Source organism: Rhipicephalus sanguineus, chromosome 2, assembly GCF_013339695.2.
Source record: "Rhipicephalus sanguineus isolate Rsan-2018 chromosome 2, BIME_Rsan_1.4, whole genome shotgun sequence".
NCBI lineage: Eukaryota > Metazoa > Arthropoda > Arachnida > Ixodida > Ixodidae > Rhipicephalus > Rhipicephalus sanguineus.
The window spans coordinates 204,501,434-204,637,056 of record NC_051177.1 but is presented as its reverse complement, the minus strand read 5'-3'; the positions used below and the strand labels follow the sequence as shown (position 1 = coordinate 204,637,056).

At 48.1% G+C, this 135,623-nt stretch overlaps 1 protein-coding gene and 1 pseudogene across 3 annotated transcripts; both read left to right on the top strand.

The window, feature by feature from the left end:
• The first annotated feature begins 17,398 nt into the window (after positions 1 to 17,398).
• On the top strand, positions 17,399 to 25,305 carry LOC125757441 (uncharacterized; annotated as a pseudogene).
• Positions 25,306 to 34,278: 8,973 nt separating this feature from the next.
• LOC119384011 (heat shock protein beta-6) lies at positions 34,279 to 126,007 on the top strand. 3 transcript variants are annotated; one of them, XM_037652293.2, is made up of 5 exons: positions 34,279 to 34,476; positions 81,873 to 82,192; positions 84,757 to 84,933; positions 85,746 to 85,942; positions 125,867 to 126,007. In XM_037652293.2, exons 2-5 carry the CDS (start codon positions 81,953 to 81,955, stop codon positions 125,907 to 125,909), a joined length of 657 nt encoding a protein of 218 aa, XP_037508221.2. In that variant the 5' UTR covers positions 34,279 to 34,476; positions 81,873 to 81,952; the 3' UTR covers positions 125,910 to 126,007. The 3 variants fall into 3 exon arrangements, with proteins under 3 accessions (XP_037508221.2, XP_037508223.2, XP_037508222.2); XM_037652295.2 differs by having other exon boundaries at positions 34,282 to 34,476; positions 81,873 to 82,138; positions 125,867 to 126,002; XM_037652294.2 differs by lacking the exon at positions 34,279 to 34,476 and adding an exon at positions 60,529 to 60,552.
• The last annotated feature ends 9,616 nt before the right edge of the window (positions 126,008 to 135,623 follow it).

The window sequence follows — 135,623 nt, the reverse complement described above, 5'->3', positions numbered from 1 at the left end:
ATATTCTGCACTGGAGAAATTGTGGTGAGATACCATAATTTGGCAGCGTAATAACATCACCCACGTAGAAAATGTTTTGCAGGTAACACGTAGGCGGCAGTAACAGTGACATGGCTCGATATGGGTGTCAACAGTGTGCATGTGGAAAGTGCAGCCGATGCGGAGTGCTCTGCCAAGAGGCGCTTTGCTGTGAGTGCCTCCTTAGAAGAAAAAAATAGTCTCCAATCCACGGTGTGAAGGTGATTGGCCACGAAACTGCAGTGTCACCTGACACGATTGATTCAGTGGCAGATCCAGGGGGGGAGGGGCAATTGGGCAATCTCCACCCCCCCCCCCCCCCCCAGAGCCACCGACCCCCTCCCCCCGGCACCTTCTTGATGGCAATTTTTCAGCACGCGGAATTTTTTAGGCCGCTGCGGCGACCTTGGCTGCCCGTGGTGAGAATGCGCGCATCACTTCTACCTCTGCTCTGCTCGAAGCTGCCTTACTAACCACCTCCTTTTGAAAGTGAACTAATCGCTTCCTACCCACATGCCATTATGCACCTTCAGATAGAACTGGAATGTGTGCGAATGATCACCTGCTTGAGCATGCCAACAATGTTATACCCCCCCCCGACACGCGGGAATTGTAGTCTTTTACTCAAGGGAGCATATTCCAGAAAGTCGTTCATGAGCAGTGACACAATACAAAGCAGTATCATCCTCCCGGCAATGTTCCTTTTTGGAAAAGCAGAGTCCGCATCCATGTTTCGGACGTAAAGTGTATTCTCTCGCATACAGTGTGCACAACTCAACAATGCGGCCTTTCAACGAATGCTCACCAGGTGGCTCACCTCTGTGACTATAGGTGCCTCGATATGCGCGCACCACGCACACCTCCGCTTCCAGGGTGGAGACACCTTTTGAAAGACTCCGCGCCGCCTGGTGGCCATATTGGTTCAAAAGTGTCAGGCGGTGCGCAGAGGCTAGCGCGGGAACAGTGCTGTAAACACGTCGTTCTTGATGTATTGCGATCAGTTCTTTGGCCGCTATGACAGGCTGCTGTGTGTCACTGTCGTCACTGTGTTATCCTGCACGCTTTTCTGAGGCTATAAAAACAATCGCCGTCCAAAGCGCCGTGCGTCTGCGGCCGGGAGACACTTGCGAGGCGAGCGAGCTGGACCATATCTGTGGCGAAGCCGCCGAAAGGGCGCGGCGGCGAAGAGAAAATGAATGCGGTACTTTTCCCGTTACAGCGACTTAAGCTCGAGCGCAGTCAGACGGCGACTGCGCACCGAAGGCGAATAGCTACGCGCGCGCCGGCGCCAATACGTCTGCCACGGCTACGACGTCACTCCTCTGGAAAGCGCAGACCGGCGGCGGCGGAGTGCGCGGGAGGTGCCGGCTCCGGTGCGTGACATCACTGATTCTCGCGCATGCGCAGCACGGCTCTTGAGGAGGCACGCGAAAGTGGCTCGGCTAGGCCAGTGTAGCTAACGCTACAAAAATGCGCGGCCACACGCTGGACAAGTCCACAACTAACCTCGCATATCTTGGTGCTGTCGGTCGGATGCCAGCGGTCGCGTTTCACTTGTGCTTCCCATTTTTTTCTTCGGTCGCTGTTGCGAGGGAAGCGAAACATCCGTTGGTCTTTCGCGTGTGAACTAGTACACAGTCAAGTCAGTCCGCAGAACTTTTTGCAGGGAAGTGCATACGCAAGTGGGGGCGGGGGGGGGGGGGGGCGCATTCAGCACTGGCAGCCTTTCTTTCACTGCCGTGACATGACAGGCAAGATTAGTCTTGTAACGCGCGAAATTGAATGGCAAACCTGAAGGCCAGGACCTGAGTGTGCTAATCAAGCTATGTAGCTTATCGCAACTGCATAGAAAAATATTATCCGAAATTCCAAGGGGGGGGGGGGGGCAGCCGCCCCCCCTTGCACCCCCTTCCGGACGCCCATGTGCAGGAACATTACATCCCGTATCGTTTTGACACTTCATCGCAAGCCTGTCGAGGCATCGAAGAATGCCTGGGTGCTGCGCTTTTGGGTGAAACAAACGGCGGGAAACGGACAAAAAACCCACTTTGCTATTCCCCGCGGGAAAAAGGATGCCAAGCGACGGGCTGTGTGGCTGCACAGAATACGGCGGGAAAAATTTGTTCCCACGAGTGATACCCACCTTCTTGAGGTGAGCGTTTCATGGAGAATTCGCGAATATTGTTTCGGGGAATGTTTGCGTCTCCGGTGCACGAGTGCAGCTTGTTTCGCATGGTTGCCGCGGAAGGTTCATGCACAATAGCATTGCCGGGCAGCTCTTAATTATGTTCGCAATGACGCCTTTGGGCTCACATATAACAATCAGCGCGTCATGAAAACTCGCTGCTACAGATTGGTAATGCGTGACGTGACCGTATGACAAACAGAAACAACAGGTGGTAACATGAAAATAATGGCACGCATGTCATGTAAGGCGTGGTTTACATGCCATGCTCATGGTGCATTCGCGGCCGGTTCGTTGGCTTGATATGCACAAAGACTGGTAATGCGTAACGTGACTGTATGACGAACATAAATACCAGTACAAGAAAATAACGGCACGCATGTCATGTAAGGCATGATTTACATGCCATGCTCATGATGCTCTCGCAGCAGGTTCGCTGGCTTCATATGCACCAAAATCGGTACTGCGTGACGTGACTGTATGACGAACATAAATAACAGGTGGTAACATGAAAATAATGGCGCGCATGTCATGTAAGGCGCGATTTCCATGTTACCACCTGTAACTAACGTTCGTCATACAGAAATATCTCGTCATATCAATTTTGGTATATATGCGTTTCATTAAACGACCGTGAGCGCCCCGAGAGCATGCCATGTAAATCATGCTTTACATGGCATGCCTGTCATGATTTGCACGTTATAACCAATAACTTATGTTCGTCATACACTCTTGTCTCGCCATACCAATTTTCGTGTGTATCAAAAAGCTAGGGAAGCGGCCGCGAGCGCACCATGAGCGTGGCATGTAAATGGCATGCATGTCACTGTTTTGGTGTTATCACCTGTAATTTATATTTGTCATACAGTCATGTTACGTACCAAATTTGGTGTACGTAACGGCCAGGTGAGCACACGTGGGCGGCAGGATAGATAGATAGATAGATAGATAGATAGATAGATAGATAGATAGATAGATAGATAGATAGATAGATAGATAGATAGATAGATAGATAGATAGATAGATAGATAGATAGATAGATAGATAGATAGATAGATAGATAGATAGATATCGTGTGGCGGCGGAAATATCTGCGGACCATTCGAGAAATGCGAAAGGAGTGTATTCCTTTACATAAAGAACCATGAAACCTTTAATAACAGACACGTTGCACTATCACATCTTGTTTAGCAAGTCAATTTCGCTATCATTCAACGCTACGGATGAATGAATGACACACATGTCTTGAAGTCAAGAGATGTGCCAAGCTTCTACAATCTCTCTTGTCTGATTAAGATGAGTACACAAAACATCAGTTTGGTTACACAAAGGACTACACGAACCCGAAGAACAACTCGCACAATGCATTGGCAGATGTGTTTCCGGCCTTCCCTTCAAATTGGCCAAGTGCTCTTTTAACCTAACATTCAAGCATCGGCCAGTTTGACCGACATAACACCGGCCACATTTGAACGGAATCTTATAAACTACATTTCTTTTTCACTCAACCACCCGGTGTTCAGCACGCTTGGAACATTTATTATTGATATCTCCAGGCCTGTCTTCGTACATATTTTTTACAGCAGGACACGCGCCCCCTACTTTGTTCTTCGCCGAGAAAACTACCTTGACACCATACTTAGCCGCCAACTTCTTAATTTTATGTGAAAAACCATGCACTTAGGGGATCACCGAAATTTTCTTAGCATCCTGGCTTCTTTGCACCTCTTTTTCCACGGATTTCATTTTCTTCAATAGCCTTTCGCTTGCAGTTAGCAGAATCTGGGTAGGGTATCCAGCCTTTTCCAGCCGTAAATACTGCTCTAGAAAAAATTCATTTAACTTGTGCTTGCACGTTTTTGTTAGAGCTGAATGAAAACACCCCATCGCGATCCCGTTTTTTATTATTCTTGAATGACCGGAAGCAAACTGTAATAAAGGCTTCTCCGTTCTCGGGGAATACTTCCAGCACAAATGGTCTTTTTCAAAAATGAGCTTAACGTCCAGGAACTGTAAGCAGTTATCAATGGGCTCTTCATATGTGAAATTTAGGCCTTTGCCTCTTTTTCTGAACGTTTTCAACTTTTCATCACACTTGAGGTGAACGCATCCCACTCCGTGTTAACGCCCAAAATCAGATAATCATCAACATACCTGAATACTTTTAAAACTTTGTTATCCAGATTGGTATTCACCAGTCTATCAATGTAGCTAAAAAATTGTGCTTAGTACAATTAGTATCATTATGCAGCCAAACCAACTAGCCCGCCTTTCCGTTTCATAACAAAATGGGGGCAGCGTGAAATGAAAAATCACCTGGACAAACGATGAGATTGCCGTATCAGAAACGGCTGATCACCGACAAGCCCAGGATCGAGAGAGCGTCAGATATTGGAAAATGGTGTGTATATATATATATATATATATATATATATATATATTGTTACGTCTACAAAAGGTTTTATTGAGCTGCGACGTACCGGTAGACGCGAAGGTGTTGCCCAGACGCGTACCGGAGGCCTCTCTCACTAGCCGAACGTCCTCTTCTACTCTAACCACCCTGTTCCCCACTACACAGATGCTCATACCCAAATCACGTATGTAGTAACATTTCCCTCCGCGCAGACGAAGCCCACCGGGCGAGTCAAACAGTCTCTCGAGGAACAAAGCGCTTCAAACGCGCTACATGGACAAGTTCAGTCTTTGCAGACCGTCGGCCATTTGAATGGAGACGCGCTACGCGGTAAGTTAAATCACTTAGACGGTCTGTAACAACATAAGGTCCCGCATAGTGCGCCAGCAGTTTTTCGCACAACCCGCGTTTTCTAGTTGGCGTCCACAGCAACACTAGGTCACCGCGATTATACGTCACGTGTCGGCGTCGACGGTCAAAACGTGCCTTCGAGCGATCTTGCGAAGCAAGAGTGCGCAAATAAGCAAGACGTCGGGCTTCTTCTGCACGGCAGACGATCTCGGATATACAGGGATCATGGTAGTCCAAGAACGGGAAGACGGTATCGAGGGTATGACGAGGCGGCCGAGCATAGAGAAGAAAGAACGGACTGTAGTCGGTAGTTTCATGCTGTGCGGTGTTAAATGCGTAAGTGATGAAAGGTAGAACGCTGTCCCAGTTCTTGTGGTCTGACGAGACATACATAGATAGCATGTTCGTGAGAGTCCTGTTAGTTCGTTCCGTTAGACCGTTTGTTTGCGGATGATATGGTGTAGATCAGGACGTCTTGAGGGGCTAGTTGGTTCATACTATGCAGGAAAATTTGCGCTAAACTAGAAAAGGACAACACAAAGAAGGAACACTTAGACAGATCGAGCGCACACTACCAACTGTTTTTATTGAACGTAGAGCATCAGTTAAAATAGGGAACCCCGAACTGCGCAGACACCCCGTGGCTGCGCATAGATGCACAGACACATCGAGGAACATCACGTGTTAACGCACATTATTCATCAAAAAAGACACTTCTGCGCCGTAGAGCGCTACCGAGGCCTCACTTACACAGCTATCTTTTTTCCCCTTAATGAAGAATGCTTCCAAAACCTCCCGGCGCACACGTGTTTTTGCTACGTCCAAGTATTTTAGTAGACCCGGTTGTGCAATGCGATGTAGGAGTGGTGTACGAGATACCGCTTTCCTGCGGCAGGTCTTATGTGGGCCAAACAAGCCGCTGCGTAAATGACCGCGCGCGTGAACACCAGCTGTCAATCAAAAATAAAGAAATGGCGAATTTGCCAGCTCACTGCGCTGCCTGTGGATGCGAAGCACGATTTCAACAGACTAAAATACTTGGGCGTAGCAAAAACACGTGTGCGCGGGAGGTTTTGGAAGCATTCTTCATTAAGGGGAAAAAAGATAGCTGTGTAAGTGAGGCCTCGGTAGCGCTCTACGGCGCAGAAGTGTCTTTTTTGATGAATAATGTGCGTTAACACGTGATGTTCCTCGATGTGTCTGTGCATCTATGCGCAGCCCACGGGGTGTCTGCGCAGTTCGGGGTTCCCTATTTTAACTGATGCTCTACGTTCAATAAAAACAGTTGGTAGTGTGCGCTCGATCTGTCTAAGTGTTCCTTCTTTGTGTTGTCCTTTTCTAGTTTAGCGCAAATTTTCCTGCATGATATGGTGTAGAGTGCCGAAACGTGGAAGCACACACACGAAGCATCTCTTCCACCACGTCTGCAGTGAATTGTCGCCCACGATCACTGATAACAATTTTAGGAGGTCCGTGTCGTAGAACCACAAACGGAGCATAAATAACATACATCGGCTGCAGTTGCCGATGGTATGGCAGCTGTCTCGCAGTACCTTGTTAAATGATCGGTGCATACGACTATCCACCGATTTCCATTAGAAGACCGCGGAAAGGGCCCAAGAAGGTCGATCCCAACTTGCTCGAATGGAGTTCTAGGGGGCGGCACAGGATGTAGTCGCCCTGAAGGAGCACTTGTAGGGCGCTTGTGACGTTGACACTCGTTGCAACTAGAGACGTAGTGTTCCGTCGTGTGGCGCATTCTTGGCCAGTAAATCTTTCTTGAAGCCGGCTAAGAGTTTTCGCTGTGCCTAAATGACCGGACGTTGAATCATCATGCATAGCCTGCAAGACGGAAACGCGGAGACTCTCGGAACCACGAGAAGATATCGTGAGCCGGTCGTAGCGTAGTTCTTTTTGTACACTAGCCCGTCGCGGATGCAGAAGCGAGTCGCCGATGATTGTGGTTCGGTAGCAAGGAGCTGCTGTATGGTGTCGTCCCTTTGCTGCTCAGTCTTAAGGCATTGGTATCAGGAAATGGTAGGTCCAATGGTGTGATGTAGGTGTCGAAGTTGTCCGCGTCACAGTCCGTCGACGGGAGCGGTAATCGCGAAAGACAATCTGCATCAGCGTGACGACGACACTTTTAAAGGAAACCGTAAAGTCGTATTCCTGTAGACGGAGTGCCCAACGCGCAAGGCGACCAGACGGGTCACGCAGATTGACCAACCAGCAGAGAGAATAATGGTCTGTGACGATGGTAAGGGGCGTCCGTACAGGTAGGACCGGAAGCGCTGCACTGCGAAGACTACTGCGAGGCATTCTTGCTCTGTGACGGTTGTGTTACGCTCGGACTTGCTGAGCGACCGACTTGCATACGCGACGACGTGTTCTTTTGTACCTAAGCGCTGAACCAAGACGGCGCCTACACCAACACCGCTAGGTCTGTGTGGAGTTCTGTGGGAGCCAGAGGATCGAAGGTCGGAAGAATGGGATGGGAGGTCAAAGGAACTTCAACTCAGAAAAAGCGGACGCACATTCGGTGTCCAGTCAAACCGCACGCCTTTCTGAAGCAGGCACGTGAGCGGAGTGCGCGATATTGGCAAAGTTAGGAATGAATCGCCGGAAGTATGAGCAAAGGCCAAAAAACTGCGCAGTTCTTTAACCGAGTGAGGGTGCTTGAACGCCTCAACTGCGGCGTCTTCGCGGGATCCGGTCGTATGCCTTCTTTGTCCACTAAGTGGCCAAGGGCGAGTGTTGGCGCTCTCCAAAACGACATTTCTTTGAGTTGAGCGCCAAGCGTGCCTTGCTAGGCAATCCAGCACGAGACCAAGGCGGTGTTGTGCTCAGAGAAAGTGCGCCGCGAAAATCACAAACATCGTCCAAATAACACATGCCGACTTCCCACTTTAAACCACGCAGAATGTTATCCATGAAGCGCTCAAAAGTTGCAGGTGCATTGCACAGTCCGAACGGCATCACATATAAATTCAAAAGTCCATCTGGTGTAACAAATGCCGTTTTCTCCTTGTCTTCCTCGTGCATTGGAATCTGCCAATACCATGACCTCAAATCAACGGACGAAAAATAAGAGGCTGATGAAAGACAGTCTATAGCATCATCAATCCGTGGTAGTGGGTATACGTCTTTTTTGGTGATCGCGTTAAGGCGGCGGTAGTCAACACAAAATCGCCATGTTCCATCTTTCTTCTTGACTAGAATTACGGGAGCGGCCCACGGACTACATGATTCTTGAATGACATTTTTCTTTAGCATCTCGCAAACCTGTTCATTGATCACTGCGCGTTCCGAAGGCGACACACGGTATGGTTTCTGTCGGAGAGGTCTATGGGATGCCGTGTCTATGCGGTGCTTTATACGAGAAGCAGGGGAATAATGACGGAGCCTGTAGCTGTGCGAAATCGAAAAGACCGGCATGTTCGCGCAGAATACTCGCCAGTTCATTACGCTCGTTGGTGCGGAGAGACTTGTCAATCATAGCCATAATAGAGGTGTCCCTGGCGTGAAGATTATCGAAATCGGGTTTATCTGAGGAATCGCTGCTCTCTGCAAGTATGGCAAGCGAGAATACTTGATGTTGACGAATCTCGGCCAATTTGAGACCCTCCGGCAGTACCGTAGGTTCATCGGAGCATTGACCGCCCATAAACCAGTACGCCCTTGCACAACTGACAAGGTACAGTAGGGTATTAAAACATTCTTCTTTATGCAACTGAGGTGAACAGGCTCCACGGTGGCGTCAAATGTCTCCTCGGTTGCAGGGGAACAGGCGACAGGAACACACTTGGCAGACAAGGGTGGCACAGTTGTGTCCATGGACACACAAAGGGTACTTTCCTGACAAGGCGGGTTTTCTATAAACGCAACTGGAACAGCTGAATCTACTGTCATCTCTCCTGTGCGGCAATCGACAGTGGCACCACAAAGCTTCAGGAAATCGAGTCCCAGAATTACATCATGCGTACTTTGAAAGAGAACAGCAAACTCCGCAATAAATTTCTGACAACCCAAACTAACAGCCACAGTACAGACTCCAACAGGTTGTAATACATCTCCACCAACTCCGCGAAACGTATCAGCACGGTCCCAGCGGAACATAATTTTTCGTCCAAGGAGGCGTTTAAACACAAGACTCATCACTGACACGGTTGCACCTGTGTCCACTAAGGCCATTGTTGAGACACCATCGATAAGCACAGGAACCTTGTTTTTAAGCATGCAAATTAAAGGAGGTATTTCGGTTGAAATCGAAGACTGTCCAGCGACCTCACCTCCAACGGCCGCGCCGACTAGTTTTCCGGAGGAGGCGAGGGATACCGGCGCCGAGGAGACGGTGATCGGTTGGCACGAGGGGCCGGTGGTGGTGTCACACTGCGGTCGGAGGCCGGAGAACGGTTTCGTAGCGGTCTTCGTATCTCGTGAGATGCGCTCCCCGGGAACGTCGGGGCTCGTGCAGAGTCGGACCGATGGAATCTCGGTGATCGGTCGTACCTCGGCGGCTGCTGGTAGTTGCAGTACCTGGCGATGTGGCCTTCGACGCCACAGTTGTAGCAGACTGGTAGTGGTCGCTCGCCGGACCACTGCGGAGAGCGCTCTGCTGTGAAGTGTCGTCTAACCGAATGCAGTGGGCCAGCTTGCTGAACGGGAACTGCCCGCCTCTGTGGGGCGGGGCCGGAACGAAAGCGTTGGTCGTACCGCTGGTCAGACGTGAATGAGTCCCGACGTGGCCACGAAGTGCGAGCTTCGCTGATGTCCGTCACACATACCGATGGTGGCACAGGAGCTAACGGCGCCGCGTAGTAGGTTGGACAGCTAGGCGGACGATGGATGGTGTCGTCGACCAATACGTCTTGTCGCTGTAGCTCTTCGCGCACGATTGCCCGGATAGTAGCGGCGAGGTCGGCGGGCGGGCTCACGTCGACGCTGGCGACCGTTGTTACATTGGCCAGCCTACCAAATTTCGGGGCAATGCGACGAGTCTTCAACTTTTCAAATGTACGGCAGTGACGTTGGACGGCGGAGACGGAGGTGAGGTCTTCCCTACCTATCAGAAAATTGTAGACGTCTTCTGCTATACCCTTCAGGAGGTGTCCGACCCTGTCTTCTTCAGACATCTGCGGGTTCATGATCTTACAAAGCTTCAGGACTTCCTCTATATAGGTGGTGCACGTCTCCCCAGGAGTCTGAGCTCTTTGAGCCAGCGTTCGCTCCGCGCTTTTCTTTTTCGAATCAGAGTCGCCAAAGCACTTCTGAGTTCATCAGCAAAAAGATCCCACGTCGTTAAGAACTCTTCGTGGTTTTCGTACCACATCAGGGCGGTCTCCGTGAGAAACAGCGCGACATTTTCCAGTTGGTCGGTGGAATTCCAGCTGTTGTACCGGCTCACCCTTTTGTAATGCGTCAGCCACGCGTCTACATCTTCTCCTGCCCTGCCCGCGAACGAGCGGGGTTCAATATAGTGGTGCCGAGGAGCAGCCGGCGCTGACCTTTGCGTGGTTGAGGTTGTTGAGTCTTGACCTGCGCCGCTCTGGGCCATGACGAATGTTGTCGGCGGCAGACCGGCAAGACGACGGCTCCGGCGAAGTTCAAGCAGCTGTGGCTCCGTGGTACGTTGACGTGCTGTACCCAGCACCTCCACCACTCTGTTACGTCTACAAAAGGTTTTATTGAGCTGCGACGTACCGGTAGACGCGAAGGTGTTGCCCAGACGCGTACCGGAGGCCTTGCTTGCTTGCTTGCTTGTGCCCGTTTGTTGGCTCTTACCCACTACGGGGGATCGGCCATGAAACCGGCGGTTAATTTAATAATATTTTTTTAAAGAATGAGGAATAAATAAATTGCCGCAGGAATAAACGAAATTTTAAGAATGACTAGTCGATATGGAATAAGGAGGAGAATAATACCACAATATGAGAAACAATTACCGAATGAATGAAAGGAATTCTGGAGTATCAAATTTTGTTAAGGAATAAGTTAGCAGGGAATTCTTCGTGTCTCACCGAGAAATTCGCATAGGGCTGAGCAGACGTTCCCGTTGCTGAAGCCAAGAGAAGACGCCCCAAGGGAAAGAATATTTTGAGAATTCAGATTAATTCTTAAGTTTCTGAATAAAATTTCGAAATGCTTTTTTCTATGCCTAATGAATCGACGGCAGGTAAGCAAGAAATGATCAATGTTTTCAGATTCCTGACAAAATAGCACATAGGAGATGGCACCAGACCAGACCTGTATAAATAAAAATTAAGTGGGGGTATCCGGCATCGCAATTTTGTAATAGCCACTTCCAGTCTTCGAGTGGGACACCATTTATTATTCCAGCCGAATGAAAGATGACCATATTCGGGAACTGGTAATTTCATACTTTTGACATCTTGAGTTAGAGAATACTTCCGAAATCTCGAGTCAGTAATAAAAGCTGTATCAGGTACAATGGACAAAATAGGACCACCCAGAGACCACCGCGCGAGAGTGTCTGCCATCTCGTTTATTAGTATGCCACAATGACCTGGGACCCATACCAATCTCACGGTATTCAAATTTTTTGGGATTAAGGAAGTGAATGCATTTAGAACGGGAGACTCAGAAGCAGTAGAAGATAAAGATGTACATACTGTCAGCGAATCAGTAACTATAACAACTGATGACTCATTCACTGGTAGTTTTCGAAGGGCTAATATAATTGCGAGGAGCTCAGCTTCGAATATGGGAGTATAATCTGGGAGGCGCAAGGAGTACGACCATGATAAAGCCTCTGAAAATATGCCCACTCCCGCTTTCTCTTCGCGCATGGATGCATCAGTGGCAATTATGTTATTTATGCCCAATCGAAGTAATGATCCTCTAACAATCCTATTAAATATCTTGAAGGTAAAAGTTTGGCATTAGATGGGAAGATATCATCAAATTCAATTTTTGCTATGGTCGATGATTTATCGTTTGCTACGATGTCGCGTATGTTAACATTTAATGATTCTAGTTGGTCCTGTACGAACAAAACTTGTGGTTTATATATTCGAGACCAAGGCTCATTAAAAAACGTTGACGATTCAGCTACGAATATAAACTGTACTCGACTTTGTGAGGACGCAAAAATTTTTAATATGTTTTGACGGTGAGAATGCGGAATCTGCAAACTAGAGTGGGGATTCGGGCTTCTAGGTATAGAATACTGTTTGCTGTAAATTTGGTACCCCTAGGACAACTTCGAAGGGCCTCTCGCTCTATGAGAACCAGGGGATGAAACTTGTATGCAGGCCCCCCTGAGTATAGTATGCAACCAAACTCTAAAATTGGTCGAACATACATCCGATAAATCATAAGTAGCTTGTCTCTGCGTAGCCCAGAAGGGTGGTGACCAAGCTTACGTAACATCCCAACAGCGCGTGTTGCCTTACATTTGACGTGCTCAATGTGTTTGCGCCAGCTGAGTTTTTCATCATAAAAAACTCCTAAATATTTGACACAGTCATTTTGGGGAATTACTTCTTGGCGATACTGAAGAGAAATTCTAACTGGAGCATTCAATGGAAAAACAATCAAGGAACTTTTGCTAACGTTTAGAGTCATTCGAATTGTTCAAACCAGAATTCTAAACTTCCCAAGTATGATTGTAATACTGCATACAGTGAATGAATATCACCTGCCGAGCAAAGAATGCAATGTCGTCTGCATATACATAAACTGTAACGTTATTGTTCAAAGGAATGAGCTTAATAGAATATTGAATAAAACAGGGGAAAGAACTGAACCTTGAGGGACCCCTCTAGATTGATCATATTTTGAGGATGATAAGCCACGTTGGGAACAATAAAATTTCCTACCGTTTAGGAACTCATACACCCAATTGATAATATATCCCGGAAAATTCAAGTTTTTAAGGAATTGAGCAAGATGACATGTTTCGACATTGTCGTACGCCTTAGCCAAATCTAGAGTGACTAATGCTGCCAATTGCCGCTTGTGGCGAGCAAGCTTAATACGTCCCTCTAAATCTACATGTGCATGCCATATGGAGTATCCAGGTCTAAATCCTATCTGACATGGGCTCAATAACGAGTTATCTGCAATAAATTTAATGATTCTGATGTATAATACTCTTTCAATTAATTTAATTACATGCGAAGTTAATGCTATAGGTCTTATATTATCAATATGCATACCTGCTCCTGTTTCTTAAGCAAGGGAATTATTTTTGCAAGTCTCCAGTCTGGAGGGATCCAACCATTTCCAAGTGAGTGATTTACAAGATTAAGAAGGTTCTGAGGAGACACATCAAATAATATTTTTAACATGCCTGACGTAATACCGTCAGAACCGGGGGTTGAATTCGGGAGTAACTGAACAGCATGCGCCAGTTCTTCTATGGTTACGTCAATGAAATCATTCACATCTAAAGGTTTTTGGAATTTTGTTTGTAATTGAGAGGCAAATCGCTGTTTTAGTCCCAATGCAATATCATCTAATAATCAGCCAATTCTTTTGGGGTTGGAACAACTGATTCTACGTTAATAGGAGAAGGAATAGCCTTACGAGATCTAAGAAATCTAAAAAGAGCTTGTTTATTCTTGCTTTTAGATAGAAAAGTATAACGATTTTCGTCATGTTTAGCTTTAGCTTCGGAAACAATTCTCTTAAATTTAGCTTTGGCATATTTATAATTACTCCAATTAGTAGGATTCTGGTTAATTAAAAGTTTTTTCCATGCAGCCTTTCTGCGCCCTGTACTCTCGATCACAATCAGAATTCCACCATGCACTTACAGACTTTCCATTTGTGGAAGGTTTCGTAAACTGTGATTTTTTCATAGTGCTTTTTAAAACAGAACACAAACTCATGGCTGTAATTTCATTTTCAGTGTTAGTCAGAGAGGATAGCGTTGACTGTAAGCTTTTTTTAAATTGTGAGTAATTTACAAAAGTGTGCGATTGACATTCCGTTGGGACCAAGGGGATATTAATGTCAATAACTACGGGACGGTGATCGCTGTTTGTTGCGGCATCAACCACAGCCCAAGAAGAGATAAAAGGCTTGAGCTGGCGAATGATAAGTCTAAAACAGATCTCGTATTACATCGAATAAATGTAGCTACTTTAGAATTTAAACAAGTATAATTGTTTTTACTTATCCAATTCCACAATAATTTACCGGGAGAGTCTGTGCGGTAACCCCAAGAGACGTGATGCGAGTTAAAGTCTCCTGCAAAAATGTGTTTGGTCTACAAAAGCTCTGAGTGATGTCAAGAATACCTTCATCTTGTACGCCAATCGGAAAGTAGCTGTAACAATAGAAAGTGGAGCACAGCCTGGTATAGCTAATTCCAATACCAAAACTTCGTGTTCGCCCGATATTGACTGATAAGCAACTTTCGCTTTATGACAAAATTTTGCCGATATAAAACACGCTAATCCTCCACCTCTAGAGTTCCTGTCCAAACGAAAACATTTATAATTCTGTAAATGAAAATTATGATCCGATGACAGCCAAGTTTCTTGTAACAAATTACGTGAGGGGACTGTTGGGAAATAAGGTATAGTAAATCTGTGGTAGCAGACAGTATAGACCGGCAGTTCCACTGAAGAACCTTAAGAAGACCTATTTGATGATAGGCAAGCAGCCGCAACTGCTTGATCCAAAATACTATCTTTTAAAAAATCATTCTTGTTCAAGGGTTCCTTCACACACTTTTTTGATTTAGAATTAGAAATCTGATTCTTGTTTGAGGGTGACCTATTGCGTTTAGGAAGTCTAGCATCCATATCCATATCCTGAATCTCTTGTGAGCTAGACTCAGACAGACATTCTTGGTCAGTGCTTTGGGTATTAGAAGGTCGTTTATCCTTATGTCTGGCAGCATCTGATTGAAACGCAGAGGAAGAATGAATTACACTGAAAGGATTCTGCATACTTTTGGCTAACTGTTCCGAAAACCCATTCAACTGCATGGATATTACTTGTGCCAGAGTTTCTGATAAATTCAATAGGAGTTTTTCTAGGGACTTTTCCACTGCTTTTTCTACGATTGAAGTAATGGACTGTGCCACTGATGTATCCATAGCAAGAGGCTGACGGGCTGTAACTCCTGCATATCCTTGGGTCCTGCTCTGAACTTCAGCTAGAGCTTCTCTGCGCGAACATCGCCTTCTATCAATGACTTCGAGAACCTGCATTTCTTTAGCCCTAGCAGGACAATCGGGGTGGTCGGCCGGGCGATTAGTTTGGCACAGGCAGCATGTCTGGATATCAGATTTGCAGTCGTCAACACTATGTTCAGACCCACATATACGGCATCTGACATTAGAGCGACACCCGTTAGAGCTGTGACCATATCGCCAGCATTTGCTACATTGCAGAGGTCGTGGAGCAAGGGGTTCAACCCTGTAGATTAGGGGCCATGCCTTTATCTCTGATGGACGCGATGTTCCTGCAAATGTAGCGATAACTGTCTCGGTGGGAATCCGCACATTATTGCATTGCCTGTTACAGCGGTAGACTGACACTACCCCTGCATCTGCAAAAATATCCAAGATTTCCGCCGGCGTCAGACTAGCATCAACTCCACGGACTAGACCTTTGCAACAAGCAAGGTGGGGAGGAATGAAGCAGCTCACCGGATGATTGGCAAAAGAGGTACACTTTAGAAGGTCTTGGATACAGGCCTGGTCTGGTGAGCAGCAAAGAATACCGCCGCGACCAAACTGCCGGACCTCAGTAATCTGGAGAAAGTGAGGGGTCACCGTGCGAAGCTCGGTCTGGATGGCCTTGGGGTTCTTCATCCGAATAGCTCCACCATTCGTCGGCACCAAAGCAACGGGAAACGCTGTTGATTCCGCTACGCAGAAAGAGCTCCAAGGGTACATCCTGAGAGGGAATAGATGCAGACCAGAGGGAAGCCCTCTGGCCTGGGGATGAGACCGACATCAAGAAAAACCTGAAGCTACAATGAAATGCGCGAAAAACTCAAAGCAGGCAATAACCACCCAAGAAATATTAAAATAACCGCCGGTTACAGAACCTATAAAGCCCCCGTAAGCGACTTCACCAACGTTAGAACGAGCCTGGACACGCTGGACCGCTTCGAACGCTTCGACCGTTGCAGCCGCTCGTTTCTCTCACTAGCCGAACGTCCTCTTCTACTCTAACCACCCTGTTCCCCACTACACAGATGCTCATACCCAAATCACGTATGTAGTAACAATATATATATATATATATATATATATATATATATATATATATATATTATATATATATATATATATATATATATATATATATATATATATATATATATATATATATATGTATATATATATATATATATATATATATATATATATATATATATATATATATATATATATATATATATATATATATATATATATATATATATATATATATATATGTCGACTCTGTCAGATTTTTGGAAATTCAACAAACTTTTCGTGACGACGGCCATGTCTGATTTATTTATTTATTTATTTTACCTAGCAGTAAGAACCGTATACAACAACGCTTGACGATAATGATCTTTGGGACTTTAATTTTTAAAAAACAGTGCACCTGATCGTGAACGTTCTCGTGTGGCTTTAAACACTTGGTGATCCTTTCTTTCTTGACCACCGGATGGTAAGCACGGATGATGAATGTGCACGCACATGCACTTGATGGCCTTTTCTATTGCAAATCAGTTCTGCGGAATCCCGCAAGGTGGCGGAAGGGTTAAGAAAGGGAAAATAAACAACCACCCGTTTTGTAGCCGGACCAGGACGAATTTTTCGGCAACTAAGAGGCTTTATTTCAGAAAAATCCGTATGGATTTCCTTGTGGCTTCGTGCTACAAAACGGGTGGTTGTCTATTTTCCCTTTCTTGGCCTTTTCTATCGCCGTACTCTATATAATTCAAACAACAGCTGCGAGTCTATCCCACTTGTGCTATGTCGCCACCATGCTCGTGACTCGGCATGCTAGAATGTAAACCAAACTTACGCTGGTTAACCACTCTCTATCTTAACAATGGCTTAGGAGAGTAGTGGTTAGGGCTAGTTCGTCTTAGTCGCATGTGTGTCCTCGTCCTGATTCGCGCTACGCCACCTTGACAAGCAGGGACGGCGCCAGTGGGGGCATGGGGGCGGGCTGGAGCCCCCCCCCCCCCCAATAATTATCACCTGCCCCCCCCCCCCCTCTGCTCCCCCCCCAAAGGCGCCGAAAAGCTCACCCAAGGTAGGCGGTATGAAACAAAATGTCAAATTTCTGTCTAAGACATACTTTTTCTTACACCGTGGGAGTCTTTTTCTTACACCGTACTCGATAGCCCCCAAGCAGTGCTTGTGACGCAGGAGGAAACGCCAGACCGTCTCGCCGCCACTCCAACGTGCAGTCTACGTACAGGACATTGGGTTAATTGCCTCAGCATGTCGCAGAAAAGGTCCATTGCCGACTTTTTTTCGACTTCGAGCAAGCGGGCCAAGCAAAAAGTCGTCCCCCCCGAGCTTTCTGATTCAACAACCGAAGATTCGGAGACGCTCCAAGAACAAGAAAATTCTGCTCAGTGCTCCGTTTCGATTCCACTTGAAGAGACTCTGTGTAGCACCGCTTTTGACGACGCCTGCCCGTCCTCGCCGGTGCATACGAACAGCGAATGTGACGAGCTTTCCGCATCGTGGGCCGCAAGGGATGAACCTGATTCTGCGACCGAATTTACCGCCTCTGTAGATGCCGACCAAGCAGGCCAGTTGGACATCTCGAAATTCAAGGCAGAGCAACCCACACAGCCAATACTGAACCCATTTTCATCTAAGAAGTACGACAAATTGAGCAGGAGCTTCAACTCGGACTGGTATCGCCTATGTACTTGGTTGGAGTACAGTGCACGGGCTGACGCAGCTTTCTGTTACCCTTGCAGAATGTTTTCAAATGGCGTCAATGAGAAATCTGCATTTGTCAATGTTGGATACAGTAATTGGAAAAAAGCCCTAGAAAAAGACGCTGGTTTCAGAAAGCACGAAAACTCACTCGCGCATAAGACTTGCCAGGCATCGTGGGTTTCCTACACGCAGATGAAGTCGGGAGGGCAAAGCAAGTTAGTTGCATCACATCTCAGCGACGCGTACTCCAGGGAGGTGCAGGAAAATCGTCTCTATATAGCAAGAGTTGCAGATATATTGCGATTTACTGCCGTTCAAGGAATTGCTCAGAGGGGACACGATGAAGGTGCCACAAGTGAAAACAAGGGAAACTTCGTTGAGCTCTTGAACTTGTTTGCTAAATATGACGAAGTTGTAGGAAGGAAATTGAAGGGTGGAGCAGCGAACGCGAAGTATGTTCATCATTCGATACAAGACCAGATCCTCGAAATTCTCAGCCACATCACATTGCTGGCATACCTAACATATGTGCGACCGAAGCTCGAGTATGCGTCATCCATTTGGCACCCATCGCAATCATATCTTACAGATGAAATCGAAGCAGTGCAAAACCGCGCAGCGCGTTTTATATCATCCCAATACTCACCATACATTAGTATAACTGCTTTGAAACACACCCTATCACTTCCAGCCCTTGAATCACGTCGCATAATTGCTCGTCTTTGCCTGCTCCATTGCTTCTTTTATCAGTCACCCACAAGACATACGCTTCTTATTCCACCTGTACGAACATCATCGAGATTAGCTCACACATGTCCCATTGCACACATAAGTGGTCGCACAGCGGCGATGAATAACTCTTTTTTCCCACACGCAATAACCTTGTGGAACACGCTACCTAACGCCATTGCTTCCTGTTCAGATCGAGAAAAATTTCGCGAAAAACTAACCTGCCATTTTGTCCAACAATAGGTACCTACCATAGCATGTTGAATTGTCTTGTGTATGCAATGTTACATTTGTTTCTCTTTTCCTTTTTTTTGTTACCAGTTACAGTTATTTCACTTTTGCGAAACCTGTGTATCTCCTATTTTTTCTAATATGCGCATACCAAAGGATGTTGAATTTTTCATTGTGTACGTACCCGATGCTACATTTACTTGTTCTCCTTATTTTGTTTGATTTGATTTCTTACCAATTATTATATCATACTGTATGGAAACATGTGTATGCCCCCCCTTATGTAATGCCTTCGGGCCCTTAAGGTGTAATAAATGAAATGAAATGAAATGAAATTAACAAGTATAAAGGAAGAGATAAAAAGCTCCCAGTGCTTCGCACTTATCGTCGATGAAACCGAGGACCTAAGCAAGGCGGAACTGTTATCAGTTGTAATAAGGTACTACGTCAGAGCGGTTCCTTGGATTCCGCAACGCTGAGCAATTGGATGCAAGGTCGCTCCTGAGCTACGTAAAGGAAACGTTGAATCGCTGCGACATTGATCCTCCGCTTTGCATTGCTCAAACGTATGATGGTGCGAGTGCCATGAGCGGTACCTCAAGGCACGTTGCCTCAAGGGGCATCGCGGCGCTGTTCAGGCAGGAAGTGCCGCAGGCAGTGTACGTACATTGCATGCACCACCGCCTCAACCTTGTAATCGTGGATGTCTGCAAGGCGATAAAACCGGCGAGGGTTTTTTTCTCTCTTTTGGAATGCCTCTATGTCTTCGTAAGTGGATCTGCCGTTCACTCCATGTACGTAGATGGGCAAAAAAAGGTTGTCTTTGTCAGTGACAGAGCTGCAGCGTATCAGCGATACACGATGGGCCTGCCAGATAGCGGCTTGCAGAGCTGCAATGAAAAGCTTTCCTGCAATCCTTGTATGTCTCGCCGAAGTCATCGCTACAAACAGCAGGCGGGCAACGGAAGCAAGGGGTCTGCTTGAGCAAATGAACTTCGCGTTTCTCTTTCATTTAAGCCTATTTACCAAGGTACTTAGCCGCCTTAATGTTCTTTCGGACCTATTGCAAAGTAGAGACTGCAATCTTATAGTCAGGCATGCATCATGGCACGTGTTACATATGAATAATGGCACGCATGACGCCTTTCGGCTGTGCGCAAATTGGAGGCAATCCGTGATAAGATTGGTGCGGCCACTATGCTGACTGCTTGCATGCCTGTCCACGTGTCTATGATGTAACGCCCTTGTGAAGGCTATAAAAAGCCGGCAGCTATCTGTATTATCAGTCTTATGTCTTATGTTTCGTTCCTTGTACTGAGACGCCCCTGATGCGTCAAATAAAGCAGTAAGCCCCCTGCTATCAAGTTCGCCTGGTTCCCGTCTTTCTTTGTCACGATACAACAATGGCGACGAAGATGTTGGACATCGGACTACGGATTTAACGCCCACTACCATGGCGAACAGCGGCGGGATTCTGGTTCACCTGCCGGAGTTTTCACCGGAGAAGGGTGACTTCGAAGTCTACGGGCAACGCTTCGAGGCATTCGCAACTGCTAACAAGATAGACAAGGAAACGAAGCAGCAGGTGTTCTTGACACTTATCGGAGAGGCCGCGTTTATCACGCTTCAAAATCTGCTTTTTCCGAAGACTCCCGTAGAAGCCAGCTACGAAGATGTTGTGGAGACCCTGCGAAACCACTACACGCCCAAGCGTTCTGTGGTAGTGGAACGGTACAAGTTCTACCGGAGAGACCAACGCCCAGGTGAAGGCATCAGTGACTTCGTCGTGGAACTCAAGAAGATGGCAGCCACGTGCAACTTCGGCACGTTTCTTGAAGAGGCAATTCAGGACCGCCTCATTGTGGGATTACACAACGACGCCATCCGGTGCAAGCTCCTCGCGACGGAAGACAAGGACCTCACCTTCGAAAAGGCTTACAGTGCAGCGCTGGGAATGGAAGCAGCGCAAGGACAGAACAAGGAAGTCCGTAGCAGCGACGCGACCAACAGCGCCTGTGCCACTGAAGACGTCAACTGGCAACGGTAGTCTTCTGCACAAGGTAAAAAGCACTTTCCGCCTCAAAGGACCAATGTTGCCTGTACTAGATGTGGTAGCTCACATGTCGCGAAGAAGTGTCCGCATTTGTATAGCAAGTGCTTTAAATGCTCGAAAACGGGACACTTGGCAAAAATGTGCAGAACTAAAATTAGATCAGTGACAAATGTAGATGCTACCAGTGAGGAAACTCTGTTGTTTAGAGTGGAAATGACGCCTAAGGCGGGGGCGTACAATGTAAGCGTACTGATTGACGGCAAACAGGTCGAGATGCAGGTCGACACGGGAGCCGCAGTCTCGATAATGAGCGAAAGTGAGTTCCGGAAATTGTTTCCACACAAGCACTGTGGAAAGAGTAACGTAAGGTTAACAGCCTACAATGGAAGTTCGATTCCAGTAACCGGGCGAGTTGAAGTCCGGCTAACCTATGAAGGCAAGGACCACACTTTGCCGTTGATCATTGCGCAAAACGTAAAGGGGAGTGCCATGCCAAATTTGATAGGCCGGGATTGGTTGTCTCAAGTTAAGTTGAACTGGCAACAGGTATTGTCGGCAAATACAGTGACAACTGAAAATTCTTTGAAGCGAAAGTACATTGAAGTGTTTGAGAAAGGCTTCGGCGTGATACAAGGTTTCAAAGGAAGCTTGGTGCTGAAGGACACTGCCCAGCCAATTTTTTGCAAAGCGAGGCCAGTGCCTTATGCACTTCATGACAGCGTGGAAACGGAGCTCAGAAATTTGGAACAGGCTGACATTATCTACCGAGTCCAACACAGTGACTGGGCAACGCCCCTCGAAACGGTGTTGAAAGGCGACAAAAGTGTGAGACTTTGCGGCGACTATCGTGTGACGGTAAACCCGCACCTTAAGATAGATCACTATCCACTTCCCTTGCCTGAAGATATTTTTGCGACGGTAGCAGGAGGTACAGTTTTCACTGTATTGGATTTATCAAAAGCATATCTGAAACTCGAGCTAGATGAAAGGTCGCAAGAAATTCTTACAGTGAACACGCACCTCGGCTTGTTTCGATTCAGACGTCTTCCGTACGGCGTGGCAAGCGCCCCTGAGTTGTTTCAGTCGGTCATGGACCAAATCCTAAAAGGAATTCCGGGGACCGCGTGCTATCTGGATGACGTTCTGATTGCAGGCAAAACTCGAGAAGAATGCGCAGAAAACACTGAGCGTGTTCTAGAGCAGCTTAAGAAGCATGGCATTCGCGCAAATGCCGAAAAATGCAAATTTTTTCAGAGCAGCGTTAAGTATCTCGGGCATGAGATTAGTAGTGCAGGACTGAAGCCGACAAAAGAAAAGGTTGAGGCCGTACTGAAAGCGCCCGAACCTAAGAACGTAGGCGAGCTACGCGCTTTCTTAGGACTTTTGAACTTTTACGCTAAGTTCTTGCCGTGTCTGGCCGAAACACTAGAGCCATTGCACAAACTGCTCAGGAAAGAAAATCAGTGGAATTGGTCCCAGGAATGCAAAGAAAGTTTTCAATGTTGCAAGAAACTTCTCTGTAGTGACGCGGTTCTCGAGCTGTACGATGCAGCAAAACCGCTGAAGCTAACATGTGACGCGTCAGCGCATGGCGTAGCTGCCGTTATCTCTCATGTGGTCAATGGGGAAGACAGACCGGTGGCATACGCTTCTCGAACGCTAAATACAGCTGAAAGGAACTACGCCCACATTGAAAGAGACGCGCTTGCAATCGTGTTCGGCATTCAGAAGTTTACTGTATGGCAGACAGTGTACTATCGTGACGGATCATCAGCCGCTCACCTACATTTTCGACCCAAAGAAACATGCGAGTTCCGTTGCAGCAGCAAGGATCCACCGCTGGTCTAATTTGCTTGCCAGTTATCAGTATACGATTGACTACCGGCCGGAAGGGTGGCTCGATTGGAAATGCAGACGGGCTGTCTAGGTTACCGTTGCCGCGGGTGCCTACGCAGGAAGCCGTGAACTATTTTTCGCCCATTCCAGAGTTACCGCTGACGGCTAAGGAAGTAGCGAAAGAAACAGATAAAGACAGAGAGCTGAGAATGGTGCGTGAAATGACATGGCACGGGTGGCCGAAAGCAGTCGACAAAGCTCTAGAGCCATATTTTATCAGAAGGTACGAACTTTCATTAGATATGGACTGTCTTCTTTGGAATAACCGTGTAGTGATCCCCAGTTCATTGCGACAGAGCGTCTTAGACTTGTTGCACGAAGAGCATCCTGGAATTACCAAAATGAAGATGCTTGCTCGCGGAATTGTGTGGTGGCCTAACATTGACAAAGACCTTGAGGAGTGTGTAAAAAAATGCGAAATTTGTGACAGTGTCCGAGCTTCAGTTCCAGCCGCACCATTGCAGCAATGGATGTGGTGTTCCAACAACTGGGAGCGCGTACACATGGACTTCGCGGAAAAAGATGGCGAATCCTTTCTGGTCATGGTTGACTCGCATTCTAAGTGGGTGGAAGTCAAACTAATGTCCAGTACAACTGCGCAGAAAACAGCTGAAGTTGTCCGTTCCGTGTTCGCGTCTTATGGTCTGCCAGTTGAAGTGGTGACGGACAATGGTCCCCAGTTTGCAGGCTCCGTGTTTCAAGAATTCCTTCGCAAAAATGGAGTAAAGCACACTTTCACTCCACCTTACCACCCTCAGTCAAATGGAGCAGCCGAGCGGGCCGTACAGACAGTGAAAAAGGCTCTTTTGAAATCACTACTTGTGGATCAAAAGACCAACTGCAGCAGAAGCTTGCAGCACAAAGTAGATAATTTTCTTTTTTCTTACAGAACGACTCCTCATTCGTTCACTAATAAGACACCTAGCGAACTGTTCCTTGGAAGGAAATTGCGAACGCGTCTATCTTTGTTGAAACCAGATATGACTGAAGCAATGAAAAACAAAATGAAAGTGACTGAGAGCAGTGCTAACAAACGTCGCGGTGCGACTAGACTTTTTGCTGTGGGGGATGCAGTCATGGTCAGATCTGTCAGAGGAGAAACTATTAAATGGTTTCGTGGCAAAGTGATAAAAGTTGTGTCTAATGTTACATTTTTGGTCCGTGTGCGACAGCGCATAAGGTTCGTGCATGCAGATCATTTGAGAGCAGCAAACAGAGTGCCTGAGAGTACCAGTGATCACGATGTGCAACCTGATTGGGCATCGTTCCCTGACAGCAACAACAGTAACACACGTGTGGGAACTGCTAGTCCTCCTACTTCCTCCCCAGTGTTGCCGCGGCGCAGCACTCGTACTCGGCGGCCACCGGACCGATTTATGTACGAATGAAATTATGCAAAGGCAATGAGTGATTGCATACGGTGTTGTTTGTACCTAAACTGTACTAGTGCCCTAAAAAGTGTTGTTTATGTAATGTGACTTTTCGCCTAAGAGGGAAGGGATGTTACATATGAATAATGGCACGCATGACGCCTTTCGGCTGTGCGCAAATTGGAGGCAATCTGTGATAAGATCGGTGCGGCCACTATGTTGACTTCTTGCATGCCTGTCCACGTGTCTATGATGTAACGCCCTTGTGAAGGCTATAAAAAGCCGGCAGCTATCTGTATTATAAGTCTTATGTCTTATGTTTCGTTCCTTGTACTGAGACGCCCCTGATGCGTCAAATAAAGCAGTAAGCCCCCTGCTATCAAGTTCGCCTGGTTCCCGTCTTTCTTTGTCACGATACAACAGCACGCACAGTCATTGACGAGTTCTCCGAAATGAGAAATTCGCAGAGCGCATTTGACACTGTGTGGGCGCGAACCTGCAGTATTTCTGAGGAGAACGGGGTGCCCCGAAGGGAAAAGCAGAGAACGAAGCGCCTTCCGCTCCATTTAGAGCAGTTTGTATTGAGTGACGAACGGCCGGTTGAAGAAGCGTCCCCAAATCCAAAGTAAACATTCAGAGTAAAAGATTTTCTACCCGTTGTGCACCACCTCATTGCGGAACTGACTAGGCGGTTGACGGAGAATAATGATGTACTCTGCAGAGTCAGCGCCCTCCACCCCCAGAGTGAGAATTTTATGAACATCTCCTTATTCAAGCCTTTCGCTGAGCCCTATGCATGCGACATCGACAGCGTTGAAGTTGAGTGCAAGTTGGTAATAAAAATTCTTCAGCGCATCGAAGCCGAAAGGAAGTGTAAGATAGAAACATTGATGCAATTGGTGACTGTCTTGGGAGAGTATAAGCTAGCCTTCCACGAACTGCACAAGCTAGGTGTTATCGCTGCGACGATACCGGCATCATCATCATCTTGTGAGCGCACATTTTCGTGCCTTCGAAGACTGAAGACTTATCTTCGCAGCAAGATGACCAACAACCGTCTGAGCCACCTAGCTGTGCTTGCGGTCGAGCGATCTCTTGCCAGTAAGATAGATCTTCAGCGTGTTATTGATATGTTCGATGCTGCGCACAGTAATCGACGTATACGTCTGCACTAGTATGCTGGAATAATGAAGCCCTATTGTACCCTTGCGGTGCTTTCATGGGAAAATTGTTCGGGCACGGGTACATAGGAGTGAAACCTATACCGGTATCAGAACACCTGCTTCACCATCGAATAATCCCCGCCGTGGTTTGTGGTGTGCTGTCACAGCGCAGGCATTGGTACCTGTGGTAGCGACGAAACCTTCGTGGAATTTATCGGTCTTTGTCCTCGCTTTGAAACAAACTGCAAAGGGTGCTGTCCGAGGCCGCGCCGATGGCATGGCTTGTCTGATGAACAGTGTATAGTCGGAGAGCTGACATTTGCGTCTGCGAAAGCTGGTGTACTGTATAGTCAGATGTGAAATGACTGACATGCCTATGCGTGATCTAGTTTTACAAATCTATCCTCTCTTAATTTTTGTTATTCTTTTGATACATAGCTTTTTGTTATTCTTTTCCCATTTCCAACGCTTCTTGCACGACCAAGCGGCGCAAGAAGGGTGTTTTAACTTTTTTTGTAATCTAGCGCGTATTTAGGAAACTTGGAATTGATATGAACCTTACTTAGTGGTGTTAGTTATCTCTGATGCTGTGAGATTACTTTTTCTCCTAACCTATATTGTGATATAAAGTTAACTGGTGTTAATTTATTGCTGCTGGTTACCTGCTTTATTTTCTTTATTTGGTACTGCTTTTTGTGTATGCGCTGTTCGATGCAATATATAAATTTTCATTATATTAGCAGAAGCACTGCTGTGTAAACATGCTAAATATTAATTTTTATCTTACTGCGTTGCTCGAATATCTTATTTACACTGACGTGTTTAGAACCTGGGCCTTCAGCCCAGTCAAATTGTTAACATTTCAGCCACCGAGCAATTGTATCCTATTGTGTTCTCGAAAATTGTAGTGAATGTACATAAATAAATGCTAGCTTTTGCTTTTCACATCCTTTGATTGGTAGCTGACGCAAAGCACAGAGAAGGGGAACAGCGCAGGTACCAACGGCTAACAGGCACACAGAAGACAAACGCAGCGCTGACTTTCAACAAAATGGTTGTCTCGCTCGTGCACAGCTATTTATACTGAACACTTCACAAAAAAAGTTATCGTAACTGCGCACAGCTTCTTCTCAAGTCGCTATCGCCCTGGCTTATTATCAAGGAAGCTCAGCTGTTTCTCACACAAGGCTACACTGACCGGCAGCTGATGCAATTCTAACCCGTACGTAATTTGGCAGGTGCCTCGATGATTTATCGAGTAAGAGTTGACTTAGATCGAGATAAAATCTTGCAGATAATATTTTATCTCGATATAAGTCAACTCCTCAAGTCATCAGATGATGTAAGCTTACATGTAACTTATCGAGGCAGCCGCTGTCTCGATGACTGATCGGAGAAATTGCAATGGACAGTAGCGTTGGGGCTGAGCAATGATTGGTTGATCATGCGCGGCCTCGATATCTATTACGTTGCACTTACCTAAGCGGAACACCGTGTATGTTTATTGGAGCCTTGAGCGACTGAAGGAAGCGTATGTGACATCTAACAAGAGTTATATCTCGGACATTCCAATCTAATAAGTGAGGCGTTTATAAAACAGGAGAGGAAAGAGGAAGGGAGTAAAACATAGTGAAAACACCACGCATGACTTCCCACTTTCCTGTCCCCCCGAAGGAACTCGCTTTTCGCTGCCCCCCCCCCCCCCCAGTAAAAAAATCCTGGCGACAGAATCCTGTTGACAAGGAATTAACGGCGGCCTTTCTCTTTCATGCTTGCAAACGACTGTTTCAATTTCGAAAAGAGAGAACAGCTCACTCTTGATCTGCAGTGTTGGCCAATTTGCCGCTTAATGCGACGGCGCCGAGCGCGGTGCCAACCTTATTCTTGCTCGTTCAAAACAAATCGAGGCAACCACGGTGGATGCCTGCCAGGGAAGTGTCTCGCATGTTCTAGATCGTTCCCCGCCGTTCGCGCGGCGCCGAGACCGTAGGCGTCGGCCCACTCGTGCGGAATACGCGGGCGTCCCAGCGCGTCTCGGATCGCGTGACGTCACACTGACGTCGTCGATCTTGTTGGTGCGTGGGCGGGGCGAAACCTTGGTGGCGGAAGTCTTCTCTCGGCCACTTCGAGTGGGGCGCCGGCAACCGGCTCACGAAGGGGACCGTCGCTCCTTTTTTGGCCATTACGAGATGGCCTCCCTTCGTAGGTTGTCCGTGGCGGTCATCTTGCGCATCGGAACCTGCGCCCAGTTCATCTATTGGTCGCCCACACAAGAACCTCGGTTTAATGGAAGTCTACGTCTCAGTCAAAGATTTAAAGAATCATTGATGAAAGTTAAACGTGCCTACCAGTAATGAAATCTTTATGAAAAATATTATAGTATGTTACTTGTGAGTCTTCGGGGACCTGCGCTGTTGACGGAACTTGGAAAATGCGCTTGCAGCTGTTTTGTTTTCCCTAATGTAGCGAAAGAAAACTACATTGCTTAGGATGTAAGCGAAATGAAATAATCAAACAATCAAATAAATAAATAAATAAATAAATAAATAAATAAATAAATAAATAAATAACGTTAGTCATCCGCTCGTTTCAGAATTGTCGACCTCCAGATGTCTCCAGTCGTCGAAACCAATCATCAAATTTGTGCCGTGTACAACAGCGTACAAGAGCTGTGCAACGCATAAGGAGCTGTTGCCAATCGATTTATTGACCGATACGTGACATCAAAGAAGTAGGGAAGTGATAACGTCTCAAAAGTTCAGTGAAACAATATTCATTATGAATATTTCACTCAAAGTTTGAATAAAAACGCTCTTCCCTGAAGAATGTTCTGAAGCAGACTGATCATTAAATCAAAATTTTCTTTAATAAACTTAATGCACTGGCAATTTGCAAGTACGCACTTATTCGTCCCTAATGCCTCTGATTTTTAAACAACGAAGGTTGAAATTTTCTTTGACGAAATCGCGATTTGATTATGTGAGGCCATAGAGCGGAACTTGCGACTGATTTTGACCACTTGCGGTTCCGTAACGTGTATAAACAGCAAGATGCAAAGTTACGTTTCTGCATTTTGCGTTTATCGAAATGCGGGCGCTTTGGACGGGAACCGACAAACAAGGTGTCAGCGAGCCACAAAGTCGTATTTTGATCGTTGCACTATCGAGCCGATTTTACCTCTTTTTACGTCACCGCGTGAAAATTTTTGCCACTGGTCTGTTACCAGTACATCCAGGCATAACTAGCAGTGAAAGAGAATGAACGATAGAGGTAAAAAGAAAGTTAAAGGACCAGCGGCAGCGCTGAGGTTGCGGGAAACATTCAAGGAAAGTATATACTGAAACAACCGTTTGACGTAGTTTTTAGAGCGAAAGCTGTCATGAGATCACAATAAGGGCCGTTTTTGTCGCCGTAGTTGTACACCGCCGCCGCCGGTGTCCGTAACCGCTATCGCACGAAATAAGGAAAAAAAAAACGAAGTAAGAAAAGAATTTCCAGGATGGAACGAGGTTCGAACCTGGGCCCTCGGCGTGAAAGCCCAGTATTCTACCTCAGAGCCATACCGCGTTTGCAGACACCCTATACAGGTTTCATGTCGGGAAGAAACTACATTAACATATGTAATGTAGCGTGGTAGAAGAGTTAAAAGGACACTAAAGGCAACTAACAATTTATGTTCATTTAAACCTATAGGAGCGTTAGTCAGCGCCGATCGCAGCCATGGCGGCGAGTGTGGAACACTTTTTCTGCCTGTTGGCGTCACACAGCACGTGATCTTTTTACGAGCTGGCAGCTGGCCAATAATCCCTCGCATACAGGGCTGGGCAAAGATACTTTGAAATTGTATCGCGATACGATACAAGATACTCGGGCAAGAAGTATTGGAGATACAGATACAAGATACTTCCATAATAATTGTATCCAATACGATACTTCCCAATTGTATCTTAAGATACTTCGATACATTTGCAAATTTGGTATTATAGATCTATATAATGAAGCAGCAAAGGCCTATGTAGAAATGTGTTTACTTGAAAATTTGTTAACTGCGACCAACTTTGCTTAATTTTAATAAAATATCTGTTTGTATCACAAGATACTAACTTTCTTGCTCAAGGTATATTAGTTTCATTCTTTAACAACTTCTTGGGATTTGTTTGGCTGCTTAACATGACAGCTCTTTAACCGCTGCGCTATTAGTGGTTTTCGCTTCACACTTCTGTAACTTATGGTAACTTATGTAACTTATGGCAGCAACAACGCTGGTAGCGATATTTTTTGTGACGCATCGTGTGAAGACGATGAGCTATATAATCGCACATTTGATTGAGGACATAAAACTGCAGTGATTTTTCATATTTTACTTATCTGCTGCCGTAAAGCGTTCCCTGGGAACATATTCACTAACGTGCAATCTTTTACCATTTCTTCTTCGAGAGAACCTGAGCCGTCAGAAAACGCCTCAGACGTGTTCTAGAGGCACAAAGCGCCACAGGTTATCACTGCTATTCCCACTACTGCCACTTCTCGCTCTGCTTACCTGCAGATACTTTAAGGTGACCTAAACAAAGGAAAATCAATATATTTAAGTCAAAGAGCAAGGTGGTTCCATACTAAACAATCAAAGTGAATAAGTATACAGGGTGTTTCACGTAAGTTGAACCAAATATGAAACAGAAAACAAGTGGTTAACTGCCGCTGAATGAAACCAAAGTTATTTGGTGTACCGTCATGTGGTGCTCGTTGTGGCCTGTTATGTAGTAAGCTTAACTCGTTAATTAAATAAGGCCAATTATGCGACATTTTTAATATCCACTTTAGGGCCAACTGCGCTTCGACACATCGTAGAGCGCATTTAAAAACGACCGATCCATTTTTTTTCTTTTTTTGACAGCGCACATGCTGCGTGGTGAATATTTTCGGGCTTTTAAAGAAAGCCCGCGAAATATGAAATAAAACTACGTTCGCAGACAGTTAAAAATTAAGAATAAAGCAGGGAACGTTTTTTTACAAAAGACATATAATAATAAGCAGACGGGAGAAAAAGATGGCTCATAGCTTGCACTAAGCGGTGCAAAGCTCGATACACAGCGAAGCTGATCGGTCGCATGCATATTTATTCTGTATCTATAGGCAGAACTTGGCAGTAGCGAGCTTGAACTTGGCTGTAGCGAGGCTTGAACTTGAACTTGGCTTTAGCGAGGTTGAACTTGGCTTGAACTTGGCTGTAACGTTGCTGAAGCTTTGCTCTAACTTGACTTGAACTGCTGCTTGAACTTGGCTGTAGCGGGGATGAACTTTGCTGTTACGGCGATCAGCCTATGGCTAGGACCAGTCTTCGTCTTTCGAGTAGACTAGCAGACAGCATCGGGCGCAAGCTTCCATCGTCGTTGGCGTCGGCCTTCCATCGCTTCAGGGTCTTCTCGAAGCCGCCGTTGCCCTTCCTGTTACCTAGTACTCTCGTTGTACGTACTCGGGATCTTCGGCTCGCCGCCGTCGCTTCGCAGCCATTTGTTGTTGGGCTACCTCTTGCCTTCTTCATTTTTAGGGGACCAGTGGAGAGTAGGGGAATTTGCCCAATTTCTGTGGCATATACCCGTTTATGATGATGATATTCTTTTGGTTCGTCGGAGCAGGAACAATTTGGTAAACAGCTTCGCTGTTAAAACTATGCAGAGGACTAGGTAATGTATGGGATGCAAACGGAGGACAGCAAAGAAAGCACTTGTGCTAACAATGAAATTATCATTAAAAGAACTTCTCTGACAATTTAATAGGAAGAACAAAGACGCAAACCAGCCCCATTTTTGTATTCTTGAGACTTTGAAACTAAGCACCACGCAAGACAAACTTCGATAGCGACAGTATAGCGGCATCAGAATTTGTGCGAAAGACGCCGCACGCATTGGAGTACGCAGCAGAGTGCAGTGATTATGAACAAGTGTCATGACATCCACACAACTAAAAAGAAAGAAAACATCTAGGAAAAAAAAGGTAGGCTGAGCGTAGAAGTTCGCACGCTTGTTTTTGTCGAGGTGGCTCGAGCGCCATCACGTGGCTCTGCTCCACCAATAGGGACGCCTAAACCTCATCACCTGTGCTCGCTGGAGCGCTCTGGCGGAAATATACAAGAATGTAACTGTCGTTAGTTTTATTCAGGTGGCTTAGTGGCAACAATATCAGCTTGAGAACTGGAATTCCGGTCGACGTTTATTGTTTCGCACGGTGTTGCTTTTATAGTAGTATCTTGTATCTTAAGATACAAGATACATTGCTGAATGTATCGGAAATACAGATACAGATACTCGTTTTGCGGGACGTATCGCGATACAGATACAAGATACCCAAAGAGTATCTAAGATAGTATCTAAGATACATGTATCTTCGATACTGCCCAGCACTGCTCGCATACTACCTGAAGGCATCAAGTCTGCCAGAACGAGACCCTCGCTATTAAAGGGACACTAAAGGTAAATAACAATTTATGTCAGAGTGAAAGCTCAATGTACGACAACGTCTAAAACGGCAATATTATCAACAGCAGTGCCCTACTTACCGAGAAATTAAGCTAAATGTATCACACGATGAGCACTACTAGCGGGACATTTTGGAAGTGATCTCGAGGACGTGGGAGAGTCTGAATGCAATTAATCACTAGTAATGGAACTAGCTGCAATAAAAAAAAAAGAACCTTCCGTTCATCAAGACACGTAATAAAATGCTGCTTGTTCGTTTCTGTTTGATTCAAGGAAAAAAGAACCTCTTTGGCGTTGCCATGGGGAACGGCGCGCGTGGTTCAAAGGTTCCGTTTTCGCCGAACTGCGCTTCGCCCGTCGCCCTGCTTCGCTCACGCGGTCGCGTCTCAGTGGTAGTTTCGGTATCGCGTACTGCCGCCTGTGTTTTGCGCGCTCGTGAAAGTCGCTCTGACAGAAAGTTCGACAAAATGCCGCATGCATGTGATGTTGCCGGATGCCCGAATGGTGCACGCCGCCAGTGCACGCCGCCGCGCAGTAAAGGCGGGCAACGTTGTGCATGCAACAGTGACGTGAGAAAGACCGCTTTCAGGCGGGTGATTTGAAGTGCGCTAACGCGGTGCGGACCACTAAAACGTGATTTTATTTAAAAAATTACACCATCTCCCGCTAAAGGGGACCATGAGGTGATGCGAAGCCGGATCACTTGCACGATCGCGTTCCGTTGGCGTTCGTTGGGCATGCTACCGACCTCGCGTCGTGGAACGCGAAGAGGGACGCTACGCGCGTCGTATCTTCCATCTAGCCTGGCCGTTAATTCTCACAGGGCGAGCGGGGAACGCGGTCGACAGGCGGGCGGGAGGGGGGCAGCGTAGGAGAGGAGAGAGAAGGGGAGGGGACGCGCATGCGCTCGAGCTCATCGCGGCGTTGCGCAGGAGAGAATTTCGGCATGTCTAGCCCGCGTTTCAGAGGAAGAGTGGAAAGGGGCAGGGGAGAGGGAAAGTGGAGAGGGAGGGGAGAGGGGAAGTGGAGAGGAGGTGTGTGGAGAGGGTATGCGCATGCGCAGTAAGGGTGGTCACGCCGCACACCACCGGATTGAGCTCGGCCTTAAGATACTTCGCATCTAAAATAAGCACTTCCTTGGCACCAAAGTAGCTCTACGACGTTTCTGGACAGCTGATTTCAACAATCAACGTTGACTTAATATTTGCTTTCAGTGTCCCTTTAAATAACAACCAGGCGTCACACAATGCGAATTGCGCAACGAGTGGATTGTTGAATGCTTCCAACCCATTACAAAGCACTCTGCCACAATTCTTCATCGTCATCAGCCACAGCATCAACAAAGTGCACATAATGCCTTACAGGTGTTTAGCGAGTATCACGGTTCTCCGCAGAATGACGAAAACTTGCATAGTGGCTGCTTCCCTCCTTCACAAAAATTATGATGATTTATAGCGTAGTGGGTTCCTCGCAAGTGCACTTGTATTGGTTGCCAAGGAAGCCCATAAGCGCATGATCCATTTCCTCGGGGCTCAGTAAAATTACAGTGATTTAGAGCGTAGTGCGTTCCTTGCAAGTGCACTTGTATTGGTTGCCAAGGAAGCCCATAAAGCTCCTACGATCCATTTCCTCAGGGTATAAATAAGGTTATTTCCCTCTCTCTCTCTTTCTTTCTCACGTTAACGTATGTTATAAAGCGTGGTGGGAGAGTTAAATAACGACCGGGCGTCACACAATGCGAATTACGTAACTAGGGGTCGTTTAAAGCTCACAACCAATTACAAAGGGCTCAGCCATAATTCTTCATCGTCATCAGCCGTCGCATCAACAAAGTGCACATAATGCCTTACAGATGGTACCTCGCTTCTCCGCAGAATGACGAGTAATGTCGTGGTGGGTGCTTCCCAACTTCACGAAAATTATGATTTGTGGCGTAGTGGGTACGTTGCTAGTGTGCTTGTATTAGTAGCTACAACAAAGTTTATAACAAGTATCTGGAAATGCCGCTCATCCAGCTTTCGATGTGACTGTGCTGTGCTTTCCGCGCAGGCCTGGCGTTTTTTTTAAGCTTTGGCACACGTTTGGGTCTCGCCAACGTAGTTAGGACTATTTATGCATCTTTTAACTGCGCGATGTGCAAGACGCGGTGAGTGAGCGCAGAAACGCGCAATCTTGTTTCGGTTCCGGAGGAGCGCTGTTCTTCTCTTTTACGCACACTGCGCGGTGCCGCGTTGTCTGAGCAAACGACGACCCTGGCTCCGTAATCACCGAACCCTTCTTTTATGTCGCATCTCGTCCAGCATTCTGTAGTGACACGCTAGCCAATATACAACGACCTTGCACGTTTGCACCGCGATACAGTTCTTTGTGCGACCACTTTTCCACCGAGGCGGCAGGAAAAGCCGGCCGGCGAAGGTAAACACTGGGTGTCGCCATGGCAACCGCCTGCGCGACCAGCGGGCGCCCGGCGAAACAGCGCGCATGCGCGGCGGGTGTTGAGGGGAATGAGTTTTGCCCTCGCGTTCCTTCAATGAGTCAGGCGTGTCGCTGCTTTTGGAACGGTGCGTAGACGTGTTCGGGAAGCTTCTCCTTGCAAGCATTAAAAGCAGCCGGCCTCGCCACCGTGCCGCCCAATCGACGACGGATAGCGAATCATCGCGGTCAGCAGCGACAGACGTCGTCGGCGAAGAAGACAAGAAGCTGCCAAGTGAGTCGACAGCCTTTTGCCGAAGCGTCGTCGCGCACCAACTCGCAAATGTGCGCCGGGCACTTGTTTCTTTCCCTCTCCGAGCATTTTTCGTGTTCTCAAACGTTTCACGAAGAGCTAGTTTGACGCGGAAAACGCGACTTCACCTCTTTACGTGGCTGTCATCCGGGTAGTAGTGTTGCGAGTCCTCTACGACTACGATGTGGGATGCGCCCTGTGTAGATGCCATTGTAATGCCGCTCTCCCCATCAGCCGCTGTTTTGTCTGCGTAGCGGTCCGGATTGGGGTCAAGCGTGCAGGCTCATTTTGATCGGGAGTTTATTCTCGGCTGGGAGGACTCGTTCGGGCGGGGATAGGCAGCCGGATCCGGCCTCATGCTAGCGTCTCATCTCCGTGTGTCGCTGTGAAGTCGTGTTTCACGTGTCCGACGTTCACCGTAAACTGGACTCCGGCGAAATAAAGCGGTCGCCGCGAAGACAGCGACGAAGACTCTAAACTCTGTACTTTTGACAGCTGGTGACCTACCGGCATATGCGAGCATGCGTCTCGTCGTAAGGATTGTGGTCGCGGCGAGCCGCTTGAGAATTGATTGATCGCGTCCTTTGTGACTTGATTCGGCCGCCGCTTGTTTTTGTAAACTGCAGCTGCAACAAACAGCGCAGTGCGGTTAAGTTTAGCGCACATTTGGCGCGTGCCGCAGTGCCTATCCGCCGATTTGCTTTTGCTTTTCCCGCGAGGGTGACATTCCTGGAGAAGCATAGATAAGTGAAGCACGGATGAACGGATATCTTTAGTAAGTGCCCTCCAGGCGGTATTCGGGTACGGCTGATGACCGTGAGTTTTTGTTTTGTCTCATCTGCTCTTCGCAGTTCTCTCTACACGTAAATAAACCTCCCGACTCGGAAAGTGCAAATGCACTTAGCGACGGAGTTGAAATTCCTTTACCCTCCTCTGATGGAACTCGAGCCCTTCCTTCGAGCTGCGAGCTTCTGCCGGGCATGGCGTGCACTGGCGAACGAATGGAAGAGACCGACTAACTTCCGCCTTTTCCCTGCAAAGTTGTGAGGCATACACCTTGCCATGGTTATACAATATCTCAATTATCTGTCCCAGCAGAACACCTCCTTCTCTAATGGTTGTCGTGAACGCTATCGATATTGTATCAATTCCTGATCTCTGAACATAAGCTGCATAACCGGCGTATTCGCATTTCCGCGCACCCTGGCTTCTGCACTCATTTTACATTCGTTTGCGACGTGTAGTGCATGCATATAAGCGAACGCATAGCATGTGTTGCGCGATCCTTTGGAAGAATTAGTGGCCGTAACATTGTTCGTTTCTATATTGTAGGGTGCCCAGGGCACTTCAGAGAAGTGCTTTAACATAACGTTCACTGCGTTCTTTAAAGGCGGCAGAATATTCGGCGGCGAGCACGGAGGTGGCAGGGTGGTTCCAATCGCAGATTGTTACGGGCGAAAAATAATAAAAGACGTGACTAAAGTTAAGGAGGCGTTACGAAAATTTGTCCGCTAGGGGAGCACCATCTGTAAAGGGGCGACTTAGCCAATTTAGCGAGAGAGGCTTAGGCCAAACCCTTGCAGATTACCGGTTCAAGCGGAGGCGGATGTAAATTAGCTTTCGTTGATAAAAGTAATTTAATAGAACGGACGTATCGTGCGCAAGGCAGTTTTGTATGAATTCAGTTGCGCTGATTAATGGAGAGTTGGACGAATCCCAAACCGAGCATATATGTGTTCCAACTGTGAGTGACGTATAAAATATAAGCTTTGAATTGGAGGGAACGGACGGGGGAAATATTCGGGTGTGACACGTGAGCATTCCATTCGAACGATCCTTTTGAGATGCGTCTCCCTTTATTACCCTTCGATTAAATGTACCTTGCGAGTGTTCTCTGTTTGGGCAAATGAAGACGACGAAAAAGGAGGCTCACTGTTGCAGAATGGAAACACGGAGAAGGTGCGCACCCGACGTCGATATACTTCGCAGTTATTCTAGCCACGACGTAACCTATCGACGACGTAAGCGATATCCACGTCACACAGTTTCCCATTTTCGTGCCAAGGGAGTTGAACGGACATATCTGAAGTGTTTAGCGCAGAATTACGAAGACGGGACAAGAAGGGAGAACACGTGCACAGGCGCTAACTTCCAACAAATCTGTGTGCGTGTTCTCCCTCCTTGTCCCCTCTTCATAAGTCTGAGCTAAACACTTCAGATATGTCGTACCAACAAGGCCAGAAGTCAGCCCTTGCTAAAGTTGAACGGAGCTTTTCGCAAAGGGATTTCGGCGACGTTCATTTCAGGCGTATTACTTGTCCTCACCGAGCTGTAGTTACGACAAAAACTGCAAACTCCGAATTGTTGCAGATAGAAGAAAGTTCAAGTTGCTGCATTAAACGTGTTTTCGTACCGCACAATCCACTCGTGAGGTGCGTTTGCTTATGAAACTATTCACGCCTACAGGAGTGCATTTACCGTCTGCCCCAATGCTTTACCGCGTCTCGCACTGTAGCGGCTGCATGCTCTCTGTGGTGGCACAGCTAGAGAGAGCATTAGATTCGTGCATGTCCATTTCGGCGCGCGTTGATTGGATGGAGTTCGAGAGCCGACGTGCTGAGATGGACGGTCCACTTTGTGCACTCCTACAGTATAAACTCCAAGGTAGACTTCGTCGGGAAATATCTTGCACCTTGGGTCGGGAGGCAGGAGGACGCAAGGCGGACGGCTGCACCATGGGCGTCGGCGGCAGGGAGGCGCCATAGGGGTACCTGCTTGTTCAGCGTTTTTTTTTGTATTATAGGAACCGCAATGTAGCACACACAGCTCCATTGAGTACGTGGTTTTGGCAGACGTGTGCCAGAGATGACGTGAGCTCGCAATGTCGTAACGGCCAAGTCGTGCTACTGCCGCAGGAGCGCCCACGGTCCCTTGAATCAGTCCAGTGAGGAACACGACTTTCGAGAATGCTCGATTCAAGCGTGTGTGTGAGCGGTGACGTTTTCAGCCTCTCCACCGGAACTTTGCCGGACGATGAGGGAGGAGGTTCGAAACCCCGTGTTGGAAACCCCGCACCACGGACGACGAAGTTATGCTTCCTCGCTAAGAAATCCGTATGCCTTTCTCTCTGGGTTCAAACTGACACCCTTTGACTAAGGAATGAGGGTGGATCGAGCGGGAGGTTATTCGAGTTTCACAGAACTCCGAGGAGTAAAACAGTTACAGCACCGGTGGGAAAGCGTGCGTGCTTCTTCCGACCTATTCTCGGCGCCTCGTCGTCATCTTGTAGTTACACAACGCGGCGCCAGTTGAACGTGATTTCAACTTGGCAACTGAGACGATACTCCGTGCCACTGCGAGTGACAACGATGCGTGAAACTGCGACGACAGGTCGACAACTTCGCGCCCAGGACTTCGTCCCGTGAATGTATAGGGAGCTTGCACGAACGGCGGCGACGCTATGCACTCTGGGTAGGCAGCCATTTTTTTGTCAGAGCCGACCGCGGAGTGCAGTGGCGCAGTCGTGTTTCCGAGCGTTGGCGTAGCTTGCAGGTGTGATCAAGAGCGAGCGCGACGCTAATTCAACTCCAAGGAGCGTCGTGCACGATGCCAGCTACACTGGAAGACTACACCGCAACGTTGAGCCAAAAAGACCGCGAGCGGAAGGAAGAAAAGACGAGACGCTGCGGGCTGCACTCTACACGCTCCGTCGGACGACTGTGTAAGCGATGTGAACTTGTGGCCGCGCGTCGACATCTCCGATGTTCACGAATTTCTCGTTTTGAGGACGAGGTTTATTACTGGGGAACAGCTGAAGTCGAGAAAGGCCCTCGAGGGCCACTTTACGAGTCGCTGGGAGCCGTGGGCGAAGAAAGTCGCCGCCGACACCGTGATCGTCGTCACTCAAGTAAGACGTGTTAATTATTTGACTTTTTCGTAGGTGCTGATGTTTATTTCTCTGCGCTGACTTGCGTCGGCTTTACGACAGATCCGCAGTAACCCCTACTCACCAAGAGCTTACGGGAAGGTGCCGTAAAATTTACGCTACACTTGGCGTAAATGAGAAAGCTCAAGGAGCATCGAGGCAAGAACAAGGAAGCAAAACATGTGTGTAAAATGGTACGCTTATTGAACTGGTCGAATCACAGCATTAGCACCTACGAAAAAGTCAAATAATTAACACGTCTTACTTGAGTGACGACGATCACGGTGTCGGCGGCGACTTTCTTCGCCCACGGCTCCCAGCACTCGTAACTGTGGCCCTCGAGGGCCTTTCTCGACTTCAGCTGTTCCCCGGTAATAAAACTCGTCCTCAAAACGAGAAATTCGTGAATATCGGCGATGTCGACGCGCGGCCACAAGTCCACATCGCTTACACAGTCGTCCGACGGAGCGTGAATGGGTGCAGCCCGTAGAGTCTCGTCTTTTCTTCGTAACGCTCGCGGTCTTTTCGGCACAGCGTTGGGGTGTAGTCTTCCAGTGTAGCTGACATCGTGCACGACGCTTCTTGGAGTTGAATTTGCGTCGCGCTCGCTCTTGATCACACCTGCTAGCTACGCCAACGCTCGCAAACACGACTGCGCCACTGCACTCCGCGGTCGGCTCTGACAAAAAAATGGCTGCCTACCCAGAGTGCATAGCGTCGCCGCCGTTCGTGCAAGCTCCCTATATGCGCTTGGCATCCGTCATCGTGAAAAAGACGTCTAGGCAACAGGCGCGATGTCTCTGCGCCGGAAATGCGTTCCGTGCGGTTAACGAACTAGGCGAGTGAGTCGTCGGTTTGCGCACGTTTAACGAAAAGGCTGGACACATTGATGGATCCCAGACGCCCTCTTCCAACATATAACGGCAGTGTTTCCCGTTGCACTTGCATGCCTGCGCGCTGACTCTGCATGGGTCGAGGCCTTGCGCGCTGGCTGCGTTTCGGTTTCGGTTATATGTCGATTGGTTGAGCAATCTAAAACTTCATAACCTCTAAGCCAGAGACATTTACGTAAACTGAGTTCACTCGGGGTTCGCCGTAAACAGCTGGGGCACCACAATACATGGAAGCCAGAGCCATGCGCTCTCGTACAATTTTCTACGCCAGTGATGGACTATGGAAAGCATAGCGCGATCTCAAGTGTTGGAGCAATCTTGAAAACCGGTTCCACATTCTCAATTCTCTCGTTACGTATATAGCTGCCAAAAGGAAGACATAAATCACTCTGTTTAAAGCAGCAAAATTACGCACAACTGGTTGTCGAATCTGACTTCCGACATTAATTGGTTTTGAATTCGGCGTTTGAGGATATCTTGAACCGTGGCATAACTTGTTAGCTACCGTAATTGTGACATTACCGAGTAAAGAAATACAACTGAAGGCGTTGCCGGTCAAACTGCGATAAGATTGCCTTATAGATGCGCCGTTACGAATAGCTCAGCTAGCAAAGCAAGTATATTTGTCTGTTCATTTGACAAATATTAAGCTCAAGCGATTCATAACTGTATAATTCATACTGTGATTTAGAGCACTGCACGGGCCGGATTTTACTGCCCGGGCCCGTCCCGGGCCCACTTTATGAAGCCCGAGCCCGTGGTTCCAAGCGCGGGCCCGGCCCGGGCCCGGGCGTACATGACCGAACCCAGCCCGAGCCCGGCCCGGGCCCGGGCGTACTTGACCGTACCCATCCCGAGCCCGGCCCGGGCCCGGGCGTTCATTACTAAACTAATCCAGGGCGCGCTTGTTCATGACCAGGCCCGACCCGGGCCCGCTAGAGGATATTAGTTGTTGATGATTATTATTAATGATGCCGTGCGCTTTGTAGCGGGCGATCGGACGGAAAATCAGGTGTGTACATGCATCGAAATGTTGCTTTGCCCACGGTGGTAGCTCAGCGGTTAAGCTGTTTCGCTGTTAAGTCCTAGGACGCGGGTGCGATTCCCGCGGCCACGGCGGCCGCAATTTGATAGGGGCCAAATGCAAGAACACCCGTGCATATACTTATCTTGAGGTGCACGTTAGAGAACTCGAGGTGGTCGAAATTGACCCGGTGCCACTACGGCGTGCCTCGTAATCATATCGTGGTTTTGGCACGTAATACCAAGGAATATATATATATATATATATATATATATATATATATATATATATATATATATATATATATATATAAAGGCGTAAGTCGGGCCATCGAGCACACGCGCGAACGTTAAGTATCTGTGCCAAGCTGAAGTGACACGTGCAAAGAGCTGGCTCTTAGTAAAGCTTAGCAATAAAAATAGAAAACGTTTGGTCTGCTGGACCGTGATCTGGCGTGTTTATAAGGAAACCCACCATGATGTACTTGTTACTTTGACAAAGTCTGGTCCAGCAGACCAAACGTTTTCTATTTTTATTGCTAAGCTTTACTAAGAGCCATCTCCTTGCACGTGTCACTTCAGCTTGGCACAGTATACCTTAGACCATGCAATACTTAACGTTCGCGTGTGCTCGAAGGCCCGACTTACACCATTTAATGAGCGGGTCCGAGTCCGGCCCGGCCCGCAGCCTCAAGCCCGGGCCCGGCCCAGGCCCGCGGCTTCAAGCCCGGGTCCGGCCCGGGCCCGCACTTTCAAGCCCGAGCCCAGCCCGGGCCCGCCGGAAAACGCTTCGGACGGCCCGGCCCGGCCCGCGGGCCGGCCCGGGCCCGTGCAGTGCTCTACTGTGCTTAATGGACTGTACATGTGTGTATCTCGTTACGAGATTTCTCGCGACTTGCGCATTTGACTATGCATGTTTTACTTAAACCCTCCGCAGTGATATAATCGTTATGGTGCTCGACCGCTGACCCGAAGGTCGCGGGTTCGAATCTCGGCCGCGGCGGTCGCATTTTTGATGGAGGCGAAAATGCTAGAGGCCCGTGTATGCGGTCGAAATTTCCAGAGCCCTCCACTACGGCGTCCCTCATAACCATATGATGGTTTTGGGACGTAGTAAAACCCCAACAAGTATTATTATTATTATTATTATTATTATTATTATTATTATTATTATTATTATTATTATTATTATTATTATTATTATTATTATTATTATTATTTTTACTGTAATCTACAGTTATTCGATCATCGCTGTCACGATGCGCGCGCCGTTGCTCGTTGCCTTCCGTTTAGCACTATAATGGCGATTTTCGGTCACATCTCACTCTTGCCTTAATCAGCGCTTAATCGTCACCCGTTATCGCAACTTGCCGGCCTTCAGTGCTTCCTAGAACGGGGGAAACGTGCGAGATTTCTCAGCGGAAGGAAGTGAAACCCTGGCGCGCTATTATGACAACCAACACTTGTATATGGCTTGACTCACACACTCTGGTGGATCACATTGGCCGGAGAGGGAGGACATGTTTTGTCGCCAAGGCAGGTCGCGCGTGCATTTGCTTGGCAATGGCCACTTGGACGGGCCCGATCGCAGGGGCGTAGCCAAGGGGGGGGTTGGGGGGGTTCGAACCCCCCCCGAAATTTTTCAATTTTGCTTGCATATATATACATGCAGACGTACAAACACACGCACGAATATACATAATGTATGGTTGAACCCCCCCCGAAAAAAATTTCTGGCTACGCCCCTGCCCGCTCGGTTTGGCACAGCGAGGCGCTCACATTTTTCGCGTTTCGTTTTGTTTTGCTTTTTTCTAAAAGCACGCAGCTTCTCGTTGCGGGTGTATTAAATAAATGTGCCGCTCGATTTTCTGCCTCGCAGGTGTTGGTGCCGCAAAAGAACATCCTTTCATGTGCGTATAAAGTTGGTGCGTGTACGCTTGGCGTTGCTTCGCGTATCGGCTGAGTCGTTGAAACGAACTGTCGCTCACTCGTCGCGTGATTGTGGCCCAACGATGCTGCGCTCTCACGTATTGAATGCCGCGATAATGTGAACGCGCCGGTGGCCCATATCGGAAAGCATTTGCGCGGCGACGTCGTCTCAATATGTGCGGCCCAACGGACGGCGGCTGATGGCTGCGCAACATGCGTGTGTGTGCCGCTGTGCGGTAGGATTAACTATGGTAGAGGCGGTGCGCGGACCTCTATTAAATAAAAATCAGCATAGCTCTGCGTTAACACACCAAGTTGGTCGAGTTGTTACGCCATTTTTAGAGACGTATTTAGAGAAGGGTACTTTGTCTTTTCTTGTACAATCTGACATGGTAATATTTATGGAAAATTTCGGTAAGAAATAAACGGTATATATAAGCGCGAGACCATTCTCTTTTGCAATTTTTCAGAGAAGAAAGCGCGTTCATGCACGGCGAGGTTGTAGTCTCGATGACTGCGGCGGCACGACAGAAATGGCGTACGGGCGAAGAAAACCTCCTTGTCGCGCAGTGGCAAAAACGAGAGAGAATAAAGAACGAGACAATGTCGTTGCGAATCTCGGGACTTTCTCGCGCGCTGATCTGCTCTTGTGCCGCGGTATGCAGACGTGCTCGTTTTGATGAGCGATGCTTATCTATGCGCGGCCACAGCTGCTCGTGCACAGTCGAGAGAGTTACTCAGGTGCTGCTGTCCACTCACACGCGCCTGGCTTCGTGAGGTGCGAATACACGTGGTCGTCCCCTCTCCCTGTCTTGAAACACTTCCCACGTATACCCGCGTTTATCGCTCAAGTGGAAGTTGCAGGGGGCGCTTACGAAGCATACGATAATGTTGTATGTGTCGATATTAACACGCTGATACCCTGACTACTTGCATGCGAGGCCAAGAAAACAAGGCGGGGTCTTTCAAACGCGGCGATCTCGAACGCAGCGATATTTCGCGGCAGGACTTCTCGATGACTGAGTGGTGGAGATTGCCATAGATGCTGACGATATGGGCCGCCATTGCATTCGAGGCGGGATAACGATTGAACATATTTCACGAGCATAGGTCGGCAAAAATTTTGGTACTCACTCAGACTCACTCATGAAACCTGTCTTGCCCTTAGGGTTCACTCGGACTCAGACTCGCCAAACTTTTCCTCATCCGGACTCACTCGGACTCACGGATCGATCCGAGTCTGAGAGAGTCGACTCGAGTCCGTTAGCCCATAATTAGCTTTTTCTACCATAGTGTCAATGCTCTTTAACACCCATATCTCGCATAATCGGTGCTCTACCTAGCACCTTCTCATCTCGTACCTTCATATGCGAGTTATCAGAGTTTGTCATTCAATAAGGACCTTTTTATTGAAAAACATGACTGACACGCGATATTTTTATCAATAACTTCCCGTGAAAAAGTTTGCGGAGGAAGGTCAAGGCGCCTCCTCCCCCTCTCCATCCGCAAATCACGCCTCTGATCAACCAATGTTGAGCTGACGTGTGAATGGTAGCGCGTTGAAGTATGTGCGAGTACACGTGAGTATAAACGTGAGCTGACTTAAGGCTGATAGTAATGCTTAAGTTGAGTAGATAGCATTATAGATCGGCAAAAAATGGGGAGCTCGCTCAGACTCACTCGTGCAATATATTTTGCCCTTAGGACTCACTCAGACTCAGACTCGCCAAAATGTTCATCCGGACTCACTAGGACTCAGATTCACTATAATTTTTCTCAACTGAACTCATTCGGACTCAGACTCACAGAAGCTTTACTCACCCGGACTCACTCAAAAAGCACCAGTCGGCAACATGGCGATTAGTACACAGACACGAACATTCCCTACACCCACGCTGTACAGTCGCGTATACCCGGACGTTTACACACCACAATGCAAAGCTTGCAGGGTGGCTCGCGCCAACCTCGACCACATTACAGAGTTTTAGTGCCGGGGACCCCCAGGCGGCCCGCGTACGCACGCTCTTGCGTTCCTTTGTACTCCCAGCCGCATCCACGGAGAATACAAAGGAACGCAAGGGCTTACGTACCCAAGCCGCTTTGGGGCCCCGGCACTAAAACTCTCTATTATCTGGGCATGCCCCGCAGCGACACACACCATCAAACACAGCAAGAACCCTAAATTTAAGGTAACCACGCCCGAGCAGTGGGAGGCTATGCTGCTCATCGCGTGCCCGGATGACCAACTCTGGGCAGTCCGGCTGGCCGAAGACGCCGCCAAGACCCAAGGTCGGGCTGCCGCCTGCGGAAAAGGGGCTCCGGTAGGGCTTAGTCTCCCGGCCCCCGCCTCCCTTGACTCCAGCAAGGACAAAAATAAAGTAATATACATCTCTCTCTCACTCAGACTCACGTCTCGATATGAGCCTGAGCGAGTCTGAGTGAGTCGACTCATGAGTGAGTTTGCCGACCTATGCTCTCGAGTGAATGAAGCGGGAACAGAGTGTTTAAAAGCGGCCACGGTGAGATTATGACGTAGAGAGATGAGAGGAGACACGAGGAACCATGCAGAATATTGTAACAGGGGCACGAGTGAAAGTGGCGATATCATCGACGCCACAAATGGGCACCGCCTCTAATCATAATCATGCGTAGAGTGTTGTGTACACGTGCGGTCGGCGTGTGATTTCTCGAGCGTTGGCGTTCCACTTGTTTGGTGTGTAGGCCACGCAGCCTAGCCGCACTCACTGCGGGTAGCCTCCGTTTGAGCCCTTTCGACGAGATCGCCACAGCTGCTGCCGTGTCGGCCTCTTCGGAGCCCTCGCTGCCCTGCCGCCTGCAGCAGTCGCGTCACGCTCGGCTGGAGCGTCTATCTATCATCGGGAGCGTCGGGGAATGCGCTCCCACAGCACGAGCACCTACACCGCGACGAGCGAACTTGTGCGTGCCGCTGGCGGCAACGATTACCACCAACCCATTGTGTGCGTCGCCTCTGCCTCCCCCAGGGACGTGCAGGGAAGCCTGCTCTTCCCAGAGACCACTTAATCGCGACTCGGCCGACGCGAATGCACCGTATACATGCAGCCGAGATTAACGGAAATTTTCACCACGACAGCTGACCCGGCGGGGCACACTTGAACGATGCGAGGCCCACCATTCACAAGATGCCGCCAGAAGTAGCAGCTTGTGTGTGTGCGAGAGAGAGAGAGAGGATTGCGAGATTGGCACAACGTCATAAAAGCTTTTCTCTCGCCATGCAAAACTGAGTCGCAGCAGTCTCACTGCACAGACAGAATGCGAAGATAATTAGCGTTGCTTTACGTCAAAGACAAGAGGGTAAATACGCAGAAGACGAGGACCGAGAACAGGCTTTACACACGCTCGTCCTCTGCGCATTTACTCTGCGTCATGTCATACCAACAAGCCCGTACAGCTAACCTAGTGAGCATCGACATCGTTCTCTCCGGGCTGTCTGGCTCAGGGGCGTTCTTTTACCTGACGATCGGAGCGCATGAAAATGTATCATGCCTTCGATTGCGTGTTCGAATAGGTAATGGTGCTTGTCGACCGCGTCGCATACGAACCGCAATGTTGCGGGTTCGGAGCCCACTGGCAAGCTTCGGATTCTCTTTCGCTTTGTTATGAGATTATCATCAGTATTGATCGTCATTCTTTGTATTTGTTTAAATTACTTTCTCCTGTGAATCCCGTGGCGTAATTATATGTGAGCTTCCTATAGTTGTCCCATATACGGCGATGTTGTTGCGTTGTTGCTGCTGCAGTGTTGCGCGACTGCGAGCCCTTGCCTGTGTAGACAGCAGCGTAAGTGCAGGCCTCGTATACCTCCTATACTTGGCTGACTCTGTCGCGTAACCGGTGCTCAGGTTAGACAAGGCGTACGAGGAAAAGACAAACGATAGATTCGAGGCAAACATCCGCCGTCTACGTTTATGCGAGCACTCAAGCAGTGACTCGACTACCCATACTCGAGGCGGTCCAAACACATGGCCTACATGAGTGACTTTGACGTCACACATGTGTCCTCGTACATGTGTTCCCGCCGTGTCATTTGCTCACGTCCCTTCGTTCTCGGTCCGTTTCCGTGGCGTTCGCGAGCCATGGTCACATCTGGCGCGCGTTGCACGACATTTGCGGCGGGCAAGACGCTTTTTCTTTTTCTCTTTCCCTGCTTTTCATGGCCAGATGCAGGGCACTGCCTTGTTCGGATGTCTTGGCGCTTTGCAAGCGCAATTTGGTGATAGTGCTTTATGCACATTTTGTCTTCTTCAATCTTGATGAACCTTACGAGCTGTCAATGTTCCTTCCACGTTACACAACTGTGGAACAGTCTGATGCGTCTGCTCGGAGCTAAGTCAGTTAACCTGCCTTTCCAGAAGTTGGCTGCATCAGACCTAAAGCCATGATGTGTTGTTGAGAGGCAGTACCCACATGGGGCTGGTGTGTGTGTAAGGGGGGGGGGGGGACACTACTACAGAGTTGGACCATTAGCGTTTAAATTTGTTCAGCTGCCGACCATTAGAGCTGACGTGGCTTGCTCCGAATTCTTCGAATTCGCGCTGCAAGCCATGTTCCGAAGTGGTTATATAACAACGAATGCATACGTAGCGCCATGCAGTGTAATAATAATAATAATAATAATAATAATAATAATAATAATAATAATAATAATAATAATAATAATAATAATAATAATAATAATAATAATTGATGGGGTTTAAAGTCCCGAAACCACGATATGATAATGAGGGACGCTGTAGTGGAGAGCTCCGGAAATTTGGACCACCTGGGGGTTCTCTAACGTGCACCTAAATCTAAGGACACGGGCCTCTAGAATTTTCGCCTCCATCGAAAATGTGGCCGCCGCTGCCGGTATTCGATCCCGCGACCCGCGGGTCAGCAGTCGAGCACCATAACCACTAGACCTCCGTGGCGGGTAACCATGCAGTGTGCGTCCTGTCATTTTAATGCTGCAGCATTATATGCTGGCATGCGGGACGACAGACAATAAGTATAATGCATTCGTCGATGAGGAGTCCGATCGAAAAACGCAATGACGGAAATAATTCGTCTCGTGACTAAGACGATCTGAAAGTGTACCGTCAGCATAACGTGGTCACGCTAACTGTTACTGCTCATATAACTTCAGGACTGATGCATTGATGCTGGTGCACAATCGTTTAGGTTGACTGCGTAGCAACTGCACGTAGAAGTACCGCTATGGCTATTTATATTAACTGTCTTCAACGCGCATGCCGCTGTTGAAGTTCAATTTTATCATATATATATATATATATATATATATATATATATATATATATATATATATATATATATATATATATATATATATATATATATATATATTTGTGCTGCCTAAGCACAAAAGTTTTCGGAGAGCAGGTTGCCAGAAAAAAAGGAAGCCTCGAATACATTTTCCTAATGAAAGTGCGCAGTGGGTTCGCGCTCGGCACGCATCACAATTCCACATTCTGTGCGCGAGGAGTTCTCTGCAATATACGTGCTGCGAGAACATTTGATGTTGGCTCTCTGGAACCATCGTTTTTGGCGTAATCTACTGAAGCACACGCAGTCGAGATAAACACGGCATTACGCCTTTGAGTACAATATCCGAGGGCTTGTGAAGTGAGCTTTCGCTTCGGTAATGCACAACATCTTCAGCGCATAGCAATGCATTTCACGTTTTGTTCCGCGCACCCGTGCTTGCGAGGATAACTTGCCAAGTCGACATCCCGCCGCGTGTTTTCCTGTTTCTGCCATCCGGGTTCGCCGCGGGACGCGGGAACCGCTGCTGCAACAAAACTGACTTTGTGCTTAAAAAAAAAAAAAAAAAGCTTCGTGCGTACCCTATTCTGTGGAGATCCGTTTCACTTTGTATTCCTCATCGCATGCGTCACACCGACTTCTGTATGCCGACGATTTGCAACGGTATGTACTGTATTCATTTTCTGTTCCTGTTTGCTTGGTATCCATCGCGTGGAGCTGCCGATTGCCGCGGCACCCGAATCAGTGGCGAAAAGGGCACAGAACAGAAAGTGAAATTGATTTCGCGAAGCTCGCAATATACGAAGAAATTAGCAGGCAGTGGCACTACGTGTACACTCGCCCACTTCACAAGGTGAACTTGTTGGCTTGTTCGTTGAACATCTTGAATGAGGTAGCAGTGCGGTAAAAACGAATACGAATAAGAGGAGCGTGTGGTGTGTCTTCGTTTTTACCGCGCTGCTTCCTGATTGGCCCAGCACATGCACTATTCCCTCCGACACTGGGCCGGATGATGCACGCAGCGCAGCTGAAGCGGATAATCGCCGAGAATGGTAACTGCATTGGACATTAGAAACGTTTGACGAAAAGCGATGGAGTCAGAGATATTGAGGCCCCATAGCGCAGTCCATGCGCGGGCACTTTTTCTAGGATGCGAGATTACTACCGAGCTGCCCACAGATGCGTTCTGTGGGGAGCTCTCCGTTCAGCCGCGACGAGCCAACGTGCACCGTTCAAATAAACGCTCGAGTCGTTAACCCTGTTCACCCCTGGCAACGCAGGCGGTGCGGGTATATACGACAACACCGCGCTGAGCATGCACCTTGTGCGCGCATTGATCGACGCTTCCTTGTTCGATATGTTCACTGTTGGTTGTCTGCCGAGAAAGAAATAGCCACCTTCACTCTCGGTTGGTCTTGCAGACATCGGGAGGCCCCGTTCGATTACCTGCTTTCGTCAGCGTCTGTGGCAAACGGGTTGTGGGAAAGCAGAGCTCTCGTGCAATGATTGTGCTGGCGGCGCAAATATGTGCCGGTCGAGAGTTCGCACGCTAATCTTAGCTTCTTCACAGTAGCTCAAAGTGAAGTTGTTGGGAACGCAAGTTTTCATAAAGTACCGTGGCGGCCAGTAAGGATGATGGACGTAATAGTAGCTGATTACCAACGTTAAGAGTAGCTACGAAAGAAAATTACACCATCTCCCGCCAGTGCTGGGCGGTATCGAAGATACATGTATCTTAGATACTATCTTAGATACTCTATGGGTATCTTGTATCTGTATCGCGATACGTCTCGAAAGATGAGTATCTGTATCTGTATTTCCGATACATTCGATAATGTATCGTGTATCTTAAGATACAAGATACTTCTATCGCAACACAACCGTGCGAAACAATAATCGCTGGCCAAGCTCCGCTTCTCAAGATGGTACTGGTGTCACTAAGCCATCTGAATAAGTCTAAGGGCAGTGACGTTATTTTATTTTTACGCCAGAGTCATCCAGTGAGGGTAGAAAATGAGGAAGACAAGCACGCGGACGTCTACGCCCAGCCCACGCACCTTTTGTTTTCTCGATTTCTTTTCTTTTTAGTTGCGCCAATGCCGTGACACTTGCTCTTAGCCACTGTACATGCGCCGCGTACTCCACTTCGTGCGGCGTCTATCGCGCAAATTCTGATGTTGCTACAGTGTCGTTATTGAAGATTCTCCTGCGTCTTCCTCCGTAACGAAATGTGATGCGTGCAAGAATGTGGTTGCTTTGCGTCGCGTGGATTTTACATATCAGCGATTTGAAGGATCTCGTGGATGTAAGTTTGACTTGCGTGCAATGAATTAACTTACATGCAAATAAGATTCTAACAACTTTAGCACCACCGGTACTGATGCTAGATCTAATAGAGCAAGCGTTTACCTAACAGAAAATATCTTAGCGTACCGTATTTTTCACTTCCATCTATATTTATTCAAAGAATTTATGAAATCATAATTTGTTTACCGGCACAAGCGCTTTCTTAGCTGTCATTTTGCATCACATACATTACCTAGGTCTCTGCACTGTTTTTCTGGTCTGGTCACTGCAATATGTATTTTGTACGAATTAAATAGTCAACTTCGCGCCAAAAATCACATTCACACAGAAGAAGAAACACAAGACAGGACGGGCGCTCACTTACAACTGTTTATTCCTTGAGGAAACAGGCTAATACACACCCACTTCTCATCAACACATGCGCAACATGCTCGCTTACCTAATCATGCTATCGGACACATTCTTTCTAGATACCGTACTTCCGAGTCATACAGGCTGAGTGACGTCTCGCTAACACAATTGATACCCCGTTTTTTTATGTGATATGCATCCAAAATTTCCCGCGCTACCTTGCTTTTACTTTTTCCCAGGATCCTAATCTGCGTGAAGCATGGTGTGCATCCACATGAAGCGACATGCGCGCTTAAATGCGCACCATCCTTATTCTTTACCGTGAGAGCGTGTTCCCTCGCTCGATCATTGACGCAGCGCCCCGTGTGGCCAACATAGCTCTTCCCGCACGATAGGGGTATCTCGTAAACCACCCCGGTGGCGCACTTCGTGAACGGCCGCGCATGCTTCTTTTTGCAGCCTTTCGGCTGTTGAGCAAGACTTCCATTGATGCGAGGGCACAACTTCGCCAGTTTGGGGCGGCGAACACCAGCGGTACACCATGCCGACTCGCCACCTTCTTTAGGTTGTGTGTAACCTTATGAATATAAGGTACCACCTCCGGCCGTTCTTTGTCCTTTCGTGCTTCCGTTGGGCCTTTTTTTACCTTTTGCAGAAGGCATTCCGCAACCGCATACAAAATCGAGCTAGGGAACCCGGCGACCCTCAAACGTTCTAATTGTGCACTAAAACTAGACTTCATGAGATGCGGACACGACTTCCGAAGTGCGGACCCCAGGGAAAGCATTGCAATGCCCCTCTTCACGGTTTTCGAGTGGGCCGAAACAAAGGGTAAAAGTTCCTTCTTCGCACGGGGGGAAAACACCAGCAAACATGACTGTCACAAAGGGTTAGTTTTAAGTTTAAAAACTGCAGGACCCCATCGTCAGGCAGCTCATGCGTAAAGGACAAACCTTGTCCGTTCTGCCGAAAAGTCTCTAAAACCTTATCCACCATTACTTGGTTCGTCAAATCTTCCCGTTTGTTTAGTAAAATCAGAAAATCGTCTACGTATCTAAAAAGTCACAGTTTCGCCGCAAGGCCGAAGCAATGAATGCGATAGCAAGAAACTAATGCTATATGAAGTGAGGCTCGCCAATGGATACTCTCAGTTTGAACAGCGCTCCTGTTGCAAAGGCGGCCGAAGCAGCGAAGGAAACTAGCGTGCTTCAAGTGTCGAGCTGTGACACTTGATAGTTCGCGCTCATCTTCTGTTTGTTCGTTTAGCGGCGTCCCTTCAGCTAGAGTGGCTTCCGTACGCTCCGTAACATGAGCGCGGACATCACGGTGAAAGCGTGAAACATCCCTCTTCCCCTCAGCACAAGAAAACCGCGTGAGCAGACAGCGGAAGGTGCAAGGTTCTTCCTGCGCAAGTATAAGAAGAAGCGAGCGAGCTCGCCGACGACTTTTAAATGCGCCTGTCACGCCTGTCGCGCTCCTAACGCCATCTCGCTGGTAATGAAGAAACCCTTATAAGCGCAGCCATCTCTGAATCCGTCCAGTGATAAATGGTGCGTATATAACGCTCGCCGTTACCTACGTGGAGGATCTGCGTTTCGTGGCGTAGTGGCTAGCGCCACTCGCTGCGGAGGAAGAGGTCCCTGGTTCAATTCCGCGCTTCGGAAGCATTTTTCTGAATTATTTTTCTTTGGGGCTTTTATATATATATACATACTTATACATATACGGTGCATGACGGCGACGGCAAAATCCAGCCGAGACTGTCCATATAATTGCTATCGCAATAAAAACTTTGAAAACCATTTCATTGCTAAAAATTTGCTCCAGTGTTTTGTCAATCTGTGAAAGAAAAATGTTGCACAGCAAAGGAGCAACACATGACCCAATGCAAATTCCTTGACGCTGCAGATAAATTTTACCCTCATATGACAAAAAAGTGGAGTCAAGATAGGCTTCCAGCAGTGATAAAAACCTATCCGCAAGCATGCCTACTGACCCTTGAAAGTCAACAATTCCGTGCTCATCAATACAGGTCATCACTGCCTTAAAAAAGAGCATCATGTGGCACTGAATAAAATAAATCCTCAATGTCTACTGAGAATGCAAAACCAATATTATGGTTATCCTGCAGGCACTCAATCAAATCTTCACACTTCTTGATCATGAAGGGATCACTAACCCTAAGCAGGTTCATCTTTTCTGTCAGAAAGCGGCTGACGTCTCTTTGCCACGATTCTTTTTCACTTACAATCGCCCTAAACGGAATGCTCGGTTTGTGCGTCTTCGCTGTAAAGAAAAACAGTTGGAATAAACAGTTGGAATAAACAGTTGGAATAAACAGTTGTAAGTGAGCGCCCGTCCTGTCTTGTGTTTCTTCTTCTGTGTGAATGTGATTTTTGGCGCGAAGTTGACTATTTAATTCAGACATGTACCAACTAGCCCGACAGCGAGTTCTACTATGTATTTTGTAACGCGCTCCAAAATAAGATTTCTGCTTTATTCTTCTGTCTGCTTTATTTCTACTACTGTTTACACATTTAGACGTTGCCAAGGCGATTTTGAAAACAAATATATTATTATGTGGGCGTGCCTTGAGTATACAGTACGAAATATTCTGCTTACCGCTGAAGAAAATAGCGAAATTGAGTTTGCATTATAATAATGGAAATATTTAGGAGCCATCTTAAAGATGTTAGGAAGGGGATTTGAGAAACGTTGTTTTACTGAATGCTCCGATTTATTCATGAGCGTCCCAACGAGCCGTTTCAGGCAATTTTCCGTAGGCACTGAATTTTCTATTCTCTCAACAGGTAAGTGTACAATACTTCATGCTCATAGCTATTAAGGGCGTCATCTGCATTGTGTTTCTGTACTCATTCAATGTGAATGTTTGATACACAAACACCTCTCTCTTTTACTTATATTTGTTTTTTCTGTTTTACGCAGTCTTAAATATTTTTCCTATCACTAATTGCCACGTAATAAGAGAGAGAATAAGAATAAAAGAAAGGCGGGGAGGTTAACCAGGGCTGAGCCCGGTAGGCTACCCTACACTGGGGAACGGGGGAGGGGGAAGGAAAGCTAGAGAGGAGGAAATGGGAACTATAGGCGGCAATAGTGCGAATAGCGGCAGTGTCCTGCGACGCTTTAATTGTGCAATTCTATACAATACGTGTGAGACATTTCTATGTTGCACATGTTCTCTCGCTGAAGAAATATTACTGAAAGATTGCAGGTTAGCGAGCATATCAACAAAGAATCCCTTACGCCAGCAGCTAAGTAGAACATGGAAATTCATTGCAGTTTTACATCATCTACGTATACACCAGGGGTCTCAAACTCAGCTTATAGCCGGCGGGCCGCAGTCGCGAAATTTAGCTCCAAGGGCCGGGAAAGTGAAGATGGTGGGGTCGGAGAGAGTTTGAACAAAATGACAATGCCATTTGAAAAGATCCGATATCTCATATATAGGTCATTTCTGAAGGGGATTTGGAGTCAGGATTCGAGAAACATCGATACCGATGTACACAACGAGTGAAATCTGGACGCAGGTTGAAATGTAGATTTTAAATGCGAAGCATTTCTTAGCGAACCTCAGGCACTTTGGGCGTTTTTATCTACGTATCTATCTATCTATCTATCTAGCCGCCTACGTCTGGGCGCTCTCCTGGTCGTCTCCATAACTTTTAAATATACCAAAATTGGCACAAAAGAGGATCAGTGTATGACGAACATGATTCACTGATAATGACATGAATAACGCAAAATACCTGTCGCATACGTCATGAAACCCTTTCTCTCAGTCACGTGTGGCACATACCCGTAAACCAGAGTTAATGTTATGCGGGTAAGTGCCACAGGAGATACGGAGTCTCAACCAACACAGAAACCGGGAACACACACATTGACACGCAAGGAAAGTGATAATAATAATAATTGTTAGGGTTTTATATCCGAAAACCACGATATGATATGAGAGACGCCGTAGCGAAGGGCTCCGGAAATTTTGACCACCGGGTATTCTTTAACGTGTACCGACATCGCACAGAACACGGGCATCTAGCATTTTGCCTCCATCGAAATGTGACCGCCGCGGCCGGGATCGAACCCGCGACCTTCGGTTCAGCAGCCAAGCACCTTAACCGCTACACCACAGCGGCGGACAAAAGGAAAGTGAGGAAACTGAACACAGAACACACTGGAAGACGCTCAACTACTATCCACTCGTCCACGTGGTCCGCAACGTGGATCACGTGGATTACTCAAAAACCGGCGTCAGTGCTTCCTACAATAAATCTGCTGAAAGAACCAGGCCTCTCATCATTACGGTGACTTCAATATTGATTTATCAAGACCCAACAACGCTTGGTCCTTATAGTGCGTGAAAGACGGATTGGATGTGGAGAGAGCATCAAAAAACCTCGCTGCCACGTCCACGATAGGAGGCATCATTGATCTTTCATCGTAAGAGACATCCACGATTTCCACCAGCTGCACTATACATCGTACTTCACTACACTTGCCTCCTCATAACCGCGATCACGAACGGATCCGATAAACATGTCCGGTCCAGCTGCTGGTGCACACTGATCACGATGACGACGACCTTGTTCAAGAACTCTCAAGAGCATCTTCTACACATACACACGGGTTCGTGAAACGTGCGTGCGTTCTCCGTAATAACGGACAAGTATAAGCATAAGAACTGTAACTGTGACTGTGACCTACGTGCAGTGCGCCTGCGCGTGCCACTCGGCTGTGTACATATATCTAGGGAAACTTGCCTGAATGAAGCTCAGTTGCGAGTAACGCCTGCCCTGTTCATCTGTGTTCCTTCTATGTCCTGTTCGGATTCGCGCTATCCAGTATTGAACAATATAAGCACTACATATCAGCTTACCGCGTCTGGTGTTGGTAACACCCATGTTTCTGTGGCCATCGTTACACAACTGCAAACAACTGGTTATATAATAGATATGCGACTCTTCAACATATGAGTGTGCTTATAGCACTTCCATATTTCTCTAGCTTACGTCATTCCATAACGTTCCGCTCAATGTGAAAAATTACTGTACAGTCACCATTCCGCGCATGCTTCGCATAACATCGATTCCCACGGTACGTGAGATCTGCCAATTTTTTTGTTCCAAGGTTATGTTTCAGCACATGGTGACCACATGTTCCTCACGAAAGAAATGCTTGAGACCAGTGTCATGTCTGTGTGGCTCACGTACATACTTAATTAGAAAATAAAAACAAATGGGACGGAGATGGTAATGTGTGCCGGCCGGGCCGCTAGCGAACGGTCTCAAACCCCGTATACACCATGCGTTCCCCCTCCCCCCCCCCCCCCCTAAAAAAAAAAGCCGTTACCAGCGTTGTTGCTGCTGTACGCCTGTTCGGATATGCGGTATTGTGCAAACCTTCTTTTACGGACAAGGTAAAAGTCCACACCGGTATTTGCGCCGTCGTGCGAAGGCTTCCTATTGACGTTATGTCATTATATGGCAACCCGCTAGCTGGTCGGCAAGCTGAGCAGCGACTCCCATCAAATGCAAAAATGACAAGCAAGAACCGCTGTCAGTGAAGTGTATAAAGAGTTGTCCTGTGAAGAAGCTAAAACAAGCCCCAATAAGTTGTTTTGGAAGGAAACTAATTCACTTTGAGCAAGAAGGGCAAAACTTTTGAGGTCACAGTTAAGTCACAGTTAATAAAGTTAAAATAGGTCACAGTTACGAAAGTTTCCAGCAGACATTTTCGTGCATAGGCGTTTGCTGCTACATTATATGGATCTATAACAAATTTGAGAATGTATCGAAGTATCTTAAGATACAATTGCCAAGTATCGTATCGGATACAATAATTGCGACAGTATTTTGTATCTGTATCTCCAATACTTTTTGCCTCAGTATCTTGTATCGTATCGCGATACAATTTCAAAGTATCTTTGCCCAGCCCTGTCTCCCGCTAAAGGGGACCATGAGGCGATGCGAAGCCGGAGCACTTGCACGATCGCGTTCCGTTGGCGTTCGTTGGGCATGCTACCGACCTCTCGTCGTGGAACGCGAATAGGGACGCTACGCGCGTCGTATCTTCCATCTAGCCTGGCCGTTAATTCTCACAGGGCGAGCCGGGAACGCGGTCGACAGCGGGCGAGGGGGGGCAGCGTAGGAGAGGAGGAGAAGGGAGGGGACGCGCATGCGCTCGAGCTCATCGCGGCGTTGCGCAGGAGAATTTCTGCATGTCTAGCCCGCGTTTCAGAGGAAGAGTGGAAAGGGGGAGGGGAGAGGAAAGTGAGTGTGGAGAGGTGTGTGTAGAGGGTATGCGCATGCGCAGTAAGGGTGGTCACGCCGCACACCACCACCACCGGATTGAGCTCCGCCTTAAAATATTTCGCGTCTAAAATGCCCCGATTTGCTAGGTTCTCGTTTTCTCCCGCTAAAGGGGACCATGCGATGCGAATCGGAGCACTTGCACGATCGCGTTCCGTGGCGTTCGTTGGGCATGCTACCGACCCTCTCGTCGTGGAACGCGAATAGGGACGCTACGCGCGTCGTATCTTCCATCTAGCCTGGCCGTTAATTCTCACAGGGCGAGCCGGGAACGCGGTCGACAGGCCGGGCGAGAGGGGGGCAGCGTAGGAGAGGAGGGAGAAGGGGAGGGGACGCGCATGCGCTCGAGCTCATCGCGGCGTTGCGCAGGAGAGAATTTCTGCATGTCTAGCCCGCGTTTCAGAGGAAGAGTGGAAAGGGGGAGGGGAGAGGGAAAGAGGGTGAGTGGAGAGGAGGTGTGTGGAGAGGGTATGCGCATGCGCAGTAAGGGTGGTCACGCCGCACACCACCACCACCGGATTGAGCTCCGCCTTAAAATATTTCGCGTCTAAAATGCCCCGATTGCTAGGTTCTCGTTTCGATCTCGACGCGAGAGCATTCAAGTATCGCACGTATTCGTCGAGGCCACGTCCTTTTTTTCTTATACTCTCGTGGGCACAGTCACCCTTTCAACCTTTTTACAACAGTGTGTGCCAGGTTGTACGACGAATCCCCGTTATTGTCCCGAAATGAAACACGTTTGACCTTCGGTATGCAGTCTTCGTCAACTAAGAAGGTCAAGTTACTTAATGAAATATCTCTATGGTTTTGCTTGTAGCTTTGCGCTATACAAACCGTGTGGACGCCACTTTTTCCTTTCATAAGCTTTCCTCCGCCTTGCGGGATTCCGCACTACTGATTTGCCATATCTGTAATCGAAAAGGGGCACATAGTTTTACGACAAAACGCTCTGCCGCGACAGGTAAGCGTTTAGCACCGGATTTATTCGACGGTCTATAGTTCTCGCTTCCGCTCCTCTGCTGCCGGTATAAATCATTCGTGCAGACTTGCGGATGTCTGTCCTGTCGGCGTCCCAGAGCAGCACCACTCTCGTCCTCCTCCCAGACGCCTTGCGAAACGAGACTTGGCTTTGGCAGCCGTTGTTGTCGGCCAGCCCAGACTGCAGAGGGTGCTGCCACCCTCTCTCAAAGTGCTGGCCTTGTCAACGAGCAGTCTTGTCTGGCCCGTGCCGCGGACGACCGGCCGGCACCTTTCAGGCGCCGCTGCATACCGGTTCCTCCCCACACGAACCATCCGTTATGGCTCGCACTGTTTCCTCCTCTCTTCACGTTTGATTACGTTGCTTCGCATCTCTCGGCTTTCTCCCTCTCGTGTCAGGCGTTGTGCACTCTCGGCACTTGGGTCGTTTCTTCAGATCAGTGTCTTGGATGAATAGGATATCGATTCTTCTCACGATAGTACTCTGCGAAACACGGAATACATTCGCGAATCACGACCTCCCAATCACCGAAAATGGCGGGGCCAGTATTCCGTAACTTTACGTTTCTCATTTTCAAATTACCTACTTATCGCTCGTTGGTGGGCGTGACCGATCGCAGTTCCCAGCTCCGAACCAAGCGCCGTCTCCGAACCAGGGATGAAGGGTGGAAATAATTGATTGAAAAAAAAAATGTATTTTCCAATTATTTCCGCCCTTCATCATTGGTTCAGAGACGGCTCTTGGTTCGGAGCTGGGAACTGCGTTCCGTCACTCCTACCAACGCGCGATAAAATCTGGGATTACCTTTATGAAGATACTCCGTCGCCGTCGCTTTGTTGTTTTTTCTGCCAGCGCGGTCCCTAGGTCAGATGGTAGAGCCGTGTGCGCTTGTCTAGCTGCGCCGTCGCGCTGAGCTTGGCGCAGTTAGAGAACATTTTTTTAAACGGAAACCCACGTTCAGGAAATGAACCCATCGTACGTCGTGAAACCCACAATTTAATTACTTGTGCCCTCGTGGTGTTAGTTGTGAGTGGGACGCTCCGCTATGGCGGCTGGGGCTATCCGGAGGCACTCGCGTGCATTGCCGATTGTGCTGCGTCGTCCCAGTGCAAGCCTGTCTCGCCTGTCAGTGTTCGCCGATTGCTTTGTTCTCCAGCAGTTCAGTGCACGCTGTTCAGAAAGAGCGCAGACTGATGAGTGACGCGTCTATGAAGCTCACTGCGTGGGCGGAGGTCGTCTTCTTCGTCAGGCCATTGAAGGCCAATTAAGGGAACTCGAATTACTCGCGTTGCGCACTTTGTCAAGGACATGCGTGGCTGCAGTTATGCGAATGTCTCGATCGCCTTCCATACGTACCAAGTCGATCGCTGCGATTCCGATATTGCTTCCTTGGCGTCGTCTACCGGAATGCACGATATTTTTTTGCCAGTTCGCATAACTATTTCAGCGATAACTGGCCTGGTGTACAGTTCTTGTCATAAGGTCCACGCGATAGGCGAGTGACGATACGTTCCGCCAAGCCCCGTCGTACGGATTCAGTGTAGCCGCTGTAGCGCGCCAGACAGCGTGTGCACGAGGCGCTGTCCTTCGTTGTTTTCTGGCCTTGTTTGGAAGACCGAGAAAAGGTTTCGCGTGGGTTTCTATACCCGATAGGTGCGGCCACGAGCTGATCGAGACTGATCCGGAATGGTTGACGAAGGTTGTAATCGCAAACAGAAAGAGAGAGAGAGAGAGAAGAAAGAAAGAAAGAAAGAAACAAAGAAAGAGAAATTGTGGCATATAGACCGTATGCCTGAACTCGCGGTCGTGAAGAAGCCGGAAAATTCGCCTTCCAATTTGGCGGGAACCACTGCGCCGTCATCATGCGCATGTCTGTAGAGCGGCAACACAAGCTTGGGAGGACATTTCTCCAGCCGAGTGGAAGCCATATAGTTTTCCTACCTCGCAGGCAGGAACATTAGACACAAGGACGAGCACTGTCGCCCTTACTTCCGCCATTTCTTGTGGCCTTGCGTTAATACACGTAAAAACGCCAATATGAATAGGGCCAGCGCATTCAGTGCAGTTCGTCGACACCTCCGCACTGGTGCCGAGCACCTGCGCAGCGCTGTCTGCAGGCGCTGTGTGTTCGGGCACACCGCTGGGGGAGGTTCGCACCGTCGCGAGTGCATGCCTCGTTTGCGAAGGTCGGCGGCACCGGGCCCGTTGTAGTCGGCGCGCGGTATTTCCGTCTCCGGGTTGTCGCAGCCTCCACCAGAATGGGTTTGTCTCTCTGTCGGCCGTTCAAAGATCGGGACCATTTTGTCTGGCGAAAACTTTTTATAGAGCCGCGGCACAGAGCGGGCCCCGCTTTTATATACGCCTCTTGGGCCTGTGATTGGCGTGCCGCGCCGGCGCATTTCAGCCTACCCCGCACAGTCTGGACGTCGATCTCCACGGTGTGGGCGCACCGTGCTCAGGTCGCGCGCCATATTTGGACAAGCGCGGCGGCGCGCGCGACGCGTTGGCGAGTGTATATTCCCGATTCAAAAGAAGTCGGGGCGGAAATTTTCTCCCTCGTTCACTCCCGTTCTCTGTTGTCCCTCTGCGGCGGCGAGAGAGAAAGCGGAGAAGGTCGCTGCTCACGTATCACTTGTCCTCTCGCGCGAGTTTTCTTTGGTTCTGTTAAATTTGTTCACCTCGGAAGCCACGTGACACAACCACCGCCCATGCAACCAAAGCGTGGCCTTTATTCCGTGGTGTTTCGCGTGGGTCGACGTCGGCATCGTGTACGCGTCTGAGTCTGCCTCGGTCGTCCTTGACGTAGTACGTGCGAGTGGGTGTTTGAATGAGTGGCGCTCCTGACCGACTTGCCGTGTGTGTACCGTGGAGAAGCGCATTTTTGGTCCTGGCTCATTGAGCGAAGCAGCCGACACCGGTGAGTTCTGCCGCGGTGGTCGTGTAGAGCGGAGTGTTCGGAGTGTAAGCGGGTGCCTCGGAGACGCATCTCACTACTTGGTCGTCACGTCTTTGCTAAAGGTATTCCTCAGTTGTCTGTCTTCCGTTGTCCGTTTGAGCTGTACAACTAATGCACAAGTTTTAGCCATGTCACGATCTTTTATTGGCCGCGTACGCGTTAATGTTTTGTCGGTGTGGTTTTGGCGGACGGGTGATACGGCGTCACGGCAAGAACTTACGTCTCCGTGAGGCGTATGTCTACGTATAGTGCCCAAATCGCTCGTCAACCACTTGTCTGTTTTCATTCGTGCTTTGATTTTAATATGATCGCTAGCTGTTGAATGGGCATATGCCTGTCGGCATCGTGTGCTCTTTAAGAATGGGCGGTGTCTGATGTCACCGTGTTCGTTCTTTTTTTCTTCTTTTTTTATGTGAGCTTAAGGGCGCAAGGTAAGCCCTAAACTCCCCATGCATTTTTGACCAATTTGACGTACCGTTTTCTCAGTGACTGAAAGAAGTATCCACATAATGCATATTTCATTTTTCTTTCAAATTTTCCACTCTTTTGACCGAATTAGATTTATTTTAATCTGACTAATATTTGAATTTCGGTGAATTTTTTACCACTAGGATTTAAATTCTGAGGTAATTTTCATCTTTGAAAACTTGTAACACAAGAACTGTAAAGTCCATAATTTCACTTCTGCTTCAGTAGTTGTATGCATTTATGCAGCATACAAGAAAAAAATAATCAACTGGTTATCTTGGCATACATAGGAAATAATGGTACCTAAGTAATAAAAAAAACATGGTTTTGAGATAATCGAGTCAAAAGTTAGAAAACAGCTGAAAAGCGAGCATAGTTTGCCACAAACACAGTTCAACTATTTTATTTAGTAGCTACGAGCTTGGTAATAATTTCCAAAGTCAATTTTTCACTCTTGAGCCTGTCATTTTGCTTGCCTTGCTTCTTTTGTGAGCTGTCATGCAGCTCTATAAGCAATGCGTCGTCGATTGTTGTCAACCTTTTCCAGCAAACTGACTGTATTTTGGCCAAGCTTCAATCCTAATTAATTCAGGATTTTGGCTTGTGCGATACTGTCATCATTACACAAAATAACATCCAATATCGCAATCCTTAAGACTCTGAAGCCTAAACAAAGACAGCAAGGACTCTCCGACGCAATTCCCATCAGCTGAACACTTGCACCGCACAGATTGCAGGCGCAATTCGGTGTAATTGCATCACAAATAATATTAATGCCCATTAGAGAATAACCGTTGTCACCTTGAAGGCGATTCGCCTCGAAGGACTCTGAAAGGGCTAAGTTCAACGATGGAGAGCTTGCTGGTTCAGCGTTCAGCACGTCAGTACGTCGCCGGTATTTATTCGCATTTACAAGAGAACCGTATTGGTTGGCACGAAATCTACACTTGCTGAAGACCTTATTTACCCTCAGCGTCTCAACTTATCGACAGGCACGACAGGCACAAGGTGTAATGAAGCTAGGAGCTGAAAAGTGTTCGAACAGACGCGCTCAGCGTCTGTCCGAACACTGTCCGAACACTGTCGAACGTCTGTGCGAAGACGCTGTTCGCACAGCGTCTTCGGACTGCCTTAGAAGTTACCCGTCAATTTCTTATGCAAAGCTGACTCCAGACAAGCATTTTGGCTTTCGTACACGAAGTTTTTGAAAAATGTACCGTAAGCACGGAGCGCGTACGAGGGACTTGTCATGGGATGTGTGTTCACTCACCACTTGCTTTGCGAAAAACTGCTTTTAAAGGGACACTAAAGAGAAACAATGAATTGATTTAGATTGATAAAGTGTGCTCGGAGAACTCTTGTGTAGTGTATTTCACCACCATAGGTCTATTATTAGAGGAGAAAACAAAGTTCAAAGTTTCATTTTTAAATTTCGCGCCGAACTTTGTAATTCGTGACATAAAAGGTTTTAAAGAGCATTTAACGTATTTTGACGCCACTGGCTCGACGAAATTTCCACAAACTCGTTATGTCAAGTCTCTGGCCCCCTCAGAGGACAATGTACTTAGATTTAACCGATTAGGAACTACGTAGGCCCAAGCAGGCGACGTCAAAAATATGTGACGTCACGGCAAATGGTGCGGGAATTCCGAGGTGGCGTTGCCACCTGTATTTTATTTTTGCGCGTTTTCTCGCTTATTAAGCGTCTTCTCGCAGAATGCGTGGTGTTTTTGGTATCGTGGAAGACTACTTTACTAATGCGAGAAAAATCGTTTTGCTCTTTAGTGTCCCTTTAAGTCACACACACTCACACACACACACAAAAAAACTTTTTAAGAAAAGCACGAATGTGGAAAATATGCACAAAGGGACACACTTCCCAAATTGCAAAGAAAAAAAAAAGTGACTTTTTTTTTTCAAGGTTGCGCTTGAGACGCATACTTTCAATACGTGTGTTTCCTGCGTTCTCGCCGACAGCAGTCCGGTCTGTTGCTGTATTCTGCGCTGCCAGCTTAATTTTACTTTCCTCTTTCATTCTCTCACAAACGGATGCCTCGTCCTTTTTCCGACAATTAGTGTGTAAAGGAAGAAACCCCATATGCGCGAATATCCACGCGACAACGACGAGCGACGCAATGAGCGACGAAACGGGCCGTTCGCGCGACGTGTTGCGTGGTCGGTATCGCGCGATCGCTCGGTTTTTCAGATTTGGAATGCGTCTCTCGTCGCCCGGAGGTGCTGTGCTCAAGCAGCCAATAGCAACACCGGAAGAGGATGTGCATCAGTGACGTACTGCTGATTGTCGCCACTTGCTTATCGACGCGCACCAACAACAACGTTCATCAACATGGCCAACGGCGACGAGCGGAACGTTGACGTCGTTGAACGCGAACGTGCGTTTTATGGGACCTCAGGGACGGAAACTGCAAGTTAGTGATGCGGCTTGGCGGCACATAGCAGCAGCGACGGGAACGAAAAGATGCTGCAAAACAATGATAAACATTTCGTGTATCATTATGCAACAAAACATCTTATTTTGCATTGCATACCGTTGACAACGCGCAATTTTCGGTACGAGTAAACGCCCTCATGCCAGCACAGTGGAGATCGCCCGCCGAATCCGTCGCGTGAGTGGGGCAAGGAGGTTAAAAAAAATTGCTGGAGCGGCGATTATTGCGCAAGAGTGAAGCCGTGCCCACCAAAAGATGGCGGCTGCGGCCGCCATCTTAGTAGGGGCACGATAAATCATCGGCGTTTGGCGAAGGAAAGCGAGCGTTTTCCACGCACGCCAGACGAGTTTCTTATAGCAAATTTTACGGATCAGATACTGCTCCAAGCGCGTCTTTGTGTTACTAGTTTTCATCAGTAAGCCTCAAAGTCATGGCAAATTTTATTGGAGATCAATCGCCAATACTCCACTCGACGAGTTACTTTTGTCGGCAACAACTATCTTTTATTTTATAATTAACGTAGTATTTATACTAGCAGTTGAAAGCCATTTGATCTCTTAGTAGGCACCACCAGAAAAGAGCATATTTCCGAGCTCTTTGGTGGGCAAAAGCTGGCTTCACTTGTTCTGGCAAGGCGTTGCGAGAGCTTCCACTCCAGATTTTTTTTCAAACCTCCTTGGAGTGGGGTTTGCCCATGCACGCGAGCGCTTGCGCGAAGGTGATCTACGTCGCGTCGCTCGTCGCTGTCGCGTGCATTTTCGCGCATATTGGGTTTGGCCTTAATTGATGGTGCGCGAAATGAGCGCGCTACCGTGACGCACAACGCTGGAAGTATGATCGTGCGAGAGAAGCAAATGCGCTTGTCGACGAGTCGGATGTGCCGGCTATCCTCGGACGCCGCGTGTCCTCGAAGCTATCGTTATCCAGAGTTTTGCTTTGTATAGAGCTGGGTGTTAGGGTGAAGACCGCTTTAGCACCGGACCGCGGTGTGGTATGCTCGGCGTGCGGCACGAGGTGAACGCATCTGGACAGCAACATGGCATTGTCAAGAATGCCGAGGTGGCGTCTCTCATAATCATATCTTGGTTTTGGGACGTTAAACCACAGATATTATAATTGTTATTAAGAATGCCGAGGTACAGCGAGTAGCACGGAGGTGGCATGCAGAAGCGCTGCAGGTGTAAGCCGGCACTGTTCTCAATCCGAGGTTCTCAGCCTTCGAGGCGTCCGCGTTGACTCGGCCGTGTTTTGGCTCGAGGCGCGATGCTTAAACCAGCGCCTGTGGCACCGACGCGTTAGATGCGCACGCGGTGACTACCGAATCGTTTCCTTTAATTTTGGTTGCTCGTTCTCCCCGGGCATCCCTGACGGCGTTGGAGCGAGCAGTTTTATTTTGGATCCACGGCCGCGGTTCGCAGACTCCGCTGATCCTCGATTCGGGGCTCGAGTGTCTTTTGCTGCTCGACGTTGGGTGTAGCTCCTTGAACGGCCTCAACGGAGGAAACCCGAGTTCTGCTGCTCGCGTGCCGTCTCGTAGACAGCATGCATGTGTATCGTTGAGGGACTTTCGCTGACCTTCAAGGAATTGCGCAGCTCTTTTTTTTCAGCGGTCGTATCGCTCAGAGTGCCAACTTCCTTCCTTTCTTCTTGCGCTTTGCACCACGTCTCCCTAATTCGCTGACGTGTGACGCTGTTCAGCTGCGGGCCGAGTTTGACTGACAGCTCTTCCCTTGCGCCTCTCTCCTCGCACTGTGTCGTCCTCGTGTCGGCATGTTTAACTGCCACGGCGGTCTTCTCGTATTCACTCGTGCATTTTGGCCCCCGTCTTTTACAGCTCTCTTGCGCGATGGGGCAAGCGATTGGGTCACGTGAAGGCGTTGGCGCTTTTTTGTGTAGGCCCCCCAGAGAAGTCTCTAAAAAGAGAGAGCGGGGCCGCTTTCTGAAAGTTTTAGAACGTGTCGAACGGCGCGAACCGATTAGGGAGATTGAGGCCAAATATAGGCCAGGTGGGAGAGGACGCGTCGATATTTGCGGCACGTGAGATCGCTTTGGGTCGGCGTGTGGCGGCCCGAAGACCTTTCATTCCCCTCGGGATTTTCGCACCCCATTATATCGCAGTTTTCTTAGTACAAGTTTTCGTTCTTGTTCTCTGAATTTTGTACGTTTATCGAACGCCTCCATTTTTTCTGTTTTCGAAGGTCACGTGAAGGTCGGCGTAGCTATAACGCCCTGCTCCGTTTAAAACGCGCCTCTGGCGGATCTGCAGCCTCAGATTGTGTGTATGCCGTCCTGATGGTGGCCGCCGCAGGTTCGGTTGTCGCAGAGAATCTTGCAGGATTCTCGCAGGAATGCGGAGAACCGAGCTGTTGGGTGCGCGCTACAGTACTGATAACGAAAAAACAGGCTGTGATGAAAAGTGTCGCTGGAGCCGACGTTTACAATGTTTCGACAAGCGCTCTTGTCTTCTTCAAGGCTGCAAGAGTTCATCGCTTCAAGGTTCCATTTTTCCCTGAAATAACAAAAACAAAAAAAGGGCCAAAATATTTGCGTTAGAATTGCACATCCGCAGAAGTGGCAGCTTGAGGATTATACTCTTCATTACACTATAAATTTGCGGAACCGCAAGTGTGCACGCCAACCTTCCAGCAGCCTTGAAGAAAAGTCCGCTTGCCGAAAGGTCGGCTCCAGCGACACTCCGAGTTCCAAGGCCTTTTGATCTCCTGCACCCCTGTTTCCTTTGAGATTACGCGAAATTTCGAAAAATTTCGTGCTTCTTAGGACTGCAATTCTGTTATCCACTACCCAGGAAGCTAGCTCTTCATGCTTGATTGGCCCTCAACGAAGAGTTGCTGTGGTGTCAGTAAAGGTGTCCGAATTTTCTATAACTTCATACCACGATAATAAAAGCGACCAAGTCGCATCGGTTTCGTGCGCAGCTCAAGACGCTTAGCGTGCCATGAAGCTTGGTGTAGCCGTTGATGGCGAGGACGAAAGACGGCACTGTAGTGTCACGGACAGCTCTGGTCTCTCACGTTGCTTGCTCTGCGAATGAAAGCGAGAGAAGCTGTGCCGACAACGCGCGCGTGCCTCTGACCTTCGCATTGAGCGTTGCTCGGGAACGTGTCATTCCCCTTGCGACACATCCGCCCTTCTGGACATCTGCTGCTCTGTAGCATTCTGCACTGCAGTCGGAAAATGTCCCGCTCCGTACGCCCAGCAGGTATAGATCAAAAATGTAAGAACGCAGTGGGTTAGATATATTCCGTGCTTTCTCGCGAGGCTGCTGGGCGCGGGAGTACACTCGCGTGCTTGAACATCTGGAAAGCGGTAATGAAACCAGGGGTCAAATGTACCCTGCAGCACTTCAGTGGTGGCTGCCTTATTGATTCGCTGCAAGGCTACTTATGCATGGTTCGCAAAGCCTCGTCAGATGTTTCGCAAATGGCAGGCCACAAAACTTTGCATTGAGCACTTCAAGTGACACACTTATAGGTGAGGAGGTAAGCCAAGCCACGTGGCGCACGTGACCGAAATGTTGTAGCAAACAAGCCCGCATCGTCGAATCGCGCGGAGCAGCGTCTCTTCGCATAGGGTGGCCCCTTGTGCCAACTTTAACCGCGACTACTGTCGAAGGCCACGCTACGCTGTCGAAATTTTTAATGCTAAAAGCTCGCCCCTGCATGGAATATAGACGAACTGCTTTGGATTCGCGTACCGTTGTCTTCCTTCGTGCACGTCATGACGTACGGAAAATGCGCATCACGTGGCCGTGTGTTCTTGTGCCACACATATACGCAGGCACGAAAGCAAACACCGGCGCTGACCTCGGGAGTACGTCGCTCTCACCGTGGGAGAACTAGACGAGAATCTGGTTTTGAAATCTTTGTGCTCTAGGCGACTTTATTTTACATTCATGGCTGGCGCCATCTTGGGATGCTATACGATTGATTTCTCAGTTTTGTGCGACGTTGTCTAAAATTAACAAAGCCGCAAAAATGTCGAATGCATCGGTATACAGCTGTTGTAATGCGTACTAGTTTATTTAGCTGGTGCAAATACAAAAGCTCTAAAAGGCCCTAGATGGTGGCACTTAAGCGCACCCTCAGAATTGTCTATAAACGCGTACATAGTTCATCATCAGAATCATCATTATTATCGTCGGTGATATCACAGGACGCAGCACTCTTCGTCTTCCACTTGGTGGCCGCACTTCGATGGGCGCGAATTGCAAGAACACCCGTGTTTAAACTTAAGTTTAGGTGCACTTTAAAAAGCCTCAGGTGGTGAGAATTAATCCACATTCCCCCACCGCGATTCGCCTCGTAATCGTATCGTAGTTTCAAGCACACGAGACCATAGAAGAACGTGGAGAGGACGCTTGAGCTTCGCCTTCAAGAGTAGAACGGGTCATCGGGCCTCGTGCGCATCGCCTGCAACCGTGCCGCACAGAAAGGAACGTTTGTGCGCGTAACAGTGGCCGTTTCAAGCTATCCTGCAATGTCTACTACTGGATGTACCGTTGCTAAGTATACCCACTGTGCCATAATTCCTCCTTTTACGAATTGGCGAAGTGCCCACTACGCGTCCGTAAGGTGTCAGGCGCACCTGCACAGCTGCACACTCTGCAATGGGTCGGCACCACTTGTTGCGCCTTCTTTTGACGTTTTGTGCGATTCTACGATTTTGCCACGCAACATTACATTCGCTAAGGAGACTCCAGCCACTACATGACATTCTTATGGAGTTCTTGTTTTTCTTTTTAAGAAACAGTTTCAAGCACTGTCGTGGCTCCGGGGTACGCAAGCAGGTGTCACGCAGATGTCACGCAGAAGACCTGGGCTCGTTTCTGACTCAGGCTGAAGATTTCATATTATTTATTTATTTGCATCTATCTCGAATTTTCGTTTAAAACTAACGACACCGACACCGGAATTTCAGCAGAACGAGCTCTTTAACGCTATCGCTTTGAAATTGTAAATTGTTTCTTGAACCATTCACTTTCGACGTGTTGGTTGAGCGCAGACTCTCGAATCCGGAACGACGTAATAACGTTCAAGGTATGAGGAATAGTAGGAATAGCGTCACCAGGGCGCTTTACGTATGAGCAGTGCTGGCGGTAACGCGTTACAAGTAACGGCGTTACCGGTAACGCGTTACTTTTTTCGGTAACTTAGTAACGTACTCGTTACAATTTAGAAACTGTAACGGGTAACGTACTTACGTTAACATTTTTAGGTAACGTGTGGTGTCACGTTACTCGTTACTTTTTTTTCCTGTGGGTGCTGTTTTTTCAGAGCTCGCCCCGACAAATTCTTTTGTCGCAGCGTCGGACTGCTGTCGGCCTGCCAGGCATTCACCAAGAAAGCGCGGGAGGAATCGCTTTTTTTGTGGAAATTGTGGGGACCAATTTCTTAAGACGCGCCGACTCCTTGTGTGTAGGTTTTGGCCATCGCCACAAAAAGCTTGATGAAAGCCGCAGAATTCGCCATGAGAAACTGTACGGATATGCTTCTCGTGGAAGTGGATGTAGCAGATGAATTGCTGGCACCTGCGCCTTTTCGTGCCCACAAGACAGGCAGTCCGAAGAGAGAGCGCGAGGCCTGGTTTACTTCATACCACGTGCTGATCGGGAAATTTTTTACGTGGGGGAAACAAAGAACTCCCCCGAGAGGCTGCGACAACATAAAAACCATGTCCGCAAGTTCGCGTGACAAAGGAGTACACTCGCTGAGCATAGCATGGTAAACGACCACCGCATCGTATTCGACAACTCCCACGTCGTCGACTTAAGCGGCTTTGTGTGGAATTCTGGCCCATCCAAGCGACAGCCGGTAACGTCAACCGGTCTACAGGTGCGCTTCCAATCGAGAGTCTGCCTTATTGTGGAGGATAGGCGTGACCCCCGGCTGGAAGAAAACCCTGAAAAAGAATGCGAGCGGGACGCGAAACGTAGAATTTTTTCTTGTAAAGCAAAAAAAAAAAATCTTTTTTTTACTCTACCTTAATACCGCTGTCACACGAACAGCCTTAACCGCGGTTAAGCTAAGTACGGTTACGGCTAACCAGGGTTTAAGCGGGGGACAGACGGTCCGATTTTCCATGCGATCCGACGGCCGACGCGGCGGTGGGGGAGAGGGAATGGTGGCTGTACGATGCTATGAAAGGTCACCATTCCGGTTTCCCCTCCGCCGTGTCGGACGTCGAATCGCATGAAAAATCATACCGTCTGTCTCGCCCTTTAGTCTACTAATCGTGGCTATTGCAAACGGGTGATTCCACGAGAGATCTACACGGATCCGAAAATAGATATTTTAGATTTTATTGAGTATTCTATATTTTATGCATGTCCCATGCCAGTAGCCTGAAAAGGAACTTAATTTCCTTATTAACTGCATAATTTACGAGGGAAAAAAATATCAAACATATTCAATCCGGAGGGACCAAATTCATTACATGTCGTTCTCGAAAGTTGACGACGTTGTAAAACAGAAATGTTATCTTTACAAAGAAGATATATTGTGTATGAAATGTATGCGCAACAAAGAGTAAAGTAACATTACTTGAAACTTGTAGAGCTAAGGAAACTGTTTTTGAAAAATGTCTAAATATGCGACATTTCATAGTAGCTACAAAGTTGATAAGGCTTATCAACATTGTTTTAAAAATAAATTTTGCTTTTTCTATCTGCAACTGCAGCGAAGTTTCTGGTTATTGAACTCCTGAGCGAGTCAGGCTGATCTTGAACACCCTCACATAAACGCTCGCAATTTTTGCGGTAATTATACAGATTAAAGTAAACAAAAAGTATTTATGCACAGATATTTTTTACGTGACTAGCCCATTTAAGCATTTCTTTACTACTACAAAATTCGCGCATCCATTTTGCTAGCAGAAGCACACCATCAGAATTATTTTAAATTTCTTGAGATTTCATTGATGCTTTCTTTGCGAATAGCGTTGATGATTGAATCTCATATTCTGCATAATGTGACATTAAGAAAAACGGCTTCACCATCTGTCAGAGTCAGAAGCCATCACACGTAACTCTAAAGGCAACTTTAAGCCACTGTACCATTGCTAACGCCCGGTACATTTGGGCAAGTAATACTTGTTAAATCAGTATTTTGGGTATATTCGTTGTTTGGGTTAGAAGTTTTATGTGAAACATAAATTTCAGATTTAAGTTATTGTTATTGTGGGTTCCTGCAGCAAAGACACATCGAATAAAATTTATGATTGCGGAGTAACGGCGGAGGTAACGTCCGTTACTTTTTTTCGGTAACGGTAACGGTAACGCGTTACATTTCTTTGTAGGTAACGTAGGGCGGTAACGCGTTCCTTTTTTTATAGTGTAACGAGTAACGTATTTAGTTACTTTTTTTCAGTAACGCCTACAACACTGCGGTATAAGTAAAAACACGATCTTCTTTGTGCGCAGGCAGGTTTAGAAATACGCGGACGCAAGGCTATTTGGAGTACGCAGCAACCTAAAGTAACATAAAGTTATAACTGTAGCGCAAAGAAAAGGAAAAAAAAAAATATCGGAAGAAGACAAGGAGGCGTCGTCACAGGCGCTTGTGTGGCGATCCCTTTCTTGCGCTACATTTAAGTAGGCACCAGCTCGGCCAACATGTCCTTCTGCGGGCCCCTTCACGTTCCTTCCTTTGGACACATCCTTTCCCCTACAGCTTGTTCGTGCCTGCTATTGTGAGCTTTAGAAATAGGAAACCAGCAGGGCACACAATATAACCGATTGCGTCTAACATATCTCTAAATACCTCTGCATTGTCTCAGTAGGGCGCCCTCGTGTCCTCGCTTCGACACTCGAACCGTCGATATCGCGTTCGACCCTCGGTGACCCTGGACTCTGTGGCGAGATAAAATTACAAAAACAAAACACGCTTGGAAGCGCATGGTCTTCAGACAGAAGGGCGGCGCATTCCTCGCGTGCATAACTTGGTCGGTTGGCGGCGCGCATCAGCATATGGGCGCACGGGGGCCCGTCCGTCATCGAGTTCCAAGAGCCGCGGCGGGTTTCGGGTGCCGCTTGTTTATTTGCTTACCTGTCTCCTCCTCGTCAAGGGCCGGCCGGATGTGCGCGTGCCCGCCTGCGTTCACGTGCGCTGTAGGATGCGTTTGTAAAGGTCGCTGGCCTCCATGCCTCAAGCAGGACCGAGCGAACTGCCACTTTGTTTTGCAGACTGAACTGCTATACATGTTCACAAACTACGGTTTGTTGTAGCGAGTGATTGCAAATTGCTCTCACCAATCTGGATAGTTTTTAGTTTCGCTGCACCATTTAAGTATGCCATCTCTCTCTTTCCTGTACGTTATGTTATAGAAGAAATTCGGCTTTTTGTGCCTTCTGTACAAGCTCGTTGGCGCTGCGTTAAGTCATAAACAAAAAAAGAATTCAGCCTCTGGTTCTGCCATCTTTACTGCAAAGGAAAAATGAAATTAAATAGGCTCGTGCAGAGGGCGCGAAAAATTTGGACGTCACGTCTCTTGTGGCTTTTAAGCATGGTATGGTGTCCCGTTTCTCGTATTGTAGAAGGCTGTCGATTATACTAATAGAGTAGCATGCGGAGGTTGCGAGATCGTATACCATCGGCGGCGATGGTATATTTCATTCAATTTTCGTTTCCCTTTTTCTATAATTACGTACACTTCAAATAAAGTCAACAGATAACTATAGTTTATTTGGCCTCATTACCGTTGGCTGCACATGATTACATCTAACGAAAGCGTGCCCCTCTTTCGTTCAGTGTAGCTCAAGACGCTCCAAATCATTTTTGTCGTGTCGGATGTGGTGAACTGCTGTGAATCAGTGTAGCTCAAGTCATTTTTCTCAGTAGTGTCGGATGTGGCAGCAGTCGCATGTGGCGAGCTGCGGTACGACTTTCGGTTCTCAATATTCTGAGGCACCCTGGCGCAGAGCCAACTCCGCGCGCCTTCTTGTCATCTCTGACTGCATATATTCGTCGCGGCCGTGCGCGCTTTTTCGCGTTGATCAAACACCGGCCGTACGCACTCTCCTTGCAAAGCTTCGCGGGGCACGGCGCTGACGTGTAATATGTTTTACTTGGTGCCGGCCCCGTGCTGTTGTTCTTCAAAGCGCTCTGCCAACGCTTGAATGCGAAAACTCGGTGTGTTTAGGGAACGTCGCGCATATCCCAGGAGTGCAGTGTTTCCTCGCAATTCCTCGTCCAAAAGTAAACAGCGCATGTGCGGAGGACGCTGCTTGCACCGTGTCTTCGTCGCGAGTGTTTGTCTTGGACTCCATCGCTACGGTCTCTCCCGGCCGCAGAAGTATGCACACCTTCGAACACGCGACGTTTGCGGAGCGCGAAGCAGCTGGAATGCGTGCGCTGCTTTCCTTCGCGCTATATGCAGCGGTGACGGCGCCATTCGCGGCTTGTATTTGTCGACGGCTTCTTAATCGGTACACGATCGCGCTAAAGCGCACGCGCTCGCCATTTGCTATTCGACGTGAGTGTTATCGAACGAGAGAATTTGTAATCTCCGAAAGGTTGGACTGCGTCTTGTGACCGGTGCTGTTCCTCGTTGCTCCGTTTTAGAAAAGTTAGGTAAACAGAAGTAGTAAAGTGGATGCTAATTCTGAACAAAAAAAGATGAGAGCAAGGAGATTTACCTAGGCGGCAGAAAGGAGGATAAGAGAAACATCTTTGTGAGAACATAAGCGGCAGCGTTTCGCTGTGCGTTTTCCAAATTGCTACGTCACGATTAGAAACATGCATGTACTGGAGGAAACACACGCAACAGTGTGTGCCTGGTTCAGGAAAGGTCCAGAAACTACTCAACACATTGTAATAGAATGCCAAGGTGTCCACGTGATCTCGAGATGGACGGAAGGCTCACGAGAAAACCGTCTGCTTTTTAACGAACTCGTTCAATTAATATTCCATCAATTAGCCTTATAGTTAATTGGCTCTTCAGTAAACTTATGCTCCGATGTCGTATGTACTCAATATAACTTTTAACTTGAACCGAGATCATCGATTTCGTACCAGTTTTAGTTTTTTCGAGACTTTTCTCTCATTACTCGTAAAACTGGAAGTGCTCAAACGGATGTGGTTGAAAAAGAACCAAGAGTTTCCATCGGGGCTCGTGCCACTGTAAGAGTAAAGAAAGGCAGTGTGATCAAGTGCATTAGGTGAAAAAAGCACCGCAGGAAAAATAAAAGGAAAAAAAGCTAGGTGCGTTCTGGTCGCTAATCTTGTCGCGAGATACATTTCGCGTTGCCCGTTTGCCAAACAATTGTCTACGCACCTACTACTACCAACGTTGACTACTACGCAGTGCTCGGGACCAGCGGTCATTTTGGCTGGCATAAACCCAATCCTCGACTGTATAGGCACTTTGTGCTCTAACGGTTGACCATTTTGTCCTAGCTAATTTGTCCAACCTTCCGTACAGTTTCTGTACGTCTTCGACCGGTCTCACCTTGTGGCCGTGTCTGCCTGAGCTCTGTTGTAGTGCTTGATGCAGGAAAGTGGGCTGATTGGACGAAAGGCTGGCGCAGAAAGGAATGATCTTCGAAAAAACAGCGCATAATTCGCAAGTGGAGGAAATTTGGAACAAGTTCGGGGCTTCCTGACCCGCCCTGTCTATTGTGTTCGCACGAGTTTCTGTCTCTTCAAACGCCGGGAATCTCGTAGCACCACGAAGAAGGAAAACATCGATGTACGAACGTTATCACGTGCACGGCGGCCGTGGTTGGCTGTGGCCATCTAAAGTCTCAAAGCTGCCTCTACACGAACACAAATGCACGCGACATCTGCGACGCCTCTCGAATCTGGCGAGCAGAGGTTATCCATTCGTGGATGATTGGCGACCATCACGCGTATCGTCTGTAGATCGAAGGAAGGCTGTCGGAAGGGCGTTTGGAACGCCTATGTAGACGAATGCTCGAGACGCGCTCGTCCGATGGCACACCGGTGTGCGCGATGGCCGTGCGATTCTGTCGGTCGGCAATCTGTTTCCGCAACGTCCCTGGCAATCTGCGCTGCTGCCGAAGGAATGTCGATACGCGTGGTGGTGGCAGCTGCCGGCGCATTTTGTCTGTCTCCGCGGACGAGGCTTTGATGGCGCTGGTTGTCTTCTAGAACTCGTAGAGAAAAATAACGGAAGCGCTTCGTACAGGCCGGCGTGACGCTTGTCTTTCCGCATTTCGCAGCGTGTTCGGAGCTGCTGGCCGTGCAGATCGAATTTGGCGCGGGTGCTGTTCGGAAAAGAAGCCCGTCCGTTTCAGCTCGTTTCTTCGTGTAGTGCGTGGCCGCAACGGTGCTGCCTTGACCGTTTGGTGTCAACGTCGCAATGCGAAACAGGAATGCGGCTACTGCTACTACCGCGCATTCTTCTTTTTCTGTTCTTTTTTGACGTTGCACGAGGAAGCTTTTAAGCTCGCTGTCACCTACAGTGGAATGAGGCGACCAGCCAGGATCCGGCCAGTTTCGGCACGCCCATGTAACGACACGCCGTATTATTCGCTATTGAAACACGGCACAAAACAATGTGGAGCGTTAGTGCGCTCGGTTCTGGAATTCCGAGCATTCCCGTTTTTAGTATAACCAGGGGGTGCTTCAACGATGCGGTCTGAATTCTGAACTGTTTATGTCATCGACAGTGTTGTGTGTACAGTGATCCGCACATTTGCGCGAAAGTGGGCGTCATTTTACCAAGGACCGTTTCGGAAGACTCTCTGTGCGAGCTGCGGCCGCTGTTTCTTTTATTCAAGGTGTCCCTGAATGCCATCGTATCGGTTTGGCGTCCCTGAATGCCATCGTATCGATTCCTCCTCTATGCATAGGGGAGGAATCGGGCAGCACTGCAGAATACATACTTTTTCCGTTTCGGCCTTGGAGTGCAGCGCATGCTCATTGAGAGTGAACAGGCCACCCAGTGGGTGCGCGTGAGGCGTGCAGCCGAAGCACAGAGGCGCCGCGGGGCACTCGCTGCCGGTCGGTGCGTGCCGTGCTCGCCGTCGCGCAGCGGACCGAGTCGGCGTTGCGCGCGGCTGGGCGAGGCGCGATTGTAGACTGCAGGGGCAAGGATACGCAAGGAAGCTATCTTGAACATTTTTTCCTTCCCTCCCAACACCACGAGGGTGTGAGCAGTGAATTCAATTTGATGGTTGCCCTAACTACACGAAGCGGGGAGAGTTGCTTCTTTTTGGGCCTCCGCTCACGGCTTCGATCGACCCGAACATCTTTTACCCAGTTTTATTCCTTTTGTGCCTGCTTACGCACGTTCCATGTCTGTTGTTCGCTCGAACTTACGGGAGGCTTTGTGTTTTGCTGCGGAAAGAAGGACTCGGATCGCCTGGAAGCAACGAGCGACGGAGCGCTCTCTGGCTGGTGCTTCGGATGAGTCCGCTTTGCAGTCTGTGGCACGCATTTCCTCCTTTAATCGAAGGATGACTGCGCAGTCTCATGCGCGGTCATGTATAGCCACAACGTTGCAAGCGTTCGAGGACCGTCCAGCCCTGACTGGTATGGCGGCAGCTGTGAGAGGCTGGACACTAAACGCAAATTGCAGCTTATATCAGAGCAGTGACAGAGGTGCTGCTGCATGCTGCTCCAAACCTGCTCCGAAATGGCACTGGGAAACTGAAAATAACGAATTTTGACCACGTGATCATCCAGCGAGCCTGTGTATACTATCATCCTGTAGTATGCCGCTTGTATGCTGGCTGCATATTAGCATTGTCAATATATGTATCTCATTTAGCTATGTATTTGTACGAACAGACTATTTTGGTACAATGTGTGTGAGATTAGTTCAATATCATTAATAAGTGCTGCTGTTAGAAATGCGATGTGTGACTTACATTTATCGCTTAATCAGCATTGACCTCATTTATGCCACAAGAACAGGTATTTTAAGTGTATAACCAGTCCATTTAGTTGCTTTTTTTTTTTCATTTTCAGCGCAGGCTATTTCGGTGAAGTATGAAAATGACAGACTGCTTTGATCTCGTACCATTCATAAACTGCTTGATTGGTAACGATCGTATGTGATTGTGTTTACTTTTATAATTTGGTGTTCAGCTTTATCGCTGTTATATAATTTCTGCCACAAGTGCTGGTATCTTAAATATATAGCTCATCTTGCATAGTGTTCAATGACCATCCACCTGCTTAATTATGTTTCTTGCAATTAGCAGTGATTATTGTAGGTGTAATATGTTTAATAATAAATATTAATATTTATGAAATGCTTAAATGGTGCTTTAAACTCCAGGAGTCGCACGGAATATTTTGCCATCTGCTCCGAAAACACTTACGACTGCTCTAAAGCATTTTCTTCTGGTCCAGAATTTGCTGCAAAAGGCAAAGTGTCGCTTCCATCACTGTCAGAGTGAAACGTTAATGCTTTAGAATGTCTAAAAACATGAGTGTTGAGCACGACAACGCTTTAGCAATCGAGAAATTAAGTAAGAATGTAGGACACGATTTGCGTCACAAGTGGGACGTTCTGGTACCGGCCCGATAACGTATTCTGTGCCCTCAATGCAATTAATCAATACTCAAGCTACTTATTACAACACGGAATAAAATGCAGCTTGTGTATATCTATTTGATTCATAAAAAAGAAAAACTCTCGACGTTCCCCACGACGCGGGACCCGTTTAACTTTCGCGCTGTATGTTCACTTGCGGTAACGATGGTTTCGCGCTTCAGCTTAGGCCTAGCTTAGGTGGCAGGCTCTACTGCTGATGACGCGGTGTCTGGAACATGCATGGAGGCTTTGGCTTCGTGATCGACTAGCCATGGCGTACATTAATAGAAAGCGAAACTTCGCGCGACTGCGCGCTTGCATGCCGTCTGTCCCGCCGTGACGCCTCGCGTGGCATTTGGCGCGGCGTTCTTACGCTCTGCAGTAGTAGTGCGCGGAATAAGGCAGCCAAGGTGACGTTACGCGGCCAGTAGAGGTTCGCCGTGGCTGACGACGCACTGCCGCCGATCGAGATCGCGCGCAGAGGCAGCTGTGTTCGCGCAGGCCTCGACACGGATGCGCACGTAGGCGTGTCGCGCTGGCAGATTGATCCGGGACCGCGAGCAGGGCCGTAAAGTCCCCCGCTGACATTCATTTTGCGTCCCCCCCAATGCGTGTGTCCTCTGGCCATGGAGTGATTGGCTTCCCCGCACGGCTCGCCTACGACCTGCATTTCTGCCGCTATACCCAACAGCGAACTTGTGTTATATAAATGAAAGCGTGCAGTTGTTATTTTATCTTATTTATGTTATTTATCGTTGCTTTAGATGGCTTGAAAAGGCTAAACAAAGGCAGGAAATCGCTCTGCGCGACATGTCACAACAGGTATGCGGGATTCATGCACGCGTATATGCGGAAATAAAGAAAAGGAAAGAAAGAAAAGAAGGCACTAATCCTGAGTAAATTTTGTAATCGACTTCCAGAACTTAATGTAACCGATTACACAAGAAGAAAACACGACGTGTTTCGGGTCATTTAAATTCGACATGCACGGCGAGGACGAATTAGAATCAATATATTGTACACGAACTAAGGGATGCGACCTCGAGATATTTCGATCTACGTTTCTGTATGAAGTAAAAAAAAAGGTTGTTGAAGCGAGGGAGAGGTCTCTAAGTGATCGTGGACACCAGGGGCGTAGCCAGAAATTTTTTTCGTGGGGGGGGGGGGTTGAACCATACTTTATGTATGTTCGTGCGTGCGTTTGTATGTGTGCGTGCCTATATACGCAAGCAAAACTGAAAAATTTCGGGGGGGGGGTTTGAACCCCCCCAACCCCCCCCCCCCCCTTGGCTACGCCCCTGGTGGACACTGTGGAGTCAGTCTCGCTGTGTACGGCTCTTGCGTCACCGCTCGGTTCCGCCGACGCCGCTTTCTGATGCAACGCCCGTGTCGCCGAGGGGAGGAAAAAAGAAAAAAAAAAAGGCCACGGAGGAAAGGAAGCTAAAAGGAAGCATCTCTCCAGCGCCACTTTGTTGCCGTGGCTTGAGTTGTGTGCCTCCCTCCTCTCGTGTCTGGGGCGCTTATCTCGTCAAGGCCGCTGTTTCGATCGCTCTGGTGTATGTGCTTACGAGAGTGGGTTTCTCGGGCGAGCGATATATATATATATATATATATATATATATATATATATATATATATATATATATATATATATATATATATATATGCCTCGCAGCATCCGGCGAATTACCGTTGGCTCTTACGTCGCTGCCGTTATAGCCGCGCTTGTCATTTCCCTTTTTGTTTTCCCTTGATGTTAGAGCGTCTGCCTGCGCTGGCGTCCGTCTCGCCTGAATGTGCGGGGTGTCGCCGTGTAATAAGCATACATCTCGCTCGCCCGCACGGACTCCCGCGATATCCTCCGCCCACTGCTGTACATACACCTCCCTCTCTCGTATGCCACGCAGTCACGCCAGTCTGTCTAGCGAGTCTGTCTCGTAGATGGCGCGGTTTCGAAACAAAATTTATGGCCTGCGTGAGTAAGGTCGATTTCGAGGCAACGACCCCGTAGATGTCGCTCGGTGCGCTCAGAGCTCGATACTGCGTATACACGCACGGTGCCTTGAAAGACCTTGTGTTAACGAAACTGGTAACGTACGTTGTGCGTGAATTATCGTTACATGTACATGATGGTTTCTCATTGCCGAAATTAAGAGTTGTCTAATCAAGACCAGAGAGGACGAGGAGCCAACATATCGCTAACGTGCTGTTGGCGCGTAGGTTACAGTGAGCTGGGCTAGCTGGCACTGGCTCATTACGTTACAGCGCGACAAGAACGGTCGCAGGTTCGGGCTCTGCCTGCGGCAAGTTGTCTTTTCGTCCACTTTACTTTCTTCACATCGGTTGCATATGTGACTTCTTCGTGACGCCACCTAGCCTGTGATAACGAAATGAAGAGCAGTAGGGCAGGGGCAGGCCCAGTCAGTTCACCGCCAGCTAGCACAGCTGTGCGTTTCTTTTCTCGCCGGCTATGCCCTGCGAATTCAACAACATCTATGTCAGAATTACTACAATACACTCAGATGGTTTTAATTAATTTTATAAGTGAAGCTAATACGCCTGCCCCAAACACGTATAGATTTTTTTTCTAAACAATAGCAGGAGTATACTTAAACAAAGTCCTACATACCAGTGAGTGAATATAGCTGGCTTCACAAACTCACCTTAGTGCTGTGGCTATTGCGCATTGTGGCCAGGCAGGTACAGACACCTTTTTAAGTCCTTTGTCCATTTATACAGGTAGCTTTCATAAGGCATTTGCGTGTAGCAGTCGTTTCGTTTTGTCGAATATTTGGAAAGGCTTAGCAGCACCGAAAATAACCGGTTTAGCACTACTGACCACCTCTTGCTCCCTCTCTTCGTTGCACATATGCGCTTGCGGTCATAAGGATATTTGATGCCGGACGTGACACAAAGGTGTCAATATACTTAGAGACGCTAGAGAGTAGGATATGCGCACACCGTTTTCTTTTTTTTTTTGTCGGTGCAGCCAAACCCGCATATATCGAATTCGTAATAGAAAAAAAAAGCGGGAATTAATTCGATATAGTACTTTTAAAAAAAATTTACCGTGCTCTCGGTGCGCAAGTTGACTTCACGACACTTTTTCACCATAATGCAGGAAAGGCGGCTTCACAACAATACGCGGAGATCTGTTTTTTTTTTTTTTTCTCTTTCTCTCTCTCAGTACTTATTGTTCCGCGGTTTGTAGTTGGGGTGCGGGTTATTTATTATTTATTTATTTATTTATTTATTTACAATACCTCAAAGGCCCCAGTGAAGGGGTTTTACATGAGGGGTGAGCTTTTACAATGAATTAAGTGAGTAGTTGCTCAATCGCTGCTTTGAAGGTGATGACACTGGAGTGGTGCACAACGTCAGGAGGAAGGCCATTCCAATCTTGTGCTGTCTTGGCAAAAAAGGATGAAAGGTGCGCAGTGGTGTGAGCAGCTGGCGGGTACACAGCTTTCCCGTGGTTGATGCGGTCTCAATGACGATGGGTTGGCTTGATGGCGGGAGTATGAGGTGATGCATGATAAAACTTGAAAAACAGGCAAAGAAGAGCGATACGGTGGCGTAATGAAAGGATAGCGAGGTTAGCGCAAGATTTAAGTTCGGTTACGCTTGACTGGTATGAATAATCTGAAAAGATGAATCTTGCTGCCCGGTTTTGCACAGTTTCAAGTGTTTTAATGTTGTTAGTTTGGTGAGGGTCCCAAACAGCGCATGCGTATTCAAGTTTGGGTCTGATTAGTGCCTGATATGCGAGTAGTTTCCCAGGGGTAGGAGCTAGATGAAGGTTTCGACGTAGACAGCCAAGAGCGCGGTTAGCTTCGTTAGTGACGTGCGTTATGTGAAGAGACCATGTTAAGTCAGAAGGTAAACGAACACCTAAATACTTGTATGAAGTTGCAGATGAAATTTCCGTGTTGTTAATAAGGTATCTTGGAGCTGGGTAGTACTGGCGGCGATGAAAAGAGACTAGTGATGTTTTGTTTGTGTTTAGGGACATTAACCATTTGTTACACCATATTTCGATTATATGAAGGTCGGATTGCAGTTCATGGACATCTGATGCGTTGTTAATCGGGCGATAAATGACACAATCATCTGCGAAAAGTCTGATGCTAGACGAAAGGTTATTTGGTAAGTCGTTTATATATTAGGAAAAGCAGTGGACCTAGAACCGTGCCCTGAGGCACGCCTGAAATAACAGGGACGGCATATGCAGGGACGGCTTATACACAAGGAAATGCGGTGTGGACGGGAACAGCGCATTTTCATGCGCTGTTCACGTGCGCTGTTTCAGCTGCTGTACGTACTCATCAGACGCCGGAAGCGTCTAGTCTGCCTTGGCCCTACTGTCAGCCTTGCTCTTCAATATCGTACTCGGCGTGCTTATTGGGATGCTGCACGCAGCGGAGACGTCAGACTTCTTTTTCTCAACGTTCGCCTGTGTTGGTGATCGCCAGCTTTGCGAAGAAAGCGAGCTCTTAATTCCGTTTCACGGTAACCATCGCGAGCGGCCACCGTGCACGACGGGCCGACGGACGTGACGACGATGAATCGTGGGAGAAAGCACGTGATGGCAAGCGGTAGTTTCTACTCGCTCCACGCGGCGCCCTCCTAATCGCACCGCTCGCTGTCCCAAACGCGTGCGGCAAAGCCCCCTTTCGCGAGAAAAAGCCAACCTCTTGTGAGAGAAAGCCAACTTCTTCGGGCATTTCGCGCTGCTCGATGTACGATGTGTGAAGTGTTCCAGCTATTGTAGCCGTAGAGTTTCGTATGCATTGGCGCTAAAGTATTGTCGCGTTCGAAAATACTTCGATATAAAGGATAATTCGGTTTAGCCGAGTTTTGACCGTATACCATTTGTTAAGAACGTTGATTATGTTCAACTTAATTGCGGGCTTCTCACCTGTGCCTCGCCAACCCGCTTGCAGGAGGTGTAGCGAAGCACGCCCAGGACCGCCTTTGCCGCCGCCGCCAAAAGCAGTGACCCAGCCGACGAGAAGGAGACGAGATGGCCCCCGAACGACGCGTGCCCATCCAGAAGTCCGACCTCAGCATCCTGGACAATGAGTTCAGCTCGATCCGGGAGCGTTTCGAGGCCGAGATGCGCAAGATGGAGGAGGAGATGTCGCGCTTCCGCTCCCAGCTCATGGACCACGAGCGCGACTTCTTCGCCAAGAGCAATGCGCCGCTCCAGGTGGGTCCGGGCGCCCCAGGAGGGCCCCCCGGTGCTGTGCAACCTGCTGCTGCAGTGAGTGGTGCATGGCTTCTCGCACGCCTTGCCGTCTTCTTCCTTCTTCTCCTTCCTCACAACCTGCTTCGTTCGCTTCGAAAGTAACGGAAAGAGTGCACGTGGGGGCTATTCCAGAAAACTTTCTCATGAGAGCCGAGGAAGGGTGGAATAGCGGGTGATACAGCTTGTAACTACGTCACTGCTGGAGTGATAAAGTTACAGGATAACTTGGCGTAGTAAGAGGCGGGAGGGGTGGCATATTCACTCTTTCTGTCCTTTGCCTCGCAAAGCTGCCTCTCCTTCCCCCTCGCGAGGAAAGGCAAAACAAACCTACAGAGAAGCGCAACTGATTCCATACATAACTATATGATTATAGCTTGTGAGCTACCAGCGAGCTAGGCCATTCAATTGGACTCTGAAGAATAAGATAAAGCTTTTTTTGTGCATGTTTAGTTCACACAATTTTCCGGCATATTCCTCATACTTGTAGAAAAGCCATCAAAAACACGGGACGCGAGAGAGGCAGACACACACAACGCTGCCATTGTGTGCGTCTCTCTCTCTGTTCCAGCTTTGAGTGCACCTCTGTGTGTTCCAGCATTGTGTGCATCTGCCTCTCTCGTGTTTTTGCTGGCTTTTCTTCAAGTAACATGAACCACCTGGCTCAGATATCAACTCTTCTCCTGATACTTGCTAAGTGGCATATATTCGGTTTGCTAATATGATTATGCTAATATGCACACATTAGTACCATTTATTGCTTAAAAAAGATGACCCGAAGAAACAAGAACGCACCGCCTGCCTGATAATAAAATTGAAACTACAAGCTTACCAATCCAGATGACTTTCTTAGAAGGAAAGCTTGCAGTTAAAAATTCATCCTGGTGTGGGGATAAAACACGACCGGCTCTCCAGAGTTGAACTGGGAGAATGCTGCACTCGTAGAACACTGACAACACAATATGGCCAAATAGACATAAAAATTGCACGAAGAGTCTGTGAAAAGCCTCCCACACTTGCAAGTGCTGAGTGAGACTCTTGTATTTAGTATTTAGAAGTGACTACTATCTGCGTCGCTGCTCCTCTACTTGAACGTGGCACAGCTTGGCAGCAGTGCGGTAGAGATTTTTGCAAATTTAACTTTGGAATATGTCTTTTTGATAACCAATCTCTACCTTTAAATGTGGCTTCACTGTAAGGCTAGGTACCCTGCCATGAAGCTGCACTCGAGGGCAAAGTATATGTTTGGCCTCTTGAACTTCGGACTTGCGAATTTTCGCTGCTGGCTATGTAGACGAAAATAGCTTCTTGCCTGTACAATACACTTAAATAGTTGCATGCCGCTTCTGCAGCGCACCTACTGAATGGGCAACCATAGAGCTGCTTTAGCCTTAATCTTCCTCTCCGACTTGTTGTTCTTCTGCACGAAATCTGAAAGCATGAGCTGTGCTGATTGAATTTTCCTTTTTGCACACTTCACATTCGAATTGGAAGAGATGATGCTGCACAAATGTCTCTGGAGCTTGTCCTCTGCTTTTTGCTCAGCATGGCCTTAACGCTCCTAATTTTCTTGGCAAGCTTTTGACAGCGCAGCACTTTCCCTGCTTGCTCATATACAGCTGGATGCTGTTATGCTTGTTTGATGTTGCATTGTGTTGTTTTTTTGTTGTTCCATAAAATTGACTAAAACTGCTGTAAATGTGCAAAGCCCTTACAGAAAATGTGAAGGTGAAATACATTGGGCTTCTAGGCTACCAGCAATGGCATGATATTATAGTTTACAAGGGTTTTACAACTTGTCTCTTGCCAGTGCTTTAAAAGTTTCATATATGTCCTTGTAGAAGGCTGTTGCTGTTATGGTCTCCTGCCTCTTGAGTTTTATGCTTGCTATTGAAACCAAGCACAGTCATAGACTTTTGTGTACTTTGTGCCTGCCAGATTATGCAAAAGTTAATTACATATGGCTGATTGTTCAGAGAATATTAACTAAATGAACATAGGGAAGTTTTTCAGCACTTGAACTGTAGCTGGGTGCACTGCTTAATGAAGTGGTTCGTATATGGTATCCTTATTTATAGTGCTTCCTGCTGACCAGAATTATAGACATGTCAATGCAAAACCCAATAGTAATGATATTTGAAATGCAGGTGCTCTTCTTATAGCTGGCTTTCAAATTGAAATTGACTGCTGCTCCCAATAATAATCTGCAGGAAATAGCCATTGCTTTACAAGCAAAGTCAACTTTTGCCTGTTGCTGGTGCATGATGCATGGTCGCATAACATGGTGTCTTCCTTTTGTTGTTATGCTGCCTCCAATATGTCGTCTCTCACATCATGGCAGCAATGTCATGTTCAGAGACAGTGGCAATTTTAAGTCAACCAGCAGGTACTGGTGTTGATATAGAAGGCTGTGTTATTGTTTTTCCTTCATATAAAAACAATGCATTCAGTGATAAGGGTGTTCGTCCAATCTCAGTCAAGCATCTTGGTGGTCTCGGAGGTGATAAACTTGATAAAAGGCAGGCGTGAACAGATTTCTAACTTAGTTGCACTGTGCCGTCTCACTGCTTGCTGGCGAGCAGGGATCGGGCCAGCTGCCACCAGGCATGGGCGCGGCCAGCAAGACCTGGCTGGACAGCATGAACTCGCCGCTCATTCAGGATGCCGAGGACGGAACCAAGCAGCTCAAGCTGCGCTTCGACGTCTCCCAGTACGCCCCTGAAGAGATTGTCGTCAAGACCATCGACAACAGGCTGCAGGTGGGTGCAGGGCTGGGAACAGGAAATGCAGTTCTTGCTGCCTTCATCACAAATAAGGTCTGCAAGGTCTGAAAAAAATATATACATTGGTTAAACTAGTCAATCTCAATGTCTGCTATGCGAGCTCAAGTGCCAAGTTATAGTGAGGTAAAATATTCTTTTTATTTAAGGAGCTGATGAGAAAATGTACCGGTTTTTTGATAGGCATAGCTAAAATATGATTATTATTCCTACTTTTCAGTGCCTGGCTCAAACAGGGCTTGCATTGTCAGTTTCACATTTGATAACATACACCGTGCTTGTAGCGTAATACGTAATGACACTTTATAGGTGGATTTAACGAGATAGAAAGAGAGTAAGGCTGATACGTATTAAGGTTTGCAGTTGAGCGCATGTTGCTTTTAGCCTGGAAAATACTATTCTGTAGCAAAGCGTGATTGCAAAGCAGGACCATTGTGCAGATTAATAGATGCACCATTTTGCTTTAGCTATAATTCAAATGCATAATTGCTTGTGAAGCTGCTTTTTTGGTGTCTTGCTTAATATCGGAGAGAAAAACAGGGCACGCTTTGAAAACTTCGAGGAAAAGGACAGAAAACTTCAGGAAAAGGACAGGATGATGAATTGGTATACTTCATGTGCAACTTGATGGCACTTTTTGTTATGTCCAGAATATCATTGTGCGTTTGAGTTGTTCTGTATGAATTCAGAGGAAACCATTGCATTTGACGTAACTTTAAGGGTTGGATATGTCTTACAAGCCTTTACAGCTTCCCGTTTCCTTCATATGCTATTCTGTCATCCGAATGCAGGTGCACGCCAAACACGAGGAAAAGTCTGAGAACCGGTCTGTATATCGGGAGTACAACCGGGAGTTCCTTCTGCCCAAGGGCACCAACCCTGAGCAGATCAAGTCGCAACTCTCCAAGGATGGCGTGCTCACAATAGAGGCCCCACTGCCTGCCCTCGAGGCACCCAACAAGGAGCGCAACATCCCCATTGACAAGAAGTAGAGTGCCCCTCTCTCTCTCATTTCCCAACCTTTCGTTTCCTGTCCTCTACGAGGCATGTTCATGGGATTTGGCCTGCCTGAAGCTTACACATGCCTCATAAAGGCAGTGCAGAAGCAGTGAAAGCGCATTTGAGACGTCAGCCTGGGCAGCGTTGTTGGCACTTGGATCTTTTTGGGTCGTTTCCTTGTAGTGCATTGCTGGTCTCGTGATTTGACCTCAAAAGTATCGGTCAATGCTTTCACTTTTTTTACATGCAGATTGGTACAGGTGTACAAAGGATAAAGTGGTGTGGGCAGCCTTGGTCACTGAACTTGGTCTCACAACAGAAACATGTTTGAGGGAGGCAAGGTTGTTTTCCTGCTTGGGAAATATGAAATGTGTAGAATAGCTAAAAAAGCGAGCTTTTTTTCAGAGTTTAAAGTAAAATTTTTATCACCTTTGTACACGAAAGCATCTGTATATAATGAATACTGTAATGAATGAATGAATGTACAACATAGCAGTTTCTCATGTACATTGCGAGGCTAGTTCTGGCCCGGGTATGATATGGCCACGTGGACCTGCAGTTTACTTTCTCACATTTTCTCAGATAGCGATGATGCTTTTCTACATGAAGCTTTTGTATATTCTGTAAAACTAGAGGTATTTCAAGCTAGCCATCACTGTTGCATGTGTGCACTATCGGAGAAGTTATGTTTGTAACTTCCGATTTATGCTTAAGACTTAAGAACGTAATGCACGAAAGTTGCAAGGCACGTAGATATCGCACCTGGGGCTGGGCCTTACACTTGCACATCATCACTGCCTCTGCACTGTTGTTCCAATTTATTTTATTTATTTTAGATACCCACATTTTGTGCTGTGTTTAGCTGAAGCGCTGTCAATCAAGAAATGACAGGATCTGATAGAGAGGGTGTGAAATGACGTACTACTGTACGTTGTCTCAATTTTATAGTGTGTTTTCCTGATGCATTGTCCAACAGAAATTTTTGGAGCTGCATTGTCACTGATGAACAGAGTTCACATGGTTCGCCCATCAATTTGGTATAAATCTTTTCGAACAAGTGCTTGAACAGAGCACATCAAACAAGCTTCAAGCAGCTTCATGCTTGTTTGCAACTGAACCGTTCATTGTTGCAGCGAGCACAGCTTGGCACGTCTGCACATGTAGACGTGGCAGACGCATTTTGTGCGAGTCTGACCATTAGCTAATATGCAGTCAGTTAAGTGTCGCTGATTGGATACTAGTGTGTTGCTGTAGCTTTAGCTAACGTTCACTGCACTTGTTAGCCAGCTTTTGTTACAGATGGTTTGCATTGACATCATCATGGCTACTATGTTGTAGTGACATGGTGGAAGGCTGCACAGGCTTAATTTTACTACTGAAACTAAGCTTTGAGCTTATTTTCAGCAGCACATCGCAAGCTATCGCAACTTTTAAGCATGCTGTCCATGATGTCTCACGGCAAGCTCTCTGTAGCTGGCATGAATTTGTCACTCATCACTGGCAACTTCCAAAGCCTTTCAATGTGCAGCTACACAGAAAGAGTTTTTTAAAGTGAGTAGTGCTTTCCCCTTTTATTTCTTTGACCCGGTGTGCTTTTTTTTTCCTCATTTGAGAAATTAAAAAGACAGCAGGAGGTCACTTCATTTAGTTGGAAAAGGTTCTGACACGGGTTATGGGAATTTCGATTATTTATAGTAAAAGGTGGCAGAACAGCGCAGTTTTATGGGTTTAGGTCCTGCCCTGATATAGTGCTTTTGTCTCGTTTCGTTAGTGTACCATATTTTGTCAGTGCTTTATTGAAATATTGTAGTGCCTGGCATCCAAAGTGCAATGGTGGTGCAGCTGTGCTGCCCTGCCTGTTTCGCATGTGCAGCTTCACTTGCGCTTAATGGAAATGAGCTTTAGTACTTAGAAGCTATTTGGTAAGCAACTTGCTCTTGCTTATCGTGGCAAGAGGTGACCAAGGGCAGATTATGACAACGATGGGCAAGTTTTGCCACCGAGTGCCTTACAGCTAGCTGCCTCCGATTCAAAATCTGGTCCCCGTCGTAGCATATCCACAAAATGGTTTACAACAGCTGTACAGCTGGACCCCTGTGTTCTGCAGTGAATTCTGTTTACACATAAATGGACAAAAATTTGCTTTCGTCACCGGACGTACTGTGACTTTTCTTGCATGCGTGTTTACTGTGGGATTTGAAATATAAAAGCAGTGGTTTCTTACTATACTGTTCGTTTCACACCTGCTGCTGCATGTACTGTCGAGTATTCTGTCCACTAAGTTTACAATGCCTTTTCATTGAGTGTGCGTGAAGCTGCACATGCTGAGGCGTCACTGTGTGCCACACTGGCAGTGCCATCCTACGAATTGTAGCTATGCATCGACAGCTGCGGCTTTTGCCCCTGCCCGCTTTTATAGAGTACTTATTTTTAGAGGGTGCGATGACATTCACGTATGTGTCAGACCCTGTGAGGTTATAGATGATGGTTGTGCTGGGTGCAATCTGAACAAATGCAAGTGTGGTGTGTGGCGTCCTTCAAGGGAATGGCACATCCATCGTGTGTTTTTTTTTATTTAGTGGTTTTACAGCTCTCTTGTTGAGTCCCATTTTATTTTATATGTCGCATTACCATGACAATGTTATTTCTTGACCTTTATTTTTCTCTAGGAGACGGCATGTTAAGAACGGCACACACAAGTTGCTGCAATTCTTCTAGCTGTGAATGTCTTTTATACTGACAGGCTTTAGTTTATTTAATTATGTCATTACTGTGGCTGGCATTCATAATATATTTCCCTTTTGGTGAAAAAAAAAGTCTCTGATCCTTATGTTTGAAATTCAAATAGGAAACGTCCTTGTTTCATAATAGGAGTGTTTGCATTATTAAAATGTAAGAAGTGTATCTGAGTTCACATATGCACAGAGCCTTGATGTTGTAGAGATTTGAAAAAAATTAATGATATATAAAAAACACTAATTGCTGTATGGAATAATCAGTTGGGCATCTAGGAACACTTCGCTGCATTTTAGTTTAGTCAAAGTTGGAATAGCCCCGGTGGGTAGAACTGATCAGTGATATTTACTACGGTGCCACGCTTGTTTCAGTACAAGACGTTTCTTCTCAATTTTGCAAATGAAATGACAGTATACACTTGCATTTGTGTAATTCTCACAGTTTTGTGCTTTGCATTTTTACAGTAAAAAATAGGCTCTCAGGACATGACATCAGAGTTGTGGATGATAGTGTATTGCCATGCAGATAATGTGTAAATCTTAAAATGAATGTCCATAATATGTGCTCTCTTTGCATTTGAGGAATACTATCACTGGTCTGCTATTGTTCAGTCTGTAAAGAATTCAGTGTGAGCTGATATTGAGCAGAAGTGGTTCTTTTCACCATCCTGTGCAGTAAACATGACTTGCAAGTTATGCACTGTTCACTCTCTTTAGTGGTGTTTCCTCACTATGTGAACGTGTGCAGTTGTGCTACCTGGTTCTTCCAAAGCCTTGCTTTAATCATCATTGGGTTTTTCCATGATGGTTTGTGAAATGTTGTATGATTTGGTATTGAGATTCTGTACTTTCTCTGATATTACAAACTAAACAAGTCTATGGCTTCGAGATGCAAACATGCTTTTTAGGTCAGTAAAAAGGTTAAATTTCTAGGTTTATTACTCTGGTTTATTCACCAAAAAAGGTTAACAAACTCTGGTTTATGCTGTTTTTTTGGGTATTAGCTGTTATGAAATAGTAGGCCTGATTGAGCCAACAATATGTAACAGTGCACCACTGGTGCTTAGATGCATTTGACAAAACTTATAAAGAGCGCATGTGACGTAATAAAATTGATACAAACATGAGAGGTGGTATACGTGGCAAGAACTGCCATACGCCAGCCATATTAGATCAAAACTGATGCAGAGGTGCTTTATTTTTACTGTGGTTTGTCTTACTTATCTTGATGCAGCTGAAATTGTACCGAAGGGCCTTGCGCAAAGTCACTTGTTATGATGCTGCTCTGTTGCTTGGTGTGTTGATGTTTTCATTTTTGGTGGGCGCATGTTTCCTGTGAGGCTCATTGGTGGGACCATAGCTGTGTTTGTGCTTAGCCTTTTCCTTTTTGGGAGAGTAGCAATGAAACCTCATGCAGAGTATGTTCTTGTGCCCAGCACATTGCCATGGCACTCTGCTTGACAGACCTGTGACGTTAGAAAGGTAGAGTGCATTCTGCTTTGTCAGTTTCTTTCTTTTTTTTACATATGTACGTGTGCGCTGCAAAGCCACACACGCCTTGCCCAATAAAGTGCAGCTTGTGCTGTTGCCAAGTTAAGTTGTTGTCATTTTTTTTATGTGAAGTAAATTCTTTGGTGCGTCAATGGCAACCAGTCACTGAAAGTTCAGCGTTTTGTTGGCATTTGCCACAACAGCGAAATTTGAGGTGAAAAGCACATTTAGTTCTCGTGAGGAAACAATGTGCAGAGTTTCATGTGCAAAGCTTATCTATCCACACCCCTGTTTTTTACAGCGAAAGCTGTTATGAGATCATTTCACCGTCCGTTTTTGGTGCCGTAGTTGTCCGCCGCCGCCGCCGGTGTCCGTAACCAGTATCGCTCGAAATAAGAAAAAAACTAAATAAGAAAAAAATTCCAGGATGGAACGAGGTTCGAACCTGGGCCCTCTGCGTGGGAGCCCAGTATTCAACCTCTGAGCCATGCCGGTGCTTGAAACTGCTTTGCAAAAAGGTCCTATACAGGCTTCATGTCGGGAAGGAACCACATTAGCATATGCAATATAGCGTGGTAAAAGAGTAGAATAAGCACCAAGCGTCGCACAACGCGAATTCTGTAACCAGGCGTCACACAATGCGAATTGCGCAACGAGTAGGTTGTTGAATGCTTCCAACCCATTACAAAGAGCTCTGCCATAATTCTTCATCGCCATCACGCACAGCATCAACAAAGTGCGCATAATGCCTTACATGCGTTTAGCAGGTACCACGGCTGTCTGTAGAATGACGAAAAATGGCACAGTGCCTACTGTCGTACTTCTCAAAAATTACAATGATTTATAGCGTAGTGGGTTCCTCGCAAGTGCACTTCTGTTGGTTGCCAAGGAAGCCCATAAGGCTCCCATGATCCATTTCCTCAGGGTCTCAATAAAGTCAATTCTCTCTCTCTCTCTCGCTCTACGTTTCTCCGTTAAAGTGTGTTATAAAGCGTGGTGGGACAGTTAAATAACGACTGGGCGTCACACAATATGCATTACGTAACTAGTGGGTCGTTTAAAGCTTCCAACCCATTACAAAGGGCGCAACCATAATTATTCATCGTCATCAACCGCCGCATCAACATAGTGCACATACTCGCTTACATATGGTACCTCGCTTCTCCGCAGAACAACGAATAATGTCGTGCTGGGTGCTTCCCAACTTCGCAAAAATTACGCTTTGTGGCGTAGTGGGTACGTTGCTAATGTACCTCTATTAGTAGCCACAGGAGAGTTTATAACGGGCTCTAGAAATGCCGCTCTTCCAGCTTTCGCTGTGACTGTGCTGCGCTTTCCGCGCAGGCCTGGCGTTTTTTGCTTTTTCCAGTGCTTATCTTGCTGGAGACTGTCCATCTAGAGGTATCATCCTACTACCTATGCACTACACTGTCTGGTTAGACTTGCAGTGTTTAAAGATAATTGTGCTGAATATTGTGGTCAGAGCATTTCAAATTGCAAAGTTATTACTCATTCAGTGAATTGGGATCAACTTATGAATGTGAACCCTATGGAGCTTCTGCACAGTACATATGGATTTTCCAAAGTTTTGTCGTTTTGATTTCAGGCGACGGTGTGACTTTGCAGTGGGTTGATTTTAGCGAGAGAGCTTGGATGGCGCTTGAGCTTCGTCTTCAAGAGCAGAACGCGATAGTGTAATCGGGCCCCGTGCGCACCGCCTTCTCAACTGCTAGCCTGGCTTCAGTTTTCGGTTCATGTCTCAACCGTGCCGCGAGGAAACGAACGCGTCTGTGCGTGCAACATTGGCCCTTTCAAACTATCCTAGAATGCCTACTGCAAGTACAGTTGCGCAGTGCCCACTACGCCATAATTTTTCCTTTTGCGAATCAGCGAAGGGCCCACTACGCGTCCGTAAGGCAACGCACAAACCTACGCAGCTGCTCGCTTTGTTGACGCTTTTGCTTATGATGGTGATTAAGTATGTCTGAACGCTTTGTAATAGGTGGGCCTTTAAAACACCCACTCGTTGCGCAGTTCACATGTTCTGACGCCTGGCGCGATTCTACCCTTCTGCCACGCAATCATACATGCGTTAAGGAGACTCTTCCGACTACATGACATTCATATGTGTTTTTTTCCGAATCAATTTCAAGCAGTGGCGTAGCTCTGTGGTGGGACACCTGCTTGCCACGCGGAAGGCATGGTTTCGATTCTCACTCGAACCGAAGATCTTTGTTGTTTATTTCATTTGCATCTTTCTCGATTTTTCGGTCACAGACAACGCTGATTTTTCGCTCACTACCAACGACGCCGACGCCGGCAACGGTATTTCTGCGATTCGAGCTCTTTAACGCTTTCGAATTAATAGTGTGAATCCCGCGCAAAGATGGCATGAACAATCACATGGTAAACACTGATATTCGATACGCACTCCTTCAAAGCGTCGTGAAACGTGACGAGCGTCGTGTCTTCCCTCTAGCGTGGCCTTCAATTCTCACAGGGCGAGCGGGGAACGCGGTGTGACAGCCAAGCCAGCGTCGGAGACTTATTTCTCGATATGGATGGATGCTGTGAGCAAGGCTTCCTCGCTTTTCTCGCTTGGGCTAAAGCCGCCGCCTCGCAGTGTTTTAAAGCGTTGACGAAATCACACTTCTATTGGAAACGCGCCTATTGGCACGGTCGTAGCAACGGCGCGTTGCCGGAGGTAATTGCGGACGCAAAGAAGTTTTTTTTCGAGCGTGGTGGCACGCATGTCACCGCGGACTCCCATATCATCCATCCAAGAGCACTGCGAGAGGATAGTGTGAAAGATAAAAGGCGCGTCCATGTAACCTTCGTAATGCGTTTGGCGGTAGCTCAGTGGGCTGAACGGCCGTCAGCCATCGTCGCGGGCTGAGAGGACGTGGGTTCGACTCCTGTGACTGGAACTTTTATAACTTTTTTCTTTGCCATCTGATGGGGTTCATTTTGCTGACGTATTTCCGTGACGGAAATACGTCATGAAAGTCTTGGTGGACCCCGGCATAAAACACTTTCGTGTTAAAATTGGGTGGAGTTGAACCCTCCAAATCACACCCCTGGCTACGCCACTGTAACGGACGGCCACCGGTGCGCGGACGGGGTAGGCAAACGGGCGCGGACACCGACAAACGCTGGAGTGCACGTCCAAACAAAGGGGAGCCGCTACTGCCACTACTCAAATCACGCTTCAGAATAATACTAAAGCCACATAAAGGCCTTGTGATCAATAATATGAGGACGGAAATTTCCAAACTCAATCATTCAAGCTGCAAGGGCATTGTTCCTGTTGAGAATCTGCGACCACACCAATATCGTGATGCCTATCGTAATGCAGAGAGGTGGGCGAGTTGGAATTGTGCATATTGTAAAAAAGTCAACGCAAACAAGACTGAACACAAGAATAGGACACAGTACGAGCGCTATCTAACAACTGAAGTTTAATGAAACCAAAATGAACACGGCGAAAACCTACACCTGCGTGCGCAGAAAATTTAGCTGACGTCAAAGAAATGGTTGAGCTTGCGTACCTAGCATTCTAGTAGAGAAACAGACGGTTCAGATATAGTCATTACCCTCGTTTCTGATAAAGAATGCTTCAGCGAGCTCACGCGCCCTTTTGTCTTTATGTTTCAGCATAATAACATTATTAATGAGAACTAACAGACAGCAATGCCAAGGAAAGTATAGGGGTGTTATTCGTAGTAATTAGAATATAAATGTGAACAAAGTAAAGTGGACGAAAAGATAACTAAGTTTCAGTCCACATATATACCCTATAAAGTGGACGGGAAGATGACCGCCGCCGTAGCTCAGTGGTAGAGCATCGGACGCGTTATTCGAAGGTCGCAGGTTCGGTCCCTGCCGGCGGCAAGTTATCTTTTCGTCCACTTTACTTTCTTCACATTTATATTCTAATTACTACAAATAACACCCCCTATACTTTCCTTGGCACTGCTGTCTGTTAGTTCTCATTAATATTGTGTCTAACAAAAAAAAAAAAAAACGAGCCCTTAAAAAGTAATCTTTCCTTCAAGCATAATAACATTGTTACTGAAAAACGGTTTGCATCCACATGATCTGCAATGGGCCGAAAGGTGTGACGTCGGCGTTTCCTTTTGAAGTATTGTCACGTGGTCGTGACGTCGACGAAGACAGCAGTCGGCGTTTGCAGGATGAAACTGTTTATTCGGCCGGACTTGTGGCCGGAAAATGAGAACTAGAACTACAGCGTTACACGCTGTACAATGATAGCGGCGAACAGGGCGTCGTCCGTCGATCAACTGGCAAGCGCTCAAGGGCGTCGGCTTTTATAGAGGCGCTATGGAACTTTCCAGCAATATCGCTGGTGGCGGCGTTATCTTTCGACAATGCTGGAACATTCGCGTGCGGCGCGCAATCTTAACAAAACGATCTACTAAAATCGTGAAGCTTCTCGAACACTGCTTCGCGGCCAGCGTCGAGCGTTGATAACCGTCCTTGCTGGTCAAACTCGAACACATCAAAATAAAAGAAGAAGCGGGCGTGGCATTGCCCCCCTCTGAAGAAAGCATCGTCCCGATGCTTGCAACAGAACATGGAAAGAAAAAAAAAAGTGCATACACAAATAAATTACAATAACAAAGGAAAAAGTAGAGTCCCCAGGTTCGCTAACGCGCAAAAAACGGCTTAAAGGGACACTAAAGAGAAACCGGAAGTTGACCTTCGATGGTAGATTATCTTATTACGATTACAACGGTACCATTGTTACGGCGAGCAGAGCTTTCGTAAGCGAGAAAATAGCGAAAAACAAAATGTGGGTGGCGACGCCACCTTGAAGTTTCCGCACTATTTGCCGTGACGTCACATGTTTTGAAGACGCCTACTAGGGACTACGTAGTTCGTATTCGGTAAAAATGAAGTACATTGTCCTCTGAGGGGGCCATAGACTTAACATACAAAGTTTGGGTTAATTTTGTCGAGCCAATGGCGCCAAAATACGATAAATACACTTTGAAATCAATGACGTCACTGCGGGGATATTTCGGCGCGAAATTTAAAAATGAAACTTTGAACTTGATTTTCTCCTCAATTAATAAACCTATGATGGCGAAATTAACAGCATTAGAGTTCTCAGAGCACAATTTATCGATCTAAACCGATTCGTTGTTTCTCATTAGTATCCCTATAAGGCGCACGACATGGACGACTTCAGGTCGTGCGCGGCGTCGCTGGGAGTTCGTAATGCCGTTCGGGACGACCTCGTAGTCAAGAGCGCCGTGACGTCGAAGCACCTTGTATGGCCCGAAGTATCGCCGAAGAAGTTTTTCACTGAGCCCACGTCGGCGTATCGGCGTCCAGACCCACACGCGGTCACCGGGTTGGTACTCCACGTGGCGTCGTCGAAGATTATAGTGACGGCTGGCGACCCTCTGCTGGTTCTTGATGCGCAGGCGGGCGAGCTGTCGAGCTTCTTCGGCGCGTTGCAAATAGGCGGCAACGTCGAGATCGTCTTTGTCGGTGGCGGTTGGTAGTATTGCGTCGAGCGTCGTTGCTGGGCTCCTTCCGTAGACCAGCTTGTACGGCGTCATTTGCGTCGTTTCTTGGATGGCCGTGTTGTATGCGAATGTCACATACGGAAGGATGGCATCCCACGTCTTGTGTTCGACGTCGACATACATGGCCAGCATGTCGGCGATGGTCTTGTTTAGCCGCTCGGTGAGGCCATTGGTCTGTGGGTGGTACGCTGTGGTCCGGCGGTGGCTTGTTTGGCTGTATCTCAGTATTGCCTGAGTTAGGTCAGCAGTAAACGCCGTACCTCTGTCGGTGATGAGGACCTCTGGGGCGCCATGACGCACGACGATGTGCTCAACGAAGAACTTCGCTACCTCGGCGGCACTGCCTCTGGATAGGGCCCTTGTCTCGGCGTAGCGGGTGAGGTAGTCGGTAGCTACGACGATCCATTTGTTTCCGGTATTGGACGTCGGGAACGGCCCCAGTAAGTCCATCCCAATTTGCTGGAACGGCAGCGAGGTGGCTGGATAGGCTGCAGAAGTCCGGCTGGCCTAGTCGGCGGTGTCTTGCGTCGCTGACAGTCCCGGCAGGTCTTGACGTAGCGAGTTACGTAGGCGACAAGGCGCGGCCAGTAGTACTTTTCCTGTATTCTTGCGAGCGTGCGAGAAACACCCAGGTGTCCAGACGTCGGGTCGTCATGCAGAGCCTGGAGGACCTCTGGTCGCAATGTCGAGGGCACTACGAGAAGGGAATCGGCTCGAAGCGGCGAGAAGTTCTTCTTAAGGAGAACACCGTTGCGCAAGAAAAACGACGTCAGTCCTCGGGTGAATACCTTGGGAACAATGGTGGTCCTGCCCTCGAGGTATTCCACAAGGCCCCTGAGTTCTGGGTCCGCTCGCTGTCGTTCGGCGAAGTCTTCGGCACTTATGGTTCCCAAGAAGCAGTCATCCTCCATGTCGTCCTGCGGCGGTGGGTCGGCGGGGGCGCGGGACAGGCAGTCAGCGTCGGAGTGTTTTCTTCCGGACTTGTAAACGACGGTTATGTCAAATTCTTGAAGTCGTAGGCTCCACCGTGCGAGGCGACCTGAAGGGTCCTTCAAGTCAGCTAGCCAACACAAGGCGTGGTGGTCGCTCTCAACTTTGAAGGGCCGGCCGTAGAGGTAGGGGCGAAACTTCGATGTAGCCCAGATGATGGCGAGGCACTCCTTTTCTGTTGTGGAGTAGTTGATTTCTGCCTTTGATAGCGACCGGCTAGCATGATTGATGACCCTTTCGAATCCGTCGGTCTTCTGCACAAGGACGGCGCCGAGTCCTACGCTGCTTGCGTCGGTGTGGATTTCCGTATCGGCGTATTCGTCGAAATGCGCAAGTATCGGAGGCGTCTGCAGGCGTCGTTTCAATTCTTGAAATGCTTGAACTTGCGACGTTTCCCACCTGAATTCGACGTCGGCCTTCGTGAGTTGCGTCAGTGGCTCGGCGATCCGTGAAAATTCCTTGACGAAACGTCTGTAATAGGCGCACAAGCCGAGAAAAGGGCGTACGGCCTTCTTGTCGGTGGGTGTCGGGAAGTCAGCGATGGCAGCTGTTTTCCGCGGGTCCGGGCGAACATCATCCTTGCTGATCACGTGACCCAAGAACAAGAGCTCCTCGTACGCGAAGCGGCACTTTTCAGGCTTCAAGGTGAGTCCGGAGGTCTTGATTGCTTGAAGTACAACTTCAAGGGGCCGAAGGTGTTCGTCGAAGTTTGAGGAAAACACAACGACATCGTCCAAGTACACGAGACACGTCTGCCACTTTAAGCCGGCCAGTACTGTATCCATAACCCGTTGAAAAGTCGCAGGTGCCGAGCAAAGACCAAAGGGCATGACCCTGAACTCGAACAGGCCGTCTGGTGTTATAAAAACTGTTTATTTGGCCGAACTTGTGGCCGGAAAATGAGAACTAGAACTACAGCAATACACGCTGTACAATGATAGCGGCGAACAGGGCGTCGTCCGTCGATCAACTGACAAGCGGTCAAGCGCGTCGGCTTTTATACAGGCGCTCTGGAACTTTCCAGCAATATCGCTGGTGGCGGCGTTGTCTCTCGACAAAGCTGGAACATTCGCGTGCGGCGCGCAATCTGAACAAAACGATCTACTAAAATCGTGAAGCTTCTCGAACACTGCTTCGCGGCCAGCGTCGAGCGTTGATAACCGTCCTTGCTGGTCAAACTCGAACACATCAAAATAAAAGAAGCGGGCGTGGCAGTATTATTGTGCTGGCAAAGCCTTTCGTTGATGCATTTGCCGGACTGGCCTACATACACCTTTCCACAGAAGAGGAGAATTCTACAGACCACACCAACGGAGCAGGAAATGGCGGGATTGCGATGTTTCACCATGCAACCTACACCCACTTTTCGAGCCCTATTTTCAATCGCAGCACAAGCTTTTCCAACTCTTTGGTTCGAGGAAAAGAGAACGTCGACGTCAAAAGTTTTAGCTATCTTCTTAAATACATAAGGCATGATAGCATATTTTTTGGACTTATCGCCCGGTTCAGCGGTGTCAAACGGGCGGAATTTACACTTATTAATCTTTAATTCAGACGGTGACATAAGCACATGAACAGGGAACCCAGCGTTTTTTAGTCGACCTACCTGCTGCAGAAAGCTATCCTTACATTTGTGTATGCAGGACTTCTTGAGGGCGGTCTGTAAAGAGTTCATAGCAATGGCAGCGCTCGTACTGTGATAGCGCTCGTACTGTGTCCTATTGTGTTCCGTCTTGTTTGCGCCCATTTTATACAATATGCCTATTGTAACACTCCGACGTGGCCATCGTACGCAGAATAACATGAGTGGAATCACGCGGAAAATAGCACCTGTTTAATGCAGCGCCGCAGGAACACGGATGTGTTGCGAAGTGCGCCTTGTTGGGGCGGCAGAACCAGGAACCCGGAGCTGCCCAAAGAAATTGAAAAATGCCCAACGTAAGAATACAGCTAGGCAGTAGAAGACCGAAAACACCATAGCGTTGGTTCAACTCGGAGGCGGAGGAGATATGCTTCCGATACCAGTCCATATATCGATTGCCGCGAATAAGCGGACTGAAAAGAACGCCGTCAGGCATATCAAAAGACGCGTCAAGCATATTAAAGCATGACTTACGCATCCAAAAGCTAGAGACAAGACAACGCGAAACACCGAGCGCAGCTGATCGGGCAGAAAAAAGAGCCATAATCTGGAAGGGAAAGTCGGAGTTGGAGAAAAGCTTAAACCACCCAATTCCAACTAAAAATTGTTAACCAAACAAAAAAGGATCTCCTAAAGCTATGGAGGCAATGAAGATTTTCCCAATCGCATCGCAAGCTCTAGCATCCCAAATTTCGCACACCGCGACGGCAACGTTGACGCAGCTTCAATAAATGATACGGGGTAATATGAAAGTATTAATGTATAAGATTGTGACTGTGGCCAGCCAACAGCTAATGGAATTCTGAACGATGATGACGAACGAATACAAAAAAAAAGTACCAGTCACATGTAAAGACTTCACAAATTGTTTTATCTCTTCATGCATCAGTGGCCAGTAAAAATCTCCGAGGGTACGTTCTATAGTATGTCGGACGCCCTAATGACCAGCCATGATGCCCTCGTGCGCAACTTTCAAAATATGCTGTCGAAGCGTGGTTGGCACGACTACTTGTTTAAAGGTCCTTCCCGTAGAAAGACTGTAATGTCGATACAGTAGACCCGCCTCTTCAGATAAGCGATACGTAGTGCGAAACTCCTTCTCAATCTTACCGAAGCAGATCTTCAGACTTTGACCTTCTTTCTGTTTCTCAGCTAGCTGCGCTCGGTTCACTTCTAGAGAACCAACTAGCGGTCTTCCCCTGTGTCCGGGCGACGGCAGAAACCAAAGCTGACTTTTCCCTACACGCCGGCGATTTGCTCGAGCCAGTTGTTTCAGGGAACAGGTCGTCAGAATACTCCCAAGCAAGATCTGGCTGCTGTCGTTCTTCTACTCCTGGAATATTGCCGAGCACGAGGTTGTACGGTAGGTTAGTCATGCATAATGCACTTACGCCACCAACAAAGTCGGGCTTGTGTATTCGGATGTTTGCTTCAGGCAATTCCTTGGCATTCCCATCCAAAGGCATAAGTATTGCGGTCTTCCTGGTCAGGCATCGATCCGGTACTAACTCACGCTGGACGATGGTCGTGTTGCTCCCTGTGTCTCATAAGACACGTGCGAGTTGTCCTAGCACCCGTCCTTCGACCACTGGCATGTTGTCGACCAAGAACACAAGTGGCTTCTCGCACTTGGCGGATTCAACTGCGGCGCATGTCTCATCCGTGGGAACAATTCCTGCCTTTTCCATAAATCTACCGTGGCACAAGACACAGACTTGTCCTTGCTCTGATCCTTGCAGTAGATGGCTTTGTGGCCAAGCCGCCCACATGTTTTGCGCTTCACAAACTCTTCGGCGTGGTGCGACAATCGAGCGCTATGTCCTATGCAGGGTGTCGGAACGACATGTTTTTCGTTTCGGTTTTAGTTTCGTTCCACCGCAAAAAGTTCCGTTCCGTTTCTGTTCCGGAACGAAAAAAAAAATGTTCCGTAACGGTTCGTAACGGTTTTTTTAAAGGGGCCCTGCAACACTTTTCGAGCATGCTCAAAAAGCGCTGCCGATCGGTAGTCGAGGCTCCCGAGAACACGCGAGCCAAATATTATAGCGATGCGCACGGCCTGGAATTTACAATAAATTCTCAAAGTCAGCTGAAAATCGCTCCCTCTTCTCTCGACAAATGATGTATTAGTCCGCAAAATATGACGCGATTGTCGGCAGTTCCACCATTGGCTGATGTTATAATCACGATAACACCCTCATTATTACTTTCGTTGTTAATTTTGAGTTCAATAAGTAGATAATATGTATGTTTATATTATGTTATCGCGTTAAAAACACCGAACAAACATTAATATTAGCACTTCCGGTCTCACCGACAGCTCGTCTGCTCGTAGTTGCGTGGTTCCGTTTTCTTCGCCATGCGCAGTGCCGAAAACGTGAATATTTCTGTGCTTTTGACCGTCGCCGGTTGCCCTTGAGAGTGGCAGCCGTTCGAGTGTTGCCTCGTCAGCTGAGAACTGCATCGTCGGCACGTTCTCACGACGGACCGAGGCAGGGGCGCAGCGTGTCTCCGATAACAATGCTGGCGTCCGGTAATGGCGGCGCTTCGGGGTCGTCTGCCAGTGCCGTCTTACGAGGCGGTGTATCGGAGTATGGGCCGAAACCGATCTCAGCTGTCATTCGTTCCAAACGAGCGCGCACGTTTGCTTCCATGGTTGGCAGAGCGATGAAAACACTACGGCGTTCGAGGTGCACACCCAACATTACCAAACCGACGCGCAGTTTTCAAGCACGCGCGATACACAGCGCGATCGACTCCGCTCGACGAGAACGACGCAAGCCGACCGGAAGTGGCGGCACAGACCACGTGGTTACGCCGAGACGCCAGAGAGAAAAAAATGAACAAAATGCCGCCGGCGCTGACGTCGCCTCCTCGCACCTCCGCCCTCCCTCCCTCCCCTCACGCCGCGCGCAGCTTTCCGCGCGCTCGCTGCGTTGAGTTGAGAGAGAAAGCTGCGGAACGTGATCTCTATAATTTGGTAACACCACTTATACTTGACGGATTCGAAAAATTTTTGCGGCATTTGGCTCGTGAAGAGTCATACGTCAATAATGGGACTATTCCAATATAACAAAGAAAGGTGTTGCAGGGCCCCTTTAATGCAAAAATTTGAAGCTAAGGTAATCGTAAAGAATATTGCATTTGTGATGTAGTTACTTGCCCCCCTCTTAGGAAAGTGGGACAAGGGTGAAACACGTTCTTCAGAGGAGCTGAAGTAACTGTACGACGAATTCCTACCAACTAGCACAAACCAGTATTAACGGAACAAAGTCATAGTATTTATTTTCTCAAAAGACAAATACGAATTTTTTTAGTGGGCTCAATGCTTTGTGTCAAGGGAGTGAGAACGATCTCAGAAGCAGCACGTCACTGAGTGTACTTTCTGGTGTGCGAGACCGCTCTTCTGATAAAAAGATCGCCAGGCCTGCGCGGAACACGCAGCACAGTCACAACGAAAGCAGGAAGAGCGGACTTTGGAGAACCCATTGTAGAGTCTCTTGGGGCAACTATTACAAGTACACATGCAAGCACCCACTACGCCATAAATCATCGCAATTTTTTTGAAGTAGCGCTGTACCCACTATGCCATTTTTCGTCATTATTCGGAGAATCGTGGTACCCGCTACACATCTGTAAGGCATTATGTGCACTTTGTGCTGTGACTGATGACGATGAAGTATTATGGCTGGGCACGTTGCAGTGGGTGGGAAGTAGTGTAGCGGAACGGGCACCTCCATTCCATTCCAATTCCATTCCGGCGAATTAGAACTTGCCGCAGTTCCATTCCTTTCAATTCCTCGGAATGAAAAAACTTAGCCTATTCCCACTCTAGGAATGGCCGGGCAGTTCTATTCCATTCCTGTAATTCTTCAACGTAGGAAAGGCATCTTGATAGTTTTATCGAGTTAAGAATGAACGCCGCATAAAGCTGATGTCATCAGATGTATTAGGAACTGCAAAAGTACGCAAAACAGGTTAACAAGGTCGAGGGATAGTAGCTTGGTGACATATCTCGTGCAGCAACCACGCTACTAATTCACATAGGGGCAGTTCTCCCGCTACCTATAGTATTTGCATGGTCAGCATGTTTGAACGAATGGTGGTGTTTTAATATTGTTTATGCTTAAATGTGTTAATGCTAAAATGACGACATAGCGTATTTTTATGCTGACTAAAGTAGTATTCAACAAGACTAAGCAGTTTTGCCACGCGTCTGGAGCGGTCGTGAATATGGAGAAAACTAAGATTTGGTTAATGGGGAATAAGACCCTCTAGATCTGCTGGTATTAGTTGGAACAGTGCACCGCTCGGGCACCTTGTGCCTTTGTATCGAATAGGGAACACTGGGCCGCACTGCTCGTCAGCACTCACGCTTTTCAAGTGCGCCTCGCAAGCATGGATTGGGTGAGGAGAACTTTCTATGTTGGCCTGTGCGCAGGTATGCAATGCCTTCCTTGTCGCAAAGGGTATTTACGTGTGTCAGGTACTAAACTGCTCGTGAGATAAAGATCAGGCTGTGCATAGAGTATTCGCCACTTTCGTGTGGGGGCATCAACGCGAACAAACGCGAAGGGTAATTTGTTTCTCCCTTCAGTATCTGCTGGGATAATGTATTTGTTTGTACACTAACTTATGCCTCGGTTTGTAGTAGGCGCGTTGGTTATAAATGCACCGTGCTTGTAATCAGCCAAGCCATTTTAAAAATACTGCTTTATTGTTAATTTCGAGGCTCTAGCTGACTTACTAATGTTTGAAGTTTGAAAAGCAGCACGTAGACGAAAACGTGCTCTATTTTAAGAAAAAGACGTAATTCCATTCCCATTCCATTCCATGCAAAAGGCGCTTAATTCGATTTCCATTCCATTTCTGCAAGCGTTGTCCCCATTCCATTCCGGGGTCGCGAAAATGTGGAATGATTCCGGAGTCATTCCAATTCTGGTGAGGCAACTGCGCAACACTGGTGGGAAGCATTAAACAACAGACTCCTTGCGCTATTAGCATTGTGAGATGACTGGTTGTTATTTTACTCTTCTGGAACGCTATATCACATATATTAACACGATTCCTTGCCCGACATGACACCTGTATAGAGTATTTTTGCGAAGGAGTTACAAGCACCAGCGTGGCACTGCGGTGGAAGACCCGACTGCCACGCAGACGGCGCGGGTTGAAGTCCCATCCGATCCTAGAAATTTGTTTCTCATTAAATTTTTTCTTATATCACGCGATAGCGGTCACGGACACCAGCGGCGGCGGACAACTATGGCGGCAAAATCAGCTGTTGTGATCTCATAACAGCTTTCGCTGTAACAAACTTCGGCGCCGACAATGCCCTCTCTACGCTGCCCTGCGTGACAGGCCCGCAAAAGTCCACTTGCGTTAATATAAACATCTCTGGTTGCCACTGTTTTTGCTTTTCCCACAATTTCAACATATCTTTTCCTTGGAATTCCTGCCTGAGGTACGCGCTAATACTACACCCTGAGATATGCTCACAATGCATGAGCTCAGTTGCTCCGGATTGGGAAGTTTTCTCGTGAACCGAAAAACGATTGAAAAAATTTCGGTTTCACTCCGGAACGAAATAATAGATAAAGTTTCGGTTACGTTTTCGTTCCGGTCGAAAATATCGTTTTTTTCGTTTTTCGTTTTCGGTTTTCGTTCCGTTCCGACACCCTGGTCCTATGCGATGACACAGGAAGCAACTCGGTTGTTTGTTCTGTGACGGAGCACCAGGTTTATTTGCATTCTTTGCATCATCTGCGGTTCTTGCAATATTAGTAACGCTCTTAGCTTCGAGAACAGTCGGTGCACTCAGAAAGTGATGCAAGGGTTTTGCATTCTCTCTCTTTGACGAAGATGACAAGCTTCGGGTGACAGCAAAAAATTGCTCGGCTATAACATGATCTCGAAGGCCATCAAATGTTAGCGAACGTCAGCCATCTCGATCCACTTCTCGAAATAACTTGAGACCCTTGCTGCCAACTGTTTCCCAGTTTCGACATCTTCCGGCCGGGCTTTCCCAAATTTGTCTTTAAATCCCTGTGCCATAAATATTAAGCGCTTAAGTAGAGCTGTTTTCACTTCGTCCTATAGTCTAGAGCCTCCTTAGCAGTCATGCGACCAATGACAGTGAGTGTATCGCTTGTTAAGCACATGCTTACTGCAACACCCCATTTATCTCTAGGCTGGTTTTAGATGCGAAGTATCTCTTGCTCGGGGGTATGTAACGCGGCGTGGTAATCCGCACGTGGCGTAGTAGTCCGCACTCACACTACGCATGAGCGACTCTCCTCCTTCCCTCTTTCCAACAGCTGCGCGTTAGTCTCTCCACTTCTCTACCAGCACCTGCTTGCGCTTCTCCAGCGTTCTCGCTTCTGCTCTCACGGCGCGTACGCTACTCTCCTCCTTTAGTCTCCTCTCCTTCAAGTGGTAGAGCGCTGCGCGCGTTCAGTCCAGCGCTTGCCTCGGTTGGCTCCTCTGAAACGCGGGCTCCACATGCCGAAATTCTCTCCTGCGCAGCGCCGCGATGAGGGCCATCGAATACGCGTCCCCTCCCCCCCTCTCTCGTCTCCTACGCTGCCTCTCTCTCGCGCGCCTGTCAACCGCGTTCCCCGCACGCCCTGTGAGAATTAATGGCCAGGCTAGAGGGAAGACACGACGCGCGTAGTGTTCCTCTTGGCGTTCCACGACGCGAGGTTGGTAGCATGCCCAGCGAACGCCAACAGAACGCGATCGTGCCAGTGTTCCGGCTTCGCATCGCCTCACGGTCCCCTTTAGCGGGAGATGGTGCAATTTTTTCCCCAGTAGCTACGCCTTCAAACTTCTCCAAATACGCATGCAGGTCATCGGGTTGCTCGTCGAACAGCGACGGTAACTTTTGCGGATTCCGGCATGAACTGTTTGCCGACGGTACGAGTGCTGTCGCCGCAGATTCACTCTGAGAACCTTCCTAGGTGAAGCTTGAGCTTAAGTTGCTGAATTTGTAACTGCCTCTCGTCCGCTAACCGCTGCTTCTTTGATCTAGCTCTTCTCTCAGCTGCTCGTTCATCGCTCTGCATAGGCTGTTCTCGCTTAATCCGCGTGCGAAGTTCCGCGCCAGCCAAACCTAACTGCTTTGGCAGCGCCTCTAACTTATCTAGATCCATACCTTTCGCCTTGTGTTCCGTGCACACACCTGAATGGCGATTTCCGCGTCGGAGATGTCACTGTCGGATCCTAGCAGGCTCGCCAATGTGATAAATGGATAATGCGGGCCCAGGATACGTAGAAAGTGACACGGCAGTCAGGTGTTTTGTGCAGACACCACAGACTATAATACAAAGATACGATCCATCTCACGCTCGACAGAACAACAGAACACTGATAGTCATACTTTTAAATGTCTGGAAGTCCTACGCGCATAGACACCCATCAACCGTCCTACTCGCCAGTATGTAGTAGCGTTGCGGTGAGGTGTGTCGCCGTGGACGCTCAGCGAGGCAGTGGGAAGTCCAGAACCTCTCAAGATGCTTTGACCGGTCCGTGACGGGGTAGCGGTATAGGCAGGATACCAGGCCACTGCAGTACAATTCAGTGGCCAGTCGCAGGCACGAGCCGCGTGCACCTCGTATCACCTGGTCTCACCTGGTCTGTAGGCGGTTGCCCCTTTGATGCCAGGCCACGAACACCCAGGTCCTCAGGTCAAGTACAGTGTCGAAGGAAGCAGGCTCAGAACGAGAACTACGCCCACCAGATCCACATTGCTGCAGGACGCCCGGTTGAAGAAGACCGCGCCCCGAACCGCCGGTCAGCAAGCTGCCGTTCGATCCGCTCGAGCCGCACACAGCGCTCGCTATTCCTTTTCGTCTTCTTCCCGTCACAGGCACATAAAGCAGAGCAGAACTGCCGTTCCATCTTCGCTTCGTCGCAGCCAGACAATCGACATCATTAGGGGCGTAGCCAGAATTTTTTTTCGGGGGGGGGGGGGGTTCAACCATACTTCATGTATGTTCGTGCGTGTGTTTGTATGTGTGCGTGCATATATACGCAAGCAAAAATGAAAATTTTCTGGGGGGGGGGGTTGAAACACCCCCCCCCCCTGGCTACATCAGTACAGAGGCATCTACTGAAACACATAGCTCCGCTTGCGGTAAAGGCCCAGGGTCACACTATTGAACTGACAATGAGTGGGCCACCTACTGCAGAGCCCTGTCGGGTAATCTGGAAACAGCCAAGTATACTACGGAACATGTTAGATCCGACAGCCACACATACTGAGAATAACAAGAAACTCCAAATCGTATCGGATAATGCCAAGGGGACCGATGCCTAATTGGCTGAAGCCTTCAAAAATAAGTACAGTCAAGCGCGTTATGAAGATTATCGCGCGAGCGCCGACAGGCCTAGCGTTCCAGGGGCCTAGCGGCACGTTTCGAAACATTGAAAATCAAGATTATGCGTTCTTCTCGCCCTCGTTGCCTGTTTCATGATACAACAATCTCCCCTACGACGAACTCTACGCTATCTCTCTCTATTTTAAGCTTTCCATCCGTTGCGATCAAGTGTATTCTTCGTTGGGCTCTTATATTCGCGGACGATAATAAAAATTGCTAGGAAAGGTCTGGTAGCTGGTGCTTGGCACTGCTTCGTTTGAATGGCTTGCTAAATTGAAGGAAATATATCGCGTTCTCTTAAAAAAAAGCGCCTTCCTCCGACGGGCATCGTCGCAGCTTAGGGAACAGCAAAAAGAGTGGGCGTAGCTTGCCTGATATCTCCCTCTTCTCGGAAGAGTATTCTGGGCTTTGGCGCTATTGTAGTTCTTAGTCGACGCTCGCGCGATAACCTTCAAATCGCGCTCGACTGTACATCGGATCCTCACCCGTGACTGCATCGCCCCGTGCGACGAAAGTACGCCTGAAAGGCGAACCCCAAATTGGACATAGATATTGTCACGTGGTCATAACAGAACATGGAAGGGAAAAAGAGTTTATACGCAAATAAAGCACAATACTAAAACAAAAAGTAGAGTCCTCTGGTTCGCTAACGCGTATAAAACGGCTTAAAGCGCATGACATGGGCGACTTGAGGTTGTGTGCGGCGCCGCTGAGAGTTCGTAATGCCGTACGGGATGACGTAGTCTAGAGCGCCGAGACGTCAAAGCACCACGTGTGGCCGGAAGCAATGGCATAGGCAGACATTGTTTTAGGGGGGGGGGGCACCTTCTTGTTCCGACATGGGGTCCGGGAGGATAAGTATGGTGGTGTCATTTTGTGCCTTGTGTCCCATGGTGAAAAAAAATTGGGGGGGGGGGGGGGGGGGCACGGGCCCGGTGTGCCACCATCTGGATACACCACTTGTCGGAAGCAGGGCTGGGCAGAGATACTCAGAAAAGTATTCCGGAATACAGATATCGAAATACATGAACTGGAAGCCTAAAATACAGATACTGAGATACATTTGCCTTTAACGTAACGGGATATTTCGGAGATACTTTTGCAATAAGAAGAAAAAAGTATTCCGGAATACAGTTACAGCGATACAGATACTGGAATACTTTTTTTTTTATTTGAAGGAGGCTCATACTAGGCAAAGACACTTATTAGTGCAGCATAATGTTGTAATTAAAGTTACAGCGCATCGAAACGTTCAGTTCATTTATTTATTTATTTATTTATTACAGTACCCTCAGCGCCATTAAGACATTGCAGGGGAGGGGGTGGACAAAGTACATAATTAGTAATAATGACATAATTACAAGTATCAATTGCAATAAAAATACACTATTTCACAGCAACAGTAACAAGGATTGGACACCGAAATCGACATACTTGGCGAACAAACTAAGCTATGCTAGAAATAGCACACTTTAAGCAAATCACACGAATCACTAATGAACACCAGTGAATTGAGAAAAAGCACACATTTATTTTGAAGATCTGCTTTGCTGAGAAGGTTGCTGTGTAGGATTCTCAAATAGGCTGTCTTCTAACAACGTCGGTTCAGCCTCAGCACAAGTCTTACGAAAGAAAAAAAGTCTGCATGCCTACCGCTGAAGGCGAGCACAAATTCGTGTTATAGTGAATAAATATCACCTTCACAGCTGGATTGTCCTGCAGCGTGGCGATATCTCTTCTCGGGTCATCTAGATACCGAACCGCTTCCGCCCGCACTTGGCTTGTTCTGACTGTTCAGAATGGAAGTCCATGGAAGTCTGTCTCTATATTCGGAATCCTAAGCCGTCTGACCCTGTCGGCTTCAATGAAGCTGTCACCACCACCGACTCTACCAGCACCCATTTCAGAAAGCCGCAACAGGCGAAGTCGGCTCTGGTGGGTGGGGGAGCCTGCTACCACAAAGACCGTTTCACGCATGTAATCAATTAGGAACGCACCCTGACATTGGAGAGGTGGCTGGAAGCGCGTCAAAGATAGCCATCTTCTAGTCACTTCCGCCGCGACTACGGGAACTGCTTTTGGAAGTGCCGCCGCTTTGAGAACTGAACGCACGCGAAGCATTGCAAAGCCTGTTCCAAGGCGGTATCCGTGCGGGGGGTCGCGAAGTAATGGCTTGCCACCCGAAAAAAATTAGGCATGCTGCACTGACCTTTAGAGTCAGCGACTGCCCCCGCGATTCACTGCCCCCGCGATTCTGCTGTCTGCGGCGTCGCGCGCTTTACCACATGGGCCATTCTGTGCTTGAGGGGAAACCATCACCGCCCTATCTGTCGGCGACCGGCGGCGCGCCTTTGCTTGTCTTGGCACAAAAAAGAAAAAAAAAAACGCCATTCCCCTATTGGAAACAAGCCTCAACTCATTTCCGACACAATAATAATAATAATATCTGGGGTTTAACGTCCCAAAACCACGATATGATTATGAGAGACGCCGTAGTGGAGGGCTCCGGAAATTTCGACCACCTGGGGTTCTTTAACGTGCACCTAAATCTAAGTACACGGGCCTCAAACATTTTCGCCTCCATCGAAAATGCAGCCGCCGCGGCCGGGATTCGATCCCGCGACCTTCGGGTCAGCAGTCGAGCGCCATAACCACTAGACCACCGTGGCGGGGCCATTTCCGACACAAAAAAGGCAATGTAACGAGATACCCGTGTCCTGCATAGTATCGCGATACAGGCGATACATAGTAAATGTATTTCACTACTGAGATACAAATACATTTTTCAAATGTATCTCGATACAGAAATACAGATACTCAAAAGTATATCTGAAATACTATCGCGATACTCTTGTATCGCGATACTGCCCAGCCCTGGTCGGAAGTATCGCCGAATAAGTTTTTCACCGAGTCCACGTCGACATATCTGTATCAGACCCAAACACGGTCGCCAGGCTGATATTCTACTTGGCGTCGTCGAAGGTTGTAATGACGGCTGTCGGTCTTTTGCTGGCTCTTGACGCGCAGACGGGCGAGTTGTCTGGCTTCTTCGATGCGCTGAAGGTAGACAGTGACGACGAGGTTTTCTTCGTCAGTGACGTTGGGTAGCATGGCGTCGAGTGCCGTTGCCGGGTGACCAACTTGTATGGCGTGATCTGCGTAGTTTCTTGCGCGGCCGTGTTGTATGCGAAGGTCACGTATGGAAGGATGTCATCCCACTTCTTGTGTTCGACGTCTACGCACATGGTCAATGGTCTTATTTAGACGCTTGGTGAGGCCACTCGTCTGTGGGCGGTAGTCGGTGGTCCGGCGGAGGGTTGTCTGGCTGTAAACCAAGATCGTCTGAGCTAAATCCGCAGTAAGTGCCGTCCCTCTGCCGGTGATGAGGACCTCTGGTGCGCCATGACGAAGGGCGACGTTCTCAACGAAGAGCCTCGGCGGCACTGCGTTTGGGCAGGGCCCTTGTTTCGGCGTAGCGGGTGAGGTAGTCGGTAGCTACGACGATCCACTTGTTTCTGACCGTCGACGTCGGGAACGGCCCCAGTAAGTCCAAACCTATTTGCTAGAACGGTCAGCGAGGTGGTTCGATGGGCTGCAGAAGTACTGCTGGTCTTGTCGGCGGTGTGGTGCGTCGCTGACAGTTTCGGTATGTCCTTACATAGTGAGCGACGTCAGTTGCAAGGCCCGGCCAGTAGTACCTTTCCTGTACTCTTGCGAGCGTGCGGGAAACACCGAGGTGTCCAGCCGTCGGGTCGTCGTGCAGGGCCTGGAGGACGTCTGCTCGCAATGTTGAAAGCACCACGAGAAGGTAGTTGGCTCGAAGTGGGGAGTTCTTGAGGAGAACGCTGTTTCGTAAAAAATGACGCCAGCCCTGGCTTGAATACCTTCGGAACAACGGCGGTCCTGCCCTCAAGGTATTCCACTAGGCCCCTGAGTTATGGGTCGGCTCGATGTCGTTCAGCGAAGTCGTCGGCACTTATGGTTCCCAAGAAGCAGTCGTCATCGTGGTCGTCTTGCAGCGGTGGGTCGACGGGGGCGCGGGACAGGCAGTTGGCGTCATTGCTTTCTTCCGGACTTGTAAACGACGGTAATGTGGAATTCCTGAAGTCTCAGACTGCACCGTGCTCAGTGACCTGAAGGGTCCTTCAAATTAGCTAGCCAACACAAGGCGTGGTGGTCGCTCACAACTTTGAAGCGCCTGCCGTAGACGTATAGGGTGAAACATGGATGTACCCATACGATGGCAAGGTACTCCTTTTCTGTTGTCGAATAGTTGACTTCCGCCTTGGATAGCGACTGGCTAGCATAACTGATAACCTGTAGCGCAATAGTACAGCCCACAAGGATGCGACCAAGAGAAGGCGACGACAACGCGCTAAACACGAGATGGCTGCCCCTGTTCTTGTTCGCGTCTGCCTAAATGACTTCTGGTAAAATATCTAATTTGTGGTCTGACAACATCGACGTCTGTCTGCCTGTTTCGACAAATTGTTGACCCGAACTTCGCCTCATCGCTCTCGCTTCCTGAATTGCGCTTGCCTCAGCCGCTTCGCTTGGCCTGAAGCTGCGAGGAACTCGAGCACCGCAGTCTTCGCAGTTCTTCCCGAAGCCAGAAAGTCATTCCTCTCACCAGGTGCCGTCATCATCGCCACAACCCCTCGAGCCCGAGGTTTCCGTTCTTCCCTGAGTTCTGGTCGTCGGACTCGGAACATTGGTTAATCACCGTAGAGTCATTGTTCCGTCGTCATCAGCTCACTTCGCAGTTGACCATGTATGACCATGTCGTTGGAGCGCTTCCGCCTCATACTGCTACGGTCGTTCGCGATGTTCTACTCTCTCCTCCGGCCGATCAACCCTATCATCATCTTAAGGAGACGCTGATCAAGCGCACTACCGACACCGAACAACATCGACTGCAGCAACTCCTTGCATTAGAGGATCTCGGCGATCGCAAACCTACTGGCTTATTGCGTCGCATGCAAACCTTGGCGCCACATCTCGCTACGTCACCGAACAACGCACTTCGAGAAATTTTTAACACGAAAGTGTTTTATGCCGGGGTCCACCAAGACTTCACTGGCGTATTTCCGTCGCGGATATAGCGTTGTAAATGATAAACTAACAGGTGACAAAAAAAAAGTTCCGTCGCCGGGTATCGAACACACGACCCCTCGCTCCGCAGCGCACGGCGCGAAATGACTCGGCCACAAAGCCTACGTTCTTCAGCATACTAACGGCGAGCTATTTATATTGCCACGTGCGTTCACTTTTGCTATATTCGGTTTTCGGCCACAAAGACTGCCAGCAAGGCTCAGCGCGAACCGCGCCTCATTGTTCGCGAACCTTCACGATCATTGTAGATCGTTTTGTTAAGATTGCGCGCAAGACGCGCACACTCGAGCTTATTCTAGAAATTGCACGATAGCCAGCGATAACGCTGGAATATTCGACGGTACATGTTTAAATGCCGACGCGCTTCACCGCTTGTTAGTTGATCGACGGACGACGCCCTGCGCGCCGCAATCATTTTACAGCGTGTATTGCTGTAGTTCTAGTGCTCATTTTCCGGCCACAAGTTTGGCCAGATAAACAGTTTCACCCTGCAAAGGCCGACTGCTGTCTTCGTCGACGTCACGACCACGTGACATCTGGTGGAGGTGCTGCTTCATGATCCGGACGCCACCGCGGAGCGCTGACCCAAGCCCAAGCCGCGGAGAAGACGACGCTACAGACAACGCGGATCGTCGTACCAGCCGCCGGCAGAAGGGACTGCACCCAGAGTACGGGCTCCTTCCCGAAAACACTAGGCAGCCCAAGCCCGTCACATCGACCACCGAGACGATGACAGCCCCCATGCCGCCTACAACGGTCGTGATGCAACAGCCAAAGGAGCCACCGACTTTCCGTGGATCGTCGTTTGAAGACCCGGAGAGCTGGCTGGAGACGTACGAGCGAGTCGCCACCTTCAATCACTGGGACTCTGAAGAGAAGCTGCGCCACGTCTTCTTCTACCTAGAAGACGCCGCGAAGACGTGGTTCGAGAACCGTGAATCGAGCCTTCAAACCTGGGACCTCTTTCGGACGACGCTCCTTAATACATTCGCGAACATCGTCCGCAAAGAAAAGGCTGCTGCTTTGCTGGAGACAAGAGCGCAGCTACCGAATGAGAGCGTCACCATTTACACGGAAGAGATGACGCGACTTTTCCGCCTGGCCGACGCTGCCATGCCTGAGGAAAAAAAGGTCCGCTTCCTTATGCGGGGAGTGAAACAAGACCTCTTCGCAGGATTGGTGCGGAGCCCCCCGAAAACAGTCACCGAATTCCTCACCGAGGCCACAACTATCGAAAAGACACTTGCCATGCGGACGAAACAATACAACCGCTCTCCGCTGTCTGCAACCTATTCCGAAGTGCACTCGCTGGCCACCGACGATTTGCGCGAAACCATCAGAGCGATTGTGCGGGAGGAGCTGCGCAAACTGTTACCTTCGCCGCAGCATCAAGTGGATTCAATCGCCGACGTTGTCCGCGAGGAAGTCCGGCAATCGCTTGGAATTCCCGAAGCACCGCAGACTCAGCCGGAAGTCATGAACTATGCTGCTGCAGCCCGACGCAACGCCCCTCCTCCTCGCCCACGTCGAGATGCCGCGCCGCCGCAGCAGTTTCGCCGCCAGGCACCGCCGCCACCACAACCGACGCCATACCGCCCGCCGACAGGACAACGCTGTGCCTCCCGAAAGACCGACGTTTGGCGTGCCCCTGACAACCGCCCGCTCTGCTACCACTGCGGGGAGGCCGGCCACACGTACCGCCGCTGCCAGTACCGACAGCTGGGGCTACGCGGATTCGCCGTCAACGCGCCGCGCCCGCAGCCAGGCGCTGCCTCGACGGCCATTCCAGCAAATCGGGATGGACTTACTGGGGCCGTTCCCAACGTCCATTACCGGAAACAAGTGGATCGTCGTGGCGACTGACTACCTCACCCGCTACGCCGAGACAAAGGCCTTGCCCAAAGGCAGTGCCGCCGAGGTAGCCAAGTTCTTCGTGGAGCACATCGTCTTGCGTCATGGCGCCCCAGAGGTCCTCATAACAGACAGAGGAACCGCCTTTACTGCGGACCTAACTCAGGCGATCTTCAAGTACAGCGAGACGAGCCACCGCCGCACCACCGCTTACCACCCGTAGACCAATGGCCTCACCGAGCGTCTAAATAAGACCATCGCCGACATGCTGGCCATGTACAGAGGGGTCCACTGTTAAAGGGAACATCGGAGCGTGTGGCGGCAGCTCGGCGCCACCGCCGGCCGTCGGCCGCAACGAGATTCGCGCAGACGCAGTGAGCGCCGTGCCCGGTGCTCTTTCGCCGCGTCAGCGGTTCGCTTCGCGACGATTCGCAGCGCGGAAGCAGACGGCAGCAGACGACGAAAGAGCACGATTCACAGCGCGCACTGCGCCTGCGCAAAACTCGTTGCAGCCGCTGGCCGGCGGTGGCGCCGAGCTGCAGCCACACGCTCTAATGTTCCCTTTAACAGTGGACGCCTGTGTACGTCGACGTCGAACACAAGACATGGGACGCCATCCTTCCGTACGTGACCTTCGCGTACAACACGGCCGTACAAGAAACGACACAGATGACGCCATACAAGTTGGTCTACGGACGGAGCCCGGCGACGACGCTCGACGCCATGCTACCGAACGTCACCGACGAAGAAAATCTCGACGCCGCCGCTTACTTACAACGTGCCGAAGAAGCTCGACAGCTTGCCCGCCTGCGCATCAAGGCCCAGCAGAACACCGACAGCCGTCGCTACAATCTTCAACGACGCTTCGTGGAGTACCAGCCCGGCGACCGTGTCTGGGTCTGGACACCAATACGACGACGCGGACTGAGCGAGAAGCTTCTGCGTCGATACTTCGGACCGTACAGGGTACTTCGACGTCTCGGCGTACTCGACTACGAGGTTGTCCCCGACGGCATCACGAACTCTCAGAGGCGCCGAGCTCGACCCGAGGTCGTGCATGTGGTGCGCCTTAAACCGTACTATGCACGTTAAACGCACCAGAGGACTCTAATGTTTGCTTTCTTTATTAGTTTTCTTTAGTATTGCATGTATTCATGTTCTGTTTTAAGCATCGGGACGATGTTTTTTTCAGAGGGGGGCATTGCCACGTGCGTTTCTTTATCACTTTTGCTATATTCGGTTTTCGGCCACAAAGACTGCCAGCAAGGCTCAGCGCGAACCGCGCCTCATTGTTCGCGAACCTTCACGATCATTGTAGATCGTTTTGTTAAGATTGCGCGCAAGACGCGCACACTCGAGCTTATTCTAGAAATTGCACGATAGCCAGCGATAACGCTGGAATATTCGACGGTACATGTTTAAATGCCGACGCGCTTCACCGCTTGTTAGTTGATCGACGGACGACGCCCTGCTCGCCGCAATCATTTTACAGCGTGTATTGCTGTAGTTCTAGTGCTCATTTTCCGGCCACAAGTTTGGCCAAATAAACAGTTTCACCCTGCAAAGGCCGACTGCTGTCTTCGTCGACGTCACGACCACGTGACAATATACACCATTTACCGCTGGCGGTGCGCGGAGTATTGATGCACTTGTTTTCGTTATCACCAGCGAGATGGCGTGAAGGCCGCGAAGGGCGCGCTTTAAAGGTCGTCGCCCCGCTCGTTGCGATGCGCGCGCGCCCCCACCTGTACTTTGCCCTAAGGGCGGGGTCGCCCGTGCGCGCACTTTTCTCGTGATGGGGGCGGTTTGTACGAGTGTTGTGCCTTTACTGCAGGTTACGTTGAACGTAGAGTGCACGAAGGTCACTTCGCTCGCTGTAGCGCCCGAGTTTGCGAAAGGAGCGCGCTGCTCAACACAAGGAAGTAATAACTGTGACAGTCGCGCTCGTCCTGTGTGTTCTAATAATAATATCTGGGGTTCTACGTCCCCAAACCACGATATGATTATGAGGGACGCCGTTGTGTAGGGTTCCGGGAATTTAGACCATCTGATGTTCTTTATTGTGTACTGACATCGCACAATACACGGGCCTCTAGTATTTCGCCTCCATAGAAATGCGACCGCCGCAGCCGGGATCGAACCCGTGACGTCTTTGTTCTTTTCGAGCGTTCTTTGTACTTGAGCAGCACGCTGCAAGTTTCGAGCTGCTTGCCGTTCTTTGCGTGACATTCCAGTTTGTTGCTATCGCATTCATTGCTTCGCCGTTGCGGTGAAACAATGCACAATAAACGCTCAACTACTTCTGTGAAGACACGTTTCACTTTCGTGTTATACCAATTTCTATGATGGAGGGATCAGCCATGTTTTTCTACAATGCCTTCCACCGCAGGTGCGCATGATTCTGACCGCGCCTTCATCATCCACACTGGAATCATCTAGTGTCGATGATGACACTGGAATCATCCACACTGGAATCATCCACACTGGAAGTTGGCCGACAAAATTATGGATGTCGGTTTTCTCTCCGTGGCCACACTTCGTCACCCTACATATCCTTCGCCCAACAACACAGCTAGTGGCGACAGCTATGCGCGTCTCCTCGCTGCTAACGAGGAGCTCACCCGAAAAGTAGAGCGCCTTGCCGAACAGTAACGACGACCGCTGTTCCCGGCCCCAGGCACACTCGCCTCTTCCACGTCACCGACCGTGTCACCAAGCTCCGCTACCTCGTCGATACTGGCGCTGAAATCTGTGTCCTTCCTCCTACGTTGGTTGAACGACGCCATCCTCCCGACTCCCCTCCTCTCACCGCGGTCAACGGATCGACCATCCGGACTTACGGCCAGAAGTCGGTAACCCTTGACATCGGCCTCAGGCGTACCTTTCGCTGGCTCTTTGTCATCGCGGACGTGCGCCAACCAATAATCGGAGCCGACTTTCTATGGCACTACAAGCTCGTCGTCGACGTACGGCACAGCCGAATACTGGACTCCGAGACAAGCTTAGCCATCCAAGGCGTTTCATGGCGCGCTTCACCGCTTCGGCTTCTCCAGGCGCACACAAACGTTCCCGACGCTTGGTCAAGCGTCGTTGCTGAGTTTCCGGACGTCTTCCGGCCACCATCCTTTCAGTCCTTGGTCGCCCACAGCGTGACACATCACATTGGCACGAAAGGCCCTCCCGTATTTTCCCGGGCTCGTCGCCTCGCAACAGATCGTCTCGCTGTTGGCAAAGAATATGGCTGATCCCTCTATCATAGGAATCGGTATAACACGAAAGTGAAACATGTCTTCATGGACGTAGTTGAGCGTTTGCTGTGCATTGTTTCGGCACAAGGACGAAGGAATGAATGATATAGCAACAAATTGTAATGTCACGCGAAGAACGGCAAGCAGCTCAAAACTCGCAACACGCTGCTCGAGCAGAAAGGACGCACAGAAATAATATATGAAGGATGAGCGCGAACTAAAAACTGTCACAGCTCGACATTTAAAGTGCGCTGCTCAAACACAAAGGAGGACGCACGAAACGAACGCACAAGTATACACAGGATGAGCGCGAACTGTCACAGTTGTGACTTATTTGTGTGTGAGCAGCGCGCTTCTTTCGCAAAAGCGGCCGCTGCAGTGAGCAAAGTGACCTTCGTGCTCTTTGTAACTACAACGGAAACTTGCGGTGAGAGCACGAGACGTACAAATCACCTCCCATCACAGGATAATCGCGCGCGCACGAGCGACCACGCCTTGTGGAGGCGCGCACGCATAGCAACGCGCGGGGCGACGACCTTTAAAGCGCCCCCTTCGCGCCATCTCGTTAGCGATAACAAAACCACGCCGAAGTGCCACTGATCTCTGACTACCACCAACGGTAAATGGTGTTTATAAATGCTCGCCGCTGGTGCTTAGCCAGGGGGAGTGAGAGGGTTCAAGCCCGCCTACCCCCCGAAAATTTTCAGTTTTGCTTACGTATATATGCGCGCACACATACAAACGCACGCACGAATATACGCGAAGTATTGTTGACCCCCCCCCCCCCCACCCCCGAAAATATTTCTGGCTACGCCCCTGGCTCGCCGTTAGTCTTCTGAAGACCGTACCGACTGTAGCCGAGTCGGTTCGCGCCGCGCCCCGCGGAGCGAGGGGTCGTAGGTTCGATTCCCGGCGACGGAACTTTTTCTTCAGCTTTTTCTTTGCCATGTGTTAGCGTATATTTTACGTCATATCCGTGACGGAAATACGTCACTGGAGCCGTGGCGGACCCCGACATAAAACCCTTTCGTGTTAAGAGGAGTTTGAGCACATGCTTGACCTTGGTTTCATTTATTCCTCCTCCAGTCTTTGGGCCTCACCACTGCACGTGGGGCCTAAAAAGACTGCTGATTGACGCCCATGCGGTGATTACTGTGGCCTTAACAAGGCCACTGTCCCGGATCGGTACACAATTCCTCATATCCAGGATTTTACGTCGGCCCTGCACGGCTGCACCATTTTTAGCAAGATATACTTGGTGAAAGCCTGTCACCAGATTCCAGTCGCACTCGCAGAAATTCCCAAGACCGCCATTATAACACCCTTCGGACTGTTCGAATATCTGCGCAAGCCATTTGGTCTTCATAACGCGGCACAGACCTTTCAACGATTCCTTGACCAGGTCTTACGTGGCTTGACCCGCTGCTCTGCCTATCTAGACGACATCCTCGTCTTCAGTACCACTACTGAAGCTCACAAGCTCCATCTACGCCAAGTGCTCAAGAGACTGGACAAATTTGGCCTCTTTGTAAAGGGATCACGCAGCTGGACTTCTTCGGCCATCGCGTCAACGCACATGTCATTCGTCTACTGGGTGATTCCACGTAAGATCGAACAAACGATGGCTGGTCGACCTCTCAAATTTATTTCAAAATTTTATATATTATTGCCTGATGAGTGGAAAGAAGAGATCCGCAATTTGTTTTGCCACCAAAAATTTTTTCGAACCACAGGAAATCAATAATGACGAAGAGGTGGAGTGGAGCGCTCATCCGCTCTGCTGTTTTGGCCAACTTTCGTTATGAATTGCACAAAATATATTAAAGTTAGGTAGCTGAAATTTATTTACCTTAATATATGCGTGTTTGTGCTTCTGCTCAGTTATTTTTAGTTTTTATGTGTAGTGTATATGTTTTTATAAAAAACCTCAAAAATGACCCAATCGGCCAAATTTTCTTTACTTTGAAGGTCTTTATCTCAAAAAAGCCTTGTAGAAGAGGTACAAAAATTCCGCATTACGTTCTTCGCATGTTTATCTACGAAACTGCCAAATCTTGTATTTCTATAACTTTTCAGTAAAGAGATATCATCGGGATAAGTTCAAGAAAACACCGAACGATGAAAACTTCTGACGACAATTAAAAAAAAAAACTCCATTTTTTAAATTTCTTAAACTTTGTCCACTTATTCTCCTCCACATCAGCTTTCATAATCATTAAAAACATGTTGCATAATGTCGTTGCACTAATAGTTACGGCCCCTCCAATGAGACTCTTAGGCAAGGATGGGCAATTCCGACTTCTTGCCCAGCAAGTGTATAAAATGCAGGCAGGATTGAATTTCTTTTTATTAAAAGGTCAGCAGGTACCTAAAAAGGTGTCGCCTGCACTGACGACGTTAATTTTGAAATTATTTGGTCACTGCAGCGGCCACGAGCGCGGCGCTACCGAGTAGGCGCGCGCGCACCCGAGATGCTCGTTGTAAGAGACGGCGCAGTGAGAGCTCGTTCTCGCGTCCTCAGACCGATTGAGTTCGAAACAGTAACACCTCTCGGGTGACTTGAACGCACGTGCACTGGAGCTTCGCTATTCTATCCGCCCTCTGTTCGCATCTTAGCTAGGCGCTGATAACACGGCGGAGATGGAAGCAAGATGAAAACTCTATAAGGGAGCTATGAGCGCTCGCTTCACGCACGCTGCTGCCACAGAAACTGCGCTGCGCCAGTTGCGATCAGTGGAAAGCATGAACGTGGTGCTCCAGTGGCAAAGCAAAACATGGATTGTCAAAGGAAAGAAAAGCAAAACTATCGGTAACCGAATGCGCTTGTCTATATTAGATGTCGGCAGCAGACGGCGTGAACTGGCCGCGCGTTCGGTGCGCTGTTCACACTTCATTCGGCGCGGATAGTTCTTGTGCTTTGCTCTTACTCTACTCCTGCTGTGCGTCTCATGACGAGAAAGTATAGCTCTGAATGAGTCTATTGTGGAGACTACCTTTCGAAGCACAAGAAGCTTAAAGGAGTACTGACACGAATTTAAAAAAAAATTCGGATTGTTGCTCTAAATAAAAATACTGGTGTCGAGAAACCTAAAACGACTATTGTGGTGCCTGGGAATGCATCCTATATATTTTAATTAGCGCCACCTTAAAAAGACACTTTCGGTTTCGACATCGAGGGGGGTGGCTTCTCAGTGTCGTTTCATAGCAGTGTGACGTCACGGAGATACAGAAATTCGCGACGTACTAGCGGGAAATCCGTCATCTGCATCGTGGTGCAACAGACAACGATGAGTGAATTGTCGTCCAGTGACCCTGACAGTGATTTCTACGATTTAGGCTGCATGCAGGACGCAGAACTCGCGAATTCGGAGGAACTGTCTTGACTTGGGATAATGTCCTTGCAGTGTGGCTGGCTTGCAAATGCTCAGCGACGATCAAAGTCAAATAAAATTATTTTATACGTGTTCTCCGACTCCAGTGTGTGGACAGCGTGGACACTGCATACCAACGAAGCAAAAAATGTCCCTTCTGCGATGTCTCAAAATTGTGTCAGTACTCCTTTAATTATTGCAAAAAAGCCAAAATTTCGGAGAGTTACCGACCTAGACATAAATGCTTTGAAGGAACGTTTAACGCCCGAAAGATCAGTGACTGTCAGTGAGACGGACTACTTGTGCTACGCGTGCTTTTGCTACCACTGCAATGAAAGATCTTCACGGAACGCACAGTTTAACGATGACATTCTTATGCCCCTGAAAAAGAAAGCGACGCAATTAACCAGATCACTGCGACTACCGGTGCACGTGCGTTCAAGACACCCGAGAGGTGCTGCTGTTTCGAACTCAATCGGTCTGAGGACGCGAAAACGAGCTCTCACTGCGCCGTCTCTTACAACGAGCATCTCGGGTGCGCGCGCGCCTACTCGGTAGCTCCGCGCTCGTGGCCGCTGAAGTGACCAAATAATTTCAAAACTAACGTCTTCAGTGCCGGCGACACCTTTTTAGGTACCTGCTGACCTTTTAATAAAAAGAAATTCAATCCTGCCTGCATTTTCTACACTTGCTGGGCAAGAAGTCGGAATTGCCCGTCCTTGCCTAAGGGTCTCATTGGAGGGGCCGTAACTATTAGTGCAACGACATTATGCAAAATGTTTTTAATGATTGTGAAAGCGGATGTGGAGGAGAATAAGTGGACAAAGTTTAAGAAATTTAAAAAATGGGTTTTTTTTTTTAAATTGTCCTCAGAAGTTTTCATTGTTCGGTGTTTTCTTGAACTTAGCCCGATGATATCTCTTTCCCGAAAAGTTATATAAATACAAGATTTGGCAGTTTGGTAGATAAGTATGCGAAGAACGTAATGCAGAATTTTTGTCGCTCTGCTACAAGGCTTTTTTGAGATAAAGACCTTCAAAGTAAAAAAAAATTTGCCGATTGGTCCATATTTGAGGTTTTTTATAAAAACATCTAAACTACACATAAAAACTAAAAATAGCTGAGCAGAAGCAAAAACATGCATATATTTAGGTAAATAAATTTCAGCTACCTAACTTTAATATATTTTGTGCAATTCATAACGAAAGTTGGCCAGAACAGCAGAGCGGATGAGCGCTCCACTCCACCTCTTCGTCATTATTGATTTCCTGTGGTTCGAAAAAATTTTTGGCGGCAAAACAAATTGCGGATCTCTTCTTTCCACTCATCAGGCAATAATATATAAAATATTGAAATAAATTTGAGAGGTCGACCAGCCATCGTTTGTTCGATCTTACGTGGAATCACCCTAATACGAACTCGTGTAACTGCCATTCGTGAGTTTCCTGGGCCATCCACCACCAGGCAGCTGCGTGAGTTTCTTGGCCTCGCCAACTTTGATAGTCGCTTCATTCCTCGTTGCGCCGATATACTGCAGCATCTCAAGGACCTTCTCAAGCGCCTCAAGACACCGAGTACTCCCGTACCCTGGAGAGATACGGCTGGGCGTGCACTCAGAGACATTAAAGAAGCCATTCCCGGTGCTACGCTGCTCGCCCATCCTAAATGCGACGCCCCAACATCCGTCATGGTAGACACATCTGACACTGCTGTCGGCGCAGTCTTGCAACAGTCCGTTGCTGGCGCTTGGCAGCCCATCACCTTCTTTTCCAAGACGCTTGCCCCTCCCGAGCGCCGCTACAGCACATTCCGACAAGAGCTACTCGCCATCTACTTGGCTGTGAAGCACTTTCGACATTTCCTCGAGGGACGCGCCTTTCACATCCTTACGGATCATAAACCACTGACGCCCGCTTTAACGTCCGCCAACAGTTCCTACGCACCCTGCGAAATCAGGCAGGTCGCCTTCATCTCTGAATATACGAGCTACATTCGCCACGTCAGCGGAAAAGCCTACGCCGTTACCGATGCGCTTTAACACGCCGCTATCCATCCAACACAACACGGCCAAACGAGCATTGAATTCATAGCCATGGCTGCCACCCTTAAGAATGACGAGGAGCTCCAGCTGCTGCATCTCTCGTCTTGGCTGATGTCAGAGGCGTAGGCAGAATTTTTTTTCGGGGGGCGGTACCTCTTTCATCTGAATGGGAGCCGGGCAGGGAAGTGTGGTCTAGTGTCATTTTTGTGCTCTGTATCCCATGGAGGAAGAAATTTCGGGGGGGGGGGGGGGAGGGGCACGGTCCCGGTGTGCCCCCCCTGGCTACGCCACTGGCTGATGTCTTGGTGCGTGACGTACCCCTCGTTTGTGATACGTCGACAGGACGTCATCGTCCCTACGTACCTCTCCCGTTCCGTCGATCAATCTTTGATCCCCTGCATTCTTTGGCTCACCCTGGCATTTGCGCCACACAGCGACTCATCGCTTATCGTTATGCGTGGCCGAGCATTACCGTAGACGTTCGTCGTTGGTCACGTGCGTGCCTCTGGTGCCAACAGCATAAAGTGCATCGCCACACTGTGACCCCTCTTGGTACGTTCCCTTCCGCGGACGCTCGCTTCGGCCACCTACACGTCGATATTGTCGGTCCCCTTCCTCCATGCGGGAATCATCGCTACCTGTTAACCTGCATTGACAGGTTCACCAGATGGCCTGAAGCGATGCCTCTTCAAAACATAACTGCGGAGTCGAGAGCTCGAGCACTCCTCACTCTTTGGATTAGCAGCTACGGTGTCCCTTAACCATTACGACTGACCGCGGTTGCCACTACGACTCAACATTCTTCACCAATCTACCTCGGCTCCTCGGTGTCAACCACATCAAGAGTACCTCGTACCACCCTATTGCCAATAGAATCATCGAACGTTTTCATCGCCAAATGAAGGCGTCACTCATGGCTTCCACTTTTCCTTCATCGTAGACCGAACGCCTTCCTTTCTTTATGCTTGGCATCCGCACGTCTCTTCGTAGTGACTCCTCCATAAGCGCCGCCGAACTGACATTTGGCACAACTCTTCGAGTTCCTGGTGAATTCTTCAGCGACTCAACCACGGTACCTGCCGACGTTTCCGACTACGCATACCATCTACGCAACCCTATGCGTACCGTAGTTCCTCCCCGACAACGACGAACATCCCGTAGTGTGTACGTCAGTCCTGACCCACAAAACTGCACGCACGTTCTTGCGCGACACGATGCCGTGCGACCTCCCTTGCAGCCCCCGTATGATGGCCCGTAGAAGGTTACCAGCCGCATACCTAAATACTACCTCCTGCTCATTAACGGCTGGGAGGATACGGTTTCCGTCGACCGTCTCAAACCTGCGTGCATGGATACCGACGCTTCAACAACGCGTCCTGTTACAATCGCTCCAGACTGCCATACTCGCCGCGTGCATTTTGCAGCTCAGCAGTCTGCTCCTGGCCACCTGTAACATATTCGCGACTTCCTCGTTAGAAGAGGGGTCCTGTAGTGCGATAGTACGTGCCACAAGGATCCGACCAGGCGAAGACGACGACGACGACGCTCCAAGGACGAGATGGCGTAGCCTGTGCTACGCCTGTGCTTGTTTCGCGTCTGCCTAAATGACTTCTGACAAAATATACAATTTGTGGTCTCACAGCATCGACGCCTGTCTGCCTGTTTCCACAAACCCTTTCCAGTCCGTCAATCCTCTGCACAAAGACGGCGCCGAGTCCTACGCTGCTTGCGTCTGTATGAATTTCCGTGTCGGCGTATTCGTCGAAATGCGCAAGTATGGGAGGTGTATGCAGGCGTCGTTGCAATTCTTGAAATGCTTCGACTTACCCCGTTTCCCACTTGAATTCCACGCTCGTCTTCGTGAGGTGAGTTAGTGGCTCGGCGATCCGTGAAAATTCTTTTGATGAAGCGTCTATAACAGGCGCACAAGCCGAGAAATCAGCGTACGGCCTTCTTGTCGGTGGGTGGCGCAAAGGCAGCGATGGCAGCTGTTTTTCGCGAGTTGGGGTGAACTCCAGATTTGCTAATGCCGTGGCCCAAGAACAAGAGTTCCTAGTACGCGAAGCGGCACTTTTTTGGTATCAACGTGAGTCCGGAGGTCTTGATTGCTTGAAGTGCAGCTTCAGGGCACCGGAGGTGTTTGTCGAAGTTTGAGGCAAACACAACGACGTCGTCGAAGTACACGAGGCAAGTCTGCCTCTTCAAGCCGGCCAGTACGGCATCCACGAAGTATTGGAAAGTCGCAGGTGCCGAGCAAAGACGGAAGGGCATGACCTTGAACTCGAACAGGCCATCTGGTGTTATAAAGGCAGTCTTTTCTGGGTCTCTCTCGTCGACTTCGATTTGCCAGTAGCTGGTCTTGAGGTCCATCGAAGAAAAGTACTTCGCGTTGTGGAGTCGACCGAGGGCGTCGTCTATTAGTAGGAGTATAGCTCTGAGTATTGCGTTTCAATCGCCGAGCACTGCACGCACGCACGCACGCACGCACGCACGCACGCACGCACGCACGCACGCACGCACGCACGCACGCACGCACGCACGCACGCACGCACGCACGCACACACACACACACACACACACACACACACACACACACACACACACACACACGTTCAGCAGTATAAATGCTGAACAAATGAGATTCAAAGAGCATGCTAGCAATGTAACGAAAGCTCAGGGGGGACTCTTGCTTTGCACTGTAAAGACTGCACGTGTGTGCCAATTTTTTATGAAGCTGATTTGGTAACCAAACATGGAAAGAAGCATGTGCGTAAGGTTATAGAAGCTGAGATGATTCAAAGGTTGGGTGATGAATGTGTCAGTTCGCCGTCAATCATGTTATCGAATAAAGAGTTGACATTTCTTCGATCTCATTTTCCAAGATGATAGGAAGTGTATCTGTTTTGATGTGCGCATTGATGCGGTTGTTTTTCTGTATATATGTTAGGAAAACTGATCGAAGAAACTGTTGTAAGTTCAGTGCTGTGTGTGTTCCGTTCCTGTGTCCCCGTCGTAATTTCGCGCTGTGTGTTTCACTATTCAGCAGCAGCATATTCTTGTCTCTCTGGCTACTACAGATAATGCTCACTCTCCTTTCGTACAGTAAAACGCTGTTTAGCCCCTAAACATCGATTTGATGTTGAGTTTTCATGGTTTTGCGATGTCAGGTGATGGACAGGCGATGTTGACATGGGCTGAGGATTTATGACCACCATTAGCGAAAAGATAAAGGTGACAAAGATGCGGGATCGTAACTTGTTATTCTTTGTTCCTCTGTAGATAATCGCGCATAAGCAGTCTGTACACTGTCATACGAGATGGGGCCTTTTCGTCTTTTTGTTGGATAGCCTGGCAGGCAAGCGCAGGTGGTCGTGGACCGGTAGAGTTCGCCCGATCACGCAGCTCGAATGGAAAATTTTGAATAGATAAAATTGTAATAGTGTTGCGTTGTAACGAAATGCTTACCAGCAACGTGCGTGCGCGTTTTGCTGCTTCTTCGCAGGCCTTCGGGAAGCAAGAGCAGCGGCTCAGAGTCCGAGGAGTAGCTACCGGCTGCCAGGGTTACTTTTCGGGCTTCTCGACGATTTCTCCCTCTTGCATCTCTTCAGTGCGCGCTGTTGCTTTATTCTTTTCAGCATGGGCATTCATAATTAAAACGGAGTCTTTCTTTTTTTTTTGTCAAGGTGCCATTTCTCTTCGCCTTCGTGCAGTACACAAAAAAAGTCAGTTTTGACCGAACAGCGAAGCCCTGATAGCGGTAGGAACTCAGTCAGACAACTCTACATTAGTGGAAATTTCACAAGCGCTACAGAAGACTGGCAGTAGAGTTGCCGTATATGCTCCCGCTAAGTTACTGTATATGCAATACTTTAGTCTGCATGGTGCACCAACGTCGCCATTGGCAGCCACTGGGTTCGAGAAATGTTAAATGCGAGTGCCAAAAGTCTGCATGCGGCGTGCCTGCTCGCGGCCTTACTGCGATGTCAACCTGTAGCTGAGCTGCATTGCCTGTCTGTGCACCAGCAGCTGTTTGCGATAAGTACGTCTGCAGCTGTGCGCCAAGAACTCCAGTGCGCTGAGAAGCGCTCGGGCGGTTCCTCAAATTATAGCAGATCGGAAACGAAACACGGTTACCCTCATACACTCGCACGTGATTGAAGCTATAATGATAATTGTTTGGGTTTTACGTCCAAATTCACGATACGATTATGAGAGACTCCGTAGTGGAGCGCTCGGGAAATTTCGACCGCCTAAGGTTCTTTAGCGCGCACCTAAACCTAAGTATACACGGGCCTCTAGCGTCTCGCTTCCATTGAAGTGCGGCTTTCGCGGTCGGGATTCGACCCCGCGACCTACGGGGCAGCAGCCAAGCAGCCAAGCACCATAACCGCTAGACCACCGCGGCGAGTTGCTTGATTGGACCTCAAACATCGGCAACATTTGTATATTGTATATATGTTTTAGGTAGACCGAAAGAATCGTATATCTCTTTGTTGAGGCACTTCAGGCGCCACATAAAGCTTGCGATGATATGCAGTCGAACCCGCATATATCAAACTCACATGTAGCGAATTATTATGTGTACTGAACAGCTGTAAACTCCTCTTGAATATACTTTTGAGATATAAACTATATATCGAGTGGCCTATGTATATAAGTTTTTTTTTGTGATCCCCGTCAGCAGGGGCGTAGCCAGGGGGGGGGGGGTTCAACCCCCCCCCCCCCCCCAAATTTTTCAGTTTAGCCTGCATATATATACACGCGCACATACAAGCGCAAGCACGAACATATATAAAGTATGGTTGAACCCTCCCCCCCCGAAAAAAATTTCTGGCTACGCCCCTGCCCGTCAGATTTGATATATACGGGTTCGACAGTATTGGAAATTTTAAGAGGAAGCCTTGGCTTGGAAGCTCTTAACTAAGAATATAGGAAGAGTGAAATGGTTTTCCGAGTCCTTACCACGCCGAATTTCACTAGGTTTATTGAACTGTAATTAAGTGAATGTATGTTTACAGCATTCCGCTTTTACAGCGAAGGCTGGTAGGAGCTCACAACAGCAGCGGAATATTGTGGCATAGCTGTCCGCCGCTGCTTCCGCCGGTACGTACCGGCGGAGGCAGCGGCGGACAACTACGCCACAATATTCCGCTGCTGTTGTGAGCTCATACCAGCCTTCGCTGTAAAAGCGGAATGCTGTGAATATACATTCCGTCGCAGCTATCGCGCACAATGCGCACAATGAGAAAAAAAAGCCAGGCCTGCGCTGAAACCGCAGCACAGTCACAGCGAAAGCTGGAAGAGCGGCGTTTCTAAAGCCCCTTGTAAGCTCTCTTGGGGCTACTAATACAAGTACACTAGCAAGGTACCCCCTACGCCATAAATCACAATTTTTGTGAAGTTCGGAAGCACCTATTAAGCCAATATTCGTCATTCTGCGGAGAAGCCAGGCACCAGCTACACGTCTGTAAGGCATTATGTGCACTTTGTTGAAGCGACGACTGATGACGGTGAAGAATTATGGCTCAGCCCTTTGTAATGGGTTGGAAGCTTTAAACGGCCCACCAGTCCCTCTCCCACCATGCTGTAACAAGGGTATAACATACGTTCACGTGGGAGAGAGACGGGGGGGGGGGGGGCGAAGAACTTTACTGAGACCCCGAGGAAATGGATCGTGCGCTTATGGGCTTCCTTGGCAACCAATACAAGTGCACTTGCGAGGAACCCACTACGCTATAAATCATTGTAATTTTTGCGAAGTAGGGAAGCAGGCACTATGCCATTTTTCGTCATTCTACGGAGAGCATTGGTACCAGCTAAACGCATGTAAGGCATTATGTGCACTTTGTTGATGCTGTGCCTGCTGACGATGAAGAATTATGGCGGAGGCCTTTGTAATGGGTTGGAAACATTCAACAACCCACTCGTTGCTCAATTCGCATTGTGTGGCGCCTGGTTACAGAAACGGTGCTGATTTTACTCTTCTACCACGCTATATTGCATATGTTAATGTGGTTCCTTGCTGACATGAAGCCTGCATAGGGTCTTTTTACAAAGCAGTTTCAAGCACCGGCATGGCTCAGAACAATAAAGAAAAAAAAAACCGGCATAGCTCAGAGGACCCAGGTTCGAACCTCGTTCCGTCCTGGAATTTTTTTCTTATTTCGTTTTTTTTCTTATTTCGAGCGATAGTGGTTACGGACATCGGTGGCGGCGGCGGACAACTACGGCGCCAAAAATGGCCGCTGAAATTATTCTAAATGAGTATTCTACCACATAGCCACGCCAGTGCATGAAGCTTCCTCGCAAAAAGAACATATACTTACAGGCGTCATGCCGGGCAAGGAATAACGTGAACACATGTAATATAGCGTGGTAGCATTGCTGGGCAGTATCGAAGATACATGTATCTTAGATACTATCTTAGATACCCTATGGGTATCTTGTATCTGTATCGCGATACTTCTCGAAAGACGAGTACCTGTATTTGTATTTACGATACATTCGATAATGTATCGTCTATCTTAAGATACAAGATACTTCTATCGCAGCACAACCGTGCGAAACAATAATCGCTGGCCAAGCTCCGCTTCTCAAGCTGGTACTGGTGCCACTAAGCCATCTGAATAAGTCTTAGGGCAGTGACGCAATTTTATTTTTCCACCAGAGTACCCCAGTGAGGGTAGAAGATGAGGAAGACAAGCGCGCGGTCGTGTACGCCCAGCCCACGATACCGACTACGGAAACCAACTTTTTTTTCCTTTTTATTATTAAATATATATTTTTTCAATCGTTATCCTGCGGCTTTGTTAACTTCTTAACTCTTTCCTTTTTTATTTACATCGCGTTTCGTGCTTATTTTTTGCTTTTTGAAGTTTCGTATATAATTGTCAGTGTGGCCAATCCCCCTCGTGGGTATGAGCCAGTCTCCTCAGGGCAAACAAACAAACGTACCTTTTGTTTGCTCGATTTCTTTTTAGTTGGGCCAATGCCGCGACACCTGCTCTTTGCCACTGTCCTGCGCCGCGTCTATGGCGCAAATTCTGATGTTGCTACACTGTCGTTATTGAAGATTCTCATGCGTCTTGCGTCTTGCTCCGTAACGAAATGTGCTGCGTGCAGGAATGTGGTTCCTTTGCGTCGCGTGGATTTTACATATCAGCGATTTGAAGGATCTCGTGGATGTAAGTTTGATTTGCATGCCATGAATTAACTTATATGCAAATAAGAATCTAACAACGGTAGCACCACTGGTACTGATGCTAGATCTGAAAGAGCAAGCGTTTACCTAAGAGAAAATATCTTGGATTACCGTATTTTTCACTTCTTGCTACATTTATTCAAAGAATTTATGAAATCATAATTTGATTATTAGCACAAGTGCTTTCTTAGCTGTCATTTTGCATCCCTTACATTACCTAAGTCTCTGCACTGTTTTTCCGGTCTGGTCACTGCAGTATGTCTTTTGTAACGCGCTCCCAAAATAAGATCTCTACTTTATTCTTTTGTCTACTTTATTTCCACTACTGTTTCCACAGTTACACGTTGCCAAGGCAATTTTGAAAACAAATATATAATTATGTGGGCGTACATTCAGTAAACAGTACAAAACGTTCTGCTTACCGCTTAGGAAAATAGCGAAATTGAGTTTGCATTATAATATTGGAAATCATTAGGAGCCATCTTAAAGATGTTAGGAAGGGGATCCGACAAACGTTATTTTACTGAATGCTACATTTTACTCCTGAGCATCCCAACGAGCCGTTTCAGGCAATTTTCCGTAGGCACTGAATTTTCTATTGTCGCAACAGGTAACTTGACAATACTTCATGCTCATAGCTATTGAGGGTGCCGTCTGTATCGTGTTTCTGTACTCATTCAATGTGAATGTCTGATACACAACCACCTCTCTATCTTACTTATATTTCTTTTCCTGTTTTAGCCTTTCTTAAATATATTTCGCATTACTAATCGCCACATAATGGGAGCTATAAGTGGCAATAGCACGAATAGCGGCGGTGTTCTGCGACGTTTTGTGGAACTATACAATACGTCCGAGTTTCTGTGTTGCACATGTTCTCTCGTTGAAGAAAAATTGCTAAATAGATTGCACCTTAGTGAGTATATCAAGAAATAATCCTTTACGCCGGCAGGTAAGTGGAATATGACAATTCATTGCAGTTTTAGGTCATCTACGTATACACCAGGGGTCTTAAACTGAGCTTATAGCCAGCGGGCTGCAGTCGCGAAATTTAGTTTAGGGCCGGGACATTGAAGATGGTGGGAGAGAGTTTGAACAAAATGACGTTTGAAAGGAAGCCTTTCCCATATCCCATATATAGGTGAAGGGGATTTGGAGTCAGGATTCCAGAAACATCGATACCGATGTACAGAAGGACCGATATCTGGACGCGGATTCTGAAATATAGAGCTTTTGTTCCACAGTTATGTTTCAGCACTTTCCTCATGAAAGGAATGCTTGAGACCAGTCATGCCTGTGCAGCTCACGAACATACTTATTTAGAAAATAAAAACAAATGAGACGAAGACAGTCATGTGTGCGGGCCGGGCCGCTAGCGAAAGGTCTCAAACACTTAGTATACACCATGCGTCCGCCCCCCCCCCCCAAAAGAAAGAAAGAAAAATGTCGCCACCAGCGCTGTTGCTGCTGTACGCCTGTCCGGATATACGGTATTCTGCAAGCTGTCTTTTACGGACAAGGTACAAGTCCACACCGGTATTTGCGCCGTCGTGCGAAGGCTTCTTATTGAAGTTATTGTGATTATATGGCAACCTGCTAGATGGTCGGCAAGCTGTGCAAAGCAAGTACCCAAAGAGTTGTCCTGTGAAGAGGCTAAAACAAACCTCAAGAAGTTGTTTTGGAAGGAAACTAATGTACTTTGAGCAAGAAGGGCAAAATTTTTGAGATACTAACAGACATTTCATTCAAGTGAAACAAAATAGTTCACAGTTAAGAAATTTTCAAGCAGACATTTTCGTGCATAGGCATTTGCTGCTACATTATATGAATCTATAATAACAAATTTGAGAATGTATCGAAGTATCTTAAGATACTATTGCCGAGTATCGTATCGGATAGAATTTTTGCGGCAGTATCTTGTATCTGTATCTCCGATACTTCTTGCCTGAGTATCTTGTATCGTATCGCGAAACAATTTCAAAGTATCTTTGCCCAGCCCTGCGTGGTAGAAGCGTAAAATAACACCATGCATCACACTTGAATTGCGCAGAAAGTGGGTGGTGTGAAGCGCACCGTCTATTACAAAGGGCTGAGTCTTGATTCTTCTTCATCACAAGCCACAGCATCAACAGTGTGCAGCCACGTATGTGCGCGTGATGCCTTACCAAGCAGGAATTCTTCCTCGTGCTTTACAGACGCCTGTAGTGGGTACCTCGCTACTCTGCAAATTGATGAATTATGGATAGTGGGTACTTCCATAGTCACAAAAGAATGGCGATTTATGGCGTAATGGGTACTTTGTAACTGTACGTGTAATAGTCCCCCAAGAGAGTTTATAACGGGCTCTAGAGAGGCCGCTCCTCCAGCTTTCGCTGGGAATGTGCTGCGCGATTCGCGCAGGCCTGGCACGTTTAAGTGCGGGGCACTTTACGGGCCCGGCCTGCCGTATACTGTCGTATGCTGCCATCGTATGCTGTTCTAGCTTGGCGTAACACAGGCAAAACCACGAATAGCATAGCCATCTGTAGTATGCTGAGCGCTCGCTCGCGCCAAGGAGAAGTCTTCTTCTTCTTGTTCTTCGAGCGCCTTGATGTTGATAAGTGCGGAGCACTTTAGGGACCCGGGCTGTCGTATGCCGTCGTCGCTTGGCGTAACGCATGCAAAACCACGTATGAAAATAGAAAAAGAGAGGAAGCAAGAGAGAAATAAATAGAGAGAGAGAGAAAGAAAGGGAAGAAATAGGAAGAAAAATAGAAAGAGCAAGGAAGGGAAAGAGAGAGGAAGAAATAAATCGAAAGAAAGACAGAAAAAATAGAAACACAGAAAAAGAAAGAAAGAGAGGAGAAAAGAAAGATAAAACGGGAGACAAACAAAGAAGGCTACCCAGGTCCGCACTTCCTTCAGGCTTGGCCCCCCTTGTGCGAAGCTGCCTTAATCTTTTTTACGCGAAATTGTTTTATGCCGGGGTCCACCAAGGATAGCTCGCCATTTCCGTCAGACGTGACGTCAGTGAAAGTGCGCATGGGTAGCTCAGAAAGAAGTTCTGACAAATCTTCGCCTGGCCTGGGAATCCCACCCAGGCACTGCACCAGACCCGTAGCCAGGAATTTTTTTCGGGGGGGGGGGGCGGGGCACGTGCTGAAATCCTTGTCTATTTGAGAAAAACGCCTATTTTCATGATTTATTTATTTTCGATAAAACACCATGTGTCATTAAAATTTCGGGGGCCCTTCTCTCCCCCCCCCCCCCCCCGAACCGCACGCGGCAGTCAAGTGTTTTTTGTGCGCAGAGCCACTGCTTGAAACTGCCTCGGGCGAAAAAAGAACGAAAAAAAAAAACTTATAGACGCGTCGTGTCGGACGAGGAGTCACGTTAAAAGACATTGCCTGGTAAAAGCACAGAATCGCATTAGCGGTGCACCATGTGAATTGCGCAACGAAATGGTTTAAATTGCAACGCGGCTCTGCCATAACTCATGATCATCATCAGTCATAGCATGAACAAAGTGCGCAGACACAGAGGTGCACGTTGCTTTACAGACGCGCAGTGGGTACTTCGCAAAATGGTGAATTATGGCGTAGTGGACACTTCGCAACTGTACTTGCAATAGGCGCCCTAGTAGAGTTTACAGCAGCTAGTGTCATGCGCACAGACGTTGTCATGTGTGCGTCGGGCCAGTAGTAATGAATGCGAAAGAAAGAAATTACGCTTATCACGATTATTATGATGTTGCAGCGTTTCTCACTTGAATTTGGCAGTTGTCAGAAAATGCGCTCACTGGGCTCAACGGTGGTAGAGGGAACTGGACTAGAGTCCCTAGAAAAATTTGAGAGTATCGCATCTGTTTTCCGCGTGCCGCCGCCGACGCGATTGGCTTACTCGCATCACGTGACCTCTCGCCGCCATATTCCTTCCAAGCGCTTTGGGTGCAGGCGCATTGAATGCAGAGCGCGGCCGGACATTTAGCAGTACCACGGTTCCTAGAAGTACATCGTCGCTTTTTTAAACGCGTCATGCAGATGCCAGAGAATAGCTTACCAGTAACCGAACGTTGCTGGTGAGCTACTCCGGGAATTTCGTATATTTTTGCATTCTGTGTGGTAAACATTAACGTCAAAAAGCGTCGTTGTACGTGGCTGCATAGTTGGCCGCGGAATGAATTCGCCCCCTCGAAGAACACTCCTTTCTGCAGTGAACTACACAAACTTTGCTGGAAAAGCTCTCATGCAGCAGGATTCTTCACCTTTTCGGTCCGCTATGTTCAGCGATATTGAAAACTACATACTACATACCTTTCTATTTGATCGGCAGTTTATATCTCGATCTGTTGAACAGATTGTGCATGCATTTCGAGTTATAAGCGTGTCACACACGAGAGCGAAATCGAAGACTTATTAAAATAATAACTGTTTACGGTATACATTGAAGGCAATTGTCGCATGATCATTTGCCACTGCGCAAAACTGAAGCGTGGAACTCTGTTGATAAACTTGGCATAAGGCAATGTTATTAAGCGTGTTTTATTTTTTCAAAAAAAAATGTTGCTAATGCTGCATTGCGCCGAGCGTACACTTACATACTGTTTAGTGGGTGAGAAATGATCACAGCAAAAAAAAAACAATTCGGCTTATCCTCCCACGCATTGAGGGAATCGATTTCATACGAGCCCTAGATCTATATACATACTGTGTTACAGTAGCATGCGCGTTAAAACTTTTCGGGATGTGCTATCTCTGATCAAAATAACATAAAGCACTGCGCCGAAGAAATTTTAACAAGAGTGCATTAACAAAAAAAGGTTGAAATTAAAAGCAGTGCAGAAACCGAACCCCAGCTGTTTACGCGCTGGAAACGCAAAAAAAAAAACTTTGTCGGAACACAGCAAAATATTTGCAAATGCACTGCAACGTTGGGAATATTAAGGAGACAAAAAAAAAATAGGAAATGAAACAACTGAGTAGTGACGTCAATCATTTTTGATGGCCTATTTTCTACGTACGAGGGCGGTCCGATAAGTACTTAGCCTCATCGCGAGAGTGCTACGCTATCGCATGAGACATACACTGACGTTGAGTACGCTCTCTTAGAAAGACACATGCAAAGATCCAGTCGAATCGGGCTCGCGGTTTTGTTTTGGCCGCTTGAGGAAGCAGGTGATTTTCGTGTGTCCGTTAAAAATGGAAACATAGCAATATCGGTCGGTGATTCGATTCTTGTGTTTGGAAGGGAAATCGCGAAGCGAAATGAAAGAGCGACTGGATGCCGTCTACGGTGAGTCTTCTCCTTCGATGGCAACCGTCGAAAATTGGTTCAACGAGTCTAAACGTGGTCGGACGTCGGTTTTTGATGAGCCTCGCCCAGGGGCCCCGCAAACGGCGACCACGGCCGATAACGTGGCAAAAATCTACGACCTCGTATTGGCATACCGCCGAGTGAAGGTGCGCGAGATAGCTGAGACAGTAGGCATATCAAAAGACCGCGTGGGTCATATCCTGCATAAAATTTTGGGCACGAGAAACCTGTCGGCGCGATGGGTGCCGCGTTTGCTCACTCCGGACAACAAGCGTGTCCGTGAGACCACTTCAGAGCAGTGTTTGAAGCTGCTTAAACGTAATCCGAAGGCGTTCCTGCGCCGTTTTGTGACCGTCGACGAAACATGGATCCACTGGTACACACCAGAGACCAAGGAACAGCCGAAGCAGTGGATTGCAGCCGGAGAACCTGCTCCGAAGAAGAAGAAGAAGGACTGTAGCATCGGCCGGAAAAGTGATGGCCACCATTTTCTGACATTGTCAAGGTGTCATCTTCGTCGACTACCTTGAGAAGGGCAAAACGGTGACAGGACCCTACTACGCCGAATTACTGGGCCGATTCGACGCCGAATTGCGAAAAAAACGGCCACAGTTGGTGAAGAAAAAGGTGCTCTTCCACCATGAGAACGCGCCAGCTCACACCTGCGCCGTCGCCACGGCCAAGTTGGCCGAACTGGGCTACGAAGTGGCGCCCCATCCAGCGTATTCACCAGATGTGGCCCCGAGTGATATGCTCTTGTTTCCCA

What these genes read in the sequence shown, in the direction of transcription:
- LOC119384011 (XM_037652293.2), top strand. Translation starts at nt 81,953, where the DNA reads ATGGCCCCCGAACGACGCGTGCCCATCCAGAAGTCCGACCTCAGCATC. An exon ending in CCATCGACAACAGGCTGCAG is followed by an intron (nt 84,934 to 85,745) that starts GTGGGTGCAGGG and finishes ATCCGAATGCAG; the next exon opens with GTGCACGCCAAACACGAGGA. An exon ending in AACATCCCCATTGACAAGAA is followed by an intron (nt 85,943 to 125,866) that starts GTAGAGTGCCCC and finishes GCTTCTTCGCAG; the next exon opens with GCCTTCGGGAAGCAAGAGCA.